Source organism: Netta rufina (assembly GCF_964035555.1).
Source record: "Netta rufina genome assembly, chromosome: 18".
NCBI lineage: Eukaryota > Metazoa > Chordata > Aves > Anseriformes > Anatidae > Netta > Netta rufina.
In genome coordinates this window covers 2,816,448-2,958,093 of record NC_140142.1, presented here as the reverse complement: position 1 = coordinate 2,958,093, position 141,646 = coordinate 2,816,448, and the positions used below count along the sequence as shown (strand labels likewise).

At 50.1% G+C, this 141,646-nt stretch overlaps 9 protein-coding genes across 9 annotated transcripts; 6 read left to right on the top strand and 3 right to left on the bottom strand.

The window, feature by feature from the left end:
- Nucleotides 1–47,819: 47,819 nt before the first annotated feature.
- On the bottom strand, nt 47,820–48,740 carry LOC311216173 (olfactory receptor 14C36-like; the record flags this gene model as incomplete). Its single annotated transcript, XM_084297718.1, has 1 exon — nt 47,820–48,740. The coding sequence occupies one exon, from the start codon at nt 48,738–48,740 to the stop codon at nt 47,820–47,822; it is 921 nt and encodes a 306-aa protein (XP_084153844.1).
- A 4,142-nt stretch (nt 48,741–52,882) lies between these two features.
- Nucleotides 52,883–53,584, top strand: LOC311216172 (olfactory receptor 14A16-like; the record flags this gene model as incomplete). The annotated part of the gene is made up of 1 exon (XM_084297717.1): nt 52,883–53,584. The coding sequence occupies one exon, from the start codon at nt 52,883–52,885 to the stop codon at nt 53,582–53,584; it is 702 nt and encodes a 233-aa protein (XP_084153843.1).
- Nucleotides 53,585–60,352: 6,768 nt separating this feature from the next.
- LOC311216171 (olfactory receptor 14C36-like) lies at nt 60,353–61,288 on the top strand (the record flags this gene model as incomplete). The annotated part of the gene is made up of 1 exon (XM_084297716.1): nt 60,353–61,288. One exon carries the CDS (start codon nt 60,353–60,355, stop codon nt 61,286–61,288), a length of 936 nt encoding a protein of 311 aa, XP_084153842.1.
- Nucleotides 61,289–69,248: 7,960 nt separating this feature from the next.
- LOC311216169 (olfactory receptor 14C36-like) lies at nt 69,249–70,175 on the bottom strand (the record flags this gene model as incomplete). Its single annotated transcript, XM_084297713.1, has 1 exon — nt 69,249–70,175. One exon carries the CDS (start codon nt 70,173–70,175, stop codon nt 69,249–69,251), a length of 927 nt encoding a protein of 308 aa, XP_084153839.1.
- A 7,401-nt stretch (nt 70,176–77,576) lies between these two features.
- On the top strand, nt 77,577–78,518 carry LOC311216168 (olfactory receptor 14C36-like; the record flags this gene model as incomplete). The annotated part of the gene is made up of 1 exon (XM_084297712.1): nt 77,577–78,518. The coding sequence occupies one exon, from the start codon at nt 77,577–77,579 to the stop codon at nt 78,516–78,518; it is 942 nt and encodes a 313-aa protein (XP_084153838.1).
- A 568-nt stretch (nt 78,519–79,086) lies between these two features.
- Nucleotides 79,087–90,092, top strand: LOC311216167 (olfactory receptor 14C36-like; the record flags this gene model as incomplete). Its single annotated transcript, XM_084297711.1, has 3 exons — nt 79,087–79,096; nt 88,550–89,385; nt 90,063–90,092. The coding sequence occupies 3 exons, from the start codon at nt 79,087–79,089 to the stop codon at nt 90,090–90,092; spliced, it is 876 nt and encodes a 291-aa protein (XP_084153837.1).
- A 3,651-nt stretch (nt 90,093–93,743) lies between these two features.
- LOC311216166 (olfactory receptor 14C36-like) lies at nt 93,744–94,679 on the bottom strand (the record flags this gene model as incomplete). Its single annotated transcript, XM_084297710.1, has 1 exon — nt 93,744–94,679. One exon carries the CDS (start codon nt 94,677–94,679, stop codon nt 93,744–93,746), a length of 936 nt encoding a protein of 311 aa, XP_084153836.1.
- An 11,927-nt stretch (nt 94,680–106,606) lies between these two features.
- LOC311216165 (olfactory receptor 14C36-like) lies at nt 106,607–107,548 on the top strand (the record flags this gene model as incomplete). The annotated part of the gene is made up of 1 exon (XM_084297709.1): nt 106,607–107,548. The coding sequence occupies one exon, from the start codon at nt 106,607–106,609 to the stop codon at nt 107,546–107,548; it is 942 nt and encodes a 313-aa protein (XP_084153835.1).
- Nucleotides 107,549–137,619: 30,071 nt separating this feature from the next.
- Nucleotides 137,620–138,555, top strand: LOC311216164 (olfactory receptor 14C36-like; the record flags this gene model as incomplete). Its single annotated transcript, XM_084297708.1, has 1 exon — nt 137,620–138,555. One exon carries the CDS (start codon nt 137,620–137,622, stop codon nt 138,553–138,555), a length of 936 nt encoding a protein of 311 aa, XP_084153834.1.
- Between the last annotated feature and the right edge of the window lie 3,091 nt (nt 138,556–141,646).

Below are 141,646 nucleotides of genomic sequence, written 5' to 3'. Positions count from 1 at the left end.
GTGACTGTGAATGGCTGGGGAAGAATGTTTTAATTACTGGTGAAGTGTCAATAAGAAAGCTGTTTGTGTTTGATGTCTGGGAGTTTCAGAACAACTGATAACAACTAGTGACTGTTATGGGATACTATGCGGATCTTTGGTATCTGGCCAGGGGGCCAAGAGATTAAGAGGAAGGAAAAAGAAGCTGAAGGACGGCTGGGAGACAAGACCTGCAGGAGATGTTCTATAAACTTGGTATGGTGCCAAGTGAGTACAAAGGGGAGAGGAAGACTACGAGCCTTCAGCATGAAAGACCCCTAGAGACCCCCAGAGGAGACTGATGCGCATGCTCCAGTAGGAGGGACTGACCCCGGAAGCTAATTTTAATAATCTATTTTTTTTAGAAGTAGTAATGAATATGTATTAGTCTAGGAGCATAAAAATCAGTTGCTTGATGTAACTGGTGTGCATCCTGGTGGAGCGGAGACTCCCGGTGCACCCAGCGCTGTTTGCTTACCTCTGTTCCTTTATATTATTTTAATAAATCCTATTTTTTTATTTAATCCTAATTTGAATCCTGAGCCATTTATAACATTATTATTATTATTATTATTATTATTATTATTATTATTATTATTGTTGTTGTTGTTGTTGTTGTTGTTGTTGTTATTATTTTCCTGTCTTATTAAACTGTCTTTATCTCAACTCACAGGCTTCACTTTCCCATTTCTCTCAACCATCCCAGAGAGGGAGGGGGGAGGGTGAGCAAACGGCTGTGTGGTGTTTAGCTGCCGGCCGGGTTAAACCACAGCAGTCTTCTTGGGGCCTAACTTGGGGCCTGAAAGGTTGAGATAATGGCAGATCTGACCAGATTGTGTTAAACTAAAATTGGTATAAGTATTAGCCCTGCTTAATAGTCTCTGGTCATAGTGCTGATTGCTTTAATCTCAAGTCTTCTGCGCCTGTTTTCCAAATTGAGTATTATAGCACACTATTTTCCATATGTTCTCTCTGTCATGTTGTTTTTCCTCTCCGGGCCCTGGTTTCAGATCATTATGGTACTGAGTGTTGTATCAGTGGCTTATGAGACGATGAGATATCTGGTCACGACTCTAACTTGGTATTTGTACTCAGTAACATCGTCGACTCTGTACTTTGGAAACTGTATCTTGGAAACTATTAGCAATTATACCTATTGTTTTTTTTCCATTAGGGAGTCAATCTGTGGAGGGGAAAGGGGAAGATATTTTTTCTTACTTGATCACTCTCCCTTCCTCCTTCACCACCCTCTTATCCTCTGAGCTTCTCACAATAGCTCTCCAAGATATTGAATATCCTTGGGATACTCAGACCAGCATGGTCTTGTTCTGCCTCCTGAATGCGCTTCAGGTTCTGCTTAAAGTTAAACAACTACTTAGGAAGCTCATCCGGAGATCTGCCCGGAGACAGTATAGTTGTGGGTGGCAGGGAGTATGGGAGGATATGGGCAGGCATCTAGAGCAGTTGGCACCCCCAGTGTTTTGGAAATTCTCCCCTGAACAACTGCAAAATCCTCAAAAACTGGCAGAATGCTTGAAAAAAAGGTGTCATGACTCTGGCAGTTCCAAAGTAACACAAATCATTGTAAGATGCTGGGGCCTGGCTCATGCCTATCGAGCTGCCATGGATACTGCTATCAACTTAGTGACAGACCCTGCGGCCACTCCAAGCCCTGTGACAGATCCAATGGCCACTGTGACCCCTACGGTGGATACTGCAGCGGCTCCAGTCCCAGCTCCTGCAGCCGCTCCAGCTCCTGTGACTGTGTCAGAGAAACGAACTCTAGCAGTGCAAGTTGACCCTGCAGAGGGTATTCCAACCCCTGTGGCAGACCCTGTAAAGGGGTCAGAGAAGCGAGCTGTAGCAGTGCAAGCTGCCCCTGTAGAGAAGGTGAAAAAATGGTATAGAGATTCAGGTCGTTTAGAACCCAGAGAGTCTTCTGACAAATCTAGGTATAGAGACGACGATGCTGGGCTATCAGGGATTCAGGAGGAGGAAGATGAGGATGCCAAAAAATCAACAGTAACTACCCGAAACCTATACGAGCGCGAGCTACGAGATGTGCAAAAAGATTTTGGTCGTTGTATAGGTGAGCAGCTTTTCACCTTGGTACAAGCAGCTTGGGACACCACAGCCAATTGTGTGGAATTAGAGGGGAAGGAAGCCAGACGACTGGGATCCCTTGCTAGAGACGCAGGCATTGACAAAGCAATTGCAGATGGAGCACAATCTCACAGCCTCTGGAGGCGTCTCCTCTCAGCTGTGAGGGAAAGGTATCCCTTCAAGGAAGAACTTGTATGTCTACCAGGCAAGTGGACCACTATGGAGAAGGGAATCCAGTACCTGAGGGAATTAGCCGTACGGGAAGTGATTTATGAGGATCCAGACCTCAGACAAACATCCAAAGATCCAGATGAAGTCAGGCGTACGCGACCCATGTTGCAGAAATTTGTACGGAGTGCACCATCATCATATGCCAGCTCATTGGCAATAATGGCCTGGAAATAGGATGAGGAACCCACAGTGGATGAAGCAGCTAAACAACTCCGGCAGTACGAAGAAAGTCTCTCCTCTTCCTTACAGGCCTGCGTCTCAGCTGTGGAGAAACTTTCTGAAGAGTTCCACCAACTTAAAGAGAATCTATCCTCATCCCCACCGGAACCAACCAGTGTCCACTGACCAAAAGAGAACACTGTGGAGAAACTTTCTGAAAAGGTTCACCAACTTGAAGAGAGATTATTCTCCTCCGCACCTGTACAGAGCAGTGTCTCAGCTATCAGGGGTAGTCGTTCATCCACACAAGGAAGACGATATGGTGGGTACTCACCCCGTGCCACCCTGTGGTTTTACCTACAAGACCATGGAGAGGACATGAGAAAATGGGATGGAAAATCTACCACGATCCTAGAGGCATGTGTATGTGAGTTGCAAAAGAAAACAATCATGAAAAAGGGATTCCCTGAAAAGTTTGCTGCTCTAACTTCCAGCAGACAGTCCTTCAAACACAGAAACGAAGAAGATTCTGACCAGGATTAGGGGAACCCTGCTTCCAGCCCTTCCCTGGACCTGGCGCTGGCAGTTCTGTACTCGGTGGTGCCTCCAGCAGTGAACCCCCTCATCTACAGCTTGAGGAACCAGGACCTCAAGGATGTAATGTGGAAACTGATGACTGGGTGTATTTCATAAGCCATAAGCTGACTGCATTTTTCTGAAAATCGCTCATAATGTTACTCATGATAGGCGAAGCCTGCTTTATATTCTTCTTTTGTGGTATTTTTTCCCCAGTTTTATTAGAATTGTGCTTCACCATTAAACCTCATTATTCATTGTGCCTGTGTATTTAAACCAATTTAACCCAATTATAATGACTCTAACTTGCTGAGGTGATTGGCTCCGGGGCAGACACCTTCTGCATAGGAGCGGGGGCCTGCAGGGTGCAGGGGTTTCCCTTCAGGAGCGCCCCCTCTGTAGTACGAAGGCAGCCCCTAGGGAGCCAATCGGGAGACCCTAGGGAGCTCAAGCAACCATGAATGCTGTGCACAGAGCAGGCAAACAAGGCATTAGGTGCCAGTCAGGGCATGTTGTGGCAGTCTGTGTGGCAGTTCATGCAAGCAGGGTGCTGCAGCGAGCTCCTGTGACAGACCGCTCATGGCAAACAGCAGAAGGCCACCTCCACGCTTTCCAGAAAGGAGGTGGGGACCCAAACTGAGCTTCCAAAAAAGTACTCAGCTGTCCAGGTGTCAGGCTGCAGGGAGTGCCAAAGCTTCACACTGCCATTGGGCAGCTGCAGAGACAGCAATTGAGTGAGATACGAGCAGGTGGAAGACCTGCTCTGCATGGTGGCTGAGCTATGAAAAGAGGTTGTAAAACTTATGAACATCTAGGATTCAGAGAGGGAGATAGACTGTTGATGCCCACCTCTGGCCTCTGTGGAACAAGAACAGGCACCAGGAATTCCCCAACACAAAGGGAATGCAGTATCCACCCCTCAACAGACACAAGGCAGAAGGATATGAATGAATGGAAACAAGTCCAGGCTCCAGGTGGCGGGCAAAACCCGCCTTCACCCATATGACACTATCAGGTAGACCTGAGCAACAGGTATAAGGCCTTGGAGGCTGAAAGGCAATCGATGGATGGAAAAGGCTACAATCCCTCTCCATCAGAGATATTTCCAGGGTTGGAAAAGCCAACCCCCTGTATAGTGACCACAGGCAGCAGGAAGAAAAGGTGAGTTTTAGTTGAGGGTGATTTATCAATCAGCGGAACAGAGGGTCCAATATGTAGAAGGGACCCTCCTCTAAGGGAAGTCTGCTGCCTTCCTGGGGCCTGGGTTAAGGACATCACAAGGAGGCTTCCCAGCTTGGTTCAACCCTCACACTATTACCGATTGCTCGTCCTACATCTGGGAGGAGAAGGAGTGGCAACGCATAGCCTGTGAGCAATCAAAAGGGACTTCAAGGATTTGGGATCAGGAACTCGGGTGTGCACGTCATCTTATCCTCAACTCTCCCTGATACTTTCTTGCCCTTTTTGTACCAATATTCCAAAAGGGCAAGAAAAAAGACCCTAGCAACTACAGGCCTGTCAGTCTCAGGTCAGTGACTGGTAAAATTATGGAGAAGATTATCCTTGAAGTTATTGAAGTGCACCTGGGGGACAATGCAGTCACTGGTCCCAGCCAACATGGGTTCATGAGGGGTAGGTCCTGTTTGATAAATTTGATTTCCTTTCATGATAAGATCAGCCATCTAGTCGATCAAGGGAAACCAGCTGATGTGATCTTTTTGGACTTCAGCAAGTTTTTTGACATGGATTCCCATAGGATCCTACTGGACAAAATGTCCAGCATACAACTAAACAAAACCATCATACAATGGGTGAGCAATTGGCTGACGGGCAGGGCACAAAGGGGTGTGGTAAATGCCGGTAATGGCAGACGGTCACCAGTGCAGTCCCTCAAGGCTCCATTTTAGGGCCAGTCCTCTTCAATGTTTTCATAAACGATTTGGATATAGGACTAGGTGTTTTGAGCAAATTTGCTGATGACACTAAACTTGGAGGAGTTGTGGACTGTTGAGGGTGGAAAGGCCTTACAGAGAGATCTGGACAGATTGGAGAGCTGGGCGATCACCAGCCACAAGAAGTTTAAAAAGAGCAACTGCCAGGTCCTGCACCTGAGACGGGGCAACCCTGGCTATACATACAGACTGGGCGACAAGACACTGGAGAGCAGCCCCACAGAGAGGGATCTGGGGGTTGTGGTTGACAGCAAGTTGAATATGAGTGTGCCCTGGCAGCCAGGAGGGCCAACCGTATCCTGGGGTGCATCAAGCACAGCATCGCTAGTCAGTCAAGGGAAATGCTTGTCCCGCTCTACTCTGCACTGGTGCAGTCTCGCCTCAAGTACTGTGTGCAGTTCTGGGCACCACAGTATGAGACGGACATTAAACTGTTGGAGAGTGCCCAGAGGAGGGTGACGAAGATGGTTAGAATTAAATTTGGCAAGAGACATCAAGGACAAAAAGAAGGGCTTTTTCAAATACATCAGCAGCAATAGGAAGACAGAAAAATGTGTGTACTGCTGCTAAATGAGGCAGGTGTCTTGGTGATGGTGGATACAGAGAAGGCGGAATTACTGAATGTCTTCTTTGCCTCAGTCTTCACTGTTAAGGCTAACCCCCATGCACTACTGAGCCTGGAAGCAAGAGAGAAAACCTGGAGGGAGGAAGAGTTTTGAAGAGGATTGGGTTCGAAGTTTTTTAGGCAATCTATGGGCCCTGATGGGATGCACCTTAAGGTGCTGAGAGAGTTGGCAGATGTGATTGCTGGGTTGCTTTCCATCATCTAACTGTGGTCATGGTCATCCGGAGAGGTCCTGGATGACTGAAGACTTGCTAATGTGATGTCCATTTATAGGAAGTGTTGTAAGGAGGAACTGTGGAATTACAACCTCGGTGCCATTAAAGGTGATGGAACAGGTCATCTTGAATGCAATCATAGTATACGCAGGACAACATGGGGATCAAGCCCAGTCAGCATGGATTCATGAAAGTCAAGTCCTGCCTGACCAACCTCATCTCCTTCTATGACTGGGTGACCCTCCTGGTGGCTGAGGGAAAGGCTATTAACATAGTCTACTTAGACTTCAGCAAGGCCTTTGACATGGTCTCCCACAGGATTCTCCTGGAGAAGCTGGAGGCCCATGGCTTGGACAGGTACATGTTTTTCTGGGTTACAGTCCAGTTGGAAGGCACCTTCAGACACTGTCTAGTTCCAAGTGCAAGACCTGAATGCGGCTCTGGGATTTGCTTCCTTGAAGCTCTGAGGCTCCTGTGTACCATGTCCTGCCCTGTCTCTGCTGTCCTGCAGGGCAGGGGACAGGGTGGTGACAGCAAAGGGATTCCTTTGGCTGTGGAAGACACAAGGAGTCAAGGAAGAGGACAGGGCAAGGCAGCAAAGGCAGCACGAGCAGTGGTTTTGGTGCCTTCCAACTGGACTGTTCCATGCTATTCAGGCAGATGCCCTGTGGCTGTTTCTCCCAGCATGAAGGGACCTCGGGACACTCTCTGCCCCACTGGCTTTCATGACACCCCTAGGGATAGCTGATGGCCTTTGTGCTCAGTCGTGTTCCTGTGCATACCATGTGCCCACTGGCAGCAGCAGCAGCAAATGTTTCCTGTTCTCGTGTCTCCCCTGTACATGGACAGGCCCTGCTCTTCTCCCGAGCCACCCCATCTCCCAGGGAGCCTCTCCCAGGTGAGCCTGTATGTGCTGGCCTGGCCAGCCACTGCTGCAGCCCCTGGCCATGCTCCCCACAGCCCCAACTGTCGGTGCTGCTCTGCAGAGCCAGGGGGCTGTGGTGCCTGGGGCACGGGGGCACTATGCAGGGCCATGCTGGGCAGGCTGGGGGGCAGAGCCAGTTGGTGGGGGCCCTGCCACTGACCGCCTCCCACAACTGTGGCCATGGGGTGCTCAGAGGTGCCCAGCCTGGCCGAGTGAGGAGCCACTTTGGACTCTCTTCCTTGGGCATGTTCGGATCTGAAAGCAGCTCTGAACGCAGAAGTGAGCCTTCAGGCACAGCCCTTTTAGGAGAGAGATGATTCTCTGTAGGCCAGGTGTGTCACTGCCGTGCCCACTGCCTGTCCCTGCCTGCAGTCCCAGCACAGCCCCACAGCAGCACTGGAACCATGCCACGGGAACAGCAAAAAAAAAAAAAAAAAAAAAAAAAAAAAGCTTTAATTGCATAAAAGGCACAATAAAATGCAGAATTATATTTCTTTCTGGACAACTTTTGTAATAAAACTGGGGGGAAAATAATCAGCACAAGAACATAAGACAGGCTTTGTTTATTACGCATACCTTTAAGAGTGATTTGCAGAACAGGGCAGGCAGCTTATTGCTTATGAAATACAGTTGGTCTTGAGTTTCCACACAGCATTCTTAAGTTCCTGATTCCTCATGCTGTAGATGAGGGGGTTCACTGCTGGAGGCACCAGTAAGTACAGAACTGTCACTACAAGGTCCAGGGTATGGAATGAGATGTAGGGGGACTTCAGATGGGAAAACATGGCTGTGCTGAAATTCAGAGAGACCACAGTCAAGTGAGGGATGCATGTGGAGAAGGCTTTGTGTCGTCCCTGCTGTGAGGGCATCCTCAGCACAACCCTGAAGATCTGCACATAGGACAGAATAATCAAAACAAAACACCAACTCAGTAACAAAAAACTAGCCATAGTAATTCGAATTTCCCATAGGTAAGATTCTGAGCAGGAGAGCCTGATGATCTGGGGGATCTGACAGAAGAATTGGTCCAGGGCATTGCCATGGCTGAGAGGTAAAGAAAATACATTGGCAGTGTGCAGTACAGCATTGAGAAAGCCACTGCCCCAAGCAGCTGCTGCCATGGTGGCACAGGCTCTGCTGCCCACGAGGCTCCCGTAGTGCAGGGGCTTGCAGATGGCAACGTAGCGGTCGTAGGCCGTAACAGTGAGAAGGGAAAATTCTGCTGAAAACAAAAAGACTAACAGAAAGACCTGTGCAGCACATCCTGCATAGGAAATGGTCCTCATGTTCCAGAGGAAATTTGCCATGGCTTTGGGGAGAGTGGTGGAGATGAGGCCAAGGTTGAGGAGGGCGAGGTTGAGGAGGAAGAAGTACATGGGGGTGTGGAGGCGGTGGTCGCAGGCTATGGCTGTGATGATGAGGCTGTTGCCCAGGAGGGCAGCCAGGTAGATGCCCAGGAAGAGCCCGAAAGTCAGGAGCTGCAGCTCGCGCGTGTCTGTGAATGCCAGCAGGAGGAACTCAGTGGTGGAGCTGCCATTACACATTTATCGCCTCTGAGCAAGGGAGCCTGTCCAAAAGAAAAAAAATGACAGTGTAAAATTTAATTACTTCTCTGACCAAAACCCACTGCAAGTCTCATAGAACACCTTACCACACAATAGTCTGTGCCGCTTTCTTTTCAGGAAGAGCTTTCTGCAGCTCCTTAGCTTATGTCTGGTTGTTGCTCTGAGGGTGCCACAACAAGTGTGGGGCTCTTCTGTGCGCTCTTAGGCAGTCAGTCCTGGTCTGCAGCAACACTTAGAAGGGAACCTGGAGTGATCTGAGAAGTCTGCTGGCAAGGGACATCTCCCTGTTTGCAGGTCATGAGAAGGTCAAATAATTCCCTAAGAAAAAACAAAGGTAATGTTGGTTCTGTCTGTACACTGAGGTGTGTGAGGTGCCTTATATCTACAGCAATGATCAAGGAGACTTAGTCTTTAGTACTACTACTCCATTACTATCCCTCTGAAGCACCACACAGGTGGGAAAATGAAAGCAGAGAAAAGTGCACTGCCTTCAGGTAGGTCTTGCCTTGCAGTTTTGCTGTGCAGTGCCCTGGGGAGGTGTGGGGCTGTGAGCAGCCTGCCCCAGGCAGCAGGCTCTGGGCAGCAGCAGGACCCTGGCCTGCCGTGCCCTGCCATGCCGGGGGGGCTCCTTCCACCCACAGCTTCTCCCTGCAGCCCCTGGGCAGCTCCCTGGCCAGGCTGAGTGCTGAGCCTGGCAGGCGGCAGAGGCCCTGTCCTGGCACACAGCCCCTGGGGCACAGCAGGGACCCTGCTCTGCACCACAGCCCTGGGCACCCCTGCCTGCATCCCCGGCTGCACTGCCTGCAGCCGGCCCCAAGAGAAGGGAGCCCTCGGGCCCTGCACGCTGACCCTGCAGCACACAAGCCCTGTGTGGCCTTCAGCTCCAACACCGAGCATCCTCCTGACAGCTCCCATCAGCTGAGGGCTGTGCCAGCTCCAGAAGAGCCTGGCAGGCTCTGCACCCAGAGACTTACTGTGGAGAGGTGGCTGGCAAGATTTCTCCCTCTGCCATCTCTCCCCTGCCTTTTCCCCCCCTCAGGCTGCCCTGAACCTCTCTCCCCCTTCTCTCCTCTCCCCATGCCAGCTGCAGGCAGTGCCCCCAGCCCTGCAGTGCCTGGCAGAGCAGCTTTATCTGGGTGGCTGAAGCAGCTTCTCCAGTAGTCCAAGTCTGATGCAAATTCCAAAGCCTCTCACAGTGCTAATGGTCCCACTGAGGGACATTATTGTCTAGGCCTCCCCATGGACTTGTTAGAGCAGAAAAGTGCAGGCAGTGATGACGGGGAGACCAAGGCCCAGGAAAGGTGGCCCTGATGCTGAGGAAACCTTGATGTGTCCCATGAAGTCCAACAGTCGGGCCCTGACCCCAGCCTCTGGGAAGGGAGATCCTGTCCCTCCAGTGGGTTTAGGGCTCTTCCTGGGTAAGCCCAGTGTGGGGACTGTTTCAAGCATGTGTCAGGGACCTGGGAAAGTATCTGCCTGTTAGTTTGACTCCAGTGCCAGGGAAGCTCATGGAGCAGATTATCGTGGCTGTCATCAGGCAGCACTTGCAGGGCAAGCAGGTGATCAGGCCCAGTCAGCATGGGTTTATGAAAGGCAGGTCCTGCTTGACGAACCTGATCTCCTTCTATGACTAAGTGACGCGCTGGGTGGACGAGGGAAATGCTGTGGATGTGGTCTACCTTGACTTCAGCAAGGCTTTGACACCGTTTCCCACAGCATTCTCCTTGAGAAACTGGCTGCTTGTGGCTTGGACTGGCGCACGCTTCGTTGGGTTAGAAACTGGCTGGATAGCCGGGCCCAAAGAGTCGTGGTGAATGGAGTCAAATCCAGTTGGAGGCCGGTCACTAGTGATGTTCCCCAGGGCTCGGTGCTGAGGCCAGTCCTCTTTAATATCTTTATCGATGATCTGGATGAGGGCATTGAGTGCACCCTCAGTAAGTTTGCAGATGACACCAAGTTAGGTGCGTGTGTCGATCTGCTTGAGGGTAGGAAAGCTCTGCAGGAGGATCTGGCTGCACCAATGGGCTGAGGCCAACTATGAAGTTCAACAAGGCCAAGTGCCGGGTCCTCCACCTGGGGCACAATAACCCCAAGCAGAGCTACAGGCTGGGAGATGAGTGGTTGGAAAGTTGCCTGTCAGAGAAGGACCTGGGAGTGATGGTGGATAGTCAGCTGAATATGAGCCAGCAGTGTGCTCAGGTGGCCAAGAAGGCCAACAGCATCCTGGCTTGTATCAGAAGCAGTGTGGCCAGCAGAGCTAGGGAAGTGATTGTCCCCCTGTACTCGGCTCTGGTGAGGCCGCACCTCGAGTACTGTGTTCAGTTTTGGGCCCCTCGCTACAAGAAGGACATCGGGGTGCTCCAGCAAGTCCAGAGAAAACACAAAGCTGGTGAGGGATCTGGAGTCCTACGAGGAGCAGCTGAGGGAGCTGGGCTTGTTCAGCCTGGAGAAGAGGAGGCTCAGGGGTGACCTTATTGCTCTTCCTAAGTACATTAAAGGAGGCTGTAGTGAGGTGGGGTTTGGTCTATTCTCCCACGTGCCTGGTGACAGGACGAGGGGGAATGGGCTAAAGTTGTGCCAGGGGAGGTTTAGGTTGGATATTAGGAAGAACTTGTTTACTGAAAGGGTTATTAGGAATTGGAACAGGCTGCCCAGGGAAGTGGTGGAGTCACCATCCCTGGAGGTCTTTAAAAGATGTTTAGATGTAGTGCTTAGTGATATGGTTTAGTGGAGGACTTGTTAGTGTTAGGTCACAGGTTGGACTCAATGATCTTGAGGTCTCTTCCAACCTAGACAATTCTGTGATTCTGTGATTTGGTGAATCTCCACGTCTCACCACGATCTGTATCAATCAATCCCTGCATCTCACCATGATCTGTATCAATCTCTGCATCTCACCGCGATCTCTATCAAGCAATCTCCGTGTCTCACCACGATCTGTATCAATCAATCCCTGCATCTCACCATGATCTGTATCAATCTCTGCATCTCACTGCGATCTCTGTATCAAGCAATCTCCGTGTCTCACCACGATCTGTATCAATCAATCTCAGCGTCTCACCGCAATCTCTATATTCGTGTCTGTGCTCGGAGTCTCTCAGGTCTCTCAGTGTCTCTCAGGTCTCTCAGGTCTCTCTGCGTGTCTCAGCCTGTGCAGGTGCCATGTGTTGCAGGAAGAACGGTCGAAAACACAACAGACACTAGAATGGTCGGATCATGCTCTCTCTCTTTATTACCTGAATAGCCTGACTTTTATAGCATACTTAACAGGGGCGGATAGTGTCTCACACAAGATTATTGGTCAAAAGCACTCAGACAAAGAACTGCACGAAAACAACCCAACCTGCAAGAAAACAACCCCCTTGTGATTAGCAGTCATGTAGATGCTGTCCTTGAAGCGAGCTGCTGGGAACAACATTTTTCTAAATTCCTCAACTGGGCAATGTGGGAACACTGTCATGGGAACTTCTCATAGTCGTCCTGGTAGCTTGGTTTGCTCAGCTGCATCAAGCCATGGGATCTTTGCTGTTTCAAAAATCCCTCAACAAAAGATCTCTCAGCAACCTGTTCCAGTGCCTCATCTCCAAGTGAAGAATTTCTTCCTAACCTCTAATCTAAATCTCTTCTCATTTAGCTTAGAACCATTCCCCCTTCTTCTGTAATCTGATTGAGCAAAGAGTTGCTCTCCATCTTTTTTATAAGCTGCTTCAAGTACTGAAAGGCCACAAAGAGGTCACCCTGGAGCCTTCTTTTCTCCAGGCTGAACAGTCCCAGCTCTCTCAGCCTTTTTTTCATAGGAGAGGTGCTCCAGCCCCTTGATCATTTTTGTGGCTCTCTTCTGGACCAGTTTTAAAAGATCCACATCCTTCTCGTGTTGGGGTCTCCAGACCTGGACACAGGACTCCAAGTGAGGCCTCACAAGGGCAGAGCAGAGGGGGACAATCACCTGCCTCCACGTGCTGCCCACTCCTCTCTTGATGCAGCCCAGAATGCAGTTGGCCTCCTGGGCTACAAGCACACACTGCTGGCTCATGTCGAGCTTTTTGTCCAGCAGAACCCCCAAGTACCTCCCAGCAGGGATCCTCTCAATGAGTTCTTCTCCCAGCCTATCCTCCTGTCTGGGATTTCCCAAGCCCAGTGCAGAATCTTGTACTTGGACTTGTTGAACCTCCTTAGATTCACAGGGACCCAAATTTCAATCTTGTCCAGCACTCTTTGGTTGGCACCCCTTCCTCTGTTGCATCAACTACACCACTCAGCTTGGTGTCATCTGCACACTTGCTGAGGGTGCACTCGATCACACTATGTTATTGAAAAAGATATTAAACTGTACCAGTCCCAAGACAGACTCGTGACAGACGCTACTCATCACCAGCATCCACTTTGATATAGAGCCATTGACCACCACTCTCTGGATGTGACCTTCAGGCCAACTCCTTATCCACTCAGTGGTGCAGCCATCAAATGCGTATCTCTCCAATTTGGAGATCAGGATGTCATGCGGGATACTGTCAATGGTCTTACTGAAGTCCAAGTAGATGACATCGGTTGGTCTTCCCTTGTTGTCTGATGCGGTCACTCCATTTTAGAAAGCCACCAGATTGGTCAGGCAAGATTTGGCCTTTGGTGAAGCCATGCTGGGTGTCTGAGATCACTTCTTTTCCATGATCTTGCCAGGCACAGAGGTGAGGCTCAGCATTCGGTGGTTCCCTGGGTCTTCCTTTCTACCCTTTTTTAAAAATGGGAGTGATGTTTTCCTTTTTCAGGTCACCAGGGACTTCAGCCGACTGCCAGGACTCTTCCAATATGATGGAGAGAGTCTTGACAACTACATCAGCCAGTTCCCTCAGGACCCTGGGATGCAAGTCATCATGCCCCATAGACTTGTACTTGTTGAGTTCCATCAGGTGGTCTCAAACCTGCTTTTCACTTAGAGTGGGTGGGACTTTGCACCTCCAGCCTCCATCTATGGTTTAAGGGAAATGAAAGACTTAGGAAGCCTCACTGGCAGAGAAGACTGAGGCAAAGATGTTGTTGAGTCCCTCAGGCTTCTGCATGTCTGTCATTACCAGTTCACCTTTCTCATTCATCACAGGGGGTACACTGTCCTTGGCCTTTCTTTTATGAGCAATGTATCTAAAGAATCTCTTCCTGTTATTTTTGTGTCCCTTGCCAAGCTGAGTTCCATGTGAGACTTGGCTTTCCTTATCCCATCCCTGCACATCCAAAACTGAAACATGTGAGAGGGCCTGGGAAAAGTAACCCTGGATCCTTAGAAGCCATTTGGGAAACAAATCTTGTAGGTAGGAAGTGTGATTTTGTGGAGGTACAGAGCTGGTGGGCACATTGTGCAGAATGCTCCTAAAGACCGTTGTGTCCTTTTCCTTCCTGACTACAATGATACTTCCTTCCCATTAATGGAGGAGCCAATAGAGGTGAAAAAAGATACTCTGTGATCATGAATGTCATCAGAAAGCTGACCCCATTAAGATACGGGGAGGTTAGGAGAAGCATGGACAAGAGAGATGTGAAATTTTGGGGTGAGAAAATGAGAATGGCCATTAGAAAATAATGATTTCATAGAGGTAAGAAGGTGCATGTATTGTTGATGCTGTAGTAACACTGACTTAAAAGAACCATGTATGGCCCTTACCTTATTTAGGCAGTAATTTTAATCCTGAAACCTAAATGCTACTCCAACACTCTGACAGGAATCCCCTACTCTAATGCTTGAATTCAAAGGATCCCTTCAAGCAAAATTAAGCCCATAGCCCCTTTTTCTTTCCTTTATTCTCTTACTCACCCAAATGCCTTCCCTGGACACTAGTATTAAAATGCTCTACTGACCCTTAGATTTCTTGGCAGACCAAAATAAAACCCTAAACCACAGAACTTATCCATACCCTAACCACAGAAGAACACCAAACATTCCCAATAAAACTCTGTTTAATCTCTAACACAGAAAAGTGAGCCCGAGTCCCTAAGGGACTAGGGAGATGCAAGCTCTGCCTCAGGATCTTCTGCCCCAGCAGGAGGAATGTGACCATGACAGTGACTGTGAGGTCACTTCTGTCTCTGCACTTGATAGGGCAGCAGCAGGAACGTGTCACAGAAAGGGACTGTGAGGTCACTTGTGTCTGGATTTGGCAGGTCAGCATTGACTTCTCCCTGGGAGCTGCACTTTTGGGCCGACATCTGGCAGTGGCCCTGCTAGGCCAGCAGAAGGCACCTGCTTGGCATGCTGACTGGGGGATCCCCTCTGCCTCCAGACCCAGGAGGACCCAGGCAGAAAGAAGGCCCCATATGGGTTGTCCTGTCCCTCGTGCTTGAGTCCATGAGTGGGCAGCAGGAGGCACAAGGCTTGGCACAAGGAGTCAAGGCCGTGCGGTGGGGGAGACAAGGCACCATACTCCACACGGGGAAGACACCACATGGGGGAGACAGTGCTCCAACCTCTGTCAGCAAAGGGGGACAGCACTCCCAGCTGCACCTTCTGCATGACCGCAGTGCTTCCTGCTGGGGGCCATGTCCCACAGTCAGCCCTGGGCTGTATGCCACCCCTGTGCTCTGAAAGGCTCGAGAAGTGGAAGGTCTGACTCCAGAAGGCAGCTGTACCTGAACCAGGGGAATTTCTCTCATGTGCAGTAATTCTTTCTCCTCCCAGCTACTGTTCTGTGGCCCCAGTGTCATAGACACCTTCTGTGGTTTTGCCCCATTGCTGGAGCTCTCCTGCAGTGCCACGGTGATACTCATGGTCTTTCCTTTCATAATCTACATTTGGGATCTTCCTTCCTTCTTTCCTTCCTTCCTTCCTTTGGATCATCTTCCTCTTCTCTTTCCTGCAGTTTTCATGTGTGTGCATCCTCTGTTGACAAGCCCAAGGCCTTATCCACCTGCTCTTCTGTCCTCATGAGTGTTACTGTTTTCTATGACACCGTTGTCACTGTCTGTGTAAAGCCCATAAAGGCTGTAGTCAGAGGTTTTAACCAAGCCCTTTCTCATACCTTCATCATCCCCCTGTCAGTCCTAGGGTTGCTTATAGGTAGCATGGGAAGGGTGAGAGATGTGCTGGTGGAGCTGCAGACGTCATCATAAGACTTATCTCAAAGACCTTGGAAAGGACAGATTGATCAAAGAGGTTCCTCGGGACGTGGAAAAGGCAGATGTCGAAAGCATCTTGTACTTCAAGGCTGAGCAGAAGGATGATTAAGCCTAATCATGAATTAGAATGCCAGCGTTAACCCTAGCCCTCACCCAAGAACTAAACAAAACTCTGACCCACAAGGCTTGCCCTTTTCCTACACCTTGAGCAGGCATCTTGAGCAGAATTGCTCCCTCAAAGCCCTTCCATTACATTAGCTGTAGAAGTTGACCTCTAATCCCTAAATGTTAAATTGACCACCTAACCCTCCACCACACGCACAGCACATCTCATCTTCAAACCCACTCCTATCCCTAACTTCAGCTGTTTGTCCCCTTGGGGCAGGGCAGGGATTGTGATGTCCTTGAGCAAAGAATCACTCTCCATCTTTTTTATAAGCCCCCTTTAAGTACTGAAAGGCTGTGATGAGGTCACCCTGGAGCCTTCTTTCCTCCAGGCTGAACAGCCACAGTGCTCTCAGCCTTTCTTCATAGGAGAGGTTCTCCAGCCACTTGATCATCTTCTTTGCCCCCCAGCCTCCATCTATGGGTTCAGGGAAATGAAAAACTTGGGAAGCCTCACTGGCAGGGAAGACTGAGGCAAAGATGTTGTTGAGGCCCTCAGGCTTCTCCATGTCTGTCATTACCGGTTTACCCTTCTCATCCCTCAGAGCGGGTACACTCTCCTTGGCCTTTCTTTTCTGAGCTATGCATCTATAGAATCTCTTCCTGTTATTCTTTGCATCCCTTGCTAAGCTCAGGTCTATCCGCGCATTGCTTTCCTTATCCCATCTCTACACATCCAAAACTGAAGCATTCATAAGGGCCTGGAAAAAGAACTCGAGATCCATGGAAGCTATTCTGGAAACAAAACTAGTAGGTAGGATGCGCAATTTTGTAGAGAGGCAGAGCTGATGGGCATACTGGGCAGGATGCTCCTTTAGGCCCTTTTCCCTCCTGACTACAATGCCACTTCTCTCTGAAGAACAGAGTAGCCCACAGAGGTGAGACATATACTGCCTATGTCATGGATGTCATCGGAAAGCTGATCCCAATAAGACATGGGGAGGTCAGGAGCAACCTGGACACGAGAGATGTGAGATTTTCAGGTGGCAAGAGGAGCATGGCCAGCAGAAATTAATGATTTCGTAGAGGTAAGAGGCATCATGAAATGCAGATTGTGCAGCAACACTGACTTGTACAGTCATGTATGGCCCTTACACTATTTTAACCAGTAGTCTTAATCCTTAAATCTAAATGCTTCTCCAACACTCTGACAGGAATCCATTTCTCTAAAGCTTGAACACAAGGTATTTCTTGAAGCAAAACTCACCCCATACCCCCTTTCTATTACTTTTACTCTCTTACTCACCCTAAACCCTACCCTTAATAATAGTATTAAAATACTCTATTTAACCCTAGGCTTCTAGGCAGACCTAAAAATGACCTAAACTACAGAGCCTGCCCATACCCTAAACACAGAAGAACACCAAACCTTCCCAATAAACATTTGTTTACTCTCTAACCCAGAAAGATGCGCCTTATTCCCTTGGGGACTAGAAAGCAGTCAGCTATGCCTGAGGATCTCATGGCCCAGCAGAAGGAATGTGACTGTGGCAGTGACTGTGAGGTCACTTCTGTCTCTGCACTTGATAGGGCAGCAGCAGGAATATGTCACAGAAAGGGACTGTGAGGTCACTTGTGTCTGGAGGTGGCAGGTCAGCCTTGACTTCTCCCTGGGATCTGCACTTTTGGGCTGACAGCTGGCAGTGGCCCTGCTAGGCCAGCAGAAGGCACCTGCTTGGCATGCTGACTGGGGGATCCCCTCTGCCTACACACCCAGGAGGACCCAGGCAGAAAGAAGGCCCCCAGATGGGTTGTCCTGTCCCTTCTGCTTGAGTCCATGAGTGGGCAGCAGCAGGCACAAGGCTTGGCTGTGTCTCCACAAGAAGCTGCAAGGCCAGCAGCAGGCCCCTGGCTTGGAAGCTGCTGCTGAGGTGACTTGTGTCTGGTTGGCTGAGAGGCCGCAAGGAGCCTGCTGGGTTGGGATGCCTACTTGAGGAGTGGTTTCCACCCTGATGGAGCCTGCTTTGGTAGTAGGAAAGAGCAGGAGGAAAAGAAAAAAAAAAAAAGAAAAAGACACAAACCACCCTAAAAGGTGGGCTCTGGCCATGAGGAGGAAGAAATGACCAGGGGCACAACTGGTCTTGCTGCTACAGACTGAGGCAAAGAAGGCATTAAGTACCTCAGCCTTTACCTCATCTCTTGGCACCAGGTTTCCCCCCACATTCAATAATTTATGATGATTCTTAATCCTCTTTTATTTAAAGTATTTATATAAGCAGTGTTTATTGTCTTTGACAGGAATGGATTGATTAAGCTCCAGCTGGGCTTTGGCCTTTCTAACGTTGTTCTGCACAACCCCATAACATTTAGGACACAACTCCCGAGAAACTGACAGCATGCATGAGAATGAAGAACAGAAAAAGTAGAATCTGGCAGCCTTCCACTCATTACCTTTCTGTGACTGTGTTGCAGTTCCATTCAACTGGTTGCTCCTGTATTATCCAAATGTTGATTTAGTGGAGGACTTGTTAGTGTTAGGTCAGAGGTTGGACTCGATCATCTTGAGGTCTCTTCCAAACTAGACAATTCTCTGTGATTCTGTGTGTGATTCTGTGTCCCCTGTACCTCCCAATGCTGCTGTCTTGTCAGAGACAGCACAATCACATGAAGGCTGAACTGTCTTGTCTGCCTGCAGACATGAACAGCTGACAGAACGGAGCGTCAGTGTGGTGGGAGCTTGAGAAACTACAGGATTTTGTCTAAAGAAACCTCTAGACATTTACAAGGAGAGGAGCCCAGTCCTGAACGAGAGGGAGAGTAACGCCACACATCAGAGCAGACTGGGACACTGCTGAGTACACAGGACAAGGAGGGCCTGGGCACCATGAGGGATGCCATACAAGCAGTGGTGCCTGCTCAGCAGGAAACAGGCCAACTTCACACAGAGCTGCCTTACAAGGAGCATGGCCACCAAAAAGATCTGAGTTATCAGACTCAGCTCAGATCCGGTATGACACCACAAGGACAAGTGTCTACAACTAAGCAGTAAAGAGGTACAGGTCTGGGATTCTGTAGGCCATCCTGGTTAGGAGAGGAGCAAGGGCTATGACAAGGTTCCAAGTCCCAGCAGGACCCAGGTCTTTGTGCCCATGGCTATGGCTGTTGTCTCTGCCACTGCAACTGATTAGGAGACAGCTGATCGTTAAAGCACCAGGGCCTCATTGCCTCCTCATCCCCTCCCATGAAGCAGGCAGGGGTCGTACCATTCTCCTACACTTGGCCATGCACATCCCCATCTCCTGCCACCACTGCCTCCACACCCACATGTACTTCTTCCTCCTCAACCTCGCCCTCCTCGACCTGGGTTGCATCTCCACCCCTCTACCCAAAGCCATGGCCAATGCCCTCTGGGACACCAGGGCCATCTCCTATCAAGGATGTGCTGCACAGGTCTTCTTTTTCGTCTTCTTGGTTGTAGCAGAGTTTTCCCTTCTCACCGTCATGGCCTATGACCAGTACGTTGCCATCTGCAAGCCCCTGCACTACGGGAGCCTCGTGGGCAGCAGAGCTTGTGCCCAGATGGCAGCAGCTGCCTGGGGCAGTGGTTTTCTCAATGCTGTCCTGCACACGGCCACTACGTTTTCCCTGCCCCTCTGCCAAGGCAATGTTCTGGACCAGTTCTTCTGTGAGATCCCCCACATCCTCAAGCTCTTCTGTTCAGATGCCTACCTCAGGGAAATTGGCATCCTTGTGTTTAGTGTTTCTTTAGCATTTATTTGTTTTGTTTTCATTGTGCTGTCCTATTTTCAGACCTTCAGGGCAGTGCTGAGGATACCCTCTGAACAGGGCCAGCACAAAGCCTTTTCCACGTGCCTCCCTCACCTGGCCCTGGTCTTCCTCTTTCTCAGCACTTCCATGTTTGCCTACCTGAAGCCCGCTTCCATCTCTTCCCCATCTCTGGACTTGGTGGTGTCACTTTTGTTCTCAGTGGTACCTCCAGCAGTGAACCCCCTCATTTACAGCATGAGGAACCAGGAACTCAAGGTTGCAGTGAGGAAATTGTTTCTATATGTGCTTCTTAAGCATCAGTGTTGTTAACATTATTGTGATTTGTATCATACCATTTTTATACTTAGTATTATTATCATATAATAATAATAATAATAATCCTCTAAACGCTACCATTCTATTTGAGAAACTGAGATGAGAGATTTTCATATTATTTTTCGGTTTTGTTATTTTCATAACTTTTGATATTGCTTTATTTTATTTAGTAATTTTTTTACTTTGACTACATCTTCCATTTAACCTATTGAACTAGGCTTCCTTTGTAGGTATAGACAATAAAGAAGACAGAATAAAATCAATGGTCTCAGTATCCCTCTCTTCCCATCCCCTCTGGAGCTGGGGGAGCAGCCCCAGCATGCAGGAGGGGCTCAGGGCCAAGAGCCCAGCTGACACATGCAGGAGCAGCCCCGGTGGCCCTCCGGGCTGCCCCTCACTGCCCGCTGGGCTCTGCCTCTCTGCTGCCTTGGGGTCGGGGCTGCTGCTTCCCTGGAGCCATGGCCATGGCCAGCAGCAGGACATGGCCTTTTCACTGCTGCTCCCTTTGGCTTCCACATTGTTCTGTTGTGCTCTTGTATCTGTTAGTCTTGAGCTCTCATATGCCTCGATGACAGTCCTGTTTTCTCTGCAGGGCATCCTGATCCCTGCAGACAGCAGCAGGTACTGCACAGCCCTGGGTCACAGCCACCTTCCTGCTAGCACCACAGTAACAAAAGGGGCTGCTGAAGGCAAACCCAGGAGCCTGGACACCAAGGGGCTGTTCTCTGCTCTTCTCTATTCTGGGGGTTCTTCATGGAGTGAAGGACACAGGCTGAAAGTCCCAGGGTGGTCCCTGAGGAACCAAGGGCAGCACTAAGAGCTTCCATTATGGCAGAACTTGCCTAAGGAGATGACAACTGATCTTAAATTTATCTGCATGGGACTGCACCCCCTGCAGCGGGGCAGGCGGCAGATTCCAGCCTGGAGAGGAATCTGGAGCTTCCAGCAGATGTCAGGTAATCTGCAGGGACAAGGTCCTCAGATGAAGTGATTAGAACCTCATAAAATGAGTGACCATCCAAAAAAAGGTCTGTTAAAGGAAAAGGGGAATCTGAGGAGTCCATGGGCTAAAGGAGGGCTCTGCAATGCCACAAGAGGTGGTGAAGAGCCAGCAGGCAAAGGCCTATAAGACTGAAAAGTAATTGAGGATAACCATTTTGAAGTGCTATGGGCGAGGTCTGGTGCAGCACTCACCTTCCCTTTGTGCCCTCAGAGACACCCCATGGCCCTGCCCAGCACTGCCCTATGTTGCTGAGCCATCAGGGCACATGGAAAGGGGCTCAGCAGCAGAGATCCCCATGGACGTAGGTCTCCTGCCCACCCTGACCATCACGGGGAGGTGGGAGACCCCCGGGGGTCCCAGGGCACCACAGCCCCTGGCTCTCACAGCAGCACCGCCAGCTTGGGGCCCTGAGGGAGCACAGGGAGGGAAGCATCAATGGCCAGCCAGGGTAGCACAGACACAGTGCCCTGGGCAAGGCTCTCTGGGAGCAGGGATGGCCCTGGGGAAGAGCAGGGCAGCATTGCTGGGCCTGCACTGATGGAGAAAAGGCAAAGGGAAAGCTCTTTGTGCAGGCCCCTGCTCGGGGCAGGCAGCTCTGTGGCTGGGCCAGGCCTCTTGTGCTGGCCTGAGGAGCGGGGCTGGCCCTGCGAGGCACAGGCACTGTGTGCTGGGGATCTGCCAGGCAAGAGAGCAGGGCTCCTGCAGCTTCACGGACTTCCATCTCCTGGCACCATGGACACCTCCTTGCTTCATGCATTCAGCAGATAAACACCTCTCAGCCACCTTCTTTCTCTTCTTCTAGAGGAACTGCGGACAGAATAGCAAAACCAAGTAAAACTCAGAAATTGTGAGCCACAGAAGGCCCTGATGCTGTGCAAGAAATGCTCAAAAACAGCAACCACAACTGTGGGTGACCATCACTGGTCACACAACCAAAACACAGTACCACAAGGGGCTGCTTTGCAGAGAGTAACTCCGTCCCACCAACAGCCAGTACAGGGCCCCTGATGGACAAGAAGACTCCCTCTGAGCTCTGGAAGGAGCCAGGAAGGTGCTAATAAGCACCAGAACAATTGAGGAAGCCCAAAGGCCCTTCTGAAGGGTCACTAAGTGCCACCTGAGAGGCAGTGCTGGGCAGTGGGGAGGGCCAGGAGAAAGAATTGTGAGAAGGCTGGGAGAGGAATGGTTGGAAAGCTGCCAGGCAGAGAAGGACCTGGGAGTGTGTAGTGGGTTTACGTGGCAAGGTTTTGGTAGCAGGGAGCCATAGGGGTGGTTTCTGTGAGAAAGATCTAGAAGCTGCCCCATGTTTGGGAAGGGCCCCATTGTTTTCCAGATCCGAGCCAATAAGCGATGTTGTTTTTCGCCTCTGTGAGAGCATATTTAAGACAGGGAAAAAACGCTGCGCCACACAGCAGCCGGGAGAGTCAAGGGAGCGAGAGAACAGCCTTGCACCAAGGTCAGTGTAGAGGGAGGGGGAGAGGTGCTCCAGGCGCCGGAGCAGAAGTCCCCTGCGGCCTGTGGTGAGGACCATGGTGAAGCAGGATGTCCCCCTGCAGCCCATGGAGTACCACGGTGGAGCAGGGTTCCACGCTGCAGCCCGTGGAGGAGACCACGGTGGAGCAGGTGGCCCTGCACCGACGGAGGCTGCCGCCTGTGGAAGACCCCTGCCAGAGCAGATTCCGGGCCGGACCTGTAGCCCGTGGAGAGGAGCCCACGCAGGAGCAGGTGACCCGGCAGGAGCTGCTGCCCGTAGGGGAGCCAGGTTGGAGCAGTTTTCTCCTGAGGGATGGACCCCGTGGTACGGACCCATATCTGGAGCAGTTCTGGAAGAGCTGCTGCCTGTGGGAAGCCCACGCCGGATCAGTTCATCAAGGACTGCATCCCGTGGGTGGGACCCCACAGCACAGGGGACGAGAGTGACCGAGAAGGAGCGGCAGAGAAGAAGTGCTGTAGACTGACCATAACCCCCATTCCCCGTTCCCCTGCGCCGCTTGGGGGGAGGAGGTGGAAGAGGGTGGTTGGGGGGGGGAAGGTGCTTTTGGTTTCTTTCCTTTGTTTCTCACTTCTCTAGCTTGTTAGTAATGCGCAATAAATCTTAGTATCTTCTTATGCTGAGTCTGTTTTGCCCGTTACAATAATTACTGAGTGATTTTCTCGTCCTTATCTCAACCTTTGAGCCCTTTTCACATATTTTCTCCCCATTCTTCTTTGAGGAGGGGGAGTGAGAGAGCTGCTGTGCCCACTCGAGCGGAACCACGACACGCTGCTATAGAGACGACAGGACTGCCACCTAGATCCACAAGGTCTAATCCAAACACACTGCTCCTAACTGTGGCAGCTGGGCTCCTGTGCAGGACAGCATTGAAAAAGCCACTGCCCCAGGCAGCTGCTGCCATCTGGGCACAAGCTCTGCTGCCCACGAGGCTCCCGTAGTGCAGGGGCTTGCAGATGGCAACGTAGCGGTCATAGGCCATGACAGTGAGAAGGGAAAATTCTGAGCCAAAGAAGAAGACAAAAAAGAGAACTTGAGCAGCACATCCTTGATAGGAGATGGCCCTGGTGTCCCAGAGGGCATTGGCCATGGCTTTGGGCAGAGTGGTGGAGATGCAGCCCAGGTCGAGGAGGGCAAGGTTGAGGAGGAAGAAGTACATGGGGGTGTGGAGGCGGTGGTGGCAGGCTACGGCGCTGAGGATGAGGCCGTTGCCCAGGAGGGCTGCCAGGTAGATGCCCAGGAAGAGCGTGAAGTGCAGGAGCTGCAGCTCGCGCGTGTCTGCCAATGCCAGCAGGAGGAACTCGCTCACTGAGCTGATGTTGGGCATATGCTTGTTCTGGGCATGGGGTCCTGCCGAAGGAACAGAAAGACGGTGATTATGAACATTAGAATTATCTAAGGAAAAGGATTTCAATTTCTCATTTAAGCCACCCAACATGCTTGATCACTTCCATGAAGATATTTGGCAGATCCCTTTCTTGAAGTTGGATTGATGCTGCCTTAGGCTGTGCTTTGGAGCAGAGGACTCTGCTGTAAACAATGCAGGAGTCAGTCCTGTCCTACACCAAGAGGTAAATAACATAGGAAGACTTGTATCTTTTCTTCTAGCTTAGCCATTACTCCTGTAGAGAACCTCTAAGGCAGAAATCCTGTACATTTCTCTCTTATGGCACGTGAAATACTGTGGATCCTGTGGATCCTCTCCATGGTTTCAGTTGATCTGTGTTGCAGGAAAACTGCATTCAGAAGTTCACCTGAGAATAATCTGGACACTGCTGAGAGCAGAGCAATCCAAGCTCAAAGTGTCCACCTCCAGACCCCCCACTCTGTCCCCATACTGCCATACTCCCCTTCCCCCAAGCACACCGAGGGCTCTCCCCATGGGCATGTGAAACCCCAATCCCCAGCCAGCCTGGGAACAAGACCAGCAGCAGCACGGCCAGCTGGAGAAGCCAGGAGGAATGCCAGCGTGCTGCTGCCAGGGGAGGCAAGGCCAGGGAGGGACAGACGGACACTCAGCAGACCCTCCTGTGCTGCAGCTCTGCCTGCAGATGAGACAGCTCCTGCTGGGGATACCAGGGGCTTGAGGGCAGAGGCTGTGCTGGAGGAAGAGGAGAGCAGGGGGTGTCCCAGGGAAGGCGCCTGCCCTACAGGGGATGGCAGGGAGGTGCCTGAGCCTTCTCTAACACAACATTTCTAGCAGCAGTCCACTCTCACTGCCTGCCCATGTCCCTGCTTGTATCTATGTCCCTGATGGGAGCTGGTTCTGTGTCCCCACATCCCCTCCCTGTCCACGCTCAGAGACCCCATCCCACGAGCTGTGTGCTTCCTGAGTACAGGACATCACAGGGGTTGCAGCTCCTAAAGACCTGATAAGCCCTGAGGAGACAACAAACGTTGTTGTTTCAGTCTTTAGGCTGAGGTGCCTGAAGGGATTTGACCAGGTTAATTGCTGCCATATTGATCTCTCCCTGTAAGACTCTTGGAGTCTCAGTCTCCTGTACAATCCAGACAATTCATTGTCATGAAACCAGCCTCCCCTCCACACCAAGAATCCGAAAGCACAGAATCCAAGCAAGTATTCCATTTCAGATAAACAAAGCCTCAGTCTTCCTGCTAAAATGCCCCCTCAAAAATACCATTCTCTAAAACGTCTTCTATGCCACATTACAGGTAGAATAAGATCCACCCTGACAGATGCTATCAGCCATCGGATGTGCCAGCTTGTCCTGGTTTCAGTTAGCACAGAATTAATTTTCTTCCTAGTAGCTGGTGGAATGCTGTGTTTTGGCTTAGAATGAGAAGAGTGCTGATAACACCCCGATGCTTTAATTGTTGCAGAGCAGTGCTTATACTAAGCCAAGGACATCTCAGCCTTTGCTCTGTCCTGCCAACGGGCAGGCTGGGGGGTGCAGTAAGAGCTGGGAGGGGACAGACCCAGGACAGGTGACCCAAACTAGCCAAAGGGGTATTCCATACCATCTGACGTCATGCTAAACAATATATAGGGGTGGCTAGCCGGGGGGAGGGGGCCGGACTGCTCGGGGTTAGGCTGGGCATCGGTCAGCGAGTGGTGAGCAATTGCATTGTGCATCACTTGTTTGTACACATTATTATTACTTTCCTATTATCACCATTGTATCATCATTATTATTATTGTTATTATTATTTTGTTATTATTATTTTCCTGTCTTATTAAACTGTCTTTATCTCAACTCACGGGCTTCACTTTCCATTTCTCTCCCCCGTCCCAGAGAGGGAGGGGGGAGGGTGAGCGAACGGCTGCGTGGTGTTTAGCTGCCGGTCGGGTTAAACCACGACACAGCTGTAGAAGACCCCTCTGGCAACCCCACCTGCAGTGCCCTGCTGCCAGAGCCTCACGGTGTCAGGAGCCTGCAGATGTGTCCTGCCACACGCTGCCCTCTGTTGTTGCGCTCCTCAGTGCCTCCAAGCCCTCTCTCCTTCTCTCCTCTCCCCATGCCAGCTGCGGTCAGAGCCCCCAGCCCTGCTGCGCTGTGCAGAGGAGCTGCTCCTGGCCACAGCTGTCTCTCTGCACCACGGCCCTCTTGCCACGAGCTCTCTCTGTCCCACGAGCTTGGCCCAGCTCAGCAGCACAGCACCAGCCCAAGGCACTGCAATCACCCCTCTGGGGGCTTTGCTGATGAGCTCACGAACCTCAGGCACTCAGAGACAATTGAAGACAGCTCTCCAGAAGTGCAAGTCAGAGGCAAGTTTCCTGCAGTGTCCCCCTGAGGGCCAGCACTGACACAGCCTCCCTTGGAGCTCGTTAGAGCAGGACGCTGGAGCCCATGAGGACAAGGAGACAAAGGCAATGTGAAAGTGACACTGAGGTGTGGGAAAACTGGATGTGTGTCACCAAGCAAAAGGGCCAGGGAAGGGACCCCTGTCCCCTGGGAAGGGAGATCCTTTCCCTTCACACCTTGATCAGGGCTCTTTGTGGTGCAGTAGGAGATGGGGATGTGCATTGCCAAGTGCAGGGGAATGGTACAACCCCTGTCTGGTTCATGGGAGGGGATGAGGAAGCAATGAGGCCCTGATGCTTTAATGATCAGCTGTCTCCTCATAGGCCTCAGTGGCAGAGACAACAGCCATAGCCATGGACACAGAGACCTGGGTCCTGCTGGGACTTTAAGCCTTGCCACAGCCCTCTACCCTGTCTATACATGGCTTTCCTTGGGACTCCGAGACCTCCACATCTTTCCTTTTTGGCTGCAGACCCTTATCTCTGTGGTATCACAGCATATCTGAGCTTAGTCTGATAACTCAGATCTTCTTGGTGGCCATGCTCCTTGTAAGGCAGCTCTGTAGGAAGCTGGCCTGGTTCCTCGTGAGCAGGCAACACTGCTTGTATGGCATCCCTTGTGGTGCCCAAGCCCTCCTCTTCCTGGGCACTACTCACTCAGCAGTGTCCCAGTCTGCCCTGATGTGTGGGGTTTCTCTCCCTCTGGTACAGGACTGGGCTCTTCTCCATGTGAAAGTCAAAAGTTTTCTGAAGTCAAAATCCTGCAGTTTCTCAAGGTTCACCCACAGTGATGCTCCATTCTATCAGCTGTTAATGTCAGCAGGCAGACAGTTCAACCTTCGTGTAATTGTGCTATCTCTGACCAGACAGCAGCAGCAGCAAGAGTTGCAGGGATATTTGGATAATTCAGGAGTAACTAACTAAATGGCATTGCAGCACAGTCACTCAAGGGTAGGGGATGGAAGGCTGTCAGGTTCCACATTTGCTGTGCTTTCTTCTCATGCATGCTGTCAGTTTGGCTGGAGCTGTGTCGTGAATGTTATGGGGCTGTGCAGGTCAAAATTGGACGGGCCAAAGCCCAGCTGGAGCTCAATCCATCTATTACTCTCAAAGACAATAAAAAAATAAATAAATAAAAATACTTTAAATGATGGAAGGTTAGGGAGAATCATAATGCTTTATTGGATTTTTGGGGGGAAACCTGGTGACAAGGAATGAGGTAAAGGCTCAGACACTTAATGTCTTCTTTGCCTCTTTTACTAGCAACAAAACCAGTTGTTCTCCTGGACATTTCTTCCTTCTCATGGCCAGTGCCATCCTTCCAATGCACATTTTGTAGCATTTTTTTTTTTCTCTCCTGTTCTTTCCTACTACCAAAGGAAACTCCATCAGGGTGGAAACTACTCCTGAAGTAGGCATCCCAACCCAGCAGCCTTCTTGCAACCAGTCGGACAACCAGTCACAAGTCACCTCAGCAGCATCTTCCAAGCCAGGGAAGGCTGTGGATGTGGTCTACCTTGACTTCAGCAAGGCTTTTGACACCATCTCCCACAGCATTCTCCTCAAGAAACTGGCTGCTCTTGGCTTGGACTGGCGCACGCTCCGTTGGGTTAGAAACTGGCTGGATAGCCAGGCCCAAAGAGTCGTGGTGAATGGAGTCAAGTCCAGTTGGAGGCCAGTCACTAGTGGCGTTCCCCAGGGCTCGGTGCTGGGGCCGGTCCTCTTTAATATCTTCATCGATGATCTGGACGAGGGCATTGAGTGCACCCTCAGTAAGTTTGCAGATGACACCAACTTAGGTGCGCGTGTGTCGATCTGCTCGAGGGTAGGAAGGCTCTGCAGGAGGATCTGGATAGGCTGCACCGATGGGCTGAGGTCAACTGCATGAAGTTCAACAAGGCCAAGTGCCGGGTCCTGCACCTGGGGCGCAATAACCCCAAGCAGAGCTACAGGCTGGGAGATGAGTGGTTGGAGAGCTGCCAGGCAGAGAAGGACCTGGGAGTGATGGTGGATAGTCGGCTGAATATGAGCCAGCAGTGTGCTCAGGTGGCCAAGAAGGCCAACGGCATCCTGGCTTGCATAAGAAACAGTGTGGCCAGCAGGGCTAGGGAGGTGATCGTCCCCCTGTACTCGGCTCTGGTGAGGCTACACCTCAAGTACTGTGTTCAGTTTTGGGCCCCTCGCTACAAGAAGGACATCGAGGTGCTTGAGCGGGTGCAGAGAAGGGCGACGAAGCTGGTGAGGGGCCTGGAGAACAAGTCCTACGAGGAGCGGCTGAGGGAGCTGGGCTTGTTCAGCCTGGAGAAAAGGAGGCTCAGGGGTGACCTTATCGCTCTCTATGGGTACCTCAAGGGAGGCTGTAGCGAGGTGGGGGTTGGTCTGTTCTCCCACGTGCCTGGTGACAGGACGAGGGGGAATGGGCTTAAGTTGAGCCAGGGGAGTTTTAGGTTGGATGTTAGGAAGAACTTCTTCACTGAAAGGGTTGTGAGGCATTGGAACAGGCTGCCCAGGGAAGTGGTGGAGTCACCATCCCTGGAAGTCTTTAAAAGACATTTAGATGTAGAGCTTAGGGATATGGTTTAGTGGGGACTGCTAGCGTTAGGTCAGAGGTTGGACTCGATGATCCTGAGGTCTCTTCCAACCTAGAAATTCTGTGTGATTCTGTGTGTGGGTGAACCTTGAGAAACTGCAGGATTTTGACTTCAGAAAACTTTTGACTTTAACATGGAGAAGAGCCCAGTCCTGTACCAGAGGGAGAGAAACCCCACACATCAGGGCAGCCTGGGACCCTGCTGAGTGAGCAGTGCCCAGGAGGAGGAGGGTCTGGGCACCACAAGGGATGCCATACGAGCTGTGGTGCCTGCTCACGAGGAACCAGGCCAGCTTCCTACAGAGCTGACTTACGAGGGGCATGGCCACCAAGTAGATCTGAGTTATCACGCTCAGCTCAGATCTGCTGTGACACCACAGAGATAAGGGTCTGCAGCCAAAAAGGAATGATGTGGAGGTCTCGGAGTCCCTAGCAAAGCCATGTATAGACAGGGTAGAGGGCTGTGACAAGGCTGAAAGTCCCAACAGGACCAGGTCTTTGTGTCCATGGCTATGAATGTTGTCTCTGCCACTGACGCCCATGAGGAGACAGCTTATCATTAAAGCATCAGGGCCTCATTGTCTCCTCGCTGCCACTCATGAACCAAGCAGGGGTCGTACCATTCTCCTGCACTTGGCCATGCACATCCCCATCTCCTACTGCCCCACAAAGAGCCCTGAGCCAGGTGTGACTGCTAAGGATCTCCCTTCCCAGGGGACATGGGTCAAGGCCTGGCCCTTGTGCTTGCTGACACACATCCACTTTTCCTACACATCAGTGTCACATTCACACAGCCTTTGTCTCCTTGTCCTCATGGGCTCCAGCGTCCTGCTCTAACAAGCTCCAAGGGAGGCTGTGTCAGTGCTGGCCCTCAGGGGGACACTGCAGGAAACTTGCCTCTGACTTGGACTTCTGGAGAGCTGTCTTCAATTGTCTCTGAGTGCCTGAGGTTCGTGAGCTCATCAGCAAAGCCCCCAGAGGGGTGATTGCAATGCCTTGGGCTGGTGCTGTGTTGCTGAGCTGGGCTGGGCTCGTGGGACAGAGAGGGCTCGTGGCAAGAGGGCCCTGGTGCAGAGAGACAGCTGTGCCCAGGAGCAGCTCCTCTGCACAGCGCAGCAGGGCTGGGGGCTCTGACCGCAGCTGGCACACAGAGAGGAGAGAAGGAGAGAGGGCTTGGAGGCACTGAGGAGCGCAACAACAGAGGGCAGCGTGTGGCAGGACACATCTGCAGGCTCCTGACACCGTGAGGCTCTGGCAGCAGGGCCATGCAGGTGGTGTTCCCAGAGGGGTCTTCTACAGCTGGCACATCTGATGGCTGATAGCATCTGTTGGAATGGGTCTCACTCTTCTTGTAATTTGGACTAGGAGAAACTTAAGAGAATGGCATTTATGAATGGGCATTTCAGGAGGAATACTGAGGCTTGGTTAGTCTGAAGAGAAAGGCTTTTTTGGATTCTTTGCTTTAAGATTCTTGCAGTGGAGGGGAATCTGAGTGAGTGTGAGCACACAGCTTGTGCAATGGGGTCTGTTAGCATGAACAGGGAAGAGATGTGGGGACAGAGAACCAGTTCCCAGCAAGGACATGGGAAGGCAGTGAGAGGGAGCTCCTGCCAGAAATGCTGTGTGAGGGAGGGCTCAGGCACTTCCCTGGGACAATCGCTGCTCTTCTCTCCCACCAGCACAGGGCAGCTGAGACCAGAACGGATGGACAGACTGGCTGTGCTCTCTGTAGTACACTCTGCACTAGAGGAATAGTATCTGTGACTCTGAGGATTCACAGGGCTTTGCTTGTAGTGCAGCAGGAACGACAGCATAGAAAAAAAAAATTGCCACAGCCCTTCTCTGCCATTAGGTGATTTGGGAGTAAAAATTTCTTCATATGAAGAGTTAAACTGATCTGACAATACCCCATGCTCCTCTTTACTTTTTTTTTTTTTTTATAGGTAGGGACTGTTAACTACACTGCCTACAGAAGAGTCCCCTGTTCCCACGGACTACTTTAGGCAGCATCCGTCAGGGCGCATGAAATGGACATGCCTAATGTCTGCTTAAAAGGCCGATATTGAATCAGATATCAACAGATAGTTGTGTTGTATTTTCTTAATGCCTTTTCCCTCCTTGTAGAACCCCATGGCCAGAACCAGCAAATGCCCAACATCAGCTCTGTGAGCGAGTTCCTCCTGCTGCCATTTGCAGACACGCGCAAGCTGCAGCTCCTACACTTCATGCTCTTCCTGGGCATCTACCTGGCTGCCCTCCTGGGCAACGGCCTCATCCTCAGTGCCGTAGCCTGCGACCACCGCCTCCACACCCCCATGTACTTCTTCCTCCTCAACCTCGCCCTCCTCGACTTGGGCTGCATCTCCACCACTCTGCCCAAAGCCATGGCCATATCCCTCTGGGACACCAGGGCCATCTCCTATCAAGGATGTGCTGCTCAGGTCTTTCTCTTTGTCTTCTTGATTGTATCAGAATTTTATCTTCTCACTGTCATGGCCTACGACCGCTACGTTGCCATCTGCAAGCCCCTGCACTACGGGAGCCTGCTGGGCAGCAGAGCTTGTGCCCAGATGGCAGCAGCTGCCTGGGGCAGTGGCTTTCTTATTGCTGTCCTGCACACGGCCACTACATTTTCCCTGCCCCTCTGCCACGGCAATGTTTTGGACCAGTTCTTCTGTGAAATCCCCCAGATCCTCAAGCTCTCCTGCTCAGATGCCTACTTCAGGGAAGTTGGGCCAGTTGTGTTTAGTTTTTCTTTAGCATTTGGTTGTTTTGCTTTCATTGTGCTGTCCTATGTGCAGATCTTCAGGGCAGTGCTGAGGATGCCCTCTTCTCAGGACCGGCACAAAGCCTTTTCCACGTGCCTCCCTCACCTGGCTGTTGTCTCCCTGATGGTCAGCACTGGCATGTTTGCCTACCTGAAGCCCCCCTCCATCTCCTCCCCACATCTAAATCTGGTGGTGGCTGTTCTGTACTCCATGGTACCTCCAGCACTGAACCCCCTCATCTACAGCATGAAGAATAAGGAGCTCAAGGAGGCACTGAGGATGTTATTGCAATATTCAGTATTTCAACGAGGAACCGATCTTCTGCATGTGACTCCCTGAAGTATACCTGGACAAGGCAGAAACACCTTTGTTCACATATTTCAAAAACTGTTCATTCTTTTCAATATTATTCTCATATGCTAAATATGTCTTTATACTTTTATTTTATAAATTTAATATATTTTTCTTCTTCTGTGTCCTTCTACCTTTTCTTCTAAGCCAAAGGCTTCATGTAGAGGTGCTGCTAAGCTCTTTGTAACAAACTAAATAAAGGAACCAGCAGGTAGTCAGTTTCTGTGGATCTCATTTCTCATACACTCTTCTCAGGTACAGCAGTGGTTGTGGGATGAAGATCCCTGCTGCAACGTGCTGGAAAACCCTGGTGTTGTTTGGGGCTGCCCTTTTCTGCCCTGGCAGGCACTCCTTGCCTGCAGCCTTTGAGTAAGGGTTGCCACTTTCTTGGACCCACAAACACTGACAGCAGCAGGACATGGTCGTTTTGGTGCTGGTCTCCCTTCTCTTCCACACTGCTGTCTTGTAGCACCACTGAATCAGAACTGGCCTTCCAGCTAACACCCCTAGGAGTACGGCTTTCAAAAGTGAGGTGGAAGAAGCACTGAGGAAGCAGCCTGATCTGATGTGAAAGTTCTCCCTGCTCAGAGCAGATCTTAGCACTGGAAACCTCCAGAGCTCCCTTCTGGCTCTAATCCTGAAGGAAAGAAGGGCAGGACAGGGAGATAGGGGGAAGAAAGACTGCGGTGGGTTAAGGTATTGCTGACATATGTAATCCTTGCTCCACATTGTCCTCAGGGTTACATCATGAATGAGTTCATCCCCAAAAGATCCTCTGCCCCATGAGCACCCGGTGTCCAGCTGGTTTGGAAATACTGCAGAGACGTTCTTCTGATGCTTGTGTAACCAGATTGGTGATGGCAGGAAAAGACTGTTCCTTCACCAGTGATCAACTTTCTTCTTCATGTTAGGCCACAACTGAACATCCCTCACAATTCTTAGAGTGTTTGCTTTATCTCAGTGATGAACTGCATTAGGTCTCCTTGATTAGTCTGAGGCACAATGCAATACTTTTTCCCTTCTGCCACTCCAGCACAAAACCTCTGAATATTTTTTCCACATTGACCTGATGGGGCATTTCACATTTCTTACTTTCATATCCCTGATGGAAGGGGATGATTCCCAAACTAGGATACGCAGATGGGTTCTGCTTCAGCCATTTGAGGTGTCCTCTTCTTGAGTATTTCAGCCTGAGTTTTGCCACAACTCCTGCACTGTAATGCATCCCTTGTCTGGCATCACCCTGTCCCCTGTACTGTGGGATGACTGTGCTGTGGTGGGACGTGTTTCCAGTGGTTCGTCTACCAGACACCGTAAAGAATACTATGAGCAGGACTAGAGGGGTTCTGCTTCCAGCCATCGGGTGGCGGGGAAGAAAGGAACAATCGGGTTTACTTGACTGGGTATATTTAATGGCCTGGTACATCGCACCCACAAACGTATGAGGCTCTACTGATACATCAGTACTCACCGGTGCACAGAGTACCCTAATTCCATCAAGCTAGAAAGAGGTAGAACCCACCTGTATTTCTGGAGTGACAGGGGGAACCCAATACATAACTGTACTGGAGGCTGAGGTGAGTCTAACTGGGAAGGAATGGCAAAACCACCCCATTGGGACTGGCCCAGAGGCTATGTGCATCCTCGGCATAGACTGCCTCAGGAGAGGGAATTCAGAGTTCCAAGAGGGCACCACCGGTGGGGCTTTGGCAGAGCTGCCTTGGAGACAAAGGACATGAAACAGTTGTCTACCTTGCTTGGCCTTCCACAGAATCCTTCTGTTGGGGGTTTGCTGAGGGTTGAAGAACAGCAGGTGCCAATGGCTACCGTGGTGGCGCACCTGAGGCAGCGTCACGCTAACGGAGACTCCCTGATTGCCATCCATGAGCTGGGTCATCGACTGGAGAGCCAAGGTGTAGATGCAGAGCTTGGTAGCGTGCTTTAGGGATGGACTTGTCAGCACTAAGGTAAAGTTGCCTGACCTGGGTGACACGTCCCAGAGTAGTGTCAGGCACAATGCAATTCTTTTTGCCTTCTGCATCTATAGCACAGGAAGTAGGACTTTGCCCTACTCTATTGACTGGGCAGATCTTTTCACTTTACTCAATGTACGTTTCCGTGGCTGGAAAGGGACAATTTCCCCAATGAGGCCAAGCTCATGGGTACAGCTACAGCCAATAAAGATATATTTTCTTTATTTTTCACCCTGAGTTTTCCACAGAAGACTCAAGAGAGACCATGGATGTCCAGGTGTGTACTGAGATTCAGGCTGAATTTCTCAGATTCCAAAATTCATTTCAATATTATTTTATTTTATTTTATTTTATTTTATTTTATTTTATTTTATTTTATTTTATTTTATTTTATTTTATTTATTTTATTTTTCCTTGAATTATCTTTGAAAATTTTTCATGTGCTGAGCCCTGCTGCAGATACAGGGACAACGACCACTGTTGGCAGTGGAGGTGTCAGACCAGCACACTCTGCTCTTCCTCCCGATGAAGGTCTCCAAAGAAGTCACCCTGGATGAATAGCAATAGGTGAATGATTCTCAAAACTGAAATGCAGCAAAATTCAGGATTTAAAATGAAAAAGAAAAAAAATTTATATTTGATGCTTTTTGAAAACTTCTTCCTTAACTACATCATGCAAGCTCTGCAAGTAGCTGCACAAGGCGTGAAACCTTGAAGAAAATTATGGAAGAGATGTTAGGAATTTCTGCATTTTAATGAGTTCCATGGTGTATTTTGGTGTTCAGTCTATGAAGCTCAGGTACTGAGAAGAGAGTGATGTAACTGTTTGAGCAAGTAAAGTCAGAAGGACAAGTTGAAGTGACTTGGAGTATTAATGGGCCCCACTGAGGGCTATTACTAAGAAAGCCTCCCCAGGGCCTTGTTAGGGCAGATAATTGGAGGCCATGGTTACAGACAGGCAAAGCACTGTGCTGAGAAAAGTCTTGGTTGGTTTTGGTGATGCAGAAGGGCCAAGGCTTGGCCCCAGCCACTGGAACAGGAGATCCTGCATCCCCGAGTCTTTCTCAAGGCTCTTGCTGGAATCTGTGGGATGTGGTGGGCAGGGTGATGCTAAGGGAAGAACAGTGGTATGTCACCTCTGAGCTGCTGCACAGGGTTGCAAGCAAGCAATGAGGCCTCATTGCAACGAGTATAACATCTCTCCTCATAAGCTGTAGCCAAGGAGACAAATATCTGAGGGTTGTTAGCAACTTCCCTTTTTACCAGCACCCTCTGCCTTCTCCTCTGCAGGTTTTCCAATGCTGTCCCACACTTTGCCCTATTTCCTTGAAGTCTGCAGACACCCATCTCTGTTCAACACTTTGCTCTCATCCCTTGCTTTAACCAATGTCTCGTCAACCCTCACCAGCTGTTCCTTGAAACACAAAGCCATGGTCTGATGAGAGGGTGACCTCTGGCACTACAGCACAACCCCTTGAGAGACATTTCTTCCTCCTTGTGGCCAGTTCCAACCTTCCAGGGCACACTTTGTGGCAAGTTTTTCCCTCCTGCTCTTTCCTACTACCACAGATAGCTCCATCAGGGTGGAAATCCCTCCTGAAGTAGGCATCCCAACCCAGCAGGCTCCTTGCGGCCTCTCAGCCTACCAGAAACAAGTCACCTCAGCAGCAGCTTCCAAGCCAGGGGCCTGCTGCTGGCCTTGCAGCTTCTTGGCTAGACACAGACAAGCCTTGTGCCTCCTGCTGTGCAGTCATGGACTCAAGCAGAAGGGACAGGACAACCCATATGGGGGCCTTCTTTCTGTCTGGGTCCTCCTGGCTCTGGAGGCAGAGGGGATCCCCCAGTCAGCATGCCAAGCAGGTGCCTTGTGCTGGCCTAGCAGGGCCACTGCCAGATGTCAGCCCAAAAGTGCAGCTCCCAGGGAGAAGTCAAGGCTGACCTGCCACCTCCAGACACAAGTGACCTCACAGTCCCTTTCTGTGCCACGTTCCTGCTGCTGTCCTATCAAGTGCAGAGATAGCAGTGACCTCACAGTGACATTCCTCCTGCTGGGGCAAGAGATCCTGAGGCAGAGCTGACTACTTTCTAGTTCCCACTTGACTGGGGCTCACCTTTCTGGGTTAGAGAGTAAACAAAGGTTTAATGGGAAGGTTTGGTGTTCTTCTGTGTTTAGAGGATGGGCAGGCTCTGTGGTTTAGTTCATTTTTATGTCTGCCTATAAGCCGAGGCTTAAATAGAGCATTTTAATACTAATGTTAAGGGAAGGGATTAGGGTGAGCAAGAGAGTAAAGGTAAGGGAAATGGGCTATAGGTTGAGCTTTGCTTCAAGGGATACTTTGAGTTCAAGTGTTACAGAAGTGGATTCCTGTCAGAGTGTTGGAGGAGCATTTAGATTTAGGGATTAAAACTACTGGTTAAAATAGTGTTAGGGCCATATATGACTGTACAAGTCACTGTTACCGCACGATCTACATTACATGATGCCTCTTCCCTCTACGAAATCATTATTTTCTGCTGCCCATGCTCCTCTTACCACCCCCAAAGATCAGAACTCTCATGTCCAGGTGTTGTGGTTTAATCCAACCGCAGCTAAACACCACACAGTCATTCACTCATCCTCCCCCCTCCCTCTCTGGGATGGGGGAGAGAAACGGGAAAGTGAAGCCTGTGAGTTGAGATAAAGACAGTTTAATAAGACAGGAAAATAATAATAACAATTACAATAATAACAATAATGATGACAATAGTACTACTACTACTAATGTGTACAAACAAGTGATGCACAATGCAATTGCTCACCACCCGCTGACCAATGCCCAGCCTAACCCCGAGCAGTCCAGCCCTCCTCCCCCTGGATAGCCACCCTTATCTATTGTTTAGCATGACATCAGAAGGTATGGAATACCCCTTTGGCCAGTTTGGGTCAGCTGTCCTGGGTCTGTCCCCTCCCAGCTCCTGATGCACCCCCAGCCTGCCCGCTGGCAGGACAGAGTGAGCTGAGACATCCTTGGCTTGGTGTAAGCACTGCTCTGCAACAATTAAACATCAGCGTCTTACCAGCGCTCTTCTCATCCTAAGCCAAAACATAACACCCTAGCAGCTAGATGGAGGAAAAATACCTCTGTCCTAACTGAAACCATGATATCGATCCACCCCTTATTCCATACCATTTATTTCATGCTCAGGTTCCACTCCTAAAAAGACCACATCCTGCTGCTGGCCATGGCCATGGGAAGCAGCAGCCCTGACCCGAAGGCAGCAGAGATGCAGAGCCCAGCAGGCAGTGAGGGACAGCCCCAAGGGCCACCAGGGCTGTTCCTGCATGTGGCCGCTGGGCTCTTGGTCCTGAGCCCCTCCTGAGTGCTGGGGCTGCTCCCCCAGCTCCAGAGAAGATGGGAAGAGATGGATACTGAGATCAGTGAATTTCTGATGGCTTCTTTGTTGTCTTTATTTCCACTGGAAAACTAGTCCTATGTGTATATTTGATGATTTGGTCAAAGTAAATGAATTAATTAACAGACAGGATGCTAAGAATAACAGTAGTGAAATAATGATAAAAATTAAATGACATGAATCACATTAATTTCAAATAATTATGAGTATATATTATAAACTCGTTATTGATGTTTAAGAAGCATGTATAGGAGCAGATTCCTCACTCCATAATTTAGGTCCTTGTTTCTCATGCTGTAGATGAGGGGGTTCAGTGCTGGAGGTACCACTGAGTACAGAAATGACACAACCAGGTCCAGGGATGGGGAGGAAATGGAGGGGGGCTTCAGATAGGCAAACATGCCAGTTCTGACCATCAGGGAGACCACAGCCAGGTGAGGGAGGCACGTGGAAAAGGCTTTGTGCTGGCCCTGCTATAGAGATGACAGGACTGTCACCTAGATCCACAAGGTCTAATCCAAATACACTGCTCCTACCTGTGCCAGCTGGGCTCTTGGCCCTGAGCCGCTCCTGGATGCTGGGGCTGCTCCCCCAGCTCCAGAGGAGATGGGAAGAGAAGGATACTGAGACCAATGAATTTCTGCTGAGTTCTTTCTTGTCTTTAACTACCAAGGAAGCCTGCTTCTATATATACATTAGACGATGTGGTCAAACCTAACACAAGATGTAACATACAGAATGCTAAGAATGAGATTATTAAAAACAAAATGAAATATTGTTGAAATTTTTACAGAGAAAAATAATTTAAAATATGTTGTGTCATTTTTCCAAATACCCTTTTATTTATTTTAGTATTATTATGAATGATAATGTCATGATAACACTAGTAACAATAAAAATGATATGATATAATATGAATCAAAATATTTGCACAGTATTAAGAATACATCTTCTGAACACACCATGGGTGCTTAAGAAGCATGTATGGAAACAGTTTCCTCACTGCATCCTTGAGATCCTGGTTCCTCATGCTGTAGATGAGGGGGTTCAGGGCTGGAGGCACCACCGAGCACAGAAATGCCACCACCAGGTCCAGGGATGGTGAGAAAATGGAGGGGGGCTTCAAGTAGGAAAATATGCCAGTGCTGACAAAGAGGGAGACCACAAGCAGGTGAGGGAGGCACGTGGAAAAGGCTTTGTGCCAGCCCTGCTCAGAGGGCATCCTCAGCACTGCCCTGAAGATCTGCACATAGGACAACACAATGAACAACCAAATGATAAAAAAATGCTAAACAGAACTGCCCCAACTTCTCTGAGATAGGAATCTGAGCAGGAAAGCTTGAGAATGTGGGGGACTTCACAAAAGAACTGGTCCACAGCATTGCCTTGGTAGAGGGACACTGAAAATGTAGTGGCCATGTGCAGGACAGCATTGAGAAAGCCACTGCCCCAGGCAGCTGCTGCCATCTGGGCACAAGCTGTGCTGCCCAGGAGGCTCCCGTAGTGCAGGGGCTTGCAGATGGCAACGTAGCGGTCATAGGCCATGACAGTGAGAAGGGAATATTCTGCTGCTATAAAGAAGAGAATGAAAAAGACCTTTGTAGCACATCCTTGATAAGAGATGGCCCTGTTGTCCCAGAGGGCGTTGGCCATGGCTTTGGGCAGAGTGGTGGAGATGCAGCCCAGGTTGAGGAGGAAGAAGTACATGGGGGTGTGGAGGCGGTGGTGGCAGGCTACGGCACTGAGGATGAGGCCATTGCCCAGGAGGGCAGCCAGGTAGATGCCCAGGAAGAGCGCGAAGTGCAGGAGCTGCAGCTCGCGTGTGTCTGCGAATGCCAGCAGGAGGAACTCAGTGATGGTGCTTCTGTTGGACATCTGCTTTTTTCGGGATGTGGTCCTGAGCGAAGAAGAGGATGAGAGTAATAATGTACAAGAAATGTATCAGAGGGAAACAAATTCAGTTTCTCATTTAAAATCATTGCCTATATTGTGTACTTTCTGGCAGACATTTGGCAGATCCCTTTCATGCATCCTGATTCATTCTGCTTGAGGCTGTCTCTTGGAACAGGGGGCTCTACTGTGGGTAATGCAGGAGCCAGTCCTGTCCTACAGCAAGAGGTGAAGAGGAACATGGGGAAATGTCAGTTTCTCTTCCCTCCTGATCTCAAAGAGGTTTTCCCCGGTGTTGCTCCCAGTTCACCAAACTGCAAGGCAGAATTGTGGAGGCTTTTTTAAATTTTATTTTAAATTTTTGTTTTTTGAGGTTTTTGTTTCAGCTGTCCCACCACTCCTGAGGAATGTTTCCAAGCCACCGATCCTGGCTATTTCTACTGGACTCAAAGGGAATCCTTGTAGATCATTATCAGAGAAAAAGGGACTGTCACTTTAGTGCACAGTGTTCTTTAGGGAGGACAGCCAGTCTGTCCATCAAGTACGGTCTCAGCTGCCCTGTAAGTGTTGCAGGAAAGTTCTACTCACATGTTTGATTGAAAAGAGCAAAGACCCTGCTGAGAGCAGAGGAATCCAGGCTCAAAGTGTCCATCTCCAGATGCCTCACCCTGTCCCCCTACTCCCTTTCCCCCAGGCACACCGAGGACTCATGCCATGGGCATGTGAAACCCCCATCCCCAGCCAGCCTGGGAACAAGACCAGCAGCAGCACGGCCAGCTGGAGAAGCCAGGAGGAATGCCAGCGTGCTGCTGCCAGGGCAGGCAAGGCCAGAGAGGGACAGACGGACACTCAGCAGACCCTCCTGTGCTGCAGCTCTGCCTGCAGATGAGGCAGCTCATCCTCATTGCAAATGATCTGTGCTCACTTCAAGCTTGCAGAGACCTCCCAAAAACAGAGATGTCTCCCAGCACTGGGCATCAGGGGGCTTGCAGCTCATAAAGATCATCTAGGATAAAACCTGAGAGGACCACAAAATGATGTTGGTGCAGTTTCTGTTCTGAGGTGTGCGTAGGAACTTTATAAACTTAATTGCTGACAAACTGATCTCACACTGCAATTCTCTTGGAGTCTCAGTCTCCACTACAATACCTACAATCCATTACCATGAAACCTGCCTCCCCTCCACTGCAGGAATCTGCAAGCACAGGCTACAAAAAAAGTCTTGCCTTTCTGGTAGCCCCTGCCTTGGTCTTCCTCCTGAAATATCCAGTCATATTTCCCATTCTCTAAAGCGTTTTCTACTCCTTTCTGTAGAAATAGAGACAATGACCCAGGCAGATGCTATCAGCCATCAGATGTGCCAGCTGCAGAAGACCCCTCTGGGAACCCCACCTGCAGTGCCCTGCTGCCAGAGCCTCACGGTGTCAAGAGCCTGCAGATGTGTCCTGCCACACGCTGCCCTCTGTTGTTGCACTCCTCAGTGCCTCCAAGCCCTCTCCTTCTCTACTCTCCCGAGCCAGCTGCGGTCAGAGCCCCCAGCCCTGCTGCGCTGTGCAGAGGAGCTGCTCCTGGGCACAGCTGTCTCTCTGCAGCACTGCCTCTTGCCAGGAGCTCCCCTTGGGCCCAGGAGCCCGGCCCAGCTCAGCAGCACAGCACCCAACCATGGCATCACTTGCTCTGTGCCCTTGGGCTCCCTTGAGGTGTCCCCAAGGCATCAGGGCTGACAGCTCCCCAAGGCAGCAGGGTCTCTGCTGGGGTGTGGTGGTTAAAGCAGACTGAAGTCATCACTGTCTGCTCCTAGATGAATTTCGGAGAGACTGATTTTATGCTCTTAAAGTTTGATTGTCAAACATGAGAACAAATATTTCCCTCCCTTAACTCCTATTGTGTTCCCACTGCATGGCAGGACACCTCAGCCACGACTGCCAGGGATCATTTCACCCCTCTGAATGTGTCCTAACAAGAGAGGGGGGAACTGAATGCTCTAAAAGGTTTTCCAAGAAGGGAATTGGACACTAAGACACCATTTGTTGAGTTTTCCCAGTAACACACATGGAAGATCCTCTACCCATACACAAATCTCTTCTTCCTCTCTCACATGACCAGCATGGAGACTGGGATGTGGAACACACTCAACACTGTGCTTGTGCCTGACACAAACACCTGCAGATGCCGTGCTTCCTTCTGGGGACCATGCCCTACGGTCAGCCCTGGGCTGTATGCCATCCCTGTTCTCTGCAAGGCTCGAGAAGTGGAAGGTCTGGCTCCAGAAGGCAGCTGTACATGAACCAGGGGATTTCTGTCATGTACAGGAATTATTTCTTCTCCTCCCAGCTATTCTTCTGTGGCCCCAGTGTCATAGATATCTTCTGTGGTTTTGCACCATTGCTGGAGCTGTCCTGCAGTGCCATGGTGATACTCACAGTCTTTGCTTTCATAATCTACATTTTGGATCCAATCTTCCTCTTCCCTCTCATGCAGTTTTCAGGTGTGTGTGTGTCCTGTATTGGCAGGCCAAGGCCTTATCCACCTGCTCCTCACGAGTGTCACTGTTTTCTATGATACTGCCATCACTGTCTGTGAGAAGCCCAAATACAGCCCTCCTCAGAGATGTTAATGAAGCCTTTTCCTAAACCACCATCCTCCCAGTCAGTCCTCAGGTTGCCTAGAGATGGTACGGGAAGGGTGAGAGAGGTTCAAGTGGATCTGCAGATGTCATCATAAGACCTTCCTCAAAGACCTTGGAAATGACAGATGGATCAAAGACATTCCTCAGAACATGGAAATGACAGATGTCAAACTCATCTGCTAATAGGAGGGCAAGCAGAAGGATGATAAAACATAACCAAGGAATAAAAAGCCAGCCTTAGCCTTAGCCCCCAAACCAGACCTAAACTGAAGTCCTCAAAGCTTGCCCTTATCCTAAACCTTGAGCAGGATCCTTTAGCCGAACACCAATCCCTCCCTCGATGCTTTGCCATTCCCTTGATCCTGGAGGGTGCCCTCTAATCCCTAAACATTAACCTGATCATCTAACCCCCAAAGCCCTCCAGCATGCACACAGCACATCTCAGCTTCAGCCCCACTCCTATCCCTAACTTCAGCTGTTTGTCTCCTTGGGGCAGGGCAGGGACTGTGAGGTCCTGCAGCAGTCCCATGGCATTGGAAGAGGCATGTGAGGTGACAGGTATGTGATCAGATCAGAGGCCACAAGGAGGAGCTGGCTGGGAATGCTGGGATGAGGTCAGGTGTGCCTCAGGATGTGCTGGGCCTGCAGGAGGCACATGGCTGTGAAGGAGGCTGGGAGGCCACTTCTGTCTGTGGAGCTGATGGACCAGCAGCAGGAATGTGGCACAGAAAGGGACTGTAAAGGCCAGAAAAATGCACATGGCATTGAAGATGATGGTGAGTCACCTTCTGTTCTGGTCAGGTGATAGACAACAGGAAGGCTGATGGGATGGGAGTCATGCTTGAGGTACAGTTTCGGAGACCATAGAATGAGAGAATGCTCAAAACTGAAATGCAGAAAAATTCAGCCTTTAAAAACAAAAGATATTTTCACTAGGTGCTTTTTGAAATCTTCTTCCTTAACTACATCTTGCAAGCTCTGCAATTAGCTGTACAAGGTTGTAGAGTGCAATGAGGTCTCCCCTGAGCCTCCTCTTCGCCAAAGTAAATAATCTCAGTTCTCTCAGCTGCTCCTCATATGTCCTGTGTTCTAGAACCCTCAACAGTTTGGTTGCCCTTCTCTGGACATGTTCCAGGACCTCGATGTCCTTCTGGTAATGAAGGGCCCAAACCTGAACACAGTGCTCAAGGTGTGGCCTCACCAAAGCAGAGTACAGGGGGATGATCACCTCCCTGCTCCTGCTGGCTGCACTATTTCTAATACAGGCCAGGATGCCCTTGGTCTTCTTGGCCACCTGGGCACACGGCTGGCTCGTGTTCAGCTAAGCGTCCATCAACATTCCCAGGTCTTTTTCCTCTTCACAGTCTTCTAGCCACTCTGCCCCAAGCCTATAGCATTGCATGGAGTTATTGTGGCCAAAGTGCAGGAGCCTGCACTTGGCCTTGTTGAACCTCATCCCATTAACCTCAGCTCAGCAATCCAGCCTATCCAGATCCCTCTGAAGGGCCACCTACAGATCCTCAGGCAGACCAACACTACCTCCCAACCGGGTGTCATTGCAAACTTAGTGAGGGTACAGTCAATCCCCTCATCTAGGTCATCAATAAAGACCTTAAACAAGATAGGTCCCAGTACCAACCTCTCAGGGACACCACTTGTAAGGATGCCAGCTGGACTAACCAAAAATCTTGGTTAAAAGCTCTGAGGAGAGCCTTCATGTATTTTGTATGGACAACAACGTCCAAACAAAGTTACTGTACTGGGTCTGGCTGGGATGTTAACTTTCCCTGCAGCAGCCCATACAGTGCTGTGCTCTGCGTGTGGAGCTAGAACAGCAGTGGGATCACACCAGCGTTGTGTCTGCCGCTGAGCAGTGCTCACACAGCATCAGGACTCTCTTTAACCCTCCTAGCAGGTGGGAAAAAAAAAGTGAGAAAAGCAACCTCACAGCTGACCTAAATCAACCAAAGGGATATTCCATACCGTATGATGTCACACTCAGTAATAAAAGGTGGAAACAGGAAAAAGAGGGGAGGTGTGGGCTCTCGTTGGGAAAATGTCGGTCCGCCTTCTGAACACCGACTATGTGTGTTGAGGCCCTGCTTCAAGGACATGGTCAAGCATGGCACATTTGTGGGAAGTAGAGAGGAATTTCTTTCCTCTGCACTTCCACATAACCTTTATTTGTTTTGTTTGTTTATTTATGTTTCACTTTCAGCCTCCTTTTTCCCCGTACCCTTTTTTTCTCTTTAGTTAAAGAGTTTAGTTCATAGTAATTTTTCTTTAATTTTTATTATTTAATAATTATTAGTTGTTCTTTACTTTACTTCGTCCCTTTTTCATCTAAGGAGGGGGAGTGAGAGAGCGATTGTGGTGTTTAGCTTCCTAACACGGTAAAACCACCAGACTCCTGCCCCAGCAGCAGGAATGTGACTGTGGCCAGGACTGTGAGGTCACTTCTGTCTCTGCACTTGATAGGGCAGCAGCAGGAACGTGTCTCAGAAAGGGACTGGGAGGTCACTTGTGTCTGGAGGTGGCAGGTCAGCCTTGACTTCTCCCTGGGATCTGCACTTTTGGGCTGACATCTGGCAGTGGCCCTGCTAGGCCAGCAGAAGGCACCTGCTTGGCATGCTGACTGGGGGATCCCCTCTGCCTCCAGACCCAGGAGGACCCAGGCAGAAAGAAGGCCCCAACATGGGTTGTCCTGTCCCTTCTGCTTGAGTCCATGACTGCATAGCAGCAGGCACAAGGCTTGGCTGTGTCTCCACAAGAAGCTGCAAGGCCAGCAGCAGGCCCCTGGCTTGGAAGCTGCTGCTGAGGTGACTTGTGTGTGGTTTGCTGAGAGGCCGCAAGTAGCCTGCTGGGTTGGGATGCCTACTTCAGGAGTGGTTTCCACCCTGCTGGAGCTTTCTTTGGTAGTAGGAAAGAGCAGAAGAAAAAACTTCCACAGAGTGCACCTTGGAAGTTAAGCATTGGCCACAAGGAGGAAGAAATGTCCCTGAAAGTATATTGCTGTGGTGCCAGAGGTCACGCTCTGATTAGACCGTCACTTTGTCTTTCAAGATGAGGGCTCACGAGACATCAGTGAAAGCAAGGCATGAAAGCAAGATGGTGAACTGAGATTGGTGTCTGCAGACTTCAAGGAAATAGGTCAGACTGTGGCACATGATAGGAAAGCCTGCAGAGGGGAAGGCAGAGGGTGCTGGTAGAAATGGCAGGCCCAACAGCCCTGAAATTTCTGTCCTCTTGGCTAGAGTTTATGAGGAAATATATTTTATTCATTGTGATGAGGCCTCATCGATTCCTTTCAACCCTGTGCAGCACCTTGGAGGTGTAACACCAGTGTTGTTCTCACGGCATCACACTGCCCACCACATCCCACAGACCCCAGAAAGAGTCTTGAGGCAGACGTGGGGTGCATGATCTCCTGTTGCAGTGCCTGGGGCCAACCATTGGCCCATCTGCATCACCAAAACCAACCAAGACTTTTCTCAGCACAGTGCTTTGCCTGTCTGTAACCATGGCCTCCAATTATCTGCCCTAACAAGGCCCTGGGAAGGCTTTGTTAGTAACAGCCCTCAGTGGGGCCCATTAATACTCCAAGTCACTTCAGCTTTTCCTTCTGACTTTACTTTCTCTAGCAGTCGCATCATTCCCCTCTCAGTACCTGAGCTTCATAGACTCAGCACCAAAATACACCATGGAACTCATTAAAATGCAGAAACTCCTAACATCTCTTTGATAGTTTTCTTCAAGCCTTCATTCCTTTTGCAGCTAATTGCAGAGCTGCAAGATGTAATTAAGGAAGATTTCAAAGAGCAACCAATAAAAAAAAATTTCTTGTTTCAAAGGCTGAATTTTGCTGCATTTCAGTTTTGAACATCATTCTCGTATTGCTATTCATCCAGGGTGATTTCTTTGGAGGACTCCATCGGGAAGAAAAGCAGTCTGGAGGTCTGACACCTCCACTGCCAACAGCGGTCTTTGTCCCTCTTAGTGCAGCCCAGCCCAGAACATGAAACCCTTTCTAAGACAATTCAGGGGTTCCTTGGGAAAGAATTAAAGTATAAAATAAAAAATAAATAAAATAAAATAAAATAAATAAAATAAAATAAAATAAAATAAAATAAAATAAAATAAAATAAAATAAAATAAATTTGAAATGACCGTAGGATCCTGAGAAATTCAGCTGGAATCTCAGTAGACACCTGGACATCCATAGTCTCTATTGGGTCTTCTGTGGAAAACTGAGGAAGAAAATTAAAGAAAATATATCTTCAAGTGGCTGTAGCTCTACCCATGAGCTTGGCCACTTTTGGGAAAGTGTCCCTTTCCCCACACAGAAACCTACATTGAGTAGAGTGAAAAGACCTGCCCAGTCAATAGAGTAGGGCAAAGTCCTTCTTCCTGTGCTATAGATGCAGAAGGCAAAAAGAATTGCATTGTGCCTGACACTACTCTGGGACGTGTCACCCAGGTCAGGCAACTTTACCTTAGTGCTGACAAGTCCATCACTAAACCACACTCCCAAGCTCTACATCTACACCTTGGCTCTCCAGTCGATGACCCAGCTCATGGATGGCAATCAGGGAGTCTCGGTTAGCGTGACGCTGCCTCAGGTGCACCACCATGGTAGCCATTGGCACCTGCTGTTCTTCAGCCCTCAGCAAACCCCCAACAGAAGGATTCTGTGGAAGGCCAAGAAAGGTAGACTCCAGTACAGTTATCTCTTGGGATGCCCCTGTCACTCCATAAATACAGGTGGGTTCTACCTCTTTCTAGCTTGATGGTATTAGGGTACTCTGTGGTCCAGAGGAGCCTGACACATTTGTGGGTCTGTTGTGCCAGGCCATTAAATATACACAGTCCAGTAAACCAAATTGTCCCTTTCCTCCCCGCCTTCCCCTGGCTAGAAAAAAGACCCTTCTAGTCCTGCTCATAGTATTTATTACATTGTTTGGTAGACGGCCCAATGGAAACACATCCCAGCACGGCAGGGGAGAGGGCACTGACAGCCAAGGGATGCATTTCGGTGCAGGATTTGGGGCCCAGTGGAGACAAGGAGTCAAGGCAGTGGGTTTGAGGAGGCCAGCAGAAGCAGCCCAAGGGGTGGTGCTGCTGGTGAGGACATGTTTGTGCCAGCAGCCTGAGTTGGCAGCAGCTGTGCGCAGGCGAGGGGAGGCCAGGAAGCGCATGGCAAGAGCGCTCCTGCCAGCAGAGCCAAGGCCGGGGCCAAGGCCAAGGGCAGAGGCAGGCCCAGGGCAGGGGGCTGCAAGGGCCATGCTGAGCTCCCTGCTCCTGCAGCAGCCACCCTGGCCTTCAGTAGACGTGCTGACAGGCTGCGGGGAGGGGACGAATGCCCTGGGTCCCCTTCCTCCTCTGCCCAGGTCAGCAAGGGCCCAGAGCGGCCTCCTCTCCCCTGCCCCTGCAGCTCTGGGCTCCCTTCGCGCAGTCCTGGCTCATCAGCACCAAGCCCTGCTGGGAGCCCTCCCCTGCATGCTGCCACTGCTCCCTGACGCTGCTGTTGCCCTCTGCCGGGCACTGCCCAGCCCAGCTCAGCCCCTGCCCACCTCTCCCCACCTCCCTGACCTTGCTTGCTCACCCAGTCTTTTGGTCTTTTCCACTTGTTCACTGAAGGCCTCTGAGACTTTTGTGCTGTTACCCAGCTTTGTGCCCTGGCATTGCCGAGCTCCCTTTAGCAAATGCATCCTTTGGCTTAACTTTACTGTGAAGATCCACTCACTGCCCACCCAACACAAGACACTCAATATCCCAGGAGAAGCCTTAGGATATCCTGGTGGCTCCAAATACCTCCTTGATGCCACCGGTCCTCTCACGTTTCAATCCCAAGAAGCTGCTTCTTGAAGTGTCAGGTTCTCCAGGGGCACTGGGCATCCACCAGTGACAACTCAGTCCAGCCCTCGCTCCCTCACCCAAAACCTGGTGCCCCCATGTCGCTGTGTCCAGGTGAAACCCAAGTACAAGACCGATGCCTTAAGCCTGGCTTTCCCTGATTGTCTTCTGCACTCCAGATTGGGAAGAAGAGCACTAAGCATGAGCAACTTCATTTTATTAACAAGATACCAGAACAGAGGCCAGGTGTCATTTAGGGATAAACACATTCAGAGAAAGCCTCTGGGTCACACAGAGGACTGGTCATCTGGAAAAGAGGAATGAAAGCAAACATCTAACTGGAAAAAGAATTTTAAAGAATGCTATACCTGAAGCTCACAAACTGCCTGAGATTAACGTGAGTAAAACCAGAAAAGTGAGATAGCCAATTTATTGCTAAGTAAATAAAATCAGTTTCTTCAGTGTGGCTTTCAGCTCCTGGTTCTTCATGCTGTAGATGAGAGGGTTCAGTGCTGGAGGCAGCACCGAGTACAGAACTGCCATCACCATGTCCAAGGATGGGGAGGAGATGGAGGGGGGCTTCAGGTAGGCAAACATGACAGTGCTGACAAAGAGGGAGACCACGGCCAGGTGAGGGAGGCATGTGGAAAAGGCTTTGTGCCGGCCCTGCTCAGAGGGCATCCTCAGCACTGCCCTGAAGATCTGCACATAGGACACCACAATGAAAACAAAACAACCAAATGCTAAAGAAAAACTAAACACAATTGCCCCAACTTCCCTGAGGTAGGCATCTGAGCAGGAGAGCTTGAGGATGTGGGGAATCTCACAGAAGAACTGGTCCACAGCATTGCCATGGCAGAGGTGGAGAGAAAATGTGTTGGCTGTGTGCAGGGCTGAATAGAGAAAGCCACTGCCCCAGGCAGCTGCTGCCATCTGGGCACAAGCTCTGCTGCCCACGATGCTCCCGTAGTGCAGGGGTTTGCAGATGGCAACGTAGCGGTCATAGGCCATGATAGTTAGAATTGAATACTCTGAAGCAAAGAAGAAGACAAAAAAGAGAACTTGAGCAGCACATCCTTGATAGGAGATGGTCCTGGTGTCCCAGAGGGCATTGGCCATGGCTTTGGGCAGAGTGGTGGAAATGCAGCCCACGTCCACGAGGGCGAGGTTGAGGAGGAAGAAGTACATGGGGGTGTGGAGGCGGTGGTGGCAGGCTACGGCACTGAGGATGAGGCCGTTGCCCAGGAGGGCAGCCAGGTAGATGCCCAGGAAGAGCGCGAAGTGCAGGAGCTGCAGCTGGCGCGTGTCTGCGAATGCCAGCAGGAGGAACTCCGTGATGGAGCTGACATTGGACATCTGTTATTTCTGGTCATGAGGTCCTGTACAAGGAAGACAAAGGCAGTGATAATGTGCCACAGACATATCGGAGTAAAAACCTTTCCATTTTCTCATTTAAAATCACCAAAATATTGCCCATTTCCAGGCAGATATTTTGAAGCTCTCTTTCACTGATTCTGCCTGAGAGTGTCTCTGGGAGCAGAGGATCCTCTGTGGGCAATGGAAGGATCAGTCCGGCACTTCAGCCAGAGGGAGTAGCATGGTAGCAACATGGTAGGAACATGGTAGGAACATGGGGTAGTCTCAGATTAAGGTTACTGCTGATATCAAAGAGATTTCCCCAGTTTTGCTCCTAGTTCACCCTACTGCAGAGCAGACGTTTGGAGGTTTAGATATGTAATTATTTGTTTTGTGGTTTTGGTTCTAGCTGCCCCACCACACCGGAGAACTGTTTCTAAGGCATAAATCCTGGGCATTCTGCTGCACTCCAAGTAAAACCCTGTGGATCCTCAGAGGCAAAGACACTGTGCCTTTAGTGTAGTGCCCCTCAGAGATGACAGCCAGCCTCTCCATCAGTGCTGGTCTCAGCTGCCCTGTGAGAGCTGCAGGAAAGTTGTACTCAGTTGTTCATCTGAAAAGAACCTGAACACTGCTGAAAGCAGAAGAATCCAGGCTCAAAGTGCCCATCTCCAGACCCCTCACCTTGTCCCCATACTCACCTTTCCCCAAACACCCCGAGGGCACACCACTGCCTCTGAAACCCCCATCCCCAGCCAGCCTGCAAACAAGACCAGCAGCAGCACGGCCAGCTGGAGAAGCCAGGAGGAATGCCAGCGTGCTGCTGCCAGGGGAGGCAAGGCCAGGGAGGGACAGACGGACACTCAGCAGACCCTCCTGTGCTGCAGCTCTGCCTGCAGATGAGTCAGTTCATGCTCATTGCAGGCAATCTGTACTCATCTCAAATTGGCTGAGACCTCCCAAAGACAGAGCACTGGGCATTGGAGGGTTCACAGCTCCTAAAGATCAGCTAGGATAAAACCTGAGAGGACCACAATGATGATGTTGGTGTAGTTTCTGGGCTGAGGTGTGGGAAGAGACTTTATGAAGTTCATTGATTCAATATTGATCTCTCACTGCAATTCTCTTGGAGTCACAGTTTGCAGTACAAACCTGACCACCTATTACCATGAAACCGGCCTCCGCTCTATCACAGGTATCTGCAAGCAGAGGCTACAGAAAAAGTCTTGCCTTTCAGGTAGTCCCTGCCCAGGTCTTTCTCTTGAAAAATCCAATTTTAAATGCCAATCTCTAATGCATTTTCTACTCCTCACTGGAGAAACAGAGAGACCCACCCTGCCAGATGCTATCAGCCATCGGATGTGCCAACTGTAGAAGACCCGTCTGCCAGAAGGCCCTGCTGCCAGAGCCTCACGGTGTCAGGAGCCTGCAGATGTGTCCTGCCACACGCTGACCTCTGTTGTTGTGCTCCTCAGTGCCTCTAAGCCCTCTCTCCTTCTCTCCTGTCTGTGTGCCAGCTGCGGTCAGAGCCCCCAGCCCCGCTGCGCTGTGCAGAGGAGCTGCTCCTGGCCACAGCTGTCTCTCTGTAGTGCTGCTCGCTTACCAGGAGCTCTGCTTGGGCCCAAGAGCCCAGCCCAGCTCAGCAGCACAGCACCCGACCATGGCATCGCTTGCTCTGTGCCATTGGTCTTCCTGGAGGTGTCCCCAGGGCCTCAGGGCTGACAGCTCCCCAGGGCAGCAGGGTCTCTGCTGGGGTGTGGTGTCTGAAGCAGCCTGAAGTCTTCGCTGGCTGCTCCTTGTTATATTTGGTTGAGACTAATTTTAGAAGTGTGATTTATGCTATTAAAGTTTGATTGTCGAACGTGAGAACATATGTTTCCCTCCCTTAACTCCTATTGTGTTCCCAGTGTATTGCAGGACACCTCAGCCATGACTGCCAGGGATCATTTCACCCCTCTGAATGTGTCCTAACAAGAGAGGGGGAAACTGAATGCTCTAAAAGTTTTCCCAAGAAGGGAATTGGACACTAAGACAGCATTTGTTGAGTTTTCCCAGTAACACACATGGAAGATCTTCTACCCATACACAAATCTCTTCTTCCTCTCTCACATGACCAGCACGGTGACTGGGATGTGGAACACCCTCATCACTCAGCTGGTGCCTGTCACCAAACACCTGCAGATGCCGTGTTTCCTTCTGGGGACCATGCTCTACGGTCATCCCTGGGCTGTATGCCATCCCTGTTCTCTGCAAGGCTCGAGTACTGGAAGGTCTGGCTCCAGAAGGCAGCTGTACCTGAACCAGGGGAATTTCTCTCATGTGCAGTAATTATTTCTTCTTCTCTACCCAGACACAGTTCTGTGGCCCCAGTGTCATAGACACCTTCTGTGGTTTTGCCTCATTGCTGGAGCTGTCCTGCAGTGCCAAGGTGATACTCACAGTCTTTGATTTCATAATCTACATTTTGGATCCGATCTTCCTCTTCCTTCTCATGTAGTTTTCAGGTGTGTGTGTGTCCTGTATTGGCAGGCCAAGGCCTTATCTACCTGTTCTTCTGTCCTCACGAGTGTCACTGTTTTCTGTGATACTGCCATCACGGTCTCTGAGAAGGCCAAATACAGCCCTCCTCAGAGATCTTAATGAAACTCTTTCCCAAGCAAACATCGTCCTCCTGGTCACTCTTCAGATTGCTTAGAGGTGGTGTGGGAAGGGTGACAGAGGTTCAAGTGGATCTGCAGATGTCATCATAAGACCTATCTCAAAGACCTTGGAAAGGACAGATGGATCAAAGACATTCCTCAGAACATGGAAATGACAGATGTCAAACTCATCTGCTAATAGGAGGGCAAGCAGAAGGATGATAAAGCCTAATCAAGGAATAAAATGCCAACCTTAGCCTTAACCCCCAAACCAGACCTAAACTGAAGTCCTCAAAGCTTGCCCTTATCCTAAACCTTGAGCAGGATCCTTAAGCAGAACACCAATCCCTCCCTCGATGCTTTGCCATTCCCTTGATCCTGGAGGGTGCCCTCTAATCCCTAAACATTAACCTGATCACCTAACCCCCAAAGCCCTCCACCATGCACACAGCACATCTCAGCTTCAACCCCACTTCTACACCTAACTTCAGCTGCTTGTCCCCTTGGGGCAGGGCAGGGACTGTGAGGTCCTGCAGCAGTCCCATGGCATTGGAAGAGGCATGTGAGGTGACAGGTATGTGATCAGATCAGAGGCCACAAGGAGGAGCTGGCTGGGAATGCTGGGATGAGGTCAGGTGTGCCTCAGGATGTGCTGGGCCTGCAGGAGGCATATGGCTGTTAGGGAGGCTGGGAGGTCACTTCTGTCTGTGGAGCTGATGGACCAGCAGCAGGAATGTGGCACAGAAAGGGACTGTAAAGGCCAGAAAAATGCACATGGCATTGAAGATGATGGTGAGTCACCTTCTGTTCTGGTCAGGTGATAGACAACAGGAAGGCTGATGGGATGGGAGTCATGCTTGAGGTACAGTTTCGGAGACCATAGAATGAGAGAATGGCTCCTGTTGGAAGGGACCTTAAAGGTCACCTAATTCAAACCCCCGGCCATTAGCTGGGATGCCCCCATGAGATCAGGTTGTCCAGGGCCTCATCTAACCTGCTCTTGATCAGCTCCAGGGATGGGGCACCTCTAAGGTCTCTCAGCAACCTCTTCCAGTGCCTCACCTCCCTCTGAGTGAAGAGTTTCCTCCTAACTTCTAATCTAAATCTCCCCTCATTTAGCTTAGAACCATTCTCCCTTGTGCTGCCGTTGTCTGGTTGAGCAAAGAGTCACTCTCCATTTTTTTTATAAGCACCTTTTAAGTACTGAAATGCTGCAAAGAGGTCACCCCAGAGCCTTCTTTTCTCCAGGCTGAACAACCCCAGCTCGCTCAGCCTTTCTTCATAGGAGACATGCTCCAGCCCCTTGATCATTTTTGTGGCCCTCCTCTGGACCTGTTCTACCAGATGCACATGCTTCTTGTGCTGGGGACACGAGTCCTGGATGCAGGACTCATCCTCAGTGCCGTAGCCTGCCACAACCGCCTCCACACCCCCATGTACTTCTACCTCCTCAACCTCGCCCTCCTCGACATGGGCTGCATCTCCACCACTCTGCCCAAAGCCATGGCCAATGCCCTCTGGGACACCAGGGCCATCTCCTATCAAGGCTGTGCTGCACAGGTCTTCTTTTTAGTCTTCTTCATTGGAGCAGAGTATTCCCTTCTCACCGTCATGGCCTACCACTGCTACGTTGCCATCTGCAAGCCCCTGCACTACGGGAGCCTCCTGGGCAGCAGAGCTTGTGCCCAGATGGCAGCAGCTGCCTGGGGCAGTGGCTTTCTCAATGCTGTCCTGCACACGGCCAACACATTTTCCCTGCCCCTCTGCCAAGGCAATGCTGTGGACCAATTCTTCTGTGAAGTCCCCCACATTCTCAAGCTCTCCTGCTCAAATGCCTACCTCAGGGAAGCTGGTCTTCTGGTCTTTAGCGCATTTTTAGCATTTGGTTGTTTTGTTTTCATTGTGGTGTCCTATGTGCAGATCTTCAGGGCAGTGCAGAGGATGCCCTCTTCTCAGGGCCGGCACAAAGCCTTTTCCACGTGCTTCCCTCACCTGGCCATGGTCTCTCTGTTTGTCAGTACAGACATGTTTGCCTACCTGAAGCCCTCCTCCATCTCTTCCCCATCCCTGGACATTGTGGTGGCAGTTCTGTACTCGGTAGTGCCTCCAGCAGTGAATCCCCTCATCTGCAGCATGAGGAACCAGGAGCTCAAGGATGCCTTGAAGAGACTCATGACTGGAGATGTTTCAAAATCAAAAACATAGCCCATTTTTTTCTGCATATGACCCACAATACATTACAGGCTCAAGGTTTGTTCTGTTATCTTTTTTGTCATTTTTCATACTCTGGAGAGCATCACCACATGCTCAGAGCTATGGGGTGCATGGGAAGGAGGTTCAGCAATAGCTGGCCAGTCCATTGCTCATTGCTCATCTCATAAAGTCTCCCTGGGAGGTAGGATGTCCAGGAGAAGAGCAGGGTCCCCTGAGGGTTCATGGGAGATGTGTAAAAGGAATCCCTTTGCTGCTGGTGCCAGCAGGCACATCATACACACACAAACAGATGAACATGAGTGAGCACAAAAGCCATCAGCCATTCCTACAAGTCTCATGAAGGCCAGTGGGGCAGACAGTGTCATGAGGTTAAGTAACATGCCCTGGGAAGGCACATGAATCCAGCTCTGAGATGTGCTTCCTTGAAGCAAGGTCCCTGTGACCATTCCTCATGCCGTGGGGCATCTCAGAGAAGGGCAGAGCAAGGCAAAGCACTGCAGGGCTGAGGTGCCTCCCAGCCTCTGGCAGTGGCTGCAGGAGCCAGAGGGACACTGCAGACACTGCAGTGCACTGTGTGTGGTGTGCAAGGCAGAGACTCGTGTCTCTCAACAGCCCTGTGTGTATGAGGAGCGTGGGAGGCCAGCTCAGATGTGGACACCTCACAGAGCGCTGCCGTTGCCCTGTGTGACTCCAGAACCAACCCCCAGTGTCTCTGTGAGATTTCTGTAACCCCCCTCTCACAGGCTCATTACAGATACCCCTCTCTGCTATGTCACACTACCCTGCCTTTCTGGACCAGGCCATCAAGCGTTTGGATCAGAGAGATTTCTGGGGACTTGGAAAAAGCAGACAGCAAACTTGTCTTCAGGAAGGACAAAAAAAAGGACTGGGAGGTTTGCAGTTGTCACCTCTGCCCATGGGAACGTGATGGGGAAAGTCCTGCCGCAGGTGAAGCAGTAGGGGAGGGCAGAGAAGGGAATGTGGTGAACCTGGATTTAGCAAGGCCTTTGCCATAGTCTCCTGGAGTCTCCCTTTAGCCACATTGCTGATATTCACACTGAAGAAGGGGATGAAGTTGGGGGGGGAGAAGTTGGCTGGACATTAGTGATACCAAGTCTTCCTCCCAGATAGTTAGCAGCAGCACCCTTCAGTCATGGGCACTTGGGCCAACACTGTTGACCCTTTTTTATCTCCCTTTGTGTTGGCATGGAGCACTTTTCCAAGTCTTGATCTCTTCAACATGAGTTATTCTTTAACTCAGTGACTTCTTACCTTGGAGTTCTGCTTGAAGAGTGGGAGGTGGAGGAAGAAGAAAAAAGAAAAAAAAAAAAAGTTGGGAAATATCTTTTGGTAAATGTTTGCATAAGACTATTCACAGAAAAAGCCTACTTTGGTAGATAATACTTGTCCACAGTGCTGTCAATAATAAATAAAATAAATAAATAAACAAATAAAATAATAATAATAAAAAACCTATGAGACTAAATCAAGAGAACTCATAGAAAAATAAAAAGCTGGTGGTGTTGCCATAAAAGACTCTTTCAGCTGTTACTTAGAGACCTTTTATGCACAGGTTCCCATTTTTTCCTAGATCTACTTTCGTGGCTGGTTTTCATTCTCTATTCAGAGGTGGCCACTGCCTCCAGGATGCCCTGGGGTAGCCAAGGAACGCAGATGGGACAAGTGACGAGAGGGAGCACTTTTGGAGCGCAAGCTGAGGGGCATGAACTGAGGCTAGGCCCTACAGGGGCTGTAAAGGGCTGCTAAGCAAAGAATCACAGAACTGCTCATGTTGGAAGGGACCTTAAAGATCCTATGTGGTTCCATAAGGTTCACAAACACCCAAATCTCAAGCCTGTGCCACACTGCTGCTGCCCTAGGCCTTTTACTTCAGACGTAGGCCTTTTCCTGCAGCATATACCACGTTGGTCATGGCACAAAAATACTGTTTCTACACCAGAGATCTGGAGCCTCCTTCATGTGAGGCCACATTTCAGTGTCCTTCGTGCTGCTTACAGGGTTTTGTCACATGGATGAACTGGATCACAGAATCCCAGAATCATTTAGGCTTGAAGAGAGCTCCAAGATCACCTAGTCCAACCTCTGACCTACCACTAACAAGTCCTCCACTAAACCATATCACAAAGGATCACTGAGTATTCTGAAATTCAATACCATGCTTATAATAATTATACATAATAATTATTATTATAGTTATTGTTATTACTGTTATTACTGTTATTATTACTTTGCCTCTGAAGCACAATCACAGAATCAGAGAATCATACAGCAGTTGAGTTGGAAAACACCTCGACGATCATCTAGTTCCAACCCCAATGCCAGAGGCAGGGACACCACCCCCTAGATCAGGTTCCTCAGGGCCTCATCTAACGTGGCCTTGAACACCCCCAAGAATGGAACATCCACAGCCTCAGCAAAAGTATTCCACTCCCTGGAATGCAAGTCATCAAGTCCCATAGACTTGTACTTCTTGAGCTTCTTCAGGTGGCATCAAACCTTCTCTTCACTTAAAACAGGTGGGAATTTGCACCCCCCAGCCTCTATCTATGGGTTCAGGGAATGAAAGACTTGGGAAGCCTGACTGGCAGGGAAGATTGAAGAAAAGAAGTTGTTGAGTCCTTCAGGCTTCTCCATGTCTGTCATTACCAGTTAACCCTTGTCATCCATCAGAGGGGGTACACTCTTCTTGGCCTTTCTTTTCCGAGCAATATACCTGTAGAATCTCTTCCTATTATTCCTTGAACCCCTTTCCAAGCTGGGTTCCATTCATGCCTTGGCTTTCCTTTTCCCATCCCTGCACACCCAAAACTGAAACATGTGAGAGGGCCTAGGAAAAGTAACTCTTGATCCACAGAAGCCATTTGGGAAACAAAACTTGTAGGTAGGAAGCACAGTTTTGTGGAGGTGCAGAGCTGATGGGCACATTGTGCAGGATGCTCCTAAAGACCTTTGTGTCCTTTCTTTCCTGACTACAATGCTACTTCCTTCTCAGGAATGGAGGAGCCAACAGAAGTGAAAAAGATACTCTGTGATCATGAATGTCATCAGGAAGCTGACCCCACTAAGATACGGGGAGGTTAGGAGAAGCATGGACAAGAGAAATGTGAGAATTTGGGGTGAGAAAATGAGCATGGCCAGCAGAAATTAATGATTTCATAGAGATAAGAAGGTGCATGTAATGTTGACGCTGTAGTAACAATGACTTGAATGAATCATGTATGACCCTTTACCTTATTTAGGCAGTAATTTTAATCCTGAAACCTAAATGCTACTCCAACACTCTGACAGGAATCCCCTACTCTAATGCTTGAATTCAAAGGATCCCTTCAAGCAAAATTAAGCCCATAGCCCCATTCTCTTTCCTTTATTCTCTTACTCACCCAAATGCCTTCCGTGGACACTAGTATTAAAATGCTCTACTGATCCTTAGATTTCTTGGCAGACCTAAATAAAACCCTAAACCACAGAACTTATCCATACCCTAACGACAGAAGAACACCAAACATTCCCAATAAAACTCTGTTTACTCTCTAACACAGAAAAGTGAGCCCGAGTCCCTAAGGGACTAGGGAGATGCAAGCTCTGCCTCAGGATCTTCTGCCCCAGCAGGAGGAATGTGTCCATGACAGTGACTGTGAGGTCACTTCTGTCTCTGCACGTGATAGGGCAGCAGCAGGAACGTGTCACAGAAAGGGACTGTGAGGTCACTTGTGCCTGGAGGTGGCAGGTCAGCCTTGACATAGACCTGGGAGCTGCACTTTTGGGCTGACAGCTGCCAGTGGCCCTGCTAGGCCAGCAGAAGGCACCTGCTTGGCATGCTGACTGGGGGATCCCCTCTGCCTCCAGACCCAGGACGACCCAGGCAGAAAGAAGGCCCCAAGATGAGTTGTCCTGTCCCTTCTGCTTGAGTCCATGAGTGGGCAGCAGGAGGCACAAGGCTTGGCTGTGTGTAGCCAAGAAGCTGCAAGGCCAGCAGCAGGCCCCTGGCTTGGAAGATGTCACTGAGGTGTGTCTGGTTGGCTGAGAGGCCTCAAGGAGCCTGCTGGGTTGGGATGCCTACTTAAGGAAGGGTTTCCACCCTGATGGAGCTTTCTGTGGCATTAGGAAAGAGAAGGAGAGGAGAAACACTCACGAAGCGTGCCCTGGAACTTTGGCACTGGCCATGAGGAGGAAGAAATATCCAGGGGAACAACTGGTCTGCCTGTTAGAGTCAGGGGTAAAGAAGATATTAAGTACCACAGCCTTTACCTTATCTCTAGATCTTCACCAGATTTCCCCCATGTCCAATGAAGGATGATGATTCTGCTTAATTCTCTTTTATTTAAAGTATTTCTATAAGCAGTCTTTATTGTCTTTGACAGTAATAGACAGATGGAGCTCCAGCTGGGCTTTGGCCTTTCGACTTTGACCTGCACAGCCCCATAACATTCAGGACACAGCTCCAGACAAACCGACAGCATGCATGAGAATGAAGAACAGAAAAAGTAGAATCTGGCAGCCTTCCACCCACTGTTTTTCTGTGACTCTGTGATACAGTTCCATTCAGCTGGTTACTCCTGTATTATCCAAACGTTCATAATGCTCGTAATGCTACTATCTTGTCAGAGATAGCACAGTCACACAAAGGTTGAAGCATCTGCCTGCAGATATGAACGGCTGACAGAAAGGAGCATCAGTGTGGGGGAATGTTGAGAAACTGCAGGATTTTGCCTAAAGTAACTTCTTGATGTTTACAAGGAGAAGGACCCTGTCCTGCACCAGAGGAAGAGTAACCTCATGCATTAGGGCAGACTGGGACCCTGCTGAGTGTGCAGTGGCGAGGTGGAGGAGGGCTTGGGCACCACGAGGGATACCATACGAGCAGTGGTGCCTGCTCACGAGGAACCAGACCAGCTTCCTACAGAGCTGCCTTACGAGGAACGTGGCCACCAAGAAGATCTGAGTTATCAGACTCAGCTCAGATCCCCTGAGACACCACACAAACAAGTGCCAACAACTAGCCAGTAAAGAGGTGCAGGTCTGGGAGTCACTGGGACATCCTCATGTGGCGAGGAGCAATGAGAATGGCAAGACTCAAAGTCCCAACAGGATTGAGGTCTTTGTGTCCATGGTGATGGCTCTTGTCACTGTCACTGAGGCCTATGAGGAGACAGCTTATTCTTAATGCACCAGGGCCTCATTGCCTCCTCACCCCCACCATGAACCAGGCAGGGGTCGTACCATTCTCCTGCACTTGGCCATGCACATCCCCATCTCCTACTGCTCCACAAAGAGCCCGGAGCAACCTGTAAAGGAAAGGATCTCTCTTCCTTGAGTAGGGAGTCAAGGCCTGGCCCTTTTGCTTGGTGACACACATCCAGTTTTCCTGCACATCAGTGTCACCTTCACATTGCCTTTGTCTCCTTGTCCTCACTGCCTCCAGTGTTCTGCTCTAACGAGCTCCAAGGGAGGCTGTGTCAGTGCTGGCCCTCAGGGGGACACTGCAGGAAACTTGCCTCTGACTTGGACTTCTGGAGAGACGTCTTCAATTGTCTCTGAGTGCCTGAGTTTCTTGGGCTCATCAGCAAAGCCCCCAGAAGGGTGATTGCAGTGCCTTGGTCTGGTGCTGTGCTGCTGAGCTGGGCCGGGCTCGTGGGACAAAGAAAACACATTTCAGAAAGTCCCACGAAGCACAGAGACAGCTGTGCCCAGGAGCAGCTCCTCTGCACAACGCAGCAGGGCTGGGGGTTCTGACTGCAGCTGGCATGGGGAGAGCAGAGAAGGAGAGAGGGCTTGGAGGCACTTGGCAGTGGGAGGATGCTGAGAGCTGCCTGCAGGAGAAACCTGCACAGCCCTTGACAAGGTAAGGGTCTGGCTGCAGGGCCGTGCAGCTGCAGCTCCTGGAAGGGTCTTGTGCTGGGTCTTGTTTCCGGGAGGGCAGTGGGCAATGCAGTAGGCTTTGAGAGTCCTGTTGGGTTGCAGTGCGAGGTGTGGAAGTCTGGCAGAAGCCATTGGAGTGTAATAACCTAGCTACCCTTAGTAAGTCAAGAGTGTGATGGCCAAGCCTCCGTCAGACACTGCAGGGGATGCAGATTGGATATTGGGACACCCCAGATTGCGAATATCCAGCTCTGTCTGTGGGGCATCCTCCTGGGCTGCGTGCTGCTCTCCAGAAGGATGCAGGGCGGCTGAAGTGAAGCCTCGGCACCTCTGGCTAGGACGGAAGAGCTGAGAACTTGCTCACAACCCACTGACAAGGTGAGGCTTCTGTCCATCTGCACTGGGACTGGGACTTCTCTGCTCTCAACTGTCTTCAGTTTCTTCTCAGGGAAACACCTGTGTGGGATAGTCCTGAAGGTCACAGATGGGTTACACAGGGCATCTGAGAATGGCAGTGTTCAGCAGTGGCATCTGAAGCTCTGTTCTGCATTGAGATGCATTGTTTGAAACAGCACTGCAAATTCCATTGACCTGATCTAGAAATGGACTGAACTAGAGTTTCCCCCATGTTCCTGCTTCCCCCTGCTGCACAACAGGAAGGAGTCCTGTGCAGCCCACAGCAGCCCTTGCTCCCAGTGCCACTCTCAGCCAGCACCAGCTGCAGCTCAAGCAAGAGAGATGCAGAAAGGTTCAGCTGCATAGACAGGGGTTTGGCTGGGTGGTGCTCCTAAATTTGCAATAGGTTTTCCTCAGAGAAGCCTCTTCTAACTTTGTTCTCCCTTCTCGTCTTCAGCAGACAGCTGTGTCCAGAGTCAGAAAATGCCCAACAGCAGCTCAGTGAGCGAGTTCCTCCTGCTGGCATTCGCAGACACGTGTGAGCTGCAGCTCCTGCACTTCGCGCTCTTCCTGGGCATCTACCTGGCTGCCCTCCTGGGCAACGGCCTCATCCTCAGCGCCGTAGCCTGCAACCACCGCCTCCACACCCCCATGTACTTCTTCCTCCTCAACCTTGCCCTCCTGGACCTGGGCTGCATCTCCACCACTCTGCCCAAAGCCATGGCCAATGCCCTCTGGGACAACAGGGCCATCTCCTATCAAGGATGTGCTGCACAAGTCTTCTGTTTTGTTTTTATGATTGGAGCAGAATATTCCCTTCTCACCATCATGGCCTATGACCGCTACGTTGCCATCTGCAAGCCCCTGCACTACGGGAGCCTCGTGGGCAGCAGAGCTTGTGCCCAGATGGCAGCAGCTGCCTGGGGCAGTGGCTTTCTCAATGCTGTCCTGCACACGGCCAACACATTTTCCCTGCCCTTTTGCCAAGGCACTGCTGTGGACCAGTTCTTCTGTGAGATCCCCCAGATCCTCAAGCTCTCCTGCTCAGATGCCTCTCTCAGGGAAGTTCGGGCGCTTGTGCTTAGTGTTTCTTTACTCCTTTGTTGTTTCGTCTTCGTAGTGATGTCCTATGTGCAGATCTTCAGGGCAGTGCTGAGGATGCCCTCTGAACAAGGCCGGCACAAAGCCTTTTCCACGTGCCTCCCTCACCTGGCCGTGGTCTCCCTGTTTGTCAGCACTGTCGTGTTTGCCAACCTGAAGCCCCCCTCCATTTCCTCTCCATCCCTGGACCTGGTGGTCGCACTTCTCTATTCTGTGGTGCCTCCAGCTCTGAACCCTCTTACCTACAGCATGAGGAACCAGGAGCTCAAGGATGCAGTGAGGAAACTGTTTCTATACATTCTTCTTAAGCATCCATGATGTGTTTGGAAGATGTATTCTTAATAATATGCAAATATTTTGATTCACATTATATCATATCATTTTTATCATTACTAGTGTTATCATAACATTGTCATTAATAAGAATCCCAAGAGAAATCAAAGGGTATTTGGGAAAATGACACAACATTTTTTACATCATTTTTCTCTGTTAGTATTTGAACAATATTTCATTTTGTTTTTAATAATCTCATTCTTACCATTCTGAATGTTACTTCTTGTATTAGGTTTGACCACATCATCTAATGTACATATAGAACCGGACTTCCTTGGTAGATAAAGATAATAAAGATGTCAGCAAAAATTCATTGGTCTTAGTATCCCTTTCTTCCCATCTTCTGTCGAGCTGGGGGAGCAGCCCCAACATCCAGGAGGGGCTCAGGGCCAAGATCCCAGCTGCCACGGGTAGGAGCAGTGTATTTGGATTAGACCTTGTGGATCTAGGTGACAGTCCTGTCGTCTCTATATGTCCTGGTTTCAGTTAGCACAGAATTAATTTTCTTCCTAGTAGCTGGTGGAATGCTGTGTTTTGGCTTAGAATGAGAAGAGTGCTGATAACACCCCGATGCTTTAATTGTTGCAGAGCAGTGCTTATACTAAGCCAAGGACATCTCAGCCTTTGCTCTGTCCTGCCAACGGGCAGGCTGGGGGGTGCAGTAAGAGCTGGGAGGGGACAGACCCAGGACAGGTGACCCAAACTAGCCAAAGGGGTATTCCATACCATCTGACGTCATGCTAAACAATATATAGGGGTGGCTAGCCGGGGGGAGGGGGCCGGACTGCTCGGGGTTAGGCTGGGCATCGGTCAGCGAGTGGTGAGCAATTGCATTGTGCATCACTTGTTTGTACATACTATTATTACTTTCGTATTATCCCCATTGTATCATCATTATTATTATTGTTATTATTATTTTTGTTATTTTTTTTTTCCTGTCTTATTAAACTGTCTTTATCTCAACTCACGGGCTTCACTTTCCATTTCTCTCCCCCGTCCCAGAGAGGGAGGGGGGAGGGTGAGCGAACGGCTGCGTGGTGTTTAGCTGCCGGTCGGGTTAAACCACGACAGTCTTTTTGGCGCCCAACGTGGGGCCCGAAAGGTTGAGATAACGGCAGATCTGATCAGAGTGTGTTAAACTAAAATTGGTGTAAGGATTAGACCTGCTTAATAGTCACTTGTCATGATGCTGATTGCTTTAATCACAACTCTGCTGCGCCTGTTTTCCAAATTGAGTATTATAGTACATTATTTTCCGTATTTGCTCTCTGTAGTGTTGTTTCTCCTCTCCGGGCCCTGGTTTCAGACCATTATGGTACTAAGTGTTATAGCAATGGCTTATGAGACGATAAGATATCTGGTCATGACTCTAACTTGGTATTTATACTCAGTAACATCGTGGACTCTGTACTTTGGAAACAGCATCTTGGGAACTATTAGCAATTATACCTATTGTTTTTCTCCATTAGAGAGTCAATCTGTGGAGGGGAAAGGGGAGGATATTTTTCCTTACTTGCTTACTCTCCCTTTCTCCTTCACCACCCCTGTATCCTCCTGGGTCACTCTGCCTTCCTCCTTCACCACCCTCTTATCCCCTGAGCTTGTCACAATAGCTCTCCAAGATATTGAATATTTCTGGAATACTCAGAATACCATAGTCCTGTTGTTCTGCCTCATGAATGCACTTCAGATTCTGCTTAAAGTTAAACAACTACTTATGAAGCTCATCCGGAGATCTGCCCGGAGGCAGTATAGTTGTGGGTGGCAGGGAGTATGGGTGGATATGGGCAGGCATCTAGAGCAGTTGGCACCCCCAGTGTGTTGGAAATTCACCCCTGAACAATGGCAAAATCCTCAAAAACTGGCAGAATGCTTGAAAAAAAGGTGTAATGATTCTGGCAGTTCCAAAGTAACACAAATCATTGTAACGTGCTGGGGCCTGGCTCATGCCTATCGAGCTGCCATTGATACTGCTGTCAACTTAGTGACAGACCCTGCGGCCACTCCAAACCCTGTGACAGATCCAACGGCCACTGTGACCCCTACGGTGGATTCTGCAGCCGCTCCAGTCCCAGCTCCTGCAGCCGCTCCAGTCCCAGCTCCTGCAGCCGCTCCAGTCCCAGCTCCTGCAGCTGCTCCAGTCCCAGTTCCTGCAGTCGCTCCAGTTCCAGCTCCGGCCGCTACTCCAGTCCCAGTTCCTGCAACTGCTCCAGCTCCAGCTCCTGAAGCCGCTCCAGCTCCAGCTCCTGCAGCTGCTCCAGTCCCAGTTCCTGCAGTCGCTCCAGTTCCAGCTCCGGCCGCTACTCCAGTCCCAGTTCCTGCAACTGCTCCAGTCCCAGCTTCTGAAGCCGCTCCAGCTCCAGCTCCTGAAGCCGCTCCAGCTCCAGCTCCTACTGCTGCTCCAGTCCCAGCTCCTGCAACTGCTCCAGCTCCAGCTCCAGCTCCTGTAGCCGCTACAGCTCCGGTTCCTGCAACTGCTCCAGCTCCTGTAGCCGCTCCAGCTCCTGTGGCCGTGTCAGAGAAACGAGCTGTAGCAGTGCAAGTTGACCCTGCAGAGGGCATTCCAACCCCTGTGGCAGACCCTGTAACAAAGTCAGAGAAACGAGCAGTAGCAGTGCAAGCTGCCCCTGTAGAGAAGGTGAAAATATGGTACAGAAATTCAAGTCGTTTAGAACGCAGAGAGTCTTCTGCCAATCCAGGTAAGGCTTCTGCCAAAACTAAGTATAGAGATGACGAAGATGATGACGACGCTGGGCCGTCAAGGATTCAGGAGGAGGAAGATGAGGATGCCGAAAGAGCAACAGTAACTACCCGAAGCCTAAACGAGCGCGAGCTACGAGATGTGCGAAAAGATTTTGGTCGCTGTATAGGTGAGCAGCTTGTCACCTGGCTGCTCCGATGCTGGGACTCTGGAGCCAATTGTGTGGAATTAGACGGCAGGGAAGCCAAGCGGCTGGGATCCCTTGCTCGAGACGCCGGCATTGACAAAGCAATTGCAGATGGAGCACGACCCACCAGCCTCTGGAGGCGTCTCCTCTCAGCTGTGAGGGAAAGGTATCCCTTCAAGGAAGATATTTTATGTCTACCAGGCAAGTGGACCACTATGGAGAAGGGAATCCAGTACCTGAGGGAATTAGCCGTACGGGAAGTGATTTATGAGGATCCAGACCTCAATCAAACATCCACAGATCCAGATGAAGTCAAGTGTACACGACCCATGTGGCGGAAGTTTGTACGGAGTGCACCATCATCATATGCCAGCTCATTGGCAATAATGGCCTGGAAAGAGGATGAGGAACCCACAGTGGGTGAAGCGGCTAAACAACTCCGGCAGTACGAAGAAAGTCTCTCCTCTTCCTTACAGGCCTGCGTCTCAGCTGTGGAGAAACTTTCTGAAAAGGTTCACCAACTTGAAGAGAATCTATTGTCCTCCCCACCTGAACCAACCAGTGCCCACCGACCAAAGGAGAACACTTGGGAGAAACTTTCTGAAAAGGTTCACCAACTTGAAGAGAGATTATTCTCCTTCGCACCTGTACAAAGCAGTGTCTCAGCTGTCAGGGGTAGGCGTTCACCCACACAAGGAAGACGATATGGTGGGTACTCACCCCGTGCCACCCTGTGGTTTTACTTACGAGACCATGGAGAGGACATGAGAAAATGGGATGGAAAATCTACTGCGACTCTAGAGGCACGGGTACGTGAGTTGCAAAAGAAAACAATCAGGAAAAAGGGATTCTCCGAAAAGTTTGCTGCTCCAACTTCCAGCAGACAGTCCTTCAAACACAGAAACGAGGAAGATTCTGACCAGGATTAGGGGGGCCCTGCCTCCAGCCAGGGGGAGGAAAGGGACAATCGAGTTTATTGGACTGTGTGGATTCGATGGCCTGGCACATCACGCGCACAGAAGTATAAGGCTTTAGTAGACACCGGTGCACAATGTACTATAATGCCATCGAGCTATAAAGGACCAGAGCCCATCTATATTTGTGGAGTGACAGGGGGATCTCAGCAGTTGACTGTATTGGAGGCTGAAGTGAGTCTGACTGGGAATGAGTGGGAAAAGCACCGCATTGTGACTGGTCCGGATGCTCCATGTATCCTTGGCATAGACTATCTTAGAAGAGGATACTGCAAGGACCCAAAAGGGTTCCGGTGGGCTTTTGGTATTGCTGCCTTAGAGACAGAGGGCATTAAACAATTATCTACCTTGCCTGGTCTCTCAGAGGACCCCTCTGTTGTGGGGTTGCTGAGGGTCGAAGAACAGCAAGTGCCAATTGCTACCACAACTGTGCACCGGCGGCAATATCGCACCAACCGAGACTCCCTGATTCCCATCCATAAGCTAATTCGTCAATTGGAGAGCCAAGGAGTGATCAGCAAGACTCATTCACCTTTCAATAGTCCCATATGGCCAGTGCGAAAGTCTAATGGCGAGTGGAGACTAACAGTGGACTATCGCGGCTTGAACGAAGTCACGCCACCACTGAGTGCTGCAGTGCCGGACATGCTGGAACTTCAGTACGAACTGGAATCGAAGGCAGCCAAGTGGTACGCCACAATTGATATCGCTAATGCATTTTTCTCCATCCCTCTAGCAGCAGAGTGCAGGCCACAATTTGCCTTCACTTGGAGGGGAGTCCAATATACTTGGAATCGACTGCCCCAGGGGTGGAAACACAGCCCTACCATTTGCCATGGACTGATCCAGTCTGCACTGGAGCAGGGGGAAGCTCCTGAACACCTGCAGTACATCGATGACATTATTGTGTGGGGTGACACAGCAGAGGAAGTTTTTGAGAAAGGGAAGAAAATAGTCCAAATCCTTCTGAAAGCCGGTTTTGCCATAAAACAAAATAAAGTCAAAGGACCTGCACGAGAGATCCAGTTTTTAGGAATAAAGTGGCAAGATGGACGTCGTCAAATCCCAATGGATGTGATCAACAAAATAACAGCTATGTCTCCACCAACTAACAAAACAGAAACACAGACTTTCCTAGGTGTTGTGGGCTTTTGGAGAATGCACATCCCAAATTACAGTCTGATTGTAAACCCGCTCTACCAAGTAACCCGTAAGAAGAATGAGTTTGAATGGGGCCCTGAACAACGACAAGCCTTTGAACAACTCAAGCAGGAAATAGTCCATGCAGTAGCCCTTGGGCCAGTTCGAACAGGACCAGATGTAAAGAATGTGCTCTACACTGCAGCCGGGGAGAACGGCCCCACCTGGAGCCTCTGGCAGAAAGAACCTGGGGAAACTCGAGGTCAGCCCCTGGGGTTTTGGAGTCGGGGATACAGAGGATCTGAGGCCCGCTATACTCCAACGGAAAAGGAGATATTGGCAGCATATGAAGGAGTTTGATCTGCTTCGGAGGTGGTCGGTACTGAAGCGCAGCTCCTCCTAGCACCCCGATTGCCGGTACTAGGCTGGATGTTCAAGGGAAGGGTCTCTTCTACGCATCACGCAACTGATGCTACGTGGAGCAAGTGGGTTGCACTGATTACTCAGCGGGCTCGAATAGGAAACCCCAGTCACCCAGGAATCTTGGAAGTGATTATGGACTGGCCAGAAGGTAAATACTTTGGGATATCATCAGAGGAGGAGGTGGGTCGTGCTGAAGAAGCCCCACTGTACAACCAGTTACCAGAAAATGAAAAGAAATATGCCCTGTTCACTGATGGGTCCTGTCGTATCGTGGGGAAGCATCGGAGATGGAAGGCTGCTGTATGGAGTCCTACACGACGAGTTGCAGAACCTGCTGAGGGAGAAGGTGAATCGAGTCAGTTTGCAGAAGTGAAGGCCATTCAGCTGGCTTTAGACATTGCTGAACGAGAAAAATGGCCAGTTCTCTATCTCTACACCGATTCATGGATGGTAGCAAATGCCCTGTGGGGATGGTTACAGCAATGGAAGCAAAACAACTGGCAGTGTAGGGGCAAACCTATCTGGGCTGCTGCATTGTGGCAAGATATTGCTGCTCGGGTAGAGAACCTGGCTGTGAAAGTATGCCACGTAGATGCTCATGTGCCCAAGAATCGGGCTACTGAAGAACATCAAAACAACCAGCAGGTGGATCAGGCTGCTAAGATTGAAGTAGCTCAGGTGGACCTGGATTGGCAGCATAAAGGTGAATTATTTATAGCCCGATGGGCCCATGACACCTCAGGCCATCAAGGTAGAGATGCAACATACAGATGGGCTCGTGATCGAGGGGTGGACTTGACCATGGACGCTATAGCACAGGTTATTCATGACTGTGAAACATGTGCTGCAATCAAGCAAGCCAAACGGTCAAAGCCTCTTTGGTATGGAGGACGATGGCTGAAATAGAAATATGGAGAGGCCTGGCAGATTGATTACATCACACTCCCTCAAACTCGCAATGGCAAGCGCCACGTACTTACGATGGTGGAAGCAACCACCGGATGGCTGGAAACATATCCTGTGCCTCATGCTACCGCCCGGAACACCATCCTGGGCCTTGAAAAGCAAGTCCTATGGCGACATGGCACCCCAGAAAGAATAGAATCAGATAATGGGACTCACTTCCGAAACAACCTTATAGACACTTGGGCCAAAGAACATGGTATTGAATGGGTGTATCACATCCCCTATCATGCACCAGCCTCCGGGAAAGTTGAACGATACAATGGCCTGTTAAAGACTACATTGAAAGCAATGGGCGCTGGGACGTTCAAAAACTGGGATACGCATTTGGCAAAGGCCACCTGGCTAGTCAATACTAGGGGATCTGCCAACCGAGCTGGACCTGCCCAATCCAACCTGTTACGTACTGTAGATGGGGATAAAGTTCCTGTAGTGCATGTAAAAAATATGCTGGGTAGAACAGTCTGGGCTACTCCTGCCTCAGGAAAAGGCAAACCCATTCGTGGAATTGTTTTCGCTCAGGGACCTGGATACACTTGGTGGGTGATGCAAAAGAACGGAGAGGTCCGGTGTGTACCTCAAGGAGATTTAATACTGGGTGAGAATAGCCCATGAACTGAATTGTACCATGTTAATTGCTATATAATACTGTATGTTACCACTACCATGACTACTATAGGTGACTAATTAGAATGTATGGAAAAGAGTGTAACCTGAGCATGACATAAATGGTATGGAATAAGGGGTGGATAGATGTCCTGGTTTTAGTTAGAACAGAATTAATTTTCCTCCTAGTAGCTGGTGGAATGCTGTGTTTTGGCTTAGGATGAGAAGAGTGCTGATAACACCCCGATGTTTTAATTGTTGCAGAGCAGTGCTTATACTAAGCCAAGGACACCTCAGACTTTTGCTCTGTCCTGCCAACAGGCAGGCTGGGGGTGCAGTAAGAGCTGGGAGGGGACAGACCCAGGACAGGTGACCCGAACTAGCCAAAGGGGTATTCCATACCATCTGACGTCATGCTAAACAATATATAGGGGTGGCTAGCCAGGGGGAGGGGGCCGGACTGCTCGGGGTTAAGCTGGGCATCGGTCAGCGGGTGGTGAGCAATTGCATTGTGCATCACTTGTTTGTACATATTATTAGTAGTAGTACTATTATCATCATTGTATTATTATTATTATTATTATTATTATTATTTTCCTGTCTTATTAAACTGTCTTTATCTCAACTCACGGGCTTCACTTTCCATTTCTCTCCCCCGTCCCAGAGAGGGAGGGGGGAGGGTGAGCGAACGGCTGCGTGGTGTTTAGCTGCCAGCCGGGTTAAACCACGACAGAACTACACTACAAAAAAAAAAAATATATAAAATATTAACAGAGAAAAATAATTTTTAAAATGTTGTGTCATTTTCCCGAATACCCTTTTATTTCTGTTGGGATTATTATTAATGAAAATGTTATGATAACACTAATAATGATAAAAATGATACGATATAGTATGAATCAAAATATTTGCATATTATTAAGAATACATTCTCTGAATACATCACAGATGCTAAAGAAGCAAGTATGGAAACAATTTCCTCACTGCATTCTTGAGCTCCTGATTCCTCATGCTGTAGATGAGGGGGTTCACTACTGGAGGCACCATTGAGTACAGAAATGCCACCACTAGGTCCAGGGATGGAGAGGAAATGGAGGGAGGCTTCAGGTAGGCAAATATGGCAGTACTGACGAACAGAGAGACCACGGCCAGGTGAGGGAGGCACGTGGAAAAGGCTTTGTGCTTGCCCTGCTCAGAGGGCATCCTCAGCACTGCCCTGAAGATCTGCACATAGGACACCAAAATGAAAATAAAACAACCAAAGGCCAAAAAAACACTAAAAACAAGTGCTCTAACTTCCCTGAGGTAGGTATTTGAGCAAGAGAGCTTGAGGATGTGGGGGATTTCACAGAAGAACTGGTCCACAACAGTGCCTTGGCAGAGGGGCAGGGAAAATGTGTTGGCCGTGTGCAGGACAGCATTGAGAAAGCCACTGCCCCAGGCAGCTGCTGCCATCTGGGCACAAGCTCTGCTGCTCAGGAGGCTCCCGTAGTGCAGGGGCTTGCAGATGGCAACGTAGCGGTCGTAGGCCATGACAGTGAGAAGGGAATACTCTGCTACAATCAAGAAGACAAAAAAGAAGACCTGAGCAGCACAGCCTTGATAGGAGATGACCCTGGTATCCCAGAGGGCATTGGCCATGGCTTTGGGCAGAGTGGTGGAGATGCAGCCCAGGTCGAGGAGGGCGAAGTTGAGGAGGAAGAAGTACATGGGGGTGTGGAGGCGGTGGTGGCAGGCTACGGCGCTGAGGATGAGGCCGTTGCCCAGGAGGGCAGCCAGGTAGATGCCCAGGAAGAGCGCGAAGTGCAGGAGCTGCAGTTCGCGCGTGTCTGTGAATGCCAGCAGCAGGAACTCACTGACTGAGCTGCTGTTGGGCATTTGCTGACATTAAGCACAGATGCCTGTTGAAGATGAGAATGCAGATCAAAGTTAGAACAGACTTAAATGAAGAAAACGTATTCCCTATCTTAGCACACCCCCCAGGCGATCTTCTCTCTTTACATGAGAACCTGTCAGAATCTCATTGTTTCCATTCTGATCTCTCTGTGCAATACTCTGGGATTCTCAGTCTCCTGTACAATCCTGAAAACAAAGTACCCTCAAACTTGCCTCGTCTGCAGTGCAGGAATCGGAAAGCACTGAACCAAAAAAAAAAAAAAAAAGCCTTCTCCTTCAGATAAACAAAGCCTCAATCTTCTTCTGAAAATGACCCCTTATAAATGCCATTCTCTAAAGCATCTTCCACTCCTTTCTGGAGAAACAGAGAGACCCATCCTGACAGATGCTATCAGCCATCAGATGTGCCAGCTGTAGGAGACCCCTCTGGCAACCCCACCTGCAGTGCCCTGCTACCAGAGCCTCACAGTGTCAAGAGCCTGCAGATGTGTCCTGCCACACGCTGCCCTCTGTTGTTGCGCTCCTCAGTGCCTCCAAGCCCTCTCTCCTTCTCTCCTGTCTGTGTGCCAGCTGCGGTCAGAGCCCCCAGCCCTGCTGCGCTGTGCAGAGGAGCTGCTCCTGGGCACAGCTGTCTCTCTGCAGCACTGTCCTCTTGCCAGGAGCTCTGCTTGGGCCCAAGAGCCTGGCCCAGCTCAGCAGCACAGCACCCGACCATGGCATCGCTTGCTCTGTGCCCTTGGGCTCCCTCGAGGTGTCCCCAAGGCCTCAGGGCTGACAGCTCCCCAAGGCAGCAGGGTCTCTGCTGGGGTGTGCTGATTGAAGGAGACTGAAGTCATCACTGACCTCATCTCTCTGTAGATGCCAGAGACTGATTTTTTAAAGTGTGATTTGTGCTTTGGATTGTGGTTGTCAAGCATGTTGTGCTTTATCCTGGCAGACAGCTCAGCACCAAGTAGCTCATCCTCACCCCTGAAATGCTAATGTGTTGAGATAAGGACGGTTTGATTGCAAAAGGAAAGGAAGAGATGTTGCTGCTGCTGATGATGATGATGGTGATAATGTAGTTTAATAAATCAAGCGATGCACAGTGAAGTTGCTCACCACACACTGAACAATACACAGCCCGTCCCCAGGCAGGGGTCCCCCTGAACCTGGCCAGCCTGCCTCAGGATCTCCTGTGTAGGTCCTTTGATCTTGCTTTGTTTTATGTCAAAATCAGCAGTGGTGGGACTTCATTCAGGCCACAGACGTCCACCATTATCTTCCACTCCCCATTAGAATTTTGCACTGTCCATATGGGACTATTAAAGGGTGAGAGAGCCTTGCTGATCACTCCTTGGCTCTCCAGTCAATGAACCAGGTCATGCAGGGGAATCAGGGAGTCTCTGTCAGTGCAATACTGCCTCAGGTGCGCTGTTGTGGTAGCGATTGGCACCTGCTGCTCATTGGCCATCAGCACCTCCAGAGCAGAAGGGCCCTGTGAGAGAGTGGGCAAGGTAGACAACTGTTTAAAGATAAGCCTTTGGATCTTTGAAGTACCCTTTCCTGAAGGAGTCTATACTAAGGATGCACAGAGCTTCTGGGCCAGTCTCAAGGGGTTGCTTTTGCCACTCTTTCCCATTATACTCACATCAGCGTCCAATACAGTTAACTACTGGGATTCTCCCATCATTCCAGAAATACAATTGGGTTCTGGCCCTTTTAGCTCGATGGCATTACACTACACTGTGCATTGGTGTCCTTAAAACCTAACACCTGCTTTGGGTCTGATGTGCCAAGCGAGTAATCCTCAAAGTCCAATACACCCAGTTGCCCCCTTCCTCCCCCCAGATGGAGGTAGAACCCCTCTAGTCCCACTCATAGTATTCATTACTCTGTTTGGAGGACTGCCCACTAGAAACAGGAGCAGCAATTTTCTCAGAAGAACCACTTTTTGTGAATGTTTTTCCTTGTGCTTCATGTATCCATGCCTCTAGGATGGAGGTAGATTTTCCATCCCATTTACTCACGGCTTCTCCGTGATCACACAGTTAAAACCACAGAGCTGCACGTGGTATGTACCCACTATATCACCTTTCTTGAGTAGAGGGACACTTACACCTGAGAGCTGAGGTATTGGTTCGTACAGGTGGGGAGGAAGATGTATTCTCTTGTAGTTCTTGGACCTACTCAGACGGTTTCTCCATAGACGAGACACAGGTTCGTAGGGAAGAAGAGAGACTTTCTTTGTACTGTAGCTGGCTAGCCGATTCATCCAGCATGGGTTCCTCTTGGTCTTTCCTGGTCATTACTGCCAACGAATTGGCATATGATTATGGTGCGCTCTCTACAAACTTCTGTCACATGGGTCATGTGCAGTTGACTTCATCGGGATCTTTGGACAGCTGTTAGTTTTCTAGGTTTCTACAAATCACCTTCAGCATGGGTAATTCCCTCAGGTACAGGATACCCCTCTGCATGGTGGTCCACTTGCCTGGTTGACATAGAAGATCTTCCTTCACGGGATACCTTTCTTTCAGGCCTGAGAGGATTAAGTTCCTTGTGCCCTTTTCCACTGGCTTTCTCAATCACCCCTCACCTACAGGAGGATCCCAGCTGCTTGGCTTCCCTGCCCTCTAAATCCAGACTGTTAGCCCCCTTCTCTCAGCACTGGAGCAGCCAGCTGACAATGTGCTCACCGAGATGATGGCTAAAATATTTTCCCATGTCTCGTAGCTTACACTGGGATAGGGATCACATGGTTTCTGATGCTTATATGACCTCTTCTTCTTGGTCATCCTGCCTCCATGATGGACCAACTTAGGAGAAACCTGCCTCTTCTACTTCCTCCACCTTTCTTGTCTGGGTGCCTGAGTTTCTTTCCTTTCTAAAGAAAAACTGACTTTTACACCCATTGTTTTCTCTTGCATAAAGAGGCAACCGATACTGGCACAGGCTGGTTCTCTGGCCCAGCCATGGGGCCCATTGCAGGTGCTGGAGTGGCTGCAGGGCCCATCACTGGAGTTATTCTGCCTGCAGGGCCTTTTGGATGAGTTGAAGTGGCTGCAGTGCCTATCGCAGGTTTGGGAGTAGCTATAGGGCCTGTCACGAGTGTCAATTTAACTTTGGGCCCACCTCAGGAGCTGGAGTGCCTGCAGGGTCTGTTGCAGGGTTTGGAGTGGCTTTGGACAGGCCATATGCCTGTCATGGAGGAGAAGGGGGAAGTGCAGGAGAAAGGGAGAGGGAAGAAGTGGTGAAAAGCATCCCCCACTGTCCATCCCAGTTCCACCCACCCTGCATAGGTTTACTCCCCAAGGAGAAAAGGCAAAGAGTTTAAAAGAGTGTAATTCTAGATAATTTCTAAGAGATGAAGAGATGGTTCCTGAGGTATGGAGGCAGCAATTATTTTATCCTGTCAGAAGTCAGCGTTATCCAATACAGCAAAACAGTAACCTTAAACCAGCCCCCAGAACTGATAAAGAGCACACCATGGATGACAATTAGTAATGTGCTGTACAACACAATTCTGAAAACAAGCACCACAGACCCCAGATCAAAAATATCAATGCTGTGATCAGCAATTGTTAAACTGATCTAATGCTTATCACAATTTACTTTTAAAACGCTGTGGTCAGATCTGTCATCTCAACCTTTGTGCTCCATGCTAAGCACCAAAAAGCCTTGCTGTGGTTTGACCCAGCAGACAGCTCAGAACTGTACAGATATTCATCCAATGGACTGCAGGAGAGAAGAGGGAGAAAAAAAAAAAAAAAAGTAAAAGTTTATGAGTTGATATAAAAGCAGATTAATAGGACACAAAGGAAATAATGATAACAACAACAATAGCAATACATTGTTATTATATATTTCATCATCATCACCATCATCATTATTATTATTATTATTATTATTATTATAGACAGAGATATAATTATTATTATGGCCTGGCACATCAGACCCACAAAATATATCAGGCTCTACTAGACACCAGTGCACAGTGTACCCTAGTGCCATCAAGCTAGAAAGAGGTAGAACCCACCTGTATATCTGGAGTGACAGGGGGAACCCAATACATAACTGTACTGGAGGCTGAGGTGAGTCTAACTGGGAAGGAATGGCAAAAGCACCCCACTGGGACTGGCCCAGAGGCTACGTGCGTCCTCGACATAGGCTGCTTCAGGAGAGGGAATTTCAAAGTTCCAAGGTGGGGCTTTGACATAGCTGTCTTGGAGACAAAGGACATGAAACAGTTGTCTACCTTGCTTGGCCTTCCACAGAACCCTTCTGTTGGGGGTTTGCTGAGGGTTGAAGAACAGCAGGTGCCAATGGCTACCATGCTGGTGCACCTGAGGCAGCATCGCGCTAACCGAGACTCCCTGATTGCCATCCATGAGCTGGGTCATCGACTGGAGAGCCAAGGTGTAGATGCAGAGCTTGGGAGCGTGCTTTAGTGATGGACTTGTCAGCACTAAGGTAAAGTTGCCTGACCTGGGTGACACGTCCCAGAGTAGTGTCAGGCACAATGCAATTCTTTTTGCCTTCTGCATCTACAGCACAGGAGGTAGGATTTTTCCCTGCTCTATTGACTGGGCAGCTCTTTTCACTTTACTCAGTTTAGGTTTGTGTGGCTGGAGGGGGACAATTTCCCAAAAGAAGCCAAGCTCATGGGTACAGCTACAGCCACAGGAAGATTTTTTTTTTCACTTTTCACCCTGAGTTTTCCACAGAAGACCAAAGAGAGACCATGGATGTCCAGTTGTCTACTAAGATTCATTTAGAATTTCTCAGGATCAAACGGTCATTTCAAATTTCTTTTTTCTTTTCTTTTCTTTTCTTTTCTTTTCTTTTCTTTTCTTTTCTTTTCTTTTCTTTTCTATTTTATTTTTTTTTATTTTTTTTATTTTTTTATTTTTTTTATTTTATTTCATTATTTTTTATATTTTCCCTGATTATCTTAGAAAGCTTTTCATGTGCTGAACTGTGCTACAGTTACAGGAACAAAGACTACTGCTGGCAGTGGAGGTGTCAGACCTCCAGACTCTGTTTTTCTTCCCAATGAAAGTCTCCAAAGAAGTCCCCCTGGATCAATAGCAATAGGAGAATGATGCTCAAAACTGAAATGCAGAATAATTCAGCCTTTAAAACAAAAAAAAATTTGTATTAGCTGCTTTTTTGAAATCTTCTTCCTTAACTACTTCATGCAAGCTCTGCCATTAGCTGTACAAGTCTTGAAGTCATGAAGAAAACTATGGAAGAGATGTCAGGAGTTTCTGCATTTTAATGAGTACCATGGTGTATTTTGGTCTGATGCTATGACGCTCAGGTACTGAGAGGAGAATAATGCAACTGCTAGAGAAAGTGAAGTCAGGAGGAAAAGCTGAAGTGACTTGGAGTATTAATGGGCCCCACGGAGGGCTGTTACTAATGAAGCCTCCCCAGGGCCTTGTTAGGGCAGATAATTGGAGGCCATGGTTACAGACAGGCAAAGGCACTGTGCTGAAAAAAGTCTTGTATTCTTCTAATGAAGGAGAAGAGGCCTCATCCCTGGAAGTGGGAGAGGAGATCCTGCACTCCGACATCTGTGTCAGGGTCTTCCTGGGGTCTGTGGGATGGGGTGGGCAGTGTGATGCCATGAGAAGAGCAGTGGTATGAAACTTCTGAGGTTCTGTACAACGTTGAAATGAATCAATGAGGCCCCATCACAATGATTATAACATATCTTCTCCTAAGCTCTAGCCAAAGGGGCAGCTATGGCTGTTGTCTCTGTTACTCAGGCCTATGAGGACACTGCTTCTCATTAAAGCACCAGGGCCTCATTGCCTCCTTGCCGCCACCCATGAACTAGGCAGGGCTCATACCATTCTCCTCACTTGGCCATGCACATCCCCATCTCCTACTGACCAGGAAGCGTCCTGTGGAAGATGTTAAGGGAAAGGATCTTCCTTCCCAGAGGACAGGGGTCAAGGCCTGGCCCTTGTGCTTGGTGACACACATCCAGTTTTCTTACACATCACTGTCACCTTCACATTGCCTTTGTCTCCTTGTCCTCACTGTCTCCAGGGTTCTGCTCTAACGAGCTCCAAGGGAGGCTGTGTCAGTGCTGGCCCTCAGGGGGACACTGCAGGAAACTTGCCTCTGACTTGGCCTTCTGGAGAGATGTCTTCAATTGTCTCGGAGTGCCTGAGGTTCGTGGGCTCATCAGCAAAGCCCCCAGAGGGGTGATTGCAGTGCCTTGGGCTGGTGCTGTGCTGCTGAGCTGGGCAGGGCTCGTGGGACAGAGAGAGCTGCTGGCAAGAGGGCCCTGGTGCAGAGAGACAGCTGTGCCCAGCAGCAGCTCCTCTGCACAGCGCAGCAGGGCTGGGGGCTCTGACCGCAGCTGGCACACAGAGAGGAGAGAAGGAGAGAGGGCTTGGAGGCACTGAGGAGCGCAACAACAGAGGGCAGCGTGTGGCAAGACACATCTTCAGGCTCTTGACACCGGGAGGCTCTGGCAGCAGGTGGGGTTGCCAGAGGGGTCTTCTACAGCTGGCACATCATAAGCCTGATATAGCATATTTCAGGGTGGCTCTCACTCTACATGTAATTTGGACTAGGAGAAACTTTAGAGTATGTCATTTATGAATGGGCATTTCAGGAGGAAGCCTGAGGCTTGGTTAGTCTGAGGAGGAAGGCTTTTTTGGATTCTCTGCTTTAAGATTCTTGCAGTGGAGGGGAATCTGAGTGAGTCTGAGCACACAGCTTGTGGGATGAGGTCTGTTAGCGTGGACAGGGAGGAGATGTGGGGACAGAGAACCAGTTCCCAGCAGGGCCATGGGCAGGCGGTGAGAGGGAGCTGCTTCCAGAAATGCTGTGCGATGGAGGGCTCAGGCACCTCCCTGGGAAAATCGATGCTCTTCTGTCCCACCAGCACAGGGCAGCACAGAAAGACCAGACACAGAGAGACACAGAGAGACCAGCACAGACAGACCAGACGTGATGGACAGACTGGCTGTGCTCTCTGAAGTACACTCTGTAGTAGAGGAATCTGTGATTCTGAGGATCCACAAGGTTTTCAACGTAGAGCAGCAGGAATGACAGTATAGAAAAAAGAAATCGCCACAGCCCTTCTCTGCCGTTAGGTGATTTGGGAGCAACAATTTGTTCATAAGAATTAAAATAATCTGAGAATATGCAATGTTCCTCTTTACTTCTTTCTATAGGTAAGAACTGTTAACTACACTGCCCAAAGCAGAGTCCCCTGCTCCCAGGGACACCCTTGGGAAGCAACAGACAGAGCTCATGAAATGGACCTGCTAAATATCTACTTAATAGGCTGAAACTGAATCAGATATCATCAGATAATTTTGTTGTATTTTCTTACTGCCTTTTCCCTCCTTGGGAGAACCCTATGGCCAAAACCAGCAAATGCCCAACATCAGCTCTGTGAGCGAGTTCCTCCTGCTGGCATTCGCAGACACGCGCGAGCTGCAGCTCCTGCACTTCGTGCTCTTCCTGGGCATCTACCTGGCTGCCCTCCTGGGCAACGGCCTCATCCTCAGCGCCGTAGCCTGCCACCACCGCCTCCACACCCCCATGTACTTCTTCCTCCTCAACCTCGCCCTCCTCGACGTGGGCTGCATCTCCACCACTCTGCCCAAAGCCATGGCCAATGCCCTCTGGGACACCAGGGCCATCTCCTATCAAGGATGTGCTGCACAGGTCTTTTTCGTTGCTTTCTTGTTTGGAGCAGAGTTTTCCCTTCTCACTGTCATGTCGTATGACCGCTACATTGCCATCTGCAAGCCCTTGCACTATGGGAGCCTCGTGGGCAGCAGAGCTTGTGCCCAGATGGCAGCAGCTGCCTGGGGCAGTGGCTTTCTCACTGCTGTCCTGCACACGGCCAGCACATTTTCCCTTCCCCTCTGCCAAGGCAATTCTGTGGACCAGTTCTTCTGTGAAATCCCCCACATCCTCAAGCTCTCCTGCTCAGATGCCTACCTCAGGGAAGTCGGGGCATTTGTGTTTACTATTTCTTTAGTCTTTGGTTGTTTTGTTTTCATTGTGTTGTCCTATGTGCAGATCTTCAGGGCTGTGCTGAGGATGCCCTCTGAGCAGGGCAAGCACAAAGCTTTTTCCACGTGCCTCCCTCACCTGGCAGTGGTTTCCCTGTTTGTCAGCACTGCCATATTTGCCTACCTGAAGCCTGCTTCCATCTCTTCCCCATCTCTGGACTTGGTGGTGTCACTTATGTACTCAGTGGTACCTCCAGCAGTGAACCCCCTCATCTACAGCATGAGGAACCAGGAGCTCAAAGTTGCAGTGAGGAAGATGCTTCTATATGTTCTTCTTAAGCATCAATGTTGTTAATATTATCGTGATTTGTATCATATCATTTTCGTATTTAGTAGTATTATCATATTGTAATCATTAATAATAATCCTCTGAAGACTACCATTGTATTTGAGAAATTGACATGACAGATTTTTATATTATTTTTCTTTGTTATTTTTATAATAATTTTTAATATTGATTTAATTTATTTAGTAATTTATTTACTTTGAATACATCTTCTAATCAACCAATTGAACTAGGCTTCCTCTGTAGGTATAGTCAATTAAGAAAAGAGCATAACTTCACTGGTCTCAGTATCCCTCTCTTCCCATCCCCTCTGGAACTGGGGGAGCAGCCGCAGCACGCAGGAGGGGCTTGGGGCCAAGAGCCGAGCTGACACATGCAGGAGCAGCCCTGGTGGCCCTCGGGGCTGCCCCTCACTGCCTGCTGGGCTCTGCCTTTCTGCTGCCTTCGGGTTGGGGCTGCTGCTTCCCTGGAGCCATGGCCATGACCAGCAGCAGGACGTGGCCTTTTCCCTGCTACTCTCTTTTGGTCTCCACATTGTTCTCTTGTGCTCTTGTACGTGGGTTAGCCATCCGGTCTCATGCACCTTGGTGAGTTTCCTGATGTCCCTAGAGTGGCATCTCCTCCACATCTCTGTACACCTCTTCTAAAGCTGATGTTAGAAATACACCCAAGGAGCTCCTCCCAGAACAGCCCTCTTGTTTTTCTGGGCTTCAGGATGGATCAGATTCCCATAGTGATCACTGAAGGACAAAGGGCTGGACTGTGATCTGACTTCTTGGTAGCACATGGCCCAGCAAACAGTAATAACTGGCCTTGACTGGCCTGGGAGTGTCCACTGGTGCTGGGTTTGATGGCAAATGGCAACCTGGAGAGGAATGTGGAGCTGCTCTGTGGCTGGGCCAGGCCTCTTGTGCTGGCCTGGGGAGCGGGGCTGGCCCTGCAGGGCACAGGCACTGTGTGCTGGGGATCTGCCAGGCAAGAGAGCAGGGCTCCTGCAGCTTCACGGACCTCCATCTCCTGAGCTGGGGCTGGCCCCAGTGCAGGGGCTGCTGTGGAGGCCCAGAGCCACCTTTGTGCCAGCAGCTGCGGTGCCTTTGGGGGGCTGGGGCTGTGGTGGCCGTGCCCAGAGCCCTGCAGCAGCCTGTGGTGGGCACTGCCCTGGGGACAGACCAGCCTGGGCTGCTGGGCTGGGGAGAGGGCAGGGAGGTGGGGAGAGGTGGGCAGGGGCTGGGCTGGGCTGGGCAGTGCCTGGCAGAGGGCAACACCAGCGTCAGGGAGCGGTGGCAGCATGCAGGGGAGGGCTCCCAGCAGGGCTTGGTGCTGCAGAGCCAGGGCTGTGCCAAGGGAGCCCAGAGCTGCAGGGGCAGGGGAGAGGAGGCTGAGGGCCAGGGCAGCTGTTGCAGGGGCAGGGAGCTCAGCATGGCCCTTGCAGCCCCCTGCCCTGGGCCTGCCTTTCCTCTTGGCCTCAGTCCTGGCCTTGGCTCTGCTGGCAGGAGCGCTCTTGCCATGCGCTTCCTGGCCTCCCCTCACCTGCGCACAGCTGCTGCCCACTCCGGCTGCTGCCACAAACGTGTCCTCACAAGCAGCACCACCCCTTGGGCTGCTTCTCCTGGCCTCACCCACCTCACTGCCTTGATTCCTCATCTCTGCTGGGCCCCACCTTCCACACCCGAATGCATCCCTTTGCTATCAACACCCTCTCCACTGCACCATGGAATGACAATGCCATGGTGGGATGTGTTTCCAGTGGGCTGTCTACCAGACACAGTAATAAATACGACGAGCAGGTCTAGAGGGGTCCTCCTTCCAGCCAGGGAGAGGCAGGGAGGAAAGGAACAATTGGGTTTACTGGAATGGGTGTATTTAATGGCCAGGTACATCAGACCCACAAATGTATCAGGCTCTACTGGACACCGGTGCACAGAGTACCCTGATACCATCAAGTTAAAAAGAGGTAGAACACACCTATATTTCTGGAGTGATAGGGGAATCCCAAGAGATAACTGTACTGGAGGCTGAAGTGAGTCGAACTGGGAAGGAATGGCAAAAGCACCCCATTGGGACTGGCCCAGAGGCTATGTGCATCCTCGGCATAGACTGTCTCAGAAGAGGGTACTTCAAAGTTCCAAGAGGGCACCACCAGTGGGGCTTTGGCAGAGCTGTCTTGGAGACAAAGGATATGAAACAGTTGTCCACATTGCTTGGCCTTCCACAGAATCCTTCTGTTGGAGGTTTGCTGAGGGTTGAAGAACAGCAGGTGCCAATGGCTACCATGGTGGCGCACCTGAGGCAGCATCGCGCTAACCGAGACTCCCTGATTGCCATCCATGAGCTTCATTCATTGACTGGAGTAGAGATTTCAGACCTCCAGACTGTGCTTTTCTCTGCTCTCTATTGAAGTCTCCAAAGAAGTTTCCTTGGATCAATAGCAATAGAAGAGTGATGCTGAAAACTGAAATGCAGCAAAATTTAGCCTTTAAAACAAGAAAAGATATGTACTAGGTGCTTTTTGAAATCTTCTTCCTTAAGAATATCACACAAGCTCTGTAATTAGCTGGACAGGTTTTGAAGTCATGAAAAAAAGTATTGAAGACATCTTAGGAGTTTCTTCAATTTAATGAGTTCCATGGTGTATTTACATGCACAGTCAATGAAGCTCAGGTACTGAGCTTCATAGACTGTGCACCAAAATATACCATGGAACTCCTCAGAGAGGAGAGCGATGCAATTGCTTAAGAATGTAAAGTCAGGAGGAAAAGTCAAAGTGACTTGGAGTATTAATGGGCCCCACTGAGGGCTGTTAGTATGATAACTTCCCCAGGGACTTGTTAGGGCACATAATTGGAAGCCATGATTGCTGACAGGCAAAGGCAGTGTGCTGAGAAAAGTCTTGGTTTCCTTTGACGAAGCAGAAGGGCCAAGGCCTGACCCCAGCTACTGGAGGCGAGATCCTGTACCCCATGTCTGGCTCAGGGCTTTTCCAGGGGATCTGTGGGATGTGGTGGGCAGTGTGATGCCTTGGGAAGAACAATGGTATAACACCTCCATTTGCACAGTTTTGCAGGGAGGCAATGAGGCTCCAGTGCAATGACTACTCATGTCCTCATCAGACAAAGGAACAAAAACCTCAGGGCTGTTGGGGCCTTCCCTTTTTACCAGCACCCTCTGCCTTATCCTCTGCAGGCATTCCTGTGCTATCCTACTTTTGCCCTATTTCCTTGAAGTCTGCAGACGCCCATCTCTGTTCACCACCTTGTTCTCATCCCAGCATTTCCATCATTTCACCCATGTCTCACAAACCCTCATTAGCTGTTCCTTGAAACAGAAAGCTAGGATCTGATCACACTCTTTAGTTGACTTCTGGCACCACAGCAATATACTTTGAGGGACATTTCTTCTTCCTTGTGGCCAGTGCATAACTTTCAAGGTGCACTTTGTGGCAGTTTTTTCTCTCCTGCTCTTTCCTACTACCAAAGGAAGCTCCATCAGGGTGGAAACCACTCCTGAAGTAGGCATCCCAACCCAGCAGGCTCCTTGCGGCCTCTCAGCCAAGCAGACACAAGTCACCTCAGCGGCACCTTCCAAGCCAGGGGCCTGCTGCTGGCCTTGCAGCTTCTTGTGGAGACACAGCCAAGCCTTGTGTCTGCTGCTGTGCAGTCATGGACTCAAGCAGAAGGGACAGGACAACCCATCTGGGGGCCTTCTTTCTGTCTGGGTCCTTCTGGGTGTGTAGGCAGAAGGGATCCCACAGTCAGCAGAATTTCTGTTTCTTCTTTCTTTTCTGTTTCTTTTGTCCAGTCATGGACTCAACAGAATTTCTGTTTCTTTATTGTCTTTATCTAAACAGGAAGCCTGGTTCTATATGTACATGAGAAAATAACATAATATATATATAAATAAATAAAATTAAATTAAAAGGCAGGAGGCTGGGAAAAAAATTAATCAGAAGCACTATTATTAAGAAATAGAAATACAAAAAATATATGAAATTGTCATAAACACATTTTATACTAAAAGTACAGTTATGTCTATTGGAATATTACTGTAACAGTGTATCCAAAGATTTTCTTCACTGTATCCTTGAGCTCCTGGTTCCTCATGCTATAGATGAGGGGGTTCACTGCTGGAGGCACCACTGAGTACAGAACTGCCATTATCAGGTTCAGGGATGTGGAAGAGATGGAGGGCGGCTTCAGGTAGGCAAACATGGCAGTGCTGACCATCAGGGCGACCACGGCCAGGTGAGGGAGGCACGTGGAAAAGGCTTTGTGCCGGCCCTGCACAGAGGGCATCCTCAGCACTGCCCTGAGGATCTGCACATAGGACAGCACAATGAAAATGAAACAACCAAAGACTGAACAAAGAGTAAAGAAAAGTACCCTAGCTTCCCTGGGGTAGGCATGTGAGCAGGAGAGCTTGAGGATGTGGGGGATTTCACAGAAGAACTGGTCCACAGCATTGCCTCGACAGAGGGGCAGGGAAAATGTGTTGGATGTGTGTAGGACAGCATTGAGAAAGCCACTGCCCCAGGCAGCTGCTGCCATCTGTGCACAAGCTCTGCTGCCCAGGAGGCTCCCGTAGTGCAGGGGCTTGCAGATGGCAATGTAGCGGTCGTAGGCCATGACGGTGAGAAGAAAAAACTCTGAACCAAAGAAGAAGACAAAAAAGAAGAGGTGAGCAGCACAGCCTTGATAGGAGATGGCCCTGGTGTCCCAGAGGACATTGGCCATGGCTCTGGGCAGAGTGGTGGAGATGCAGCCCAGGTCGAGGAGGGCGAGGTTGAGGAGGAAGAAGTACATGGGGGTGTGGAGGCGGTGGTGGCAGGCTACGGCACTGAGGATGAGGCCGTTGCCCAGGAGGGCAGCCAGGTAGATGCCCAGGAAGAGCGCGAAGTGCAGGAGCTGCAGCTCGCGCGTGTCTGCGAATGCCAGCAGGAGGAACTCACTCACAGAGCTGATGTTGGACATTTTCTGACATTGGACACAGTTTTCTCTTGAAGAGGATAAGTCAGAACATAGTACACATTTCTCTGGCGGATACTTCTTGCAAGCCTTAGAGTACCCCTCAGCCTAGCCTCTTGCTTTGCAGGAGACCATTTCTGAATCTCTCTTGCTTGAGCTGTGGCTGGTGCTGCCTGAGAGTGGCACTTGGAGCAGGAGCTGCTATGGGCTGCAGAGGAGTCCTTCCTTCTGTGCAGCAGGAGGGAGGCAGAAACATGGGGGACATGGAGTCCACCTGTCAGGACAATGAGATTTGCAGTACTGTTGGAAACAGCTCATCTGAATGCAGAGCAGATTTGCAGATGCCACTGCTGAACACCAGTGTTCTCAGCTGCCCTGTCACCTCTCTGAGAGCTGTAGGACCATCCCACTGTGGTGTTTCCCTGAGAAGAAACCGGAGACAGCTGAGAGCAGAGAAGTCCCAGTCCCAGAGCAGCTGGACAGAATCCTCACCTTGTCACCACAGGACTGAACAGGATCTCAGTTCCTCCCTCCTAACAAGGGATGCAGAGGCCTCACTCCAGCTACGCACAGACTGCCATCCAGTAGCACAGACATGGTCTTAGCAAGGAGGTGTCCTTTTCTTCGTGATCTTGGATAATACAAGGATGCCACAAGAGAACTGCATCCTGCTGGAGAGTAGCCTGCAACGCAGGAGGATGCCACATGAACAGAGCTGGATGGATATCCACAAGCTGGGGTGTCCCAGTATCCCAGCTGTACTCCCTACAGTGTCTGGTGGAGGCTTAGCCGACTGGCTCTTTTCTGACCAGGGGCAGCTGGGTTATGACACTCCAAGGGGCTTCTGCCAGACTTCCTCACCTTGCACTGCAACCCAGCAGGACTCTCAAAGCCTACTGCATTGCCCACTGCCCTCCCAGAAACAAGACCCAGCACAAGACCCTTCCAGGAGCTGCAGCTGCACGGTCCTGCAGCCAGACCCTTACCTTGTCAAGGGCTGTGCAGGTTTCTCCTGCAGGCAGCTCTCAGCATCCTCCCCCTGCCAACTGCCTCCAAGCCCTCTCTCCTTCTCTGCTCTCCCCATGCCAGATGCAGTCAGAGCCCCCAGCCCTGCTGCGCTGTGCAGAGGAGCTGCTCCTGGCCACAGCTGTCTCTCTGCTTCATGGCACTTTCTGAAATGTGTTTTCTTTGTCCCACGAGCCCGGCCCAGCTCAGCAGCACAGCACCAGCCCAAGGCACTGCAATCACCCCTCTGGGGGCTTTGCTGATGAGCCCAAGAAACTCAGGCACTCAGAGACAATTGAAGACATCTCTCCAGAAGTCCAAGTCAGAGGCAAGTTTCCTGCAGTGTCCCCCTGAGGGCCAGCACTGACACAGCCTCCCTTGGAGCTTGTTAGAGCAGAACCCTGGAGGCAGTGAGGACAAGGAAACAAAGGCAATGTGAAGGTGACACTGATGTGGAGGAAAAGTGGATGTGTGTCACCAAGCACAAGGGCCTGGCCTTGAGTCCCAACTCAAGGAAGGGAGATCTTTCCATTTACAGGTTGCTCAGGGCTCTTTGTGGGGCAGTAGGAGATGGGGATGTGCATGGCCAAGTGCAGGAGAATGGTACGACCCCTGCCTGCTTCATGGTGGGGGTGAGGAGGCAATGAGGCCCTGGTGCATTAAGAATAAGCTGTCTCCTCATAGGCCTCAGTGACAGTGACAACAGCCATCGCCATGGACACAAAGACCTCAATCCTGTTGGGACTTTGAGTCTTGCCATTCTCATTGCTTCTCGCCACATGAGGATGTTCCAGTGACTCCCAGATCTGCACCTCTTTACTGGCTAGTTGTTGGCACTTGTTCGTGCGGTGTCTCAGGGGATCTGAGCTGAGTCTGGGAACTCAGATCTTCTTGGTGGCCATGCTCCTCGTAAGGCAGCTCTGTAGGAAGCTGACCTGGTTCCTCGTGAACAGGCACCACTGCTCGTATGGCATCCCTCATGGTGCCCAAGCCCTCCTCCACCTCGCCACTGCACACTCAGCAGGGTCCCAGTCTGCCCTAATGCATGGGGTTCCTCTTCCTCTGGTGCAGGACTGGGTCCTTCTCTTTGTAAACATCAAGAAGTTACTTTAGGCAAAATCCTGCAGTTTCTCAGCATTCCCCCACACTGATGCTCCTTTCTGTCAGCCGTTCATATCTGCAGGCAGATGCTTCAACCTTTGTGTGACTGTGCTATCTCTGACAAGATAGTAGCATTACAAGCATTATGAATGTTTGGATAATACAGGAGTAACCAGCTGAATGGAACTGTATCACAGAGTCACAGAAAAACAGTGGGTGGAAGGCTGCCAGATTCTACTTTTTCTGTTCTTCATTCTCATGCATGCTGTCAGTTTGTCTGGAACTGGGTCCTGAATGTTCTGGGGCTGTGCAGGTCAAAGTTAGAAGGGCCAAAACCCAGCTGGAGCTCAATCCAGCTATGACTGTCAAAGACAACAAACACTGCTTATATAAATACTTTAAATAAAGGAGGATTAAGGAGAATCATCATCCTTTATTAGATGTGGTGGAAATCTGGTGATGATCTGGTGACTGCATGAAGTTCAACAAGGCCAAGTGCCGGGTCCTGCACCTGGGGCGCAATAACCCCAAGCAGAGCTACAGGCTGGGAGAGGAGTGGTTGGAGAGCTGCCAGGCAGAGAAGGACCTGGGAGTGATGGTGGATAGTCGTCTGAATATGAGCCAGCAGTGTGCTCAGGTAGCCAAGAAGGCCAACGGCATCCTGGCTTGTATCAGGAACAGTGTGACCAGCAGGGCTAGGGAGGTGATCGTCCCCCTGTACTCAGCTCTGGTGAGGCTGCACCTCGAGTACTGTGTTCAGTTTTGGGCCCCTCGCTACAAGAAGGACATGGAGGTGCTTGAGCGGGTGCAGAGAAGGGCGACGAAGCTGGTGAGGGGCCTGGAGAACAAGTCCTACGAGGAGCGGCTGAGGGAGCTGGGCTTGTTCAGCCTGGAGAAAAGGAGGCTCAGGGGCGACCTTATTGCTCTCTACAGGTACCTTAAAGGAGGCTGTAGCGAGGTGGGGGTTGGTCTGTTCTCCCACGTGCCTGGTGACAGGACGAGGGGGAATGGGCTTAAGTTGAGCCAGGGGAGTTTTAGGTTAGATGTTAGGAAGAACTTCTTTACCGAAAGGGTTGTTAGACACCGGAACAGGCTGCCCAGGGAAGTGGTGGAGTCACCATCCCTGGAAGTCTTCAAAAGATGTTTAGATGTAGAGCTTAGGGATATGGTTTAGTGGGGATTTTTAGCGTTAGGTAGAGGTTGGACTCGATGATCTTGAGGTCTCTTCCAACCTAGAAATTCTGTGATTCTGTGAACTGGAGTCAAAGGCAGTCAAGTGCTATGCCACAATTAATATTCCTAATGCATTTTTGTCCATCCCTTTCACAGCAGTACACAAGCCACACTTTGCTTTCACATGGAGCGGTGTCCTGCCCACCTGGAATCAACTGCACCAGGGCTGGGAACACAGCCCTACCATTTGCCATGGGCTGACCCAGAGTGCTCAAGAACACAGGGAAGCTCCTGAACAACTCCATCATGCTGGTGTCATCATCACATGGGACACCACAGCAGAAGAAGTATTTGAGTAAGGGAATCAAATGTTCCAAATCCTTCTGAAAGCTTGTATTGCATTTCAACCCATTGTCTTTTTAGGGGTGGTTGTGAGATAACAGCCATGTGGTGCCGAGCTGCCTGCCAGGTTAAAGCACATCATATTTGACAACCACAGTTTAAAAGCACTAATCACCCTTTCAAAAGTCATTTCCCCTGTGTTCAGAGAAGGGCAGTTGGTGATGTGTTCAGTGTGCTTCAAACACCACACCTCAGCAGAGACCCTGCTGCCTTCGGGAGCTGTCAGCCCTGAGGCCTTGGGGACACCTCGAGGGAGCCCAAGGGCACAGAGCAAGAAATGCCATGGTCGGGTGCTGCGCTGCTGAGCTGGGCTGGGCTCCTGGGCACAAGGGGAGCTCCTGGCAAGCGCTGCAGAGAGACAACTGTGCCCAGGAGCAGCTCCTCTGCACAGCGCAGCAGGGCTGGGGGCTCTGACCGCAGCTGGCACACATTGAGGAGAGAAGGAGAGAGGGCTTGGAGGCACTGAGGAGCGCAACAACAGAGGGCAGCGTGTGGCAGGACACATCTGCAGGCTCTTGACACCGTGAGGCTCTGGCAGCAGGGCCATGCAGGTGGGGTTGCCAGAGGGGTCTTCTGCAGCTGGCACATCCAATGGCTGATAGTATCTGTCAGGGTGGGCCTCACTCTACTTGTAATTTGGACTAGGAGATACTTTAGAGAATGGCGTTTATGAATGGGCGTTTCAGGAGGAAGACTGTGGCTTGGTTAGTCTGAAGAGAAAGGCTTTTTTGGATTCTCTGCTTTAAGATTCTTGCAGTGGAGTGGAATCTGAGTGAGTCTGAGCACACAGCTTGTGGTATGGGGTCTGTTAGCATGGACAGGGAAGAGATGTGGGGACAGAGAACCAGTTCCCAGCAAGGACATGGGCAGGCGGTGAGAGGCAGCTCCTGCCAGAAATGCTGTGTGAGGGAGGGCTCAGGCACCTCCCTGGGACAATCGCTGCTCTTCTCTCCCACCAGCACAGGGCAGCTGAGACCAGAACGGATGGACAGACTGGCTGTGCTCTCTGTAGTACACTCTGCACTAGAGGAATAGTATCTGCGACTCTGAGGGTCCACAAGGTTTCACTTGTACTGCACCAGGAATGACAGTATGGAAAAAAGAAATTGCCACAGAGCTTCTTTGCTGCTAGGGGACTTGGGAGCAGCAATTTGTTCATATCAAGAGTTAAAATAATCTGAGAATACCCCGTGTTCCTCTTTACTTTTTTTTATAGGTAAGGACTGTTAACTACACTGCCCACAACAGAGTCTCCTGATCCCAGGGACACCCTCAGGCAACATCAGTCAGAGCTCATGAAATGGACCTGACTAAAGTCTGCTTAATAGGTTGAAATTGAATCAGATATCAACAGATAATTTTGTTGTATTTTCTTACTGCCTTTTCCCTCCTTGGAAGAAACCCATGGCCACAACCAGCAAACGCCCAACATCAGCTCTGTGAGCGAGTTCCTCCTGCTGGCATTCGCAGACACGTGTGAGCTGCAGCTCCTGCACTTCGCGCTCTTCCTGGGCATCTACCTGGCTGCCCTCCTGGGCAACGGCCTCATCCTCAGCACCGTAGCCTGCGACCACCACCTCCACACCCCCATGTACTTCTTCCTCCTCAACCTTGCCCTCCTCGACCTCGGATCCATCTCCACCACTCTGCCCAAATCCATGGCCAATGCCCTTTGGGACACCAGGGCCATCTCCTATAAAGGATGTGCTGCACACGTCTTTCTGTTTGTCTTCTTTATCACAGCAGAGTATTTCCTCCTCACTGCCATGGCCTACGACCGCTACGTTGCCATCTGCAAGCCCCTGCACTACGGGAGCCTCGTGGGCAGCAGAGCTTGTGCCCAGATGGCAGCAGCTGCCTGGGGCAGTGGCTTTCTCACAGCTGTCCTGCACACGGCCACTACATTTTCCCTGCCCCTCTGCCAAGGCAATGTCCTTGAACAGTTCTTCTGTGAGGTCCCCCACATCCTCAAGCTCTCCTGCTCAGATGCCTACCTCAGGGAAGTTGTACTTATTGCATTTAGCTTTTGTTTAGGCTTTGGTTGTTTTGTTTTTATTGTGGTGTCCTATGTGCAGATCTTCAGGGCAGTGCTGAGGATGCCCTCTGAGCAGGGCCGGCACAAAGCCTTTTCCACGTGCCTTCCTCACCTGGCCGTGGTCTCCCTGTTTGTCAGCACTATCATGTTTACCTACCTGAAGCCCCCCTCATTCTCCTCCCCATCCCTGGACCTTGCAGTATCTTTTCTGTACTCCATGTTACCTCCAGCACTGAACCCCCTCAACTACAGCATGAGGAACCAGGAGCTCAAGGATGCACTGAGGAAATTGTTTGAATACATATTTCTTTAAAAAAAAAATAATGTGCCTTTACGTTCTGAGTTTATCTCAGAAACAGTTAGGAAAGCAATTTGGTTTTATTTTTCTTGATAAATATGTTCTCCAAGTTGTGGTGTCGATTTAATTAATGTCATGTTAGCCTCCTACCTGTTCATTTATCTCTTTACTTTTCATAATTATCTCATGTATATCTAAAGCCAGGCTTTCTGTGTAGCTATAGACAATAAAGAAGGAAGCAGAAATTCATAGGTCTCAGCTGCAGTGCATTCCCATCTCCTTTGAGAGACGTTATTTAAAAAAAAAAATAGCAAAACTATTTGTGACAGTGATGCTTGACCACTTCCTTGAAACAGGGCCTCAATAGATAGAGCTTATTTTCAGGAGGACAGTCGTTTTCATAACGGGAGCTCACCTCTCCCCTCTCCTTCCATTTTCCACCTTCTATTGCTGAGTGTGACATCATATGTGTGGTGGTTTTACCCAGACCCAGTACAATATGGTATGGAATATCTCTGTGGTTGGTTTAGGTTAGCTGCCCTGGTGATGTCCCCTCTCTGTCTCTTGCGCACCCGCAGCCTGCTGGCTCTTTGGGGAGGGACGATTAGAGGGATTCCTGATGCTATGACAGTACTGCTCAGCAGTAGACAAAACACAACCGTGATACCAGTGCTGTTCTAGCTACTCAAGCAGAGCACAGCACTGGGTGAGCTTCTACAGGAAAAGTTAACTCCATCCCAGCCAGACCCATAACGGTCACATATTGAAAACACAGCACCACAGGGGCTGCTCTGCAGAGAATTACTTCGTCACAGTCAGAGCCAGTGCAGGTCCACACACTGGACAAGAAGGCTCCCTCTGAGCTCTGTGGGGAGTCTGGAAGGTCCTAAGAAGCAGCAGGAAGACTGAAGAAGACCAAGGCCCATCTGAAGGTTGGCTTATTCCCACCTGGGAGGCAGTGCTGGGCAGTGGGAAAGGCTATGAGAAAGACATGTGAGAAGACCATGAGAAACAAGGAAATATCACTGCCATTGCCCCAGGCCTGCAAAAAATCACTCACCAGACTTCTTTTCTGGGGCTGTGTGAGCCCAGGAGAGAGCAGTGAATGGAGCCCACGGAGCGTGAGCCTGTCTGAGGTGGACTGAGCAGAGCTCAAGTGCTCAATCTGGTGTGAGCAGGCAGAGGAGAGCTCTGCAGCCCCAGGGCACACAAAAGCCCCAGCAAAGAAGCCTGGCGAGTGATTCCTTGCAGCCCTGGGGCAATGGCAGTGACCCCATGAGCTGGGTCTGCCTCCCAGCCTGCCCAGCACGGCCCTGCAGAGTGTCCCCATGCCCCAGGCACCACAGCCCCCTCGCTCAGCAGAGCACCACTGCCAGCTGGGACTGGGGCTGGGGCTTGGAGGGTGCTTCCCCTGAATGTCAGCTTCAGTCTCATGGCTTCTGGATAAAAACATGATCTTCACTGTGCCCAAGGAGCTGAGAGACTGCCAACAGGCATGAGGCTGGAACATTGCCTGCAAGGTCGCTCCTGCCCTAGCACCTCCCAGGACTGGCACGGAACTGGCTCCTGAGTGTCAGAGAGGCTGGGAGCCCAGCAGGTGTGCCATGAGCTTGGAGGATCACAACCAGATCACTTCTACCTGGGCAGGTCCTGGCCCAAAAAGGGGGTGTTTTGTAGGTCTGGTATTATAAGCTCAGTGGTGCCTCAGAAACACTAAGTCCAGCAGGAAGTGAATGGCTGTTAAATGGCCTGTGAGGTGACTGCATTCTGAAGTAGCTGACAGGTCACCCTTGACTCCTGGCTGGGATCTGTGCCTTTAGGCTCACATCTGCCAGTGTCCATGGTAGGGCAGCAGAAGGCACTTGCTGTGCATGTAGTTTCTGAGATCGGCTCTTTCAAAGTACTTGGTAGGCCCCATAGAGGAAGAGGTCTTGGATAGGGGTTGTCATGTCAGAGGTGTCAGCTTTTGCCTGAAGTCATCCTTTAGGACTGCTTTCATTTTTCGACACAGAGGGGGCCACTGCCTCCAAGACGCTTGGGGCAAACTGAACCATGCATGAGGGTTTGGAAAAAGATAGCCTGGGTGCACAGAAACCATTCCATATCCAAAAGTTGGAGGCAGGAAACAAAATTTTGGGGTGGTACAAGAACTGCTGGGCACATTGTGCATGGTTCACCTACAGCCTTTGTGTTCTTTTCCATCCTGACTTAGGTGCCACGTCAGTCTATAGAAAGGAGTAGCCAATGGATATGAGACAGATACTCTGAGATCATGAAAGCCACCAGAAAGCTGCCCATACGAAGATGACTGATATGGGGAAGTCAGGAAAAGCCTGGCCAGGAGAGATATGAGATTTGAGGGAGGAAAGAGAATATTGGCCAGCAGAAATGAATGATTTCTGTGAGTTTAGAACATTCAGGCAATGTTGATTTTGCTGTAACACTGACTTAAAATAGTCATGTAAAGCCCTTGCACTATTTTAATCACTGACATTAATCCCCAAACCTAAATGCTAGTCCACACCCTGACAGGAATCCACTGTTCTTATGCCTGACCTCAAACTATCCCTTCAAGCCAAAACTCAGCCCATAGCCCCTTTTCCTTACCTTTACTCTCTTGCTCACCCTGATCTGATCAGCTTGAGGGTCACAAGGAGGAGATGGGTGGGAATGCTCTGAGGAGCTCAGCTCTGCCTGAGGATCTCTTGCCCCAGCAGCAGGAATGTGACTGTGGCAGGGACTGTGAGGTCACTTCTGTCTCTGCACTTGATAGGGCAGCAGCAGGAATGTGTCACGCAAAGGGACTGGGAGGACACTTGTGTCTGGAAGTGGCAGGTCAGCCTTGACTTCTCCCTGGGAGCTGCACTTTTGGGCTGACATCTGGCAGTGGCCCTGCTAGGCCAGCAGAAGGCACCTGCTTGGCATGCTGACTGTTGGCATTGCTTCCTTGCAACACTGCAGGGCTGCAGAGGTGTCAAAATGAAGTTCTTCTAGTAGCATCACAGTACCCACCACATCCCACAGACCCCAAGACTAGCCCTGAGCCAGACAGGGGGGTGTAGGGTCTCCTCTCCTAGTGGCCGTGGTCAGGCCTTGGCTCTTCTTCACTGAAACCAACAAAGACTTTTCTCAGCACAGTGCTTTGCCTGTCTGTAACCATGGCCTCCAATTATCTGCCCTAACAAGGCCCTGGGGAGGCTTTGTTAGTAACAGCCCTCAGTGGGGCCCATTAATACTCCAAGTCACTTCAGCTTTTCCTCCTGAATTTACTTGCTCAAGCGGTTACATCACTCTCCTCTCAGTACCTGAGCTGATTACAGGGGGACAATCACTTCCCTGGACCTGCTGGTCACACTGCTTCTTATGCAAGCCAGGATGCCGTTGGCCTTCTTGGCCACCTGAGCACACTACTGGCCCATATTCAGCCGACTATCAACCAGTGTTCCCATGTCCTTCTCTGCCAGGCAGCTCTCCAACCACTCATCTCCCAGCCTGTAGCTCTGCTTGGGGTTGTTGCGCCCCCAGGTGAGGAACCCCACAAAAAGAACCTCAGAAAACAGATGAGCAGGGAGCAACCTCTTGGCTGTATTTCTGGCAACAGCTTTGGAGAGGCATCCAGGGTTCTGGGTTTGCTCTGAGCAAGACCCTCTTGCTACTGTGGTACTAACAGGGAGGCCAGTTGTGACCCAGAGCTGCACAGTGCCTGCTGCTGCCTGCAGCCACAGGGATGCCACTGCAAAGACAACAGGACTGTCACCAAGGTACATGAGATCTGACAGCTTATCCGAATAAAGAGCAAAGGAGAACAGTCCGGAAGCCAAAAGAGAGCAGCAGTGACAAGGCCACGTCCTGCTGCTGGCCATGGCCATGGCTCCAGGGAAGCAGCAGCCCCCACCCAAACTCCATGTAGCAGCTGGGCTCTTGGTCCTAAGCCCCTCCTGTGTACTGGGGCTGGTTCCTCAGCTTCAGAGGGGATGGGAAGAGATTGCTGCAGATAACAATGTAGACCTGATGTGTTTTGTTGTTGTTGTTGTTGTTGTTGTTTTTGTTTGTTTGTTTCTCTACATAAACTGCTTCTTTCGATAATTAGATGACTGGGTCATTGTAAATGAAAAAATAGAAATAAGAAAAACAGGTAGCAGGTTAAGGATAACATAATTTAAATCAAAACAAATAATTTGTAGAAAATATTTATAGAGAAATGTAGTAACAAAAAATTTTCCTCACAGTTCCTGAAATAATCAGGGAACTCACAAACATTATTGATTGCAAAGAAGCATGTATCCAAAAAGTTTCCTTACTGCATCCTTGAACTCCTGGTTCCTCATGCTGTAGATGAGGGGGTTCACTGATGAAGGAACAACTGAGTAGAGAACTGACACAATAAGATCCATGGATGGGGAAGAGATGGAGGGGGGTTTCAGGTAGGCAAACATGCCAGTGCTGATAAAGAGCGAGACCACGGCCAGGTGAGGGAGGCAAGTGGAAAAGGCTTTCTGCCGGCCCTTCTCTGAGGGCATCCTCAGCACTGCCCTGAAGATTTGCACGTAGGATAACATGATGAAAACAAAGCAACCAAAGGCTAAATAAACACTAAACACAAGTGGCCCAACTTCCCTGAGGTAGGCATCTGAACAGGAGAGCTTGAGGATGTGGGGGATTTCACAGAAGAACTGGTCCACAGCATTGCCTTGGCAGAGGGGCAGGGAAAATGTATTGGCCGTGTGAAGGGCAGCATTGAGAAAGCCACTGCCCCAGGCAGCTGCTGCCATCTGGGCACAAGCTCTGCTGCCCAGGACGCTCCCGTAGTGCAGGGGTTTGGAGATGGCAACGTAGCGGTCATACGACATGACAGTGAGAAGGGAAAACTCTGAACCAAAGAAGAAGACAGAAAAGAGAACTTGGGCTGCACATCCTTGATAGGATATGGCCGTGGTGTCCCAGAGGGCATTGGCCATGGCTTTGGGCAGAGTGGTGGAGATGCAGCCCAGGTCGACGAGGGCGAGGTTGAGGAGGAAGAAGTACATGGGGGTGCGGAGGCGGTGGTGGCAGGCTACGGCGCTGAGGATGAGGCCGTTGCCCAAAAGGGCAGCCAGGTAGATGCCCAGGAAGAGCCCGAAAGTCAGGAGCTGCAGCTCGCGTGTGTCTGCAAATGCCAGCAGGAGGAACTCGCTCACAGAGCTGATGTTGGGCATTTCCTATTTCTGGGCTTGGGGTCCTGCACAAGGAACAGAAAAACAATGAGTGTTTATCAGAGTTATCTTAACAGAGTTATCTTACAGAAAAAAATATATATGTACATTAATATCTTTTTTTCTTTTTTGCCTTCATTTCTCATTTCAGAGGAAAACTCATTCAATTTTTCATTTAATCCCTCCCAAATGATTCTCCACTTCCATTTTGACTTTTGACAGGTCCTTTTCATGAGTTCTGGCTGGTGCTGCTAGAGGGTGTCACTGAGAGCAGGGGACTTGCTGTGGGCAATGTGGGAGTCAGTCCTGCCCTAAGCAAGTGGTAAAGATCATATGATGAGTTTTCTTTTGTCTCTTTTGTTCTAGCAGCCCCACTGTATTCAAATAAATCCTTGTGTGTCATCAACGTGGTGATGGCTTCAGTGCAGTGTCCTTGAGAGAGCACATCAAGTCTGTGTGTTAGTCCTAGTGTCAACTGCCCTGTACTGGTGTCTCTTTGACCTACGGGACAATTGCACTCTTATGTTTCCCTGAAACAAACCAGGACACTGCTGAGAGCAGAGACATCGAGGCTCAAAGTGCCCAACTCCAGACCCCTAAACCAGTCCCCGTACTACCTTTCCTCCAAGCACACTGAGGACTAACTCCATGGGCATCTAAACCCCCATCCCCAGCCAGCCTGCAAACAAGACCAGCAGCAGCACGTCCAGCTGGAGAAGCCAGGAGGAATGCCAGCGTGCTGCTGCCAGGGGAGGCAAGGCCAGGGAGGGACAGACGGACACTCAGCAGACCCTCCTGTGCTGCAGCTCTGCCTGCAGAAGAGGTAGCTCCTGCTCATTGCAGGTGATCTGTGCACATCTCAAGCAAGGAGATACTCTCAAAGACAGGGCACTGGGCATCATAGGGTTTGCAGCTCCTTTATATCAGCTAGAATAAAACATGTGAGGATCACAAGGATGATGTTGGTGCAGTCTGTGGGCTGAGGTGTGGGAAGGGACTTCATGAAGTTCATTGATTAAATATTGATCCCTCACTGCAATGCTCTAGCAGTCTCAGCCTGCAGTACAAACCTGACTACCCATTACCATGAAACTGGCGTCCACTCTAACGCAAGCACAGGCTACAGAAAATATCTTGCCTTTCAGGTAACCCCTACCGTGGTCTTCTTGTTGAAAGCTCCAATCATAAATGCCATTCTCTAAAGTGTTTTCTACTCGTTTCTGGAGAAACAAAGAGACCCATCTTGACAGATGCTATCAGTAATCAGATGTGCCAGCCTTACAAGACCCCTCTTGTAACCCCACCTGCATGTCCCTGCTGCCAGAGCCTCACGGTTTCAGGAGCCTGCAGATGTGTCCTGCCACACGCTGCCCTCTGTTGTTGTGCTCCTCAGTGCCTCCAAGCCCTCTCTCCTTCTCTCCTCTCTGTGTGCCAGCTGCGGTCAGAGCCCCCAGCCCTGCTGCGCTGTTCAGAGGAGCTGCTCCTGGGCACAGCTGTCTCTCTGCACTACGGCCCTCTTGCCACGAACTCACTCTGTCCCACGAGCCAAGCCCAGCTCAGCAGCACAGCACCAGCCCAAGGCACTGCAATCACCCCTCTGGGGGCTTTGCTGATGAGCCCATGAACCTCAGGCACTCAGAGACAATTGAAGACATCTCTCCAGAAGTCCAAGTCAGAGGCAAGTTTCCTGCAGTGTCCCCCTGAGGGCCAACACTGACACAGCCTCCCTTGGAGCTCATTAGAGCAGAACCCTGGAGGCAGTGAGGACAAGGAGACAAAGGCAATGTGAAGATGACACTGAGGTGTAGGAAAACTGGATGTGTTTCACCAGCACAAGGGTCAGGCCTTGACTCATGTTGCCTAGGAAGGAGATCTGTTCTCTTCCCAAATTGCTCAGGGCTCTTTGTGAAGCAGTAGGAGATGGGGATGTGCATGGCCAAGTGCAGGAGAATGGTATGATGCCTGTCTGGTTCATGGGTGGGGGCGAGGAGGCAATGAGGCTCTGGTGCTTTAATGATCGGCTGTCTCTCCATAGGCCTCAGTGGCAGAGACAACAGCCATAGCCATGGGCACAAAGACCTGGGTCCTGCTGGGACTCTGTCTTGTCACAGCCCTTAGTCCTTTCCACAGCAGCCTTTCCTAAGGACTCTCATAGCTGCACCTCTTTCCCTGCTGGCTGCAGTCCCTTCTGTTGGTGGTCTCTTATAGATCTCAGCTGAGTCTGATAACTCAGATCTTCTTGATGGCCATACTCCTCTCCTCCTGGCCACTACTCACTCAGCAGGGTCCCAGCCTGCCCTGATGTGTGGGGTTACTCTTTCTCCGGTGCAGGACTGGGCTCTTCTCCTTGTAAATGCCAAGAGGTGTATGTAGGCAAAATCCTGTATTTTCTCCTTGTTCACCCACATTAATGCTCCATTCTGTTAACAGCTATTGTCTGCAGGCAAACAGTTCCACCTTCATGTGATTGTCCTGTCTCTGACAAGATCGCAGCATCGGGAGCTGTAAGAAAGTTTGGATAATACAGAAGTAACCAGCTGAATGGAATTGCAGCACAGAGTCACAGAAGGGCAGGGGATGGAAGGCTGCCAGGTCCTATCACTGGCCACCACTAAGAAGATTTTGGCACCATTCTCTTTACATTGTCCCCTCAGGTATTTGTAGAGGTTGATAAGATCCCTTCTCAATCTCCTCTTCTCTGGGCTAAACAGGCCCAACGTGCTTAGTCTTTCCTCAGAGGACAGATGCTCAAATCCCTCAATCACCTTCCTGGCTCTATGCTGGACCCTCTCTAGACATTCTATGCCCCTCTTGTACTGGGGAGCCCCAAACTGCCCACACTATTCCAGGTGTGGCCTCACCAGATCTGCGTAAAGGGGGAGGATCACCTCTCTCAACCTGCTGTCCACACTCCTCTTGATTCAGGCTAGGAACCAATTGGATGGGATTGAGATGCTCCAATCCTTTAATCACCTTCCTTTGGCCCTTCTAATTTAGACCTGCACAACCCCATAACATTCAGGACACAGCTCCAGAGAAACTGAGAGCACGCATGAGAAGGAAGCACAGAAAAGGTGGAACCTGGCAGCCTTCCATCGCCTACCATTCTGTGACTCTGTGCTGCAATTCAATGCAGCTAGTTACTCCTGTATTATCCAAACTTTCCTGCAGCTCCTGATGCTGCTGTCTTGTCAGAGAGCGCACAATCACACAAAGGCTGAACTGTCTGCCTGCACACGTGAACATCTGACATGATGTCGATGTAGAGCTTGGTAGTGTGGTTTAGTGATGGACTTGTCAGTACTGAGGTAAAGTTCCATGACCGGGGTTACAGGTCCTCAGCCTTCTATGTTCCCTCTAAGCACTTTTACATTCCTGATGGCCTCATCCTTAAGAGTCTGATGGTATCATCAACCATAGGGCTTGCCAACCCCCATGGCTACAACCCCACATGACCCCTTCTTCATATCAACCATCTTCTTGACACAAATATTACTCCATATATCACACACCCCAATGGGACTAGCCCAGAGGCTATGTGCATCCTCAGCTTAGACTGCTTCAGGAGAAGGAACTGTAAAGTTCTAAGTGGGTACCACCAGTGGGGCTTTGGCAGAGCTGCCTTGGAGACAAAGGACATGAAACAGTTGTCTACATTGCTTGGCCTTCCACAGAACCCTTCTGTTGGGGGTTTGCTGAGGGTTGAAGAACAGCAGGTGTCAATGGCTACCATGCTGGTGCACCTGAGGCAGCGTCGCGCTAACCGAGAGTCCCTGATTGCCATCCATGAGCTGGGTCATCGACTGGAGAGCCAAGGTGTAGATGTAGAGCTTGGGAGCGTGCTTTAGGGATGGCCTTGTCAGCACTAAGACAAAGTTGCCTGACCTGGGTGACACGTCCCAGAGTAGTGTCAGGCACAATGCAATTCTTTTTACCTTCTGCATCTATAGCACAGGAAGTAGGACTTTGCCCTACTCTATTGACTGGGCAGCTCTTTTCACTTTACTCAATTTAGGTTTCCATGTCTGGAAGGAGCAATTTCCCAAAAGCGGCCAATCTCATGGGTACAGCTACAGCCAATGAACATATATTTCCTTTACTTTTCTTCCTGAGTATTCCATGGAAGACCCAATAGAGACTATGGATGTCTAGTTGTCTACTAAGATTCGTTTACAATTTCTCAGATCCCAATGGTCATTTCAAATATTATTTATTTTATTTTATTTTATTTTATTTTATTTTATTTTATTTTATTTTATTTTTGGTTTTATTTTATTTTATTTTATTTTATTTTATTTTATTTTATTTTATTTATTACTTTAATTGTTTCCCAAGGAACCCCTGACTTGTCTTAGAAAGGGTTTCATGTGCTGGGCTGGGCTGCAGTTACACGGACAAAGACCATTTCTGGAAGTGGAGGTGTCAGACCTCCAGACTCTGCTTTTCCTCCTGATGGAGTTCTCCAGAGAAGTCACCCTGGATGAATAGCAGTAGGAGAATGATGCTCCAAATGGAAATGCAACAACATTCAGCCTTTGAATCAAGAAAATATTTTTATTCTGTGCTTTGTGAAATCTTTTCCCTTAACTACGTCCTGCAGGTCTTTTCTGACATCTGCTGGTCCGGGGAAGTGCCTCAAACACAACGGGGCCACTGGAGGTTTTCCCTGGTTGCTTATGATCAGACAGCAAAGCTCTGCCAGAATACCCAGTATTTTTTTCAGTACTTGAATGATAAAGCAACAACTCATCAGCTCAAAAGATTCAATCCCTTCCGTAAAATGTCTCATGTGAAGTGTAATTTCTATCATGAAGAAATGTGATTTTTCAGGATGCATATTCATCCCAGGAGAAGAAATACTGGTGTTCACCTGTACTTGCATTGTCATCGCTTTTCTATCATGGTGTGCTCCCTCCCTCATCTTCCAGGCACAAAACTCATCTTGATTACATAGACCCTGCTGAATGTCCCCTTTCCAGCTCCCTGTCTGGACCTATGCACTTCCCATCATTCTCCTGGTTTGCCCTCCTCTTACCGTTTAATCATTCAGACAACTCTCAGTGACCCAGTTGCTGCTTGGAGTTTCAGTGAGTTCAAGGTCGCCCATCTCTCAGCAGTCTGTCTAATGGTTTCCTTAGTAAGACCCTCCTCGTTTATCATTGAATTAGTATGATATGGATTAATATTAACACAATTACTTAAAATTTCCTATTAATCACTGTAAAATACATCATGTACAGTCCTCCTTTTGGGAAGGTAAACATCACGGGAGGCAACAAAATTAGGAACTTGAACTTTTTTTTTTTTTTTTTTTGGAAAATTGGAGCATGATTTCCTGTTGTTTGTTTTGAAATAGGAAAAACCCTGCTCTTCCCACCTAAACAGGGCTTTAAAGGAGAAACCCTAGACCAATATAACCAGGAGAATGATGCTCTAAACTGAAACAGAACAAAATTCAGCCTTTAAAATGAAGAAAGATTTTTATTAGATGCTCCTTGAAATCTTCCCCCTTAACTACAACATGAAAGCTCTCCAATTAGCTGAACAAGTCTTGAAGACTTGAAGAAAATGTTGGGAGAGACATGGCTCCTTAGGAGTTTCTGTGTTTTAATGAGTTCCATTGCATGTTTTGGTGCTGAGTCAAAGAAACCTGGGTACTGAGAGGAGAATGATGCAACTGTGCGAAAAAAAACAAACTCAAAAGGAAAAGCTGAAGTGACTTGGAGTATTAATGGGCCCCACTGAGGGCTGTTACTAACAAAGCCTCCCCAGGGACTGCTTAGGGCAGATAATTGGAGGCCATGATTATAGACAGGCAAAGCACTGTGCTGAGAAAGGTCTTTCTTGGATTTGGTGAAGCAGAAGAGCCAAGGCCTGACCCCTGGAACTGTGAGGGGAGATCCTGCACCCCCCTGTCTGGCTCAGGACTTTTCCTGGAGGTCTGAGGAATGCGGTGGGCAGTGTGATGCCATGAGAGGAAAACTTGTATGACACCACCCTGCCTCTGCACAGGGTTACAAGGAAGCAAAGAGGCTGCATTTCAATGACTATATCTCCTTTTCTCATAAGCTCTAGGCAAAGTGTCAGGACTGTTGGGGCCTTCCCTTTTTAACAGCAACCTGTGTCTTTTCCTCTGCACGCTTAAATATGCTGTCAAACACTTTGTCTTATTTCCTGGAAGTCTGCAGACCCCCTATCTCTGTTCACCACCTTGCTCTCATCCCAGCATTTCCATCATTTCACCAACGTCTCATCAACCCTCACCAGCTGTTCCTTGAAAAAAAAAGCTAGGGTCTGATCATAGATACTCACCAGCACCTTCCAAGCCATGGGCCTGCTGCTGGCCTTGCAGCTTCTTGGCTAGACACAGCCAAGCCTTGTGCCTGCTGCTGTGCAGTCATGGACTCAAGCAGAAGGGACAGGACAACCCATGTTGGGGCCTTCTTTCTGTCTGGGTCCTCCTGGGTCTGGAGGCAGAGGGGATCCCCCAGTCAGCATGCCAAGCAGGTGCCTTCTGCTGGCCTAGCAGGGCCACTGCCAGATGTCAGCCCAAAAGTGCAGCTCCCAGGGAGAAGTCAAGGGTGACCTGCCACCTCCAGACACAAGTGACCTCACAGTCCCTTTCCGTGACACGTTCCTGCTGCTGGCCTATCAAGTGCAGAGACAGAAGTGACCTCACAGTCCCTGCCACAGTCACATTCCTGCTGCTGGGGCAGGAGATCCTGAGGCAGAGCTGAGCTCATCACAGCATTCCCACCCATCTCCTCCTTGTGGCCCACAAGCTGATCAGATCCATGGCCCCTCACATTAATTTGGAGTTAGGGTTTTGTTTAGGTCCCTTTAGCAGTGTTCTAGTGTTAAATAGACCATTCTAATGCTACTATTAAGGGCAGAGATCAGAGTGATTAAGAGAGTAAGAGCTAGGGGAAGTGGCTATGGGCTGAGTTTTGTCTTCTAGGGATACTTTGAGGTCAGTCATTAGAGTAGTGGATTCCTGTCAGGGTGCTGAGTAGCATTTAGGTTTAGGAATTTAGTTTACAGGTTGAAGCCAGGGAATAGCCTCATATGACTATTTTAAGTCACAGTTACGGCAGCATCAGCAGAACCTGAACCCTCTTACCTCTACAAAATCCTTAATTTTGGCTGGCCAAGCCCCTATTCCCTCCTCTCAGTCTCACGTTTCTCCTGGGCTGTCTTCTCCTGATTTCCCCATATAACTTATCTTTTTAGGGGCATGCTTATGATGCCTTTCATGATCTTAGACTATCTGTCAGTGTTCTGTTGGCTACTCTATTTCGGAGAAAAGCGCCACTTAAGACACGATGGAAAAGGACACCAATGTCCATCCTGCACAATGTGCCCAGCAGCTCTGCAGTGCCACAAAAGTGTGGTTCCTCCCTACAAGTTTTCTTTCCAGAATGGCTCCTATGGCTCCAGGGTAACTTTTCGCAGGCACTCACTTCCCCAGGCCACACCACTCTTGCCCGCAGGCCCCATGTGTCTCTCCAAGCCTCCCCTCTTCCCCTGCAGTAGTGGCACCTCACTGCAGCAGGTTGGTGCATCTCCAGGCTCAGGGGTGTTTCCTGAGGGCCTGCCCCGTGTGGGGAGTGGTGGGGAGGAAGAGAGCAAGGTCATCTCCTGGGGCATGGCTGAGCACAGCCCAGACATCCCACACCGTGGGCAGGCCCCTGCTCCCAGGCTGAGGCACACATGCAAGGTGGACACTTCTCCATCAGTCCAGCTTCACGCAGGGACCTTCAACCCTGCCCCAGTCCCAAGATTTGGCTACTTCTCCACCCACAGACATACCCTGCTTTCCATTTGGGGACTCAGGCAGGACTTTAAGGATCTGCAAAAGCCCTGAGTGTCCTTGTTTCTCACAGCCTTCTCACAAGTCTTTCTCCTGGCCCTCCCCACTGCCCAGCACTGCCTCTCAGGTGGCACTCGGTGACCCTTCAGAAGGGCCTTTGGGCTTCCTCAATTGTTCTGATGCTTATTAGCAACTTCCTGGCTCCTTCCAGGGCCTTCTTGTCCCTCATGAGGACACTGGCTCTGGCTGGGATGGAGTTGCTCTCTGCAGAACAGTCCCTGCGGTGCTGTGTTTTTAATATGTGACCAGAGCAATGTTGGTCACCCACGGCTGTAGTCGCTGTTCCTGTGCAGAGTTTGCACAGCATCAAGGCTTTCTCTGCTTCTCACTCTGCCCCACCATTCAGTCGGCTTCCACTAGATAAGGTTGCTCAAAGCCCCATCCAACCTAGCCTTGAATACTTCCAGGGACAGGGCATCCACAGCTTCCCTGGGCAGCCTGTTCCGCTGCCTTACCACCCTCTAAGTCAAGAATTTCTTTCTAATGGCTAATCTAAATCTACTCTCTTTCAGTTTAAAACCATTACCACTACTCCTATCATGACACTGATGAAGAGTCCCTCCCCAGCTGTCCTGTAGGCCCCCTATTGGTACTGGAAGGGCTCTTTAAGGTCTCCCCAGAGCCTTCTCTTGTCCAGGCTGAACAAACCCATCTTCCTCAGCATGTTCCTAGGAAAAGTGCTGCAGCCCATTGATTGTCCTCATGGCCCTCCTCTGGACTCCTTCTAATAGATACACATCCTTATTGGGGCCCCAGAGCTGAGCACAGTACTCGAGTTGTGGCTTCACAAGCCCTCCTAACAGATCAACATTCACTCCAAACTTGGTGTCATCTGCAAACTTACTGAGGGTGCACTCGATCCCCTCATCCACATCATTGACGGAGATATTGAAGAGAACTGGCTGCAGTACTGGGCCCTGCAGGACACTAAGGACAGGCCTCCATCTGCACTTGTTCACATTTACCATGACTCTTTGGTCCAGTGTCGTGGTTTAACCCGACCGGCAGCTAAACACCACGCAGCCGTTCGCTCACCCTCCCCCCTCCCTCTCTGGGACGGGGGAGAGAAATGGAAAGTGAAGCCCGTGAGTTGAGATAAAGACAGTTTAATAAGACAGGAAAAAAAATAACAAAAATAATAATAACAATAATAATAATGATGATACAATGGGAATAATACGAAAGTAATAATAGTATGTACAAACAAGTGATGCACAATGCAATTGCTCACCACCCGCTGACCGATGCCCAGCCTAACCCCGAGCAGTCCGGCCCCCTCCCCCCGGCTAGCCACCCCTATATATTGTTTAGCATGACGTCAGATGGTATGGAATACCCCTTTGGCTAGTTCGGGTCACCTGTCCTGGGTCTGTCCCCTCCCAGCTCTTACTGCACCCCCCAGCCTGCCTGTTGGCAGGACAGAGCAAAGGCTGAGATGTCCTTGGCTTAGTATAAGCACTGCTCTGCAACAATTAAAGCATCGGGGTGTTATCAGCACTCTTCTCATTCTAAGCCAAAACACAGCATTCCACCAGCTACTAGGAAGAAAATTAATTCTGTGCTAACTGAAACCAGGACATCCAGTTTTTAACCCCACAAAGCGTACACCTGTCCAAGCCTTGAGCAGCCAGTTTCTCTGGAGAATGTTGTGGGAAAAGATGGAAAAGCTTTACTGTGGTCTAGGTAGAGCACATCCACAGCCTTTCCCTCATCCACTGAGAGCATCACCCTGTCACACCTTGAGATCTGATTTGCCAAGCGGGACCTGCCTTTGAGAAACCCATGCTGGCTGGGCCTGATCACCTGGTTGTTCTGGAAGCGTTGTGTGATGGAATTCAAGGTAATCTGCTCCAAGAGCTTCCCCAGGACCGAGTTCAGACTGACAGGCTTGTAGTTCCGCGATCCTCCTTCCAGATATTTTGTAGGTGACCATCACAGTTGCTAGTCACCAGCTGACTGGGAACATCCCTGATAGCCAGGACTGCTGATAAATGATGGAAGGCAGCTTGGTGAGCACTTCTGCCAGTTCCCTCAGTACCCTCGGCTATATCCCATCCAGCTCCATAGATTTGTGAACACCCTCCATGAGGGATGGCATACAAGTAGTGGTGCCTGCTCACCAGGAACCAGGCCAGCTTATACAGAGCTTCCTTACGAGGAGCATGGCCACCAAGAGAATCGGAGTTATCAGACTAAGCTCAGATCCCATGAGACACCACAAACACAATGATCTACAGGAACGGGGAAAAAGGTACAGGACTGCGATTTCCTAGGACAGCCTGCTTCAGAGAAGAGCAAGGACACTGGAAAGGCTGAAAGTCCCAACAGAACCAAAATCTTTGTATCCATGGTAATGGCTGCTATCTAAGCCACTAAAGCCAATGAGGAGACATATTGTTAAAGCACCAGGGCCTCATTGCCTCCTCACCTCCACCCATGAACCAGGCAGGAGTCGTACCATTGTCCCGCACTTGGCAATACACATCCCCATCTCCTACTGCCCCACAAAGAGCCCTGACCAACCTGTCAAGGAAAGAATCTCCCTTCCCAGGGGCTGGAGGTCAAGGCCTGGCCCTTGTGCTTGGTGACACACATCCAGTCTTCCTACGCATCAGTGTCACCTTCACATTGCCTTTGTCTCCTTGTCCTCACTGCCTCCAGGGTTCTGCTCGAATGAGCTCCAAGGGAGGCTGTGTCAGTGCTGGCCCTCAGGGGGACACTGCAGGAAACTTGCCTTTGACTTGGACTTCTGGAGAGACGTCTTCAATTGTCTCTGAGTACCTGAGGTTCTTGGGCTCATCAGCAAAGCCCCAGAGGGGTGATTCCAATGCCTTGGTCTGGTGTTGTGCTGCTGAGCTGGGACGGGCTCGTGGGACAGAGAAAACACATTTCAGAAAGTGCCATGAAGCAGAGAGACAGCTGTGCCCAGGAGCAGCACATCTGTACAGCGCAGCAGGGCTGGGGGCTCTGACTGCAGCTGGCATGGGGAGAGCAGAGAAGGAGAGAGGGCTTGGAGGCAGTTGGCAGGGGGAGGATGCTGAGAGCTGCCTGCTGGAGAAACCTGCACAGCCCTTGACAAGGTAAGGGTCTGGCTGCAGGGCCATGCAGCAGCAGGTCCTGAAAGGGTCCCCTACTGGGTCTTGTTTCTGGGAGGGCAGTGGGCAATGCAGCAGGCTTTGAGAGTCCTGCTGGGTTTCCGTGCGAGGTGAGGAAGTCTGCCAGAAGCCTCTTGGAGTGTCATAACCTAGGTATCCCTGGTCAGATAAGAGAGGAGTGGCCAAACCTCCTCCAGACCCTGCAACGGTGCAGCTGGGATATGGGACACTCCAGCTTTCAGATATCCAGCTCTGTCTGTGGGGCATCCTCCTGGGCTGCAGGCTGCTCTCCCGCAGAATGCAGCTCTCTCGTGGCATCCTTGTGTTATCCAGGTGCCACAAGGAAAAGACACCTCCATACTAACATCATCTCCATGGTGCTGGATGGCTGTCTGTGGGCAGAAGAAATGAGGCCTCTGCAGCCCTGTCTAGGAGGGAAGAGCTGAGATCCTGATCAGTCCCCTGGAAAAAAGGTGAAGATTCTGTCCAGCTGCACTTGGAGTGGGGCTTCTCTGCTCTCAGCTGTCTCCTGTTTCTTCTCAGGGCAGCACCTGAGAGGGATGGTCCTGTAGCTCATAGAGGGGTAGCCCAGGGCAGCAGAGAGCAGGACTGATGGGAAGAGCTGCTCTGCTCAGTCTTCCCCAGAGGACAAGTCCTTTACCTCTTGGCACCCACAGGATATCACCTGGAGTGTGGAAGTAGTGTAAGGGCGTTCCACTATTCAATACCTCTCCTATGTGTTATACGGGCAACTAGGATAAAATAAAGTGAGGAAAATAGTTGCAGCTTTGCTCCTCAATCAGCTCAGTTGTTTGCAACAATACTGCAAAGCTCATTGGTCTGACATTTTTCTGACTTTGAGTTATCCACCCTTCTGTTTTATTTCCTATTTTCCTCAGAGAAGTCTGTTCTAACATTGCTTTGCCTTCTCCACTTCAACAGACAAGCAAGTACAAAGTCAGCAAATGCCCAACATCAGCTCTGTTAGCGAGTTCCTGCTGCTGGCATTCGCAGACACGCGCGAGCTGCAGCTCCTGCACTTCGCGCTCTTCCTGGGCATCTACCTGGCTGCCCTCCTGGGCAACGGCCTCATCCTCAGCGCCGTAGCCTGCGACCACCGCCTGCACACCCCCATGTACTTCTTCCTCCTCAACCTCGCCCTCCTCGACCTGGGATCCATCTCCACCACTCTACTCAAAGCCATGGCCAATTCTCTCTGGGACACCAGGGTCATCTCCTATCAAGGTTGTGCTGCCCAAGTACTTTTTTTAGTCTTTTTTTTTGATGCAGAGTTTTCCCTTCTCACCGTCATGGCCTATGACCGCTACGTTGCCATCTGCAAGCCTCTGCACTATGGGAGCCTCCTGGGCAGCAGAGCTTGTGCCCAGATGGCAGCAGCTGCCTGGGGCAGTGGCTTTCTCAATGCTGTCCTGCACACGGCCAACACATTTTCCCTGCCCCTCTGCCAAGGCAATGCTGTGGACCAGTTCTTCTGTGAAATCCCCTACATCCTCAAGCTCTCCTGCTCAGATTCCTATCTCAGAGAAGTTTGGGCAATTCTGTTTAGCATTTTGTTAGCATTTGGTTGTTTTGTTTTCATTGTGCTGTCCTATGTGCAGATCTTCAGGGCAGTGCTGAGGATGCCCTCTGAGCAGGGCCAGCACAAAGCCTTTTCCACGTGCCTCCCTCACCTGATTGTCACCTCCCTGATGATCAGCACTTCCATCTTTGCCTACCTGAAGCCCCCCTCCATTTCCTCCCCATCCCTGGACCTGGTGGTCACACTTCTGTACACTGTGGTTCCTCCAGTATTTAACCCCCTCATCTACAGCTTGAGGAACCGGGAACTAAGGGATTCCATCAGGACTCTACTTGAATACACACATCGTCAGCAAATTCACCTATAATACTATGCCTAATATTAGAAATCCCAGCTATTCTCAGAAAGAAAATAATATGATGTCTTCTATTAATAAATGTGTGTATTATTATTTCCTCTCATTATTTCACTTCTGATTAAATATTATTCCTAGCCTCCTACAAGTCAATTATTTTCCTGTAGAAGATGGCTTCCTGCGTAGATAAACCTAATAAGAAAGCCATCAGAAATTCATTGGTCTGAGCTGCAATCTCTTCCAATCTTTTCTGGAGCTGGTGAAAACCCCCAGCACGCAGGAGGGGCTCAGGACCAAGAGCCCAGCTGACACATGCAGGAGAAGCCCCGGTGGCCCTCGGGGCTGCCCCTCACTGCCCGCTGGGCTCTGCCTCTCTGCTGCCTTCAGGTCGGGGCTGCTGCTTCCCTGGAGCCATGGCCATGGCCAGCAGCAGGATGTGGCCTTTTCACTGCTTCTTTCTTTTTGGTTCATCATTTCTTTCTTGTGCTCTTGTATCTGTCTTAGTCTCGAGGTCTCATATTCGTTGATGACTGTCCTGTTGTCTTTGCAGTGTCTGTGGCTACAGGCAGCAGCAGGCACTGTGCAGCCCTGGGTAACAACTGGCCTACCTGCTAGCACCACAGTAACAAGAGGGTCTTTCTCAGTGCAAACCCAGAAGCCTGGACACCTCTTCCAAATGTGCTATCAGGAACACAGCCAAGGGGTTGCTCCCTGCTCTTCTGTTTCCTGGGGTTTGTCATGGAGTGAGGGACAGAGGCTGAAAGTCCCAGGGTGGTCCCTGAGGAACCAAGGGCTGGGCCAAGAACTCCCTTTGTGGCAGCACATGCCCAAATAGACAACACTGCCCACTGCAGTCAGTCAGATGGCCAATGCCAGCCTGGAGATGTCAGGAGATCTGCAGGGACATGGTGCTCACTGGGTAGTGATTAGAACCTCATCAAATGTATGAGTATCCAAAGACGGGTCTGGTAAAGGAAAAGAGGAATCTGAAGATTTGATGGGCTAAAGGAGGGCTCTGCAATGCCAGAAGACGTGGTGGAGAGCCAGCAGGTGAAGGCCCGTAATACTGCAAAGCAACAGTGGAGACCCTCCTTATAGGCTCCTGGGTCAGGTCTGGTGCAGCACTCGCCTGCCCTTTGTGCCCTCAGAAACACCCCTTGGTCCTGCCCAGCACTGCCCTGTGCTGCTGAGCAATCAGGGCAGGTGGAAAGGGGCTCAGCAGCAGAGATCCCCATGGACGTAGGTCTGTTGCCCACCCTGAACAGCATGGGCAGGGGGGGAGACCCGCGGGGGTCCCAGGGCACCACAGCCCCTGGCTCTCATAGCAGCACCGCCAGCTTGGGGCCCTGAGAGAGCACAGGGAGGGAAGCAGCAATGGCCAGCCAGGCTAGCACAAACACACTGCCCTGGGCAAGGCTCCCTGGGAGCAGGGATGGCCCTGGGGAAGAGCAGGGCAGCATTGCTGGGCCTGCACTGATGGGGAAAGGGCAAAGGGAAAGCTCTTTGTGCAGGCCCCTGCTCGGGGCAGGCTGCTCTGTGGCTGGGCCAGGCCTCTTGTGCTGGCCTGAGGAGCGGGGCTGGCCCTGCGGGGCACAGGCACTGTGTGCTGGGGATCTGCCAGGCAAAAGAGCAGGGCTCCTGCATCTTCATGGACCTCCATATCCTGGCACCACGGACACCTCCTTGCTCCATGCATCCAGCAGATAAACACCTATCGGCCACCTGCTTTCTCTTCTTCTAGAGGAACTGGGGACAGAATAACAAAACCAAGTAAAACTCACAAATTTTGAGCCACAGAAGGACCTGATGCTCTGCAAACACTGCTCAAAAACGGCGACCAGAACTGTGGGTCACCAGCACTGCTCTGGTCACATATCCGAAACACAGCACCTCATGGGCTGCTCTGCAGAGACTAACTCTGTCCCAGCCACAGCCAGTACAGGGCCCCTGATGAACAAGAAGGTTCCCTCCGAGCTCTGGAAAGAGACAGGAAATTGCTAATAAGCACCAGGACAATTGAGGAAGCCCAAAGGCCCTTCTGAAGGGTCACTAAGTGCCACCTGAGAGGCAGTGCTGGGCAGTGGGGAGGGCCAGGAGAAAGACTTGTGAGAAGGCTGTGAGAAACAAGGAAATCCATGGCTTTAGCAGATGCTTAAAGTCCTGCCTGAGTCCCCAGATGGAAAGCAGGGTATGTCTGTGGGTGGAGAAGTAGCCAAATCTTGGGACTGGGAGCAGGGCTGAAGGTCCCTGTGTGAAGCTGGGCTGATGGAGAAGTGTCCACCTTGCATGTGTGCCTCAGCCTGGGGGCAGGGACCTGCCTGCGGTGCGGGATGTCTGGGCTGTGCTCAGCCATGCCCCAGGAGATGACCTTGCTCTCTTCCTCCCCACACAGGGCAGGCCCTCAGGAAACACCCCTGAGCCTGGAGATGCACCAACCTGCTGCAGTGAGGTGCCACTACTGCAGGGGCAGAGGGGAGGCTTGGAGAGACCCGTGGGGCCTGCGGGCAAGAGTGGTGTGGCCTGGGGAAGTGAGTGGAAAAGTTACCCTTATCCTGGGTAACTTATCCTGGGAAAAGTTACCCTGGAGCCATAGGAGCCATTCTGGAAAGGAAACTTGTAGGCAGGAAGCGCACTTTTGTGATGGTGCCGAGCTGCTGGGCACATGTTCAGGGTGCTCTGATGGACTTTTATGTCCTTTTCCATCATGTATTAAGTGCCAATATTCTCAGGAATAGAGTACCCAACAGAGCAGTGACAGATACTCTGAAATCATGAAAGCCACCAGAAAGATGTCCCTAAGAATATGACTGATATAGTGAGGTCAGGAGAAGCCCTGGTCAGGAGAAATGTGAGATTTGGAGGAGGGCATAGGACTATCCAGCAGAAACTAAAGATTTTGTAAAAGGTAAGTTGGTTCAGGCTATGTGGAAGCTGCTGTAACCGTGACTTAAAACACTTATATGAGGCTATTCCCCAGCTTCAAAGAGCAAACTTAATTCCTACATTTAAATGTTACTCCAAAACAGGAATCAACTACTCCTATGCCTGACATCTAAGTGTGCACTGAAGCCAAAACTCAGTCCATAGCCTCTTTCCCTTACCCTTACTCTCTTGCTTACCTTGATCCCTACCCTTAACACTAGATTTAAATGCTCTATTTAGGCCTAGAATTATTGGAAAAACTAAACAAACCCTAAATCACTAAGCTTGTCCGCACTTTAACCACAGACCTGATACGCAAAGCAGAACACCAATCCCTCCCAAAAAATCTTTCTTTAAATTCAAACCCAGAAAGGTGAGCCCTAGTCCCCTGATGCATGAGCACCTAACAGCTGATTCCCCTGTTCCTGTGCATTGACTTCCTCACCTTCAGCCCCTCTCCTAACCCTTACCTTTAGGTACTATACTGGGTGTGGCCCTTAGTGCAGGCCAAGAACTGTGAGGTTACTCTGCAGTCACATGGCATGCAAAGATGGATGTGAGGGGTCATGGGTCTGATCAGCTTGTGGGCCACAAAGAAGAGATGGATAGGAGTGCTCTGAAGGGCTCAGCTCTACCTCAGGATCTCCTGCCCCAGCACGAGGAATGTGACTGTGGCAGGGACTCTGAGGTCACTTCTGTCTCTGCACTTGATAGGGCAGCAGCAGGAACCTGTCACACAAAGGGACTGTGAGGTCATTTCTGTCTGGAGGTGGCAGGTCAGCCTTGACTTCTTCCTGGGATCTGCACTTTTGGGCTGACAGCTGGCAGTGGCCCTGCTAGGCCAGCAGAAGGCACCTGCTTGGCATGCTGACTGTGGGATCCCCTCTGCCTCCAGAGCCAGGAGGACCCAGGCAGAAAGAAGGCCCCCAGATGGGTTGTCCTGTCCCTTCTGCTTGAGTCCATGACTGGGCAGCAGGAGGCACAAGGCTTGGCTGTGTCTAGCCAAGAAGCTACAAGGCCAGCAGCAGGCCCCTGGCTTGGAAGATGCTGCTGAGGTGGCTTGTGTCTGATCAGACCTGGGCTTTGTCTTTCAAGGAGTACCTGGTGAGAGTTGGCGAGACATGGGTGAAACAAAGGATGAGAGCAAGGTTGTAGAAAGAGATGGGTGTGTGTAGACTTGAAGGAAATAGGACAAAGTGTGGGACAGCATAGGAAAGCCTGCAGAGGAGAAGGCAGAGGGTGCTGGTAAAAAGGGAAGGCCCCAAGAGCCCTGAGGTTTTTGTCCCCTTGGCTAGAGCTTGTTGGGAGATATGTTATATTAATTCTGATGAGGCTTCATTGATTTCTTTCAACTCTGAGCAGCAGCTCAGAGGTGTCATACTACTGTTCTTCTCATGGCATCCCACTGCCCACTCCATCCCACAGATCCCAGGAAGAGCCTTGAGCCAGACATGGGGATGCAGGATCTCCTCTCCCAGTGGCTGGGGTCAGGCCTTGGCTCTTCTGCTTCACTAAAATCAACCAAGAGTTTTCTCAGCACAAGACTTTGCCAGTCTGCAATCATGGTCTCTAATTATCTACCCTAACATATCCCTGAGGAGGCTTTCTTAGTAACAGCCCTCAGTTGGGCCCATTCATACTCCAAGTCGCTTCAACTTTTCCTCCTGACTTTACTTGCTCAAGCGGTTACATCACTCTCTTCTATAGTACCTGAGCTCCATAGCATCAGTGCCAAAATACTCCATGGACCTCATTAAAATGCAGAAACTCCTGACATTTCTTCCATAGTTTTAGAAAGTCTTCACGGCTTGTGCAGCTAATTGCAGAGCTTGCATGATGTAGTTAAGGAAGAAGATTTCAAAAAGCAACTAATGAAAATATTTTCTGTTTATAAATCCTGAATTTTGCTACATTTCAGTTTTGAGCATCTTTCTTCTTCTGCTATTTTTCTATGGTGTCTTCTTTGGAAACCTTCATCGGGAGGAAAAGTAGAGTCTAGAGGTCTGACACATCTGCTGCCAGCAGTAGTCTTTGTCCCTGTAACTGCAGCCCAGCCGAGCACATGATACCCTTTCTAAGAGAAGTCAGGAGTTCCTAGAGAAAAAAATGAAATAAAATGAAATGAAATGAAATGAAATGAAATAAAATAAAATAAAATAAAATAAAATAAAATAAAATAAAATAAAATTGAAATGACCATTGGAACCTGAGAAATTCTGCTAGAATCTTTGCAGACAACTGGACATCTATGCTCTATTGGGTCTTCTGTGGGAAACTCAGGATGAAAATTAAAAAATATATATCTTCGAGTGGCTGTAGCTGCACCCATGAGCTTGGCCTCATTTGGGGAATTTCACCTTCCAGACACAGAAACCTAAACTGAGTAAAGTGAAAAGACCTGCCCAGTCAATAGAGTAGGGCAAAGTCCTTCTTCCTGTGCTATAGATGCAGAAGGTAAAAAGAATTGCGTTGTGCCTGACACTACTCTGGGACGTGTAATCCAGGTCATACATCTTTACCTTAGTGCTGACAAGTCCATCACTAAACCACGCTCCCAAGCTCTGCATCTACACCTTGGCTCTCCAGTCGATGACCCAGCTCATGGATGGCAATCAGGGAGTCTCGGTTAGCGCGACGCTGCCTCAGGTGCGCCACCGTGGTAGCCATTGGCACCTGCTGTTCTTCAGCCCTCAGCAAACCCCCAACAGAAGGGTTCTGTGGAAGGCCAAGCAAGGTAGATAACTGTTTCATGTCCTTTGTCTCCAAGGCAGCTCTGCCAAAGCTCCACCAGTGGTGCCCTCTTGGAACTCTGAATTCCCTCTCCTGAAGCAGTCTATGCCGAGGATGCACATAGCCTCTGGGCCAGTCCCAATGGGATGCTTTTGCCATTCCTTCCCAGTTAGACTCACTTCAGCCTCCAGTACAGTTATGTATTGGGTTCCCCCTGTCACTCCAGAAATACAGGTGGGTTCTACCTCTTTCTAGCTTGATGGCATTAGGGTACTCTGTGCACCGGTGAGTACTGATGTATCAGTAGAGCCTGATACATTTATGGGTGTGATGTACCAGGCCATTAACTATACCCAGTCCAGTAAACCCGATTGTTCCTTTCTTCCCCGCCTCCCCCTGGCTGTAAGCAGAACCCCTCTAGTCCTGCTTATAGTATTCTTTACAGTGTCTGGTAGACGAACCACTGGAAACACGTCCCACCACAGCACAGTCATCCCACAGTACAGGGGACAGGGCGATGCCAGACAAGGGATGCATTACAGTGCAGGAGTTGTGGCAAAACTCAGGCGGAAATACTCAAGAACAGGACAGTTCAAATGGCTGAAGCAGAACCCATCTGCTTATCCTAGTTTGGGAATCATCCCCTTCCATCAGGGGTAAAAAATGTGAAATGCCCCAGCAGGTCAATGTGGAAAAAATACTCAGAGGTTTTGTGCTGGAGTGGCAGAAGGGAAAAAGTATTGCATTGTGCCTCAGACTAATCAAGGAGACCTAATGCAGTTCATCGCTGACATAAAGCAAACACTCTAAGAATTGTGAGGGATGTTCAGTTGTGGCCTAACATGAAGAAGAAAGTTGATCACTAGTGAAGGAACAGTCTTTTCCTGCCATCACCAATCTGGTTACACAAGCATCAGAAGAACGTCTCTGCAGTATTTCCAAACCAGCTGGACACCGGGTGCTCATGGTGCAGAGGATCTTTTGGGGATGAACTCATTCATGATGTAACCCTGAGGACAATGTGGAGCAAGGATTACATATGTCAGCAATACCTTAACCCACCGCAGTCTTTCTTCCCCCTATCTCCCTGTCCTGCCCTTCTTTCCTTCAGGATTAGAGCCAGAAGGGAGCTCTGGAGGTTTCCAGTGCTAAGATCTGCTCTGAGCAGGGAGAACTTTCACATCAGATCAGGCTGCTTCCTCAGTGCTTCTTCCACCTCACTTTTGAAAGCCGTACTCCTAGGGGTGTTAGCTGGAAGGCCAGTTCTGATTCAGTGGTGCTACAAGACAGCAGTGTGGAAGAGAAGGGAGACCAGCACCAAAACGACCATGTCCTGCTGCTGTCAGTGTTTGTGGGTCCAAGAAAGTGGCAACCCTTACTCAAAGGCTGCAGGCAAGGAGTGCCTGCCAGGGCAGAAAAGGGCAGCCCCAAACAACACCAGGGTTTTCCACCACGTTGCAGCAGGGATCTTCATCCCACAACCACTGCTGTACCTGAGAAGAGTGTATGAGAAATGAGATCCACAGAAACTGACTACCTGCTGGTTCCTTTATTTAGTTTGTTACAAAGAGCTTAGCAGCACCTCTACATGAAGCCTTTGGCTTAGAAGAAAAGGTAGAAGGACACAGAAGAAGAAAAATATATTAAATTTATAAAATAAAAGTATAAAGACATATTTAGCATATGAGAATAATATTGAAAAGAATGAACAGTTTTTGAAATATGTGAACAAAGGTGTTTCTGCCTTGTCCAGGTATACTTCAGGGAGTCACATGCAGAAGATCGGTTCCTCGTTGAAATACTGAATATTGCAATAACATCCTCAGTGCCTCCTTGAGCTCCTTATTCTTCATGCTGTAGATGAGGGGGTTCAGTGCTGGAGGTACCATGGAGTACAGAACAGCCACCACCAGATTTAGATGTGGGGAGGAGATGGAGGGGGGCTTCAGGTAGGCAAACATGCCAGTGCTGACCATCAGGGAGACAACAGCCAGGTGAGGGAGGCACGTGGAAAAGGCTTTGTGCCGGTCCTGAGAAGAGGGCATCCTCAGCACTGCCCTGAAGATCTGCACATAGGACACCACAATGAAAGCAAAACAACCAAATGCTAAAGAAAAACTAAACACAACTGGCCCAACTTCCCTAAAGTAGGCATCTGAGCAGGAGAGCTTGAGGATCTGGGGGATTTCACAGAAGAACTGGTCCAAAACATTGCCGTGGCAGAGGGGCAGGGAAAATGTAGTGGCCGTGTGCAGGACAGCAATAAGAAAGCCACTGCCCCAGGCAGCTGCTGCCATCTGGGCACAAGCTCTGCTGCCCAGCAGGCTCCCGTAGTGCAGGGGCTTGCAGATGGCAACATAGCGGTCGTAGGCCATGACAGTGAGAAGATAAAATTCTGATACAATCAAGAAGACAAAGAGAAAGACCTGAGCAGCACATCCTTGATAGGAGATGGCCCTGGTGTCCCAGAGGGATATGGCCATGGCTTTGGGCAGAGTGGTGGAGATGCAGCCCAAGTCGAGGAGGGCGAGGTTGAGGAGGAAGAAGTACATGGGGGTGTGGAGGCGGTGGTGGCAGGCTACGGCGCTGAGGATGAGGCCGTTGCCCAGGAGGGCAGCCAGGTAGATGCCCAGGAAGAGCATGAAGTGTAGGAGCTGCAGCTTGCGCGTGTCTGCAAATGGCAGCAGGAGGAACTCGCTCACAGAGCTGATGTTGGGCATTTGCTGGTTCTGGCCATGGGGTTCTACAAGGAGGGAAAAGGCATTAAGAAAATACAACACAACTATCTGTTGATATCTGATTCAATATCGGCCTTTTAAGCAGACATTAGGCATGTCCATTTCATGCGCCCTGACGGATGCTGCCTAAAGTAGTCCGTGGGAACAGGGGACTCTTCTGTAGGCAGTGTAGTTAACAGTCCCTACCTATAAAAAAAAAAAAAAAGTAAAGAGGAGCATGGGGTATTGTCAGATCAGTTTAACTCTTCATATGAAGAAATTTTTACTCCCAAATCACCTAATGGCAGAGAAGGGCTGTGGCAATTTTTTTTTTCTATGCTGTCGTTCCTGCTGCACTACAAGCAAAGCCCTGTGAATCCTCAGAGTCACAGATACTATTCCTCTAGTGCAGAGTGTACTACAGAGAGCACAGCCAGTCTGTCCATCCGTTCTGGTCTCAGCTGCCCTGTGCTGGTGGGAGAGAAGAGCAGCGATTGTCCCAGGGAGGTGCCTGAGCCCTCCCTCACACAGCATTTCTGGCAGGAGCTCCCTCTCACTGCCTTCCCATGTCCTTGCTGGGAACTGGTTCTCTGTCCCCACATCTCTTCCCTGTTCATGCTAACAGACCCCATTGCACAAGCTGTGTGCTCACACTCACTCAGATTCCCCTCCACTGCAAGAATCTTAAAGCAAAGAATCCAAAAAAGCCTTTCTCTTCAGACTAACCAAGCCTCAGTATTCCTCCTGAAATGCCCATTCATAAATGCCATTCTCTTAAGTTTCTCCTAGTCCAAATTACAAGAAGAGTGAGACCCATTCCAACAGATGCTATCAGCCATCAGATGTGCCAGCTGTAGAAGACCCCTCTGGGAACACCACCTGCATGGCCCTGCTGCCAGAGCCTCACGGTGTCAGGAGCCTGCAGATGTGTCCTGCCACACGCTGCCCTCTGTTGTTGCGCTCCTCAGTGCCTCCAAGCCCTCTCTCCTTCTCTCCTCTCCCCATGCCAGCTGCGGTCAGAGCCCCCAGCCCTGCTGTGCTGTGCAGAGGAGCTGCTCCTGGGCACAGCTGTCTCTCTGCACCAGGGCCCTCTTGCCACGAGCTCTCTCTGTCCCACGAGCCCAGCCCAGCTCAGCAGCACAGCACCAGCCCAAGGCAATGCAGTCAACCCTCTGGGGGCTTTCCTGATGAGCTCACGAACCTCAGGCACTCAGAGACAATTGAAGACATCTCTCCAGAAGTCCAAGTCAGAGGCAAGTTTCCTGCAGTGTCCCCCTGAGGGCCAGCACTGACACAGCCTCCCTTGGAGCTTGTTAGAGCAGGACGCTGGAGCCCATGAGGACAAGGAGACAAAGGCTGTGTGAATGTGACACTGATGTGTAGGAAAAGTGGATGTGTGTCAGCAAGCACAAGGGCCAGGCCTTGACCCATGTCCCCTGGGAAGGGAGATCCTTAGCAGTCACACCTGGCTCAGGGCTCTTTGTGGGGCAGTAGGAGATGGGGATGTGCATGGCCAAGTGCAGGAGAATGGTACGACCCCTGCTTGGTTCATGAGTGGCAGCGAGGAGACAATGAGGCCCTGATGCTTTAATGATAAGCTGTCTCCTCATGGGCGTCAGTGGCAGAGACAACATTCATAGCCATGGACACAAAGACCTGGTCCTGCTGGGACTTTCAGCCTTGTCACAGCCCTCTACCCTGTCTATACATGGCTTTGCTAGGGACTCCGAGACCTCCACATCATTCCTTTTTGGCTGCAGACCCTTATCTCTGTGGTGTCACAGCAGATCTGAGCTGAGCGTGATAACTCAGATCTACTTGGTGGCCATGCCCCTCGTAAGTCAGCTCTGTAGGAAGCTGGCCTGGTTCCTCGTGAGCAGGCACCACAGCTCGTATGGCATCCCTCGTGGTGCCCAGACCCTCCTCCTCCTGGGCACTGCTCACTCAGCAGGGTCCCAGGCTGCCCTGATGTGTGGGGTTTCTCTCCCTCTGGTACAGGACTGGGCTCTTCTCCATGTTAAAGTCAAAAGTTTTCTGAAGTCAAAATCCTGCAGTTTCTCAAGGTTCACCCACACACAGAATCACACAGAATTTCTAGGTTGGAAGAGACCTCAGGATCATCGAGTCCAACCTCTGACCTAACGCTAGCAGTCCCCACTAAACCATATCCCTAAGCTCTACATCTAAATGTCTTTTAAAGACTTCCAGGGATGGTGACTCCACCACTTCCCTGGGCAGCCTGTTCCAATGCCTCACAACCCTTTCAGTGAAGAAGTTCTTCCTAACATCCAACCTAAAACTCCCCTGGCTCAACTTAAGCCCATTCCCCCTCGTCCTGTCACCAGGCACGTGGGAGAACAGACCAACCCCCACCTCGCTACAGCCTCCCTTGAGGTACCCATAGAGAGCGATAAGGTCACCCCTGAGCCTCCTTTTCTCCAGGCTGAACAAGCCCAGCTCCCTCAGCCGCTCCTCGTAGGACTTGTTCTCCAGGCCCCTCACCAGCTTCGTCGCCCTTCTCTGCACCCGCTCAAGCACCTTGATGTCCTTCTTGTAGCGAGGGGCCCAAAACTGAACACAGTACTTGAAGTGTAGCCTCACCAGAGCCGAGTACAGGGGGACGATCACCTCCCTAGCCCTGCTGGCCACACTGTTTCTTATGCAAGCCAGGATGCCGTTGGCCTTCTTGGCCACCTGAGCACACTGCTGGCTCATATTCAGCCGACTATCCACCATCACTCCCAGGTCCTTCTCTGCCTGGCAGCTCTCCAACCATTCCTCTCCCAGTCTGTAGCTCTGCTTGGGGTTATTGCGCCCCAGGTGCAGGACCCGGCACTTGGCCTTGTTGAACTTCATGCAGTTGACCTCAGCCCATCGGTGCAGCCTATCCAGATCCTCCTGCAGAGCTTTCCTACCCTCAAGCAGATCGACACACGCACCTAAGTTGGTGTCATCTGCAAACTTACTGAGGGTGCACTCAATGCCCTCGTCCAGATCATCGATGAAGATATTAAAGAGGACTGACCCCAGCACCGAGCCCTGGGGAACGCCACTAGTGACTGGCCTCCAACTGGACTTGGCTCCATTCACCACGACTCTTTGGGCCCGGCTATCCAGCCAGTTTCTAACCCAACGAAGCGTGCGCCAGTCCAAGCCAAGAGCAGCCAGTTTCTTGAGGAGAATGCTGTGGGAGATGGTGTCAAAAGCCTTGCTGAAGTCAAGATAGACCACATCCACAGCCTTCCCTGGCTTGGAAGATGCTGCTGAGGTGACTTGTGACTGGTTGTCCGACTGGTTGCAAGAAGGCTGCTGGGTTGGGATGCCTACTTCAGGAGTAGTTTCCACCCTGATGGAGTTTCCTTTGGTAGTAGGAAAGAACAGGAGAGAAAAAAAAAAAATGCTACAAAATGTGCATTGGAAGGATGGCACTGGCCATGAGAAGGAAGAAATGTCCAGGAGAACAACTGGTTTTGTTGCTAGTAAAAGAGGCAAAGAAGACATTAAGTGTCTGAGCCTTTACCTCATTCCTTGTCACCAGGTTTCCCCCCAAAAATCCAATAAAGCATTATGATTCTCCCTAACCTTCCATCATTTAAAGTATTTTTATTTATTTATTTTTTTATTGTCTTTGAGAGTAATAGATGGATTGAGCTCCAGCTGGGCTTTGGCCCGTCCAATTTTGACCTGCACAGCCCCATAACATTCACGACACAGCTCCAGCCAAACTGACAGCATGCATGAGAAGAAAGCACAGCAAATGTGGAACCTGACAGCCTTCCATCCCCTACCCTTGAGTGACTGTGCTGCAATGCCATTTAGTCAGTTACTCCTGAATTATCCACATTTCCCTGCAACTCTTGCTGCTGCTGCTGTCTGGTCAGAGATAGCACAATTACACGAAGGTTGAACTGTCTGCCTGCTGACATTAACAGCTGATAGAATGGAGCATCACTGTGGGTGAACCTTGAGAAACTGCAGGATTTTGACTTCAGAAAACTTTTGACTTTCACATGGAGAAGAGCCCAGTCCTGTACCAGAGGGAGAGAAACCCCACACATCAGGGCAGACTGGGACACTGCTGAGTGAGTAGTGCACAGGAAGAGGAGGGCTTGGGCACCACAAGGGATGCCATACAAGCAGTGTTGCCTGCTCACGAGGAACCAGGCCAGCTTCCTACAGAGCTGCCTTACAAGGAGCATGGCCACCAAGAAGATCTGAGTTATCAGACTAAGCTCAGATATGCTGTGATACCACAGAGATAAGGGTCTGCAGCCAAAAAGGAAAGATGTGGAGGTCTCGGAGTCCCAAGGAAAGCCATGTATAGACAGGGTAGAGGGCTGTGGCAAGGCTTAAAGTCCCAGCAGGACCCAGGTCTCTGTGTCCATGGCTATGGCTGTTGTCTCTGCCACTGAGGCCTATGAGGAGACAGCTTATCATTAAAGCATCAGGGCCTCATTGCTTCCTCATCCCCTCCCATGAACCAGACAGGGGTTGTACCATTCCCCTGCACTTGGCAATGCACATCCCCATCTCCTACTGCACCACAAAGAGCCCTGATCAAGGTGTGAAGGGAAAGGATCTCCCTTCCCAGGGGACAGGGGTCCCTTCCCTGGCCCTTTTGCTTGGTGACACACATCCAGTTTTCCCACACCTCAGTGTCACTTTCACATTGCCTTTGTCTCCTTGTCCTCATGGGCTCCAGCGTCCTGCTCTAACGAGCTCCAAGGGAGGCTGTGTCAGTGCTGGCCCTCAGGGGGACACTGCAGGAAACTTGCCTCTGACTTGGACTTCTGGAGAGCTGTCTTCAATTGTCTCTGAGTGCCTGAGGTTCGTGAGCTCATCAGCAAAGCCCCCAGAGGGGTGATTGCAGTGCCTTGGGCTGGTGCTGTGCTGCTGAGCTGGGCCAAGCTCGTGGGACAGAGAGAGCTCGTGGCAAGAGGGCCGTGGTGCAGAGAGACAGCTGTGGCCAGGAGCAGCTCCTCTGCACAGCGCAGCAGGGCTGGGGGCTCTGACCGCAGCTGGCATGGGGAGAGGAGAGAAGGAGAGAGGGCTTGGAGGCACTGAGGAGCGCAACAACAGAGGGCAGCGTGTGGCAGGACACATCTGCAGGCTCCTGACACCGTGAGGCTCTGGCAGCAGGGCACTGCAGGTGGGGTTGCCAGAGGGGTCTTCTACAGCTGTGTCGTGGTTTAACCCGACCGGCAGCTAAACACCACGCAGCCGTTCGCTCACCCTCCCCCCTCCCTCTCTGGGACGGGGGAGAGAAATGGAAAGTGAAGCCCGTGAGTTGAGATAAAGACAGTTTAATAAGACAGGAAAATAATAATAACAAAATAATAATAACAATAATAATAATGATGATACAATGGTGATAATAGGAAAGTAATAATAATGTGTACAAACAAGTGATGCACAATGCAATTGCTCACCACCCGCTGACCGATGCCCAGCCTAACCCCGAGCAGTCCGGCCCCCTCCCCCCGGCTAGCCACCCCTATATATTGTTTAGCATGACGTCAGATGGTATGGAATACCCCTTTGGCTAGTTTGGGTCACCTGTCCTGGGTCTGTCCCCTCCCAGCTCTTACTGCACCCCCCAGCCTGCCCGTTGGCAGGACAGAGCAAAGGCTGAGATGTCCTTGGCTTAGTATAAGCACTGCTCTGCAACAATTAAAGCATCGGGGTGTTATCAGCACTCTTCTCATTCTAAGCCAAAACACAGCATTCCACCAGCTACTAGGAAGAAAATTAATTCTGTGCTAACTGAAACCAGGACAAGCTGGCACATCCGATGGCTGATAGCATCTGTCAGGGTGGATCTTATTCTACCTGTAATGTGGCATAGAAGACGTTTTAGAGAATGGTATTTTTGAGGGGGCATTTTAGCAGGAAGACTGAGGCTTTGTTTATCTGAAATGGAATACTTGCTTGGATTCTGTGCTTTCGGATTCTTGGTGTGGAGGGGAGGCTGGTTTCATGACAATGAATTGTCTGGATTGTACAGGAGACTGAGACTCCAAGAGTCTTACAGGGAGAGATCAATATGGCAGCAATTAACCTGGTCAAATCCCTTCAGGCACCTCAGCCTAAAGACTGAAACAACAACGTTTGTTGTCTCCTCAGGGCTTATCAGGTCTTTAGGAGCTGCAACCCCTGTGATGTCCTGTACTCAGGAAGCACACAGCTCGTGGGATGGGGTCTCTGAGCGTGGACAGGGAGGGGATGTGGGGACACAGAACCAGCTCCCATCAGGGACATAGATACAAGCAGGGACATGGGCAGGCAGTGAGAGTGGACTGCTGCTAGAAATGTTGTGTTAGAGAAGGCTCAGGCACCTCCCTGCCATCCCCTGTAGGGCAGGCGCCTTCCCTGGGACACCCCCTGCTCTCCTCTTCCTCCAGCACAGCCTCTGCCCTCAAGCCCCCGGTATCCCCAGCAGGAGCTGCCTCCTCTGCAGGCAGAGCTGCAGCACAGGAGGGTCTGCTGAGTGTCCGTCTGTCCCTCCCTGGCCTTGCCTCCCATGGCAGCAGCACGCTGGCATTCCTCCTGGCTTCTCCAGCTGGCCGTGCTGCTGCTGGTCTTGTTTGCAGGCTGGCTAGGGATGGGGGCTTCAGATGCACATGGAGTGAGCCCTCGGTGTGCTTGGGGGAAGGGGAGTATGGGAGCATGGCGACAGATTGGGGGGTGTGGAGATGGACACTTTGAGCTTGGATGTCTCTGCTTTCAGCAGTGTCCAGATTATTCTCAGGTGAACTTCTGAGTGCAGTTTTCCTGCAACACAGATCAACTGAAACCATGGAGAGGATCCACAGGATCCACAGTATTTCACGTGCAATAAGAAAGAAATGTACAGGATTTCTGCCTTAGAGATTCTCTACAGGAGTAATGGCTAAGCTAGAAGAAAAGATACAAGTCTTCCTATGTTATTTACCTCTTGGTGTAGGACAGGACTGACTCCTGCATTGTCTACAGCAGAGTCCTCTGCTCCAAAGCACAGCCTAAGGCAGCATCAATCCAACTTCAAGAAAGGGATCTGCCAAATATCTTCATGGAAGTGATCAAGCATGTTGGGAGGCTTAAATGAGAAATTGAAATCCTTTTCCTTAGATAATTCTAATGTTAATAATCACCGTCTTTCTGTTCCTTGGGCAGGACCCCATGCCCAGAACAAGCATATGCCCAACATCAGCTCAGTGAGCGAGTTCCTCCTGCTGGCATTTGCAGACACGCGCGAGCTGCAGCTCCTACACTTCATGCTCTTCCTGGGCATCTACCTGGCTGCCCTCCTGCGCAACGGCCTCATCCTCAGCGCCGTAGCCTGCGACCACCGCCTCCACACCCCCATGTACTTCTTCCTCCTCAACCTCGCCCTCCTCGACGTGGGCTGCATCTCCACCACTCTGCCCAAAGCCATGGCCAATGCCCTCTGGGACACCAGGGCCATCTCCTATCAAGGATGTGCTGCACAGGTATTTCTCTTTGTCTTGTTGATGTCATCAGAGTATTTCCTTCTCACCATCATGGCCTATGACCGCTACGTCGCCATCTGCAAGCCCCTGCACTACGGGAGCCTCGTGGGCAGCAGAGCTTGTGCCCAGATGGCAGCAGCTGCCTGGGGCAGTGGCTTTCTCAATGCTGTCCTGCACACGGCCACTACATTTTCCCTGCCCCTCTGCCAAGGTAATGCTGTGGACCAGTTCTTCTGTGAGATCCCCCACATCCTCAAGCTCTCCTGTTCAGATGCCTACCTGAGGGAAGTTGGGGCACTTGTGTTTAGCTTTTCTTTGGGCTTTGGTTGCTTTGTTTTCATCATGTTATCCTACGTGCAGATCTTCAGAGCTGTGCTGAGGATGCCCTCTGAGCAGGGCCAGCACAAAGCCTTTGCCACTTGCCTGCCTCACCTGGCCATTGTCTCCATGTTCTCCAGCACTGCCATGTTTGCCTACCTGAAGCCCTCCTCCATTTCCTTCCCATCTTTGGACCTGGTGATGTCATTTCTGTATTCGGTGATTCCTCCAACATTGAACCCCCTCATCTACAGCATGAGGAATCAGGAACTAAGGAATGTAGCGAGGAAACTCTTTGGATACCTGCTACTTTATAAACAATAATAGTTCCATCATCCCATCATTACTATACTCTCATAATATCTCAGAAAATATTAGGACAAGCTTCTTTTTTTTTTTTTTTTTTGTATTTTTTTTACTTCATTGTTTTCTGAAACTTGTGCTTTATATATATACATGTATAATGTTTTCCTTAGGCTCCTGCCTGCAAATATTTCATGCATTTTGACCAACTAGTTTCCTGTACCTTTAGAACAAGTTTTCCTGTGTAGGTGCAGACAACAAAAAGTCATGAGAACTTCATTGGTCTCATCTGCTGTCTCTTCCCATCTCCTCTGGAGCTGGGGGGGCAGCCCCAGCACGCAGGAGGTGCTCAGGAACAAGAGCCCAGCTGCCAAATGGAGGAGCAGTCCCGGTGGCCCTCGGGCTGCACCTCACTGCCTGCTGGGCTCTGCTGAAGGGAATTTATCACATGACTCCAGGCTGGTGTGCAACTGAAGCGTTTATTGAGTATACATTCTTGCATTTATACCCTTAGCATCTTTGCATGTGCCGGGTATGCTACCAGGCAAGCTCACTCATTGGTGGCTATACTGGTGTTCACGCGACTACCACGCTCTTACTCTGCTCGTTGATTTGTTGCCATGCTGATCGCTTGTGCTGGTTGTTTTCTCAACTCCTCAATTGTTACTTCTTCTTTGACGTTGTGCAACTTGTCTTGTACCTTATCTTGCATTTTTCTACTAGCTACTTTATTTCTGTGTCTAGCAGATTCCACAGGCTTCCAAACTGAGCTCCCATAATTCCCCCTTTTTTGTTTCTGTGAGCCAAGCCAATTGCACTGAGCATAAAAGCATTTTTTGTAAGCATTGAAATAGGCATGGTACAACTAACAGAATCACAATTACCATAATCAGCACTACAAGCGCTCCTCTTATAAGTTTTCTCAACCATCCCCCTATTCCCAGGCTTTACAACCATGATTCCAGCCCCCACGTACTAGTTGTTAACTTGTCTTTGAGCTCCTTGAGTTTGGATAATTGTTGGTGAATCGACTGAGAATTTTCACTTAAGTTCATACAACACATGCCTTCAAATTTGTCACACCCATGACTTTGTGCTAACAATAGGAAATCTATTGTGGCCCTGTTCTGCAGTGTTGCATGTCTAACAGAGTCAGTGTCGGTTAATAATGCACTCAATGCCACAGAGGTTGCATTGGTTTGCTTAGCAAGCCAGCATCCTAATTTGTTAAGCGTTGTTAGCGCTTGAGCAACAGCAACACCAGGTGCGAAAAACGAAGCAGTGATGACTTTATCAGCTTGCCAGAAATCTAGATTGTCTTTGCAATTCTCCTAATAATGCTGAACAAATTGTTTAGCGCGCCTATGGTGCTTTGTAATATTTAGTATCATTAATGTATTAGGTGTTAAATAAGGTTAACTGACCAAAGATACGTGGTCCCCCTTTGATATGTGATGGAATACCCTGCCATGCCCTGTCACCACAGACGAGAAACACTCCGGGTGGCAGTGCTAGCAGGACATTTGAGGATCTAGACACATTAGGAGAAGTGTAGTTGCACCACATTGATTCATTGCGGTATATTCCTAGTCCAGGTGTGACATTGATTGCTGTGAGGTTACTACCCATATAGTTAAACCTTATACAGGCTGGTACATTAACACAACCTAAAATGTTGAGTTCTTGTGGTTCCAGTGTTGTTTGAGGAAGGTTTGGTTCCCAGCCATCCCAATTATTCATCGTTTTCTTGCTGATGTTCCCTGGACTGGAGCTGTTCCAACTGTGGATGAGAAGGCTTCCACTACTGGTGTTGTTGATGTCACTCAGATGCTCCTCTCTTAGTGGTATGCCGACTAAGCACGTCGTAAACGGGTTATATGCAGTCGCCATGGACAGGCAGATATGCTCTTGCCCTGTCATGTTGGCGAGGGTGACCCAGATGTTTTGTCGAGGCTGGATGGAGACCCAGGATCTTCCAAGGCCGCAGAGTCTGAAGAGGATGATGGTTCCAACAAGGGTCATACTGCTCGCGCTGGAATCCATTTTGGTCCTCCTTCTGTGGAAACACAAGCATACCCTCAGCCCCAAGTTATTAAAGAGTATGGTCCCTCCCACGCCCCAGTATTGAGATTACGTTTTTCGACTAATGGTCTTTCTTCATATAATGAGGTGAGGCCTGTTTCTTGTGCCCCACAATGCTTTACTGTCGGGGATACCTCTTCGTGTGAGAAAGGCATGGTTAGGTGATTCATCACATATAGCACTTTTTCTAATCCCTTTTGTGGTGTTTCCATTTTTTCCCTCTTTTTTTTTTTTCTAACAAAGACTTAACTGTTCTGTGTGTGCGTTCTACTATAACTTGTCCTGTCAGAGAGTGGGGGATTGCCGTTTTACGGGTTATACCCCATGTGTGAAAAAACTTTTTCGTGGAGCTTCTGACGTATGCGGGTCCGTTAGTTTTGATCTCTAGGGGAATGCCTAAAGCTGCAAAGGCAAGGCAAAAGTGTGCCTGAACATGTCTGCTTGTTTCCCCACGCAGGGGAGTTGCCCATACAGCATGTGAGAAAGTATCTATAGATATATGGACATATTTCAATCTGCCAAATTCAGGAACATGTGTCACATCAGCTTGCCAAAGTTGTAGTGAGCTAAGACCTTTAGGGTTCACTTCCTGTGAAGGTCCCTGTAGCTGTTGGCTGTCAGGGCAAGTTTGTACAATAAGTTTTGCGTCTCCTAGCAGAATAGAGAATTGCTTGGCCAATGGTCTAGCAGGCTGGTGAAAGAATTGAATGGAGGTGCAAGCTTGAAGTAGTTTATTAGGGACTGGGGGTTGTATGGCCAAATTGGTTAAAAGATCGGCTCGAGCGTTGCCCTCAGTGAAAACGCCTGGTAGCACAGTATGACTGTGAACATGTATCACACAATATGGGTACAGACGTTGCTCAACAAGGAATAGGAGCTCTTTGAATTTTAAAAACAGCATCTCGTTCTGAATGGGGGGTATTTGTGCCCTTTCTATTCATTGTACTTCTCCTACAGCATATTGTGAATCTGCCACAATGTTTAGTGGTTCATTGGACCAATTTTTAAAAGCCATAATAATAGCATGCAGTTCTACAATTTGGGGGGAGCCCTGTACCATATTGATCGTGTGCTGCCATTGTCCATTTTTCTCCCAATCAAGATATTCCTTCACAATGGGTATTACGATGGTTTCAGGCTCAATTCCGGCTATTTCTACAATTCTTTCCCTGCCTCTTTTTATTAAGGCTGCAAACATCTCCACTCTTGTTGCTAGTGTCTTTGTGGGTTGGTGTGGCAGAAATACCCATTCCAACAAGAGTAATGGATCAGGGGCATTTGGATCCCATTGCGCTAGAAGAGCTAGGGGTTGTGGGTCCTGGTTACACAAATAAAGTTGAATAGGCAATCCTTCTGCTCATCGGTGACATTGCTGCTTCATGAGTTCTCCTTCTATGTGACTCAGTGCTGTCTTTGCTTCCTTTGTCAGTTGCTGAGGCACGTTGATATCATTGTCACCTTTCAGGAGATCGAACAATGGTGATAGTATTTGATTATTAATTCCACAATAGTTTTGTATCCAATTAATATTACCAATAAGCTTCTGTAGATCATTCAATGTCTTAACTTCTTGTGTGATGGCAATGGCTTGGGATTGAATGGTTTGTTGTAAGATTTTCCATGTTGTAAGTATTTCCATGGTGCTTCTACTTGGATTTTCTTGGGGGCTATCTGCAACCCCCATGTTTGCAGTTCTTGTCTCAGCCCCTGAATTATTTCATGGGTTAATGATTCTGTAGGCACTGCTACCAATATATCATCCATGTAATGGTAAATACAGGTCTCGGGATACTGTTTTCTAATAGGGGCCAGAGCTTTAGCAACATACATTTGGCATACGGTTGGAGAATTCTTCATCCCTAGTGGAAGAACAGTCCAGTGATATCTGTCCATAGGTTCGCTTTTGTTTATTTTTGGTACCGAAAATGCAAATTGCGGTGCATCCTTAGGGTGGAGTGGAATGGTAAAAAAACAGTCCTTGAAGTCAACAATAATAATATTCCAGATATGCGGAATCATGGTGGGAGGAGGCAAACCTGGTTGGAGAGATCCCATTTCTTTCATGACCGCATTTATTTTTCTTAAGTCATGTAGTAATCTCCATTTCCCACTCTTCTTTTTAATTACGAACACGGGCGAGTTCCATGGACTGGTGGTTGGGACTATGTGCCCTGCTTTCAATTGCTCCTGAACAAGTTCTTGTAGCACTGTGACCTTTTCTGCGGGGAGAGGCCACTGATCCACCCACACTGGTTTTTCAGTTTTCCAGGTGAGTTTCATTATCGGTCACTTTTCAATGGCCACTACCGAAAATTTTCAGGGCATCTCACGGTGAAGTTTCCTTGTGCCATCACGTCTCTGCCAAGAAAGCTAACTGGGATAAGAGTGGTATACAGACGTATGGAAAAGGTAGAGCCTTCTTGTGTTTTGATTGTTAGCATGTATTTGGACACATAGGTTTGTGATGATCCTCCTACTCCTACAAGTCCCTTCGTGGTTGATTCTAAAGGCCAGTCCTTCGGCCAGTCCTTCATGGCTATACCATGACATCAGCCCCAGTGTCCACCAACATAGAAATAACTGCCTGGGTAGTCTGTGCCGGTTTTGGATAATAAAATGTTAAAGTCATCATAGGCCTTGAGGTGCTGAGAGTGGCTGCCCAGAGGATTTCTGGTTGTCCTGTTGATCCAAACCCTGCATCACCCCATGTATTAGTTTCTGTACGGGGCACTATAGCTTTAAATAGTATCAGTTGAGCTAGCCGTGTCCCAGCAGGGATATGTACTGGAGGGGAGGGTATTCAAACCATTGCATGTATTATGCCTTCATAATCGGAGTTGATCACCCCCAGTAGCACAAAAAGTCCCGTAAGAGTGGTGCTGGATCATCCCAATAATATAGCACTGCATCCTTCCCCTATCAGTCCCTTGACATTCAATGGTATTTTTTGGACCTTGTTGTCCCACACAGTGCAAGCTACTTTTGTGGAGAGATCCACTCCGGCACTTCCTCAGGTTTTGACAGAGAAAGAACCCATGGTGACACATTCGGGGGGTTTTGCGAGGGAATTGCTACGGATGTCATCACGACTCGAGAGGTGGCTCGCATAGCATTCGGAGTTGGCTGGCCCCCATGGGGTACTTGTGTCATCGCGCGCCCCTGCCCCGCACTCAGCTTCCCGTTTCCCTTCCGCGGTTGTAAGGTTTGTCCCTCTGCATTATGCTTTGAGTGGCACTGGCTGGCCCAGTGCCATCCCTTTTTGGGGACATCCCTTTTTTCAGCGAGAACGGACACCAGGAGGAGCCAAACTACTCACCGGCACAGAGCCCCCTCCTTTCTGTGGGCACTTAGTGGCAAAATGTCCTATCTCTTGACACCGAAAACATCGCTTATCATTGTCCATCGCTAATGCTGCAGCGAACGCACTGGCTAGTGCGGTAGTATGGTGTTCAACAGACCCCACGTGATTGCAAGCCTCTATCATTTGTACCAAGGTTGTCCCATTAGGCATGGATTGCAGAATCTTCTTACAATCTGTGTTAGCATTTTCAATCGCCAGTTTCAACATGAGAGCCTCTTTAGTTTCATGATTATCTATTTGCTTGTCCAGTGAATCCGTCAATCTGTCTATAAACTGCATATAAGGTTCATTGACTCCTTGTCGTATGCTAGTAAAAGAAGGCTGGCTCCTTCCTGTTTCTGGCAGTTTCAGCAGGGCTTGTAATGCTAGTTGGGCTGACTGTCGCAAGATGGCATTGTTGAGCCAAGTTGTAATCGTGGGTCCATTAACGGCTCAGTTCCCATAAGCTGAGGAAGCCCCGCACCCATAAGAGGGTCGCCTAATGTTCTTTCTAAATTCTGCAGTGCCACTATCTCACACAGTTCTCTCCATTTCTGTTCCCATAACAATTTTTGAGTCGGGGTGAGGATCATAGCAGCTATTTGGCGACAATCATACGGAACCAGCAACTGACCTGTCATCACATTTTCTAATAATGATTGTGTAAAAGGCGCATGCAATGCGTAGGTCGTGACTGTTTTTCTCAGTTCCTTTATCAAGTCCCACTGAAAAACATTATACTCATTTGGCCCATTATTCCGTACTGTTACTGGAAAAGCCATGCCTATCGGGTCCCCATCTCTCAATGCCTCTCGGAGTATACCGTCCCAACGCTTGCAAGGGTCAAAATCTTTACTTGATCGAGGGGCCTCGCTTTGGGAAGAGATGGGGGCCATAGAAACATCCCTTGTCAGGGGCACCGATGGTGACAAAGGTGGAGGAAATGGGCTAGGGCTTGTTTCAGCCTCCTTTTCAAAATCAATCAGGTTGATCTTTTTTGTCAGTGCACAAGTACCTTCTTGTGCTTCGCTTGCCTGTGCCACAGCAGTTTGTACCTTTTTTTTCTGCCCACTAAGCTCTTAACATTTCAGTTACTAAACGCCAAGTTGTCATTACCTCCACTACTGTGGTATTTCCCTGAGATGCAGTGTCCCAAATAGTCCCTGCATGTTCCCAAGTAGCTAAATCAAACATTGCTGATACAGCTGGCGGGGCACCATTTTTTTTGCAAAAACTTTTAACAGTAGTTTCAGTTTATATGGATCAACTTTATCCCTCTTTTCTCTAAGAGTTTGCTCAACAATTTCACTATTGTCTCCTCCTTGGCCGATAGGTTCACCCCCATACTTCTGCCCGCTGCTCACCTGGGGTTAGGTGTGGTCCCGGGGTGGAAGCTGCAGTCCTGCTGTCAGCTCAATTCATTCAGCAGGGTTCCCTTTGGTCCCAATGCCTACGTTGCTCGTCCCAAATCTCCCATCACGTCGAGGTCACCATTTGCAGGGAATTGATCACTCAACTCAAGGCTGGTGTGCAACTGAAGCATTTATTGAGTATACATTCTTGCATTTATACCCTTAGCATCTTTGCATATGCCGGGTATGCTACCAGGCAAGCTCGCTCATTGGTGGCTATACTAGCGTTCACGCGACTACCACACTCTTATTCTGCTCGTTGATTTGTTGCCATGCTGATCGCTCGTGCTGGTTGTTTTCTCAACTCCTCAATTGTTACTTCTTCTTCGACTTTATGCAACTTGTCTTGTACCTTATCTTGCATTTTTTTTTACTAGCTACTTTGTTTCTGTGTCTAGCAGATTCCACAGGCTTCCAAACTGAGCTCCCATAGGGGGTATCCAGTACCTGAGGGAATTAGTCACGTTGGAGGTGATTAGTTGCCTAGAAACTTAGGCAACTAACAGCTTTCCGAAGATCCAGGTGAAGTCAAGTGCACGTAACCCATGGGGCAGAGCTTTGTAGGGAGCGCACCGTCATTATATGCCAACTCATTGAGAGTAATGACCAGGAAAGACCAAGAGGAACCCATGGTGGATGAATTGGCTAGCCAGCTATGGCATTACAAAGAAACTCTCTATTCTTCCCTATGAGCCTGTGTCTTGTCTATGGAGAAACTGTCCGAGTAGGTCCAACAGCTACAAGAGAATACATTTTCCTCCCCACCTCCACGAACCAATACCTCAGCTGTCAGGCGTAAGTGTCCCTCTACTCAAGAAAGGTGATATAGTGGGTACATACCACATGCAGCTCTGTGGTTTTAACTGTGTGACAACAGAGAAGCCATGAGAAAATGGGATGGAAAATCTACCTCCATCCTAGAGGCATGGATACATGAAGCACAAGGAAAAGCATTCACAAAAAGTGGTTCTTCTGAGAAAATTGCTGCTCCTGTTTCTAGTGGGCAGTCCTCCAAACAGAGTAATGAATACTATGAGCGGGACTAGAGAGGTTCTACCTCCAACCGGGGGGAGGAAGGGGGCAACTGGGTGTATTGGACTTTGAGGATTACTTGCTTAACACAGACCCACAGGAGGTGTTAGGTTTTAAAGGACACCAATGCACAGTGTAGTGTAATGCCATCAAGCTAAAAGGGCCAGAACCCAATTGTATTTCTGGAATGATGGGAGAATCCCAGTAGGTAACTGTATTGGAGGCTGATGTGAGTCTAATGGGAAAGAGTGGCAAAAGCAACCCCTTGAGACTGGCCCAGAAGCTCTGTGCATCCTTAGTATAGAGTCCTTCAGGAAAGGGTACTTCAAAGATCCAAAGGCTTACCTTTAAACAGTTGTCTACCTTGCCCACTCTCTCACAGGGCCCTTCTGCTGTGGAGGTGCTGATGGCCAATGAGCAGCAGGTGCCAATCGCTACCACAACAGTGCACCTGAGGCAGTATTGCACTAACAGAGACTCCCTGATTCCCATGCATGACCTGGTTCATTGACTGGAGAGCCAAGGAGTGATCAGCAAGGCTCTCTCACCCTTTAATAGTCCCATATGGACAGTGCAAAAATCTAATGGGGAGTGGAAGATAATGGTGGACGTCTGTGGCCTGAATGAAGTCCCACCACTGCTGTTTTTGACGTAAAACAAAGGAAGGTCAAAGGACCTACACAGGAGATCCTGAGGCAGGCTGGCCAGGTTCAGGGGGACCCCTGCTTGAGGACGGGCTGGGTATCGGTCAGTGTGTGGTGAGCAATTGCACTGTGCATCGCTTGATTTACTAAACTACATTATCATCATCATCAGCAGCAGCAGCAGCAACATCTCTTCCTTTCCTTTGCAATCAAACCATCCTTATCTCAACACATGATTATTTCGGGGGTGAGAATGAGCTATGTGGAGCTGAGTTGTCTGCCAGGATAAAGCACAACATGCTTGAAAACCACAGTCCAACAGCACAAATCACACTTTAAAAAATCACTCTCTGACATCTACAGAGAGAAGCCTTCCTCGGAGGCCAGGCCTGGCTCTGCAGGGGCAGTGCCCGTGTGCGGGGGTGCAGAGGAAAAGAGTCCCATCCCAGCAGCATGGCCAGGGAGCACCAGCACTCGGGGCATGCAGAGCTGCTCTCTTGCCACTACTGCCCTCTCCTGCTGAGCCCTGATGGTGGGGTCAGGCCCAGCTGCTCCTGGAGCTTGGTGCCAGTGCAGCTGTGGGGCCGAGCTGGGACTGCAGGCAGGGACAGGCAGTGGGCACGGCAGTGGCACAGCTGGCCTCCACTGCAGCACTTCCCTCCTAAGGGGGGATCTCCTCCAAGGTGGACTGAGCAGAGCTCAAGTGCTCAATCTGGTGTGAGCAGGCAGAGGAGAGCTCAGAAGCCCCAGGGCACACAAAAGCCCCAGCAAAAAAGCCTGGTGAGTGATTCCTTGCAGCCCTGGGGCAATGGCAGTGACCCCATGAGCTGGGTCTGCCTCCCAGCCTGCCCAGCACAGCCCTGCAGAGTGCCCCCATGCCCTGGGCACCACAGCCGCCTCGCTCTGCAGAGCAGCACCGCCAGCTGGGGCTGGAGCTGGGGCTGGGGCACTGGGGCTTGGAGGCCACTTCTCCTGAGTGTCTTCTAAGCCAATTACAGGCTCATGGCTTCTGGATACGAACATGATCCTCACTGTGCACAAGGAGCTGACAGACCGCCAACATGGAATGGTGCTAGAACATTGCCTGCAAGGTCCCTCTTGCCCTAGCATCTCCCGGGACTGGCACGGAACTGGCTCCTGAGTGTCAGAGAGGCTGGGAGCCCAGCAGGTGTGCCATGAGCTTGGAGGATCACAACCAGATCACTTCTACCTGGGCAGCTCCTGGCTCAAAAAGGGGGTGTTTTGTAGGTGTGGTATTCTTTGCTCACTGGTGCATCAGAAACACTAAGTCCAGCAGGAAGCAAATGGCTGTTAAATGGCCTGTGAGGTGACTGCATTCTGAAGTAGCTGACAGGTCACCCTTGACTCCTGGCTGGGATCTGTGCCTTTAGGCTCACATCTGCCAGTGTCCATGGTAGGGCAGCAGAAGGCACTTGCTGTGCATGTCGTTTCTGAGATCGGCTCCTTCTAAGTACCTGGTAGGCCCCATAGTGGAAGAGGTCTTGGATAGGGGTTGTCATGTCAGAGGTGTCAGCTTTTGCCTGAAGTCATCCCTTAGGACTGCTTTCAGTTTTCTACACAGAGGGGGCCACTGCCTCCAAGATGCTTGGGGCAAACTGAACCATGCATGAGGGTTTGGAAAAAAGATACCCTGGGTGCAAAGAAGGCATTCCGTATCCAGAAGTTGGAGGCAGGAAACAAAATTTTGGGGTGGTACAAGAACTGCTGGGCATATTGTGCAGGGTTCACCTACACCTTTGGGCTATTTTCCATCCTGACTTAGGTGCCACGTCAGTCTCAAGAAAGGAGTAGCCAACAGATATGAGAAAGATACTCTGAGATCATGAAAGCCGTAAGAAAGCTGCCCCTAGGAAGATGACTGATATGGGGAAGTCAGGAGAAGCCTGGCCAGGAGAGATGTGAGATTTGAGGGAGGGAAGGGGTCAGCAGAAATGAATGATTTCTGTGATGCTAGAACATTCAGGCAATGTTGATTCTGCTGTAACGCTGGCTTAAAATAGTCATGTAAAGCCATTCCCCTATTTTAACCAGTGACATTAATTCCCAAACCTAAATGCTACTCCACACCCTGACAGGAATCCACTACTCTTATGCCTGACCTCAAAGTATCCCTTCAAGCCAAAACACAGCCCATAGCCGCTTTCCTTTATCTTTAATCTCTTGCTCACTCTGATCTGATCAGCTTGTGGACCACAAGGAGGAGATGGGCGGGGATGATCAGAGGAGCTCAGCTCTGCCTCAGCATCTCCTGCCCCAGCAGCAGGAATATGACTGTGGCAGTGACTGTGAGGTCACTGCTGTCTCTGCACTTGATAGGGCAGCAGCAGGAACGTGTCACGCAAAGGGACTGGGAGGTCGCTTGTGTCTGGAGGTGGCAGGTCAGCCTTGACTTCTCCCTGGGAGCTGCACTTTTGGGCTGACATCTGGCAGTGGCCCTGCTAGGCCAGCAGAAGGCACCTGCTTGGCATGCTGACTGGGGGATCCCCTCTGCCTCCAGACCCAGGACGACCCAGGCAGAAAGAAGGCCCCAACATGGGTTGTCCTGTCCCTTCTGCTTGAGTCCATGACTGGGCAGCAGCAGGCACAAGGCTTGGCTGTGTGTAGCCAAGAAGCTGCAAGGCCAGCAGCAGGCCCCTGGCTTGGAAGCTGCTGCTGAGGTGACTTGTGTCTGTCTGGCTGAGAGGCCGCAAGGAGCCTGCTGGGTTGGGATGCCTACTTCAGGAGTGGTTTCCACCCTGATGGAGCTTCCTTTGGTAGTATGAAAGAGCAGGAGAGAAAAAACTGCCACAAAGTGTGCATTGGAAGGATGGCACTGGCCATGAGGTAGAAGAAATGTCCAGTGGAAGAACTGGTCTTGCTGCTAGAGTCTGAGGCAAAGAAGGCATTAAGTACCTCATCCTTTAAGTTATCTCGAGATCTTCACCATATTTCCCACATATCTAATAATGGTTCTCCTTAATCCTCCTTTATTTATAGTATTTTTATAAAGAGTTTTTCATTGTCTGAGAGTCACAGACAGATTGAGCTCCAGCTTGGCTTTGGCCCTTCTAATTTTGACCTGCACAGCCCCATAACATTCAGGACACAGCTCCAGACAAACTGACAGCATGCATGAGAAGGAAGCACAGAAGAATTGGAACCTGACAGCCTTCCATCCCCTACCCTTCTCTGATTCTGTGCTGCAATGCCATTCAACTGATTACAGCTGTGTTATCCAAACTTTTCTGCAAGTCCTGATGCTGCTGTCTTCTCAGAGATAGCACAATCACAGGAAGGCTGAGCTGTCTGCCTGCAGACATGAAGAGCTGACAGAATGGAGAATGGGTGTGGGCGAACCACGAGAAGCAGCAGGATTTTGCATACAGAGATCTCTTGACATTTAGAAGGAGAAGAACCCAGTACTGCACCAGAGGAAGAGTAACCCACACATCAGGGCAGCCTGGGACCCTGCTGAGTGAGCAGTGGCCAGGAGGAGGAGGGCCTGGGAACCACAAGGGATGCCATACGAGCAGTGGTGCCTGCTCACCAGGAGCCAGGCCAGCTTCCTACAGAGATGCCTTATGAGATATTTGTGTCCATAGCTATGGCTGTCGTCTCTGCCACTAAAGCTTTTGAGGAGAAAGCTAATCACTAAAGCAACAGAGCCTAATTAACTTCTTGCCCACCCATGAAGCAGGCAGGGGTCATACCATTCTCCTGCACTTGGCAATGCACATCCCCATCTTCCAGTGTCCCAGGAAAAACCCTAAGCAAGGTGTGAAGGGAAAGAATCTCCCTTCCTTGAGTAGGGAGTCAAGCCCTGACCCTTGTGCTTGGTGACACACATCCAGTTTTCCTACACATCAGTGTCACCTTCACACAGCTTTTGTCTCTTTGTCCTCACTGCCTCCAGGGTTCTGCTCTAACAAGCTCCAAGGGAGGCTGTGTCAGTGCTGGCCCTCAGGGGGACACTGCAGGAAACTTGCCTCTGACTTGGACTTCTGGAGAGATGTCTTCAGTTGTCTCTGAGTGCCTGAGGTTCGTGGGCTCATCAGCAAAGCCCCCAGAGGGGTGATTGCAGTGCCTTGGGCTGGTGCTGTGCTGCTGAGCTGGGCCAGGCTCGTGGGACAGAGAGAGCTCGTGGCAAGAGGGCCCTGGTGCAGAGAGACAGCTGTGCTCAGGAGCAGCTCCTCTGCACAGCACAGCAGGGTTGGGGGCACTGCCTGCAGAGACAGAGTGCTTGAAGACAGGCAGAAGTGGCAGGATGCACAGAGCTCACTGGGGGAGAACACTTCCCAGCCCTGAACCTGGTAAGTCTCTGGCTGGAGGGCAATGCAGTGGCAGGTCCTGGAGGAAGGAGGTGCTGGGGGTGCAGGCAGGGGTGCCCAGGGCTGTGGTGCAGAGCAGGGTCCCTGCTGTGCCCCAGGGGCTGTGTTCCAGGGCAGGGCCTCTGCCGCCTGCCAGGCTCAGTACTCAGCCTGCCCAGGGAGCCCAGGGGCTTGGGCAGAAAAAGGGCAGGGCAGGAGCTGCCTGCAAGGAGAAGGCACTTTCTGCACTCTCTGCCTGCCTCTTCCTGCTCTGATTGTGAGGTAGGCTCTGTGTTAACAGAGTGGCTGGATTTGCACAAGTGACTGAGCTTCCTATTTCACTGAACGGAGACATGAACAGGTGGTTAGTGATGAAACTCAGAATATCCCTTCCCTTCTCTTTGCTTTCAGACTGCACCAGGGCTTTTCTGAGCTGTTCTTTAGGACCTGAAATCAAGATGTGATTTTTTAACACAACCTCTGAGCGCAGCCATACCCCAGGTAAGTGCTGCAAGCAGACAGCAGCCAGAGGATGGACAGAGCAGACCTCCTGGATGTGCCCTCTGGCTGAGGTTTGCCCCCACAGCAACAACATTTCCCACTGCAGTGGAGCAGAGGTGGCTGCTGTGTACAGGACACTCAGCAAGCACAAAGCAGGGCTACAACCAGGGAGAGACAAAAAGGGCACCTTGAAAGAAAGGCAATGTAAAGGCTTTAATGAGAAAAGAAATGAGTATTATTCAGGGAAGTTTCCCCTAACAGTCTGTATTTTAACTTCTTTGCAGTGCCCTTGACGAACGGCAGGAAATGCCCAACAGCAGCTCTGTGAGCGAGTTTCTCCTGCTGGCGTTCGCAGACACACGCGAGCTGCAGCTCCTGCACTTCGCGCTCTTCCTGGGCATCTACCTGGCTGCCCTCCTGGGCAACGGCCTCATCCTCAGCGCCGTAGCCTGTGACCACCGCCTCCACACCCCCATGTACTTCTTCCTCCTCAACCTCGCCCTCCTCGACGTGGGCTGCATCTCCACCACTCTGCCCAAAGCCATGGCCAATGCCCTCTGGGACAACAGGGCCATCTCCTATCAAGGCTGTGCTGCACAGGTCTTTCTGTTTATCTTCTTGATGTCAGCAGAGTATTCCCTTCTCACGGTCATGGCCTACGACCGCTACACTGCCATATGCAAGCCCCTGCACTACAGGAGCCTCCTGGACAGCAGAGCTTGTGCCCAGATGGCAGCAGCTGCCTGGGGCAGTGGCTTTCTCAATGCTGTCCTGCACACGGCCAACACATTTTCCCTGCCTCTCTGTCGAGGTAATGCTGTGGACCAGTTCTTCTGTGAAATCCCCCAGATCCTCAAGCTCTCCTGCTCAGATACTTACCTCAGGGAAGTCGGGGCACTTGTCTTTAGTGTTTCTTTAGGCTGTGGTTGTTTTGTTTTCATTGTGGTGTCCTATATGCAGATCTTCAGGGCAGTGCTGAGGATGCCCTCTGAGCAGGGCTGGCACAAAGCCTTTTCCACGTGCCTCCCTCACCTGCTTGTGGTCTCCCTCTTTGTCAGCACTGGCATATTTTCCTACCTGAACCCCCCCTCCATTTCCTCGCCATCCCTGGACCTGGTGGTCACACTTCTCTACTCGGTGGTGCCTCCAACTCTTAACCCCGTCATCTACAGCATGAGGAACCAGGAGCTCAAGAATGCAGTGAGGAAACTGTTTCCATACATGCTTCTTAAGCATCCATGATGTGTTCAGAAGATGTATTCTTAATACTATGCAAATATTTTGATTCATATTATATCTTATCATTTTTATCATTACTAGTGTTATCATAACATTGTCATTAATAATAATGCTATCAGAAATCAAAGGATATTTGGGAAAATGATAGAACATTTTAAAAATTACTTTTCTCTGTTAATATTTTAACAATATTTTATTTGTTTTTAATAACGTAGTTCTCAGCATTCTGAATGTTACATTTTGTGTTAGTTTTTACCATATCATCTAATATAAACACATATCCAGGCTTCCTAGGTAGATAGAGACAATAAAGAAGTCAGCGGAAATTCATTGGTCTCAGTATCCCTCTCTTGCCATCTTCTCTGGAGCTGGGGGAGCAGCCCCAGCACGCAGGAGGGGCTCAGGGCCAAGAGTCCAGATGCCACATGCAGGAGCAGCCCCGGTGGCCCTCGGGGCTGCCCCTCACTGCCTGCTGGGCTCTGCCTGTGTGCTGCCTTCGGGTCGGGGCTGCTGCTTCCCTGGAGCCATGGCCATGGCCAGCAGCAGGACGTGGCCTTGTCACTGCTGCTCCCTTTGGCTTCCTCATTGTTCTCTTGTGCTTTCACATTCAACTAAGTCTTGAGGTCTCATGTATCTTGCTGAAAATCTTGTTGTCTCTACAGTGGCATCTCTTTCATTGCACAGCTCTTCCAAATCTGGTGCTAGGAATATACCCAAGGAACTGCTGCATGAATGGGCCTCTTGCTTTTCAGGGCTTCACTGTGGATCAGAATTTCAGAGTGCTCAGTGTAGTGCTGGACTGGGAGCTCCCTTCTTGGCTGGCCATGGCTCAGCAAACAATAACTGGCCTTGACTGGCCTGGGACTGTGTTTAGTCTGATGGCAAATGGCATGCTGGAGAGGAATGTGGAGCTGCTCTGTGGCTGGGCCAGGCCTCTTGTGCTGGCCTGGAGAGCGGGGCTGGCCCTGCGGGGCACAGGCACTGTGTGCTGGGGATCTGCCAGGCAAGAGAGCAGGGCTCCTGCAGCTTCACGGACCTCCACCTCCTGAGCTGGCGCTGGTCCCAGCACGGGGGCTTCTGGGGAGGCCAAGAGCTGCCTTTGTGCCAGCAGCTACGGTGCCTTACAAGGGGCTAGGGCTGTGGTGGCCATGCCCAGAGCCCTGCAGCAGCCAGTGGTGGGCACTGCCCTGGGGCCAGCCCAGCCTGGGCTGCTGGGCTGGGGAGAGGGCAGGGAGGTGGGGAGAGGTGGGCAGGGGCTGGGCTGGGCTGGGCAGTGCCCGGCAGAGGGCAACAGCAGTGTCAGGGAGCGGTGGCAGCATGCAGTGGATGGGTCCCAGCAGGGCTTGGTGCTGCAGAGCCAGGGCTGTGCAAAGGGAGCCCAGAGCTGCAGGGGCAGGGGAGAGGAGGCCGCTCTGGGCCCTTGCTGGCCTGGGCAGAGCAGGAAGGGGGCCCAGGGCATTTGTCCCCTCCCCACAGCCTGCCAGCACGTCTGCTGAGGGCCAGAGTGGCTGCTGCAGGGGCAGGGAGCTCAGCATGGCCCTTGCAGCCCCCTGCCCTGGGTCTGCCTTTGCCCTCGGCCTCGGCCCCGGCCTTGGCTCTGCTGGCAGGAGCTCTCTTGACATGCGCTTCCTGGCCTCCCCTGGCCTGCACACAGCTGCTGCCCACTCAGGCCGCTGCCACAAACGTGTCTTCACCAGCAGCACCACCCGTTGGGCTGCTTCTGATGGCCTCCCCCAGCCCACTGCCTTGATTCCTTGTCTCTGCTCGGCCCCACCTCTGAGGGCTGCTTCTCCTAGTGTTCCTGGACAATTGGGTTTACTGGACTGTGTATATTTAATGGCCTGGCACATCAGACCCACAAATGTATCAGGCTCTACTGCACACTGGTGCACAGAGTACTATAATGCCATTAAGCTAGAAAGAGGTAGAACCCACCTGTATATCTAGAGTGACAAGGGGATCCCATTAACTGTACTGGAGGCTGAAGTGAGTCGAACTGGAAAGAAATGGCAAAAGCACCCGATTGGGACTGGCCCGGAGGCTATGTGCATCCTCGGCATAGACTGCTTCAGGAGAGGGAATTCAGAGTTCCAAGAGGGCACCACAGGTGGGGCTTTGGCAGAGCTGCCTTGGAGACAAAGGACATGAACCAGTTGTCTACCTTGCTTGGCCTTCCACAGAATCCTTCTGTTGGGGGTTTGCTGAGGGGTGAAGAACAGCAGGTGCCAATGGCTACCATGGTGGCGCACCTGAGGTAGCGTTGTGCTATCCGAGACTCCCTGATTGCCGTCCATGAGCTGGGTCATCCACTGGAGAGCCAAGGTGTAGATGCAGAGCTTGGCAGCATGGTTTAGTGATGGACTTGTCAGCACTAAGGTAAAGATGTATGACCTGGGTGACATGTCCCAGAGTAGTGTCAGGCACAATGCAATTCTTTTTGCCTTCTGCATCTATAGCACAGGAAGTAGGACTTTGCCCTACTCTATTGACTGGGCAGGTCTTTTCACTCTATCCAATGTAGATTTCTGTGTCTGGAAGGGGACAATTTCCCCAATGAGGCCAATCTCATGGGTACAGCTACAGCCAATAAAGGTATGTTTTCTTTATTTTTCACCCTGAGTTTTCCACAGATGACCCAAGATAGTCCATGGATGTCCTGGTGTCTACTGAGAGTCAGGCTGAATTTCTCAGGATCCAATGGTCATTTCAATCTTACTTTATTTTATTTTATTTTATTTTATTTTATTTTATTTTATTTTATTTTATTTTATTTTATTTTATTTTATTTTATTTTATTTTATTTTATTTTATTACTTTAACTGTTTCCCGAGGAACCCCTGACTTGTCTTAGAAAGGGTTTCATGTGCTGGGCTGGGCTGAACTTACAGGGACAAAGACCACTACTGGCAGTGGACGTGTCAGACCTCCAGACTCTGCTTTTCTTCCATATGGAGGTCTGCAAAGAAGTCACCCTGGATCAATAGCAATAGGAGAATGATGTTCAAAACTGAATTGCAGCAAAATTCAGCCTTTGAAATAAGAAAATCTTTTTATTAGGTGCTCTTTGAAATCTTCTTCCTTAACTACATCTTGC